Consider the following 144,179-nt stretch of genomic DNA (forward strand, 5'->3'; position numbering starts at 1 on the left):
ATGCTTAATTGGGTCGTCCACTCACAGTTAACAGTCTTTGTATTGAGTTTGTGCTTGAAATGTACTGTAATTCTACAAACTGTTAATAAATATTTCAATCAATCAATCAAAACTCACGGATGTTATAGTTAATTTCCGAAGTGATCAAATTATTTTGTGCAATGATAAAAAGGTGAGTTTTAAACGGTTAGATGATAAAAAAACGGTGATAAAAAGGTGAGTTTGTGAATAGGCCTATATACCAATGATAAGTAGGCCTAACATTTCAGGAATAGTTTAGGCTACTAATGAATTATACATTGTTTAATTCGGTCCTTTGGTGTTGAAACTTTTAGCATTCCAACTTTCTCTAGTGTTCTCTAGTTTCTCTAAACAACTATCCTCTCTCTCTCAATTCAATGCAATTTAAATGAAGGTGAAGTAAAACAAAAATGCACTAAATCGCAGCGAGTTGGTAAACTGGCGAGTTCTCCAGATACCGTTGCCACCATGAGGCCGATTGGAGTTTATGTTCAGCATTTTGACCTTGGACTTGCATGTGTGTACTGTACAGGGACAGAATCTACCGAGTCAATCGATCGTTGCCTATGCTCGTATACAGGGCCGGTTCTAAGGGGGGGCAAGGGTGTCTACCCAAACGTGCGTCCTGCCCACCCAATCAAAGGTTATGGTGTGTGTATATATATATATATATATATATATATATATATTATTCAGGATTTGATCAACCCCGGCTGGGTCGCCTGAGTGAGGGGTATGATGTTGGTAGACCCGAAACCCCGTTGACCTCAGGATACATCACTGAGGATACGTCCCAGGTGCATCCATGCGATGTATTTTTAGTTATAGTTATTCTATTTATAGTGACTCATAGGAATAGACTATGTGACAACCGCGTATAGTCTGGTGACCACCGGAGAGACGGGTGACAGCCGGAATGTAGACGGCAACCGGGTGAGCAGTATAGGGTTAGCACACCAGCCTGTGTCCTCCGTGAGGAGTTAGTTAGTGGGAGGAGGGGCCAATTTCTTAAAATCAAAACGCCATATATCACGATCGCAGTATCCGATCCTGTGTGGGTGCCTGCTGACACATCGTTATGCTGCAGCCAGAATTGTACCATCATCCATCCATCCATCTTCAACCGCTTATCCATAGTCGGGTCCCGGGGGCAACAGCTCCACCAGAGAGCTCCAGACTTCCCTCTCCACAGCAACATCAGTAACTTTCTCCTGGGGGATCCAGAGGCGTTCCAAGGCCAGTGAGTCGATGTGATCCCTCCATCTGCCCCTTGGTCTGCACTGCACCCAGTGGGACGTGCCTTGAGGACCTCCCTAGCGAGACGCTCGAGAGGCATCCGAATTGCACCTTTCTAGTTTTAATCTGTCAGTGAATTGTCTTTTCTAATAGGCCTTCTGGATTTGTGGTCATGTTTTTTCATGGACTATTTATGAATGAATGTATATTGTCGAGTTTGCATGGTTTGTGAATCAACAATGCTTCACAAAGAGCGTTCTTGTTGCTCATCTGATCAGTATGGCAGCGTTTGGTCTAGAGATCATATGTGTCTGAAGATCTCAGGAGATCGTGTTCTTTGGCACTGTACAGTGCAAGGAAGTAGTGTTTAAAGGTTTTATGACATTCATTTTAATTTCTTTTTCTTTTTCTTTTTTCTTTTAGGTTTTATGACCTCAATTACACCCAAAAAACCTGAACTTTGAACATTCAGTGGATTTTCTGTGGTCTGAAGTTTTCTTTGGGGTTTGGAAGCCTTTTGAGCTACAATGAAAACAGGCAACACAGTGAAAACAGTGACATCTGCTGGCAAATCCCATTGACATATATGGGATTTGCAGGATTTTACATCACAATCTGCCGGCAAATCAGAGCACCTGTTTGAGCCAGAAAACCCCAGATCACAGAAAATCTACTGAATGTTAAAAGTTCATGTTTTTTGGGTGCAATTGAGATTAGAAAACCTAAAAAAAATAAGAACAATTCCAAAACCTTTTTTTTAATGTCACAATCCCTTTAAAGAACTTGCTTCAGTTGCTCAGAGCATGCCCTACTTACACACATCATGCATACTGGAGAAGTGTGTTGTTGGAACTGTCCTGTTAGTCACCCAGTTAATTACGAAACATGAAAAAGGAATCTCAATTGCAGAAACCATATATTTAAGCTCTTATAGTACAACTATATGCTACAGCACCATAGCCTACAGGCAAATGAAGGAACACTAAAAAGGCAATGACCCAAACAGATCTTATGTTGCACAACTCTATAATAAAACAAATATCCCAAAACATAATTTTGGACACCGGTAATTGTCTAAGAATGGATTCTCGGTTTTAATTAATTAGTGCTTCTGTATGTGGAATTGATTACAGTGTAGCTAGCCACTGTGACACGTCAACTCATTTGTACAGTGATGCTAGAACACACTTTCTCCACCAATGCCTCCAGCCAAGCATCCTTCACTGGTTGAAGATGGTGCAGGCAATTCTCATAGGAGGCCAACGAAGCTGGGAGGGAACATGAGAGCAGACTTGCCATGTTAGTTTAACTATTTATACTTTTTACTTAGAGATTCCTTGTCAGCATGTCACACATGGATGAGATTGAATTCCTCCACATATTTTGGAAAATCAATGAGGGTGAGGAAGATGAGAGGCCCAATAAGTACCTTGGGCCACGCAGTCTTGATACCATACACCTTGCCTGCAGCCTGAAACAAAGCTACACAAATAGGGCATTTAATAGAGAGTCGCAGTCCCGCCCCTTTCATGACAACGCCAGGCCCTAGGCCAGGCCCAGGAAATTAATCCCAATGCATTTTTCCCATAGACTTTTCAAAAAGTATATATTTAAGTTGTACGAAGCCAACTCGAGTTGTGACAACAAACACATTATTTTGGACCAAACAAATAATTACAAAGAAGAAAAACAACAAAAGTGTTGTAACCTGCCGTTTTTTCTACTTTCTAATTATTTGTTTGGCCATGATTTGTCACGACAAGAGTTGGCTATGTCCGCGGCGTAACCGTCTTTAAATAAATACTTTCTGAAAAGTCTATGAGGAAAATGAACAGGATTGTTTCTTTTCCGGGTCTCTCGAGGGGGCAGAACTGCGACGCTCTATAGGGCAGGCCTAACATACAGCTTCAGGAGATGTTCCACTGCAACGGGACGGCCTCCACTTAGTCAAATGCTTTAGAAAAGTCAGTGGAGCATCAGAAGCTTTGCAGGGTGTCCAGGACACTTACAAGAGCATCCATGGCTTTAATATCTTCCAAGTCTGCTATAAAACTGGAAAGAGTCATGGTTGGGGGGATTTGCTATAAACCTGTCTGCTACTTTGCTTATCTGGGTTGCTAGGTGTTTAGTTGTTCAAAGTTGATGAACTGAGAGAGGTATACAGAGCTTTGAGAACAGGAATGGTGGTGTGGTGGTGGTGGGTCACGGGTGTTTAGGATGTTACACACAGGAAGACTCACAGTTCACAGGCAAGGTCTCTTAACACTCTGGGGCAGGGGTCTTCAACGTTTTCAGGCCAATTAAGGACCCATTACCTGAGAGAAAGATGAAGCAGAACTCCCACTACATACTGTAGTATTGGATTCATGTTACATAAATGTGTGTTTTCAAACATTTAACAACTTAAATACCTCAATGCTTTGTAAACTTCTTCCTCTTCACCGAAAATAACCGATTTACAAGTTATTTTAGATCAGCTATTTTCAGGGGGAATGTTCACACAAATATTTCCTATGGGTCCTGGACGCCCTGTTGAAGACCCCTGCTCTGGGGTATTCCATTAGGGCACAATTGTTTTTAATAATCCTCCATTTGTCATACACCTCAGACCTCATGTAGCCTATGTATTTCGAGGGAGGAGCGAGGAGATGTGGAGCCGGCAGTAATGCAGGTAGAGATGTGATATCAAGGGGGGACAGGCTGTCATGAGAAAACATTTGGTTGGTGAAGTCAGCAATTGATTTCATAATTATTAGAGCTAGAGTGGAAAGGGGTAGTAGTTGATAGTGGCATGAGGCATCATGACCATACCCACACCAACACAAGCTGTAGTCTATGTAATTGTAAAACATCCTCTGGCAATTGAAGTCATACATAGTAAAATGTTTTTTGTTTCGTTTTTTGTCATATAAATCAACTGAAATATAAATCATTGATTTGAAATGCATGCATATCGTAATAAACATCATAACCAACAGAGGGCAGTGTCATCATCATCATGGAGATGACGGCAGTGTGGGACCATGCAGTCAGAGGTTCAATCATATGGGGACAAGGATGCCAGGTTTGATAGATTTTATTTTGTTTTTGCCAGGTTCAAAATGATCATTTCATTTAGAGATATTAGAGACAAAGAAAATTACAGATGGGATTTTAGATATCTCTAATTATCACTCCACAAATCAGAAAATATTGTCAACAGGCATAACAAACCCAATTTTCGGCATGTTTTTAGGTATAAAATGTCTGGCTGTGAATGATATATCAACAAATCCCTCTGTACATTTCTGCGGAATATAGTTATGAATAAGACTGGAACGTTTGGTGTATGTGAGTTCAACTGAAGTGGAGATTCGTTGTCCCAGGTATGAGGAAAACTCATTTTGAGAAAACGGCCTTTAAAAAAATTGTATTGTAAAATTCCAAAACGTTTTATTTGAAGCCACTATTTTGAGACAAAATATCTCATCCCATCCAAACCTTGGCAACAATATATAATGGCATACATCATATCATTGGAAAGGTCTGGACCTCGAGCTGACTGTGGTCTGATCCAAATATGGTCACGTCCTTTGTACCAACAACCAATCATGAAAATAGAGATGGTGGATTTTCACCCAGAAAAACGAGCTGTCATTGGCTAAAATAAATTATCAAAATCTAAATGTATTTTTTATGTTTATTTTGAAAGAAAACATGATTTCACCTGCCATGTCTTGACTTAAGTCAATAACAACATCTACTACCCCACTACATCTTACAGGCAAATATTAGCACAGTATAGTAAAGTACAGACAGTACAGTAAATATAGCTTGGTTTGTTTTTTGCACCGCTCAGTTCACACGGGTGTGATTTTAAAAAGCACACACACAAATACTAGCACTGATTTACTGAGCGTTAAACTAAACTGGCAACACACAGAAGGCTCTGCTGCTCTGGGCACTATGCTAGCATTGCAGCTGAGCTCAGTGGCTAGTCAGTAGAAGAACTCAAGAACACAACAAGTTAGAAACCGGCCAATTTCACTTCTGGGATTTATGGAAAGCCAGAATAGTAAAACGAATATCAACAGGACTATAGCACATGCCCTTAAAGCCATACATGGCCACGCAAGTTGTCATTCTCTTTCCGATTTGTTTGTTTTAGTTTTTACAGATTCTAGCAGATTAATGTGAAATTAGCTGAGGATTAGCCAGTGGAGCTAGCGTAACTTTTGCCACTTTCGCAGTTGTGTGGCTCGGGGACGGGGAGGAAGGAAGGAAGAAGACAGAAGGAAAGGGAATAAAACAGAACAATTAAGGCGCTGGCTCCGAAAAACACTTTTGCCAAATCTACACGACTTGTCTGGACCGATTTAACGCAGTGACGTATACAGAAAACAAGAGTGTTCTGTGAGTTATTTACTCTGCTAATAAAGTATGTTGTTTAAACTGACTACAGCTAACGTTAGCTAACTGTTGACAGGTAATCCGGTATTTGTAGGGGGATTAATTAAACACTTACATCGGGAGTGTTTAATACTCCGTATTAGCTCCAGGCAATCGTATGGATTCCGATGTGATTGAGACTGACGTTGTGCTGAAGGGTGTCGGCGATATGAGTTTGAACAATAGTAGCGCAGATCTTGATCTTGACACACCCAGGACTACTGAGGACCTGGAAGATAGAGAGACTCCGAGTCCTTCATCCTCTGGGGTGTCTGGAGATGAGGACGAATTAGACGAGCTACAGTTAAGCACAGCATCCACCGTAGAAAATGGCGTGGAGGCACTTCAAGAGAGCCAGGAGAGCCTAACCCAAACAGGAGGTCAGCAACAGGAAAGGACAACGCCAGACAATGGACGTAAACAATCGGACCCAAGAAGCTCTACTCCCGTGAGCTTCGCCCAAACTTACACGACTTTGGGAAGGTAGGATGTGTTGTGCGTGTGAGAGAGAGACACATTTTGGCCTCCTGTCCCAGAACGCCCTAATCTTATCTAATGAATGTCACCTTTCACCTATACCAGTAGGAGGAAATATCACTTTCTATGAGGGTCCACCTCTTTTCCAACACTGTGCATATCTAATCAATTCTATCAAACCTGATGCTGCCAAGAGTCTGCTAAACAGTATGCATAATTTCACACTAGAATGTTTCACCGTTTGACAACTTAATGTGAGGATTGAGGAATTCATTTAGCTCATCTGAGGATTTGCTTCTGTTGCTGGCACCAACTTTCAGGTTTTCCTCAGGTCTCTCCCAGTGTTGATGATTAGGGAAAATAAGAGGGAAAATTCTAGTTAAAAGTTGTATTCAGGATCAGGAATTAGAGCTACCTGTAACAACATTAGTGATACTAAGCCAATCACAGAATACTACAGTCCCTCCTGTAGACACAATTACGTCAGTTTTAGCCCCAGACCCCAGTATAACATTTACAGTAGGGTTAGCCCCTTTCGGCACCCTCGCTTACCTTTTATGAAGTTTGGACGACGGTACCCTAGGGTCCCTGATAGCTTATTCCACTCTTCATAGGATGCAGATTTACCCACTCTGTTCACGGAGACCTGCGCCGCCGCTTGAGTGTTGGTGAGATGTTTCAAAGATGCATAACACAGCTATAGGAGACAACTTTTTTAAAGTTTTGCTTCGCTGAAATTCTCTCTTCCTCACTTCTAATGTCCCGCCTCCCACGACACAACAGCATTATAAACATCCTGCATGCACATGGTCGGCCAATCCGATGCAGTAACTAGGACGTGCAGCTAGCCAGTCGCTGCTCGGGAGGCAATGGGAAGTCAAGGAAGAGAGAGGAGAGAGAATTTCAGCGAAGCAAAACTTAAAAAAAAAGATTAAAAATACTTACCGGCATAATGCCGTTTCGCACACGTTTCCATTGTCTCCTATAGCGGTGTTATGCATCTTTGAAAAATCTCAACCACACTCAAGTGGCGGCGCAGCTCTCCGTGAACAGAGAGTGGGTAAATCTGCGTCCTATGGAGAGTGGAATAAGCTATCAGGGACCCTAGGGTACCGTCGTCCAAACTTCAGAAAAGGTAACCGAGGGTTCCGAAAGGGGCTAGGTTAGGGTTTGCTCCGTTTGGAACCTCTATATCTACGCTGCTACACTTTATTTAAGCCTGATTTAAGCGGTTGTTTGATGCCTCAGTTAAAATGTTAGGTGCCTACCGATATGTTAAGTTTATCAACTGTATCTTGGTTCTGATACTTTTTACTTTTTGAAATAAATACTGCGAAAGGGCTCGACCCAGCTAGACTCCATTTCTACCAGCTCAGGGATAGCTTTTCTCGGAACCTCATCTCGGAGCTAAAGCGTAGCAGCGTAGATATAGAGCTAGGTTAGGGTGGAATTTCTTGCAGCATATAGCCTTTTCATGATAATGTTAACAGCATATATTTTTATCTTGAATGTAGAGACCTATGACTGCATGCAGGCGCAGCATACACTAGTTCTTGTGGATTCTTGGGTATGCTCTTGACTCGCAGTCAAAGTGTTTGCTGGTTTACGGTAGACAGGCCTAGCTCATACAAATACTGGACAACTCACGGTGCTTGCCCGTTTTTCCTCCCGGAATTTTCCCCAGTGAGGGGGATAACTTGTACATTTGTAAATTGTAATATGCTATTGGCTCATTTGGCTGTTTGTATTCTTTTTGGAAAAATATAAAAAGATACTCCTATGGAAAGATACTCCTATGGAAAGGCTTTATCATTTTACTTATATTGACCCTATAAACAATTTAGTATAATTTAGTATATGTAAGGTTTTGCCCACTCACTGACCTCGATAATCCCCACATAGCCTAAGCCTACCACAACTTCCGTGGACCGACTTCACTGTAGTAGCCTTTTCATAAATTATATTTGTAGGCTGTCTGCTGTCGTGAAAGTTTATAGTTGGAGAGATTCAAACTAAGTCCAGCTGCCGCCCAGCCTCTCCCACCCCTCACTGGGAAAAAGTCCGGGAGGAAAACAGAAAAGGGGCGAGTCGTCCTCAATGTACAATTTGATTGTGTGGTTTATTTTGGACGGTATCCTCTTGGCTTCAGTAAGGCATACATGAATGCCAGCCACCAATCAAATGTAGGTAAATGTACTTCCTTTCATCGCTGCTGCCAAGTGCCAACAAGTGTCTTTGTTTGGAGATTTAGCCTATTATTTGGGCCAGGGGAAGCATGAATTAGTAGTCTTTATAATCAGAATTGGGGTTTAACAGTTCTAATACAATAAACATTAAGTGACCCATCTCCACCCATTCCCATTTGTATGCCCTCAGTTTTTGTGGTTTAAAGCAGGCCATAACTGGAGTCTGGACTAATATAAATTGGATTGACTGCCTGTGAACAACAGCACATCTCTTGGTCTGACTTTTGACTGAGTCATTGAGGAGAAGTGCATATGACACATACATACATCGTTGTCATACATATGACGAGTACCAGTATAGTATCCCTACCGCCTCCATTATCATCATAATCGAAGGTTAAGTCAATAGATCCCAGCAAGGGACAATGGGAGACGAGAATCATTTTGTGACATTTAACACTGGTCTACCTGCCTTATGAGTATGACCTATTCTTTACTCATTTAGAAGGGGTTGGATTTAACATGATAGTATCTGATGCTTAAACATTTCAGTAAAGGATTGGAGGCATCTTAGATGGATAAACTGCTTTTGTAAACCGCTTTCCAATATCAATGTTGAGATAAATCATTTAAAGTGGGTTTAAAAATGTCTGTTTTCAATCTTCTTGTAGAATAGATGTTATTTTCACAAATAACTTAATAAGACAATGTCTGGACTAGGAAATGGATATAAGATGTTATCTTACCATGACTCAAGATATACTGTTATATACATTTATGGTGAATTTCCATTTGGGATAATCATGAATATCCTCACAAGCAATTTGAAAAAGCTGTCTAGCTCACTATAATAATAATATACCAGTGTCTTAGAGACTGTTGAGTGGCAAGGATAAAGTACTGGCACACCTGAAATCATACAGTTAATGTGTGTGTTTGTGTGTGTGTGTGTGTGTGTGTGTTAGGTTGCACACAAATGGTGAAAAACAACCATGCTGTTTTCGTGCTCAGACCCACCCAGCCAACCAACCACCCACCCAGCCACACACATAGCTCCGTAAGGGAGTGGTTGCACCACTCCAAAAATACAGGAGGTGGCACTCACACCTAAGCTAGTGTGTTTAACATAAAATATAAATAACTGTGATGACAAACAATGGGTAGGGTACCCCAAATCTTACCTAATGTTTCCCTAATCATCATCATCATATCATCATCATACTATAATTAACCGAATGTCTGAGTGTGTGTCCGTGTGTCTGTGTGTCAGAAACAGTGCCGTAACTTACTGCCTGCACCAATCACTCCCACTTTTCACACAGGCATTGACCATATGAATATGGAGGGCGTAAAGAAGCCCTTTTTTCGATTTCACACAATGATTATTAATTAATTTATTAGTCAATTACAACAGTACCCTTCACGGCCACAAGGGGGGGCAAATATCTCACAACGGGTAAGGACTAGTAGAAACAATATACCAAAAAGAGGGCCAAGTACACATACACACGAAACAGTCCTGAATTTGACACAAAATACTGTAGGTATGAATTCTCTGAATACAAGAAATTCAAATCATGATCATGACGGCCCTAATGCCTAGTCTGAACAGATTAATAATGTTATATTTTGTCTTCCTGTCTCGGTGGTAGGCTATTTGAACTATTTTTAAAAGTTTTTCAAAAATAGTAACACAGTTAGTGTTGTGCAATTGACGCTGAGGAATGCCCACCTGGCCGAAACTTGTCCGTTCCGTTGTCTCGACAGAGGTAATAAACCAAGTGAAAAGGACATTTATTGTGTGCTGGCATCCTTCCTTCAATTTCAAAAATAGTAAAACATGTCTAAAGAGTTTAGGCATAAGTGAAAGGAAAAAAATAAGGCCCATGTGCGAAGACTTCATGTCATGCATGCGTCCAGTCAGTGCACTTTGCCTTTGAGGGTTTGATTTCAAGGAGCCACATTCCTGTAGCACTTCTCCCCCTCTCAGCTGATTTCCAGTGTAACATGGAGATTAACGCTATACACAACCAAACTACTAAACTGATGGTTATGAAATGTCTTGAGTGCAGAATGCCTGGGATGTTTTTGTGTCTGAGAGTGCAAGTACCGTCGTGTTTGTGATTTATGGATCAAAGAGAGCTCTGTATACCATAGACACAGATACAATGATCAGCATTAATAAATAATAATACATTTTATTTATTTATTTTTATTTATATATAGCACCTTTCATACATAAATGTAGCTCAAAGTGCTTTACAGAGCAGAAAAGATAATAAAAGCAAAACAAAACAGCATTAAAACAGGCAAGCAGTTAAAACAATAGGACAATGGTACAAAGATAAGAACAGATCAAATAAGGCAACGACATTAAAAACAAGCAGAGTAAAAATAATAAAAACAAGCAGAGTAAAAATAATAAAAAAATAAAGATCACTTAAAAGCAATGTTGTAGAGGTGGGTCTTAAGCTGAGCTTTAAAAATGTCTACAGAGGCTGCCTGACGAAGGTACAGTGGGAGCTTGTTCCATGCCGACGGCCCGTAGAAGCAAAAAGCTGCTTCCCCGTATTTTTTTGTTGCCATTGCTTTAGGCAAAGCGAGCAGGCCAGCAGTGGAGGACCTTAGGGGCCGGTTTGGGACATATTTAGGCAGGCAGTCAAGTAGGTAGGGAGGTGCGAGACCATTGAGAGCTTTATAGACAAGTAAAATAATTTTAAAATCAATCCTAAAAACAACAGCAACAGTGCAGTGATGCCAAAACTGGAGTAATATGTTCTCTCATCTTAATAAATACCCATATGGTTTACAAGCTAAGCCCTTAACACGCTGCCTTTTATCCCCCAAGCTTTTCAAGAAGCCAGTGATCTGATTATGTGGCCAGTGGTGAGTTTGAAGCCCATGGAATTGTTAGTGAACAACAGTAAACACAGGCAGGGAACTGTGAATTTGGTATTGATTAGCTCTACCAAGCTGCACTGTATGCCTTCACACTGCATGATATTACGATGCTTCTCTACTCAATGTTAGTTTAACGTGCAAAACAAAATAAATAGGAAGTCATTTGGTTGTAAGGCTGAAAGTGGCAGTCAGCCACAAGCTTGCTGTGGTCTGTACTAGTAGTAGTAAACATACACATGAAGGTGACATGGATATTTCACACAGCCATTTAGTGGACAAAACGTTGTAAGCAATGTTGCTGGTTGTAAGATCAAGGTGTACAATAAGGAGGTGTAAAATAGCCGTACGAAACTATACCCTTTCCTCATAGTTACATTTTTGTAAAGTTAAATGGACACTCTGGAACTTGCAGTCTTTAAGCACATACGGAAACAACAATCAAGTGTTGAGAACTATAGTTTTGGTTGTTGCAGATGAAGCCCTTTTGTTCTAGATCTTAGATATAAACTTTTTTTTGTTATGCCATCAACAAAATAACTACCATAAGTCTTTATTTTTTGCAGTCTGGAGCGCCAGGAGTCAGTGGCCACAACAGAGGCCCGTTTAAGAATGGAAGGGGTGGAGCTTAAAGAAGAGTGGCAGGATGAGGACTTTCCCAGGTATTGTATCAGTGACACCCATAGATATAAAAAAAATCACACCCGTGTGAAGTGAATGGTGCAACTCCGTGTGGGGGTCCCCGGGGTGTCCCAGGAACTTCCAGACCCACAGGAATGCACCCATGCCTCCCAGCGTGCTGGTCCGGTTCCGGCGAGCCTTCCCGCGTCCGAAACGGTCGAGAAATGGGAGAGTTCCATTTGTACACTCTCAGAGATACAGACCTGTAAGGGTGCCCTCGGAACCCCCACAAAGAACCCAGAGGGTCCCTGGACCCCACTTGGAGAACCACTGATAAACAAGTATCACGGCTCCTGAGGGTCAGTGTTGGGAACCACTGCTCCAGTTTATACTCTAGACCATAAGGCATTTGTAACTCACTTGTTCCATTTGATGTCAAATATACATAAAAGAGAGACTAATGCGTTCACACTGGCAGATGCAAAAGATACATACACGTCAACTCAATTTCATTGTAACTAAAATATTCGATAGAAATTCATATTTTTCCATGATTCCAGATTTAGCAACTACGACCATGCAAACTGCTAGCCTAGCCTCTCAGCCGGCTCTGCTCAGTCCCAGCTGATTTTTATACTCGTTTGAATTTGACGCATGGGTTGAAGAACAAAAAACGAATCAATTTCTTTTTTTTTTAAGATATTCTTTTGCGGCTTACGCCTTTTTATTGATTTTTGAAGGGACAGACAGTAGGCTGACAGGAAACGGGAGAGAGATGGGGGGATGACATGCAGTAAAGGCCGTGTCGGGTCCGGGAGTCGAACCCGCGGCACACTGCGACTGGATTACCAGTCCGGTGCCCAGACCGTTACGCTACGGCCTGGGCCAAAACGAATCAATTTGATTGGTTCGCGCTTCGCGACAACATTGCAGCTACAGTAGTAGATTTGTATCTTTGCATCTGGAAGTTGAATCCAGTGCAACTTCAATTTGTAGCTTTGTATCTTTTGCAGCAACGACGGATTTGCTTCGTAGCTTCACGTCCCCTACTTCCATTGAAAATGAATGGTAGACTGTATCTTTGCACTAATACTCATCATGGCCTGATAATCTCATACTGGTTTTATGTTTAGGCCCCTGCCCGAGGAGGAGGAGGAGCTTGATCATGAGCTTTTTGGTGGGACCTCTGGAGAGGGAGAGCCAGGTAAATGAACAAATTAGTGTTTACAGTTCAACAGTATGGCACTGGGCGGCGCATCATTGGTTGTTACACATTTTTAACTTCTGTCCAAATCATGGCAGCTGCTCCGGGGTATGCCATGAACCATGGAAAAAAAGACAAGAAGAGGCTTACAGCTCCAGACATCAGCCTTAATCTTGACCGTAGTGAAGGCTCCCTGCTCTCTGACGAACTCGACAGCACAGAACTGGACCTCGAGGATATAGACACACCCTCAGACAACAGCAATGAGTTTGAATGGGAAGGTATGACGTGACTGCGTTGTGTTCAGATAATTCGCCTGCTTCGTCAGTGCTTTGATGTCCTCCAATTCTAACGTAGTAGAATAGTAGGAGTGAAGTTGACAGTATTTTTGCAAAACACCCAATTAGAGCTTGAGCTGAACTGCAAATTGAGATTCAATGGGAGGTTTGATAGTCCATCATAGTGTGACGTCTGTTGAAGTCACAGTTGGTGTATGCCCAAAACGTCCACAGATGTCCTAGGAACTACCGCATGTAGTGCCCAGGATGTCTCTGGACGTCTTGTTTTTTTTTTTAATGTAAAAATGTGGGTCCAAATATGGGCACCTCACATCACTATTTTGAAAGAATGAAAGGGCACATAATGTGTTAACACGGAGACATACACAGTATGTAATTGCAGACCATGCCTCCTCTGCTTTATTCTAATCCTGAAACAGAGAAATTACATTATAACAGCTATACAAGCTCACAACTCGTCGCAACGCATTGTGAGCTTGTAGATCTGCTGTTTTTAGAGAAGATATGCACTGTAGAGGTAAAAAAAACAAAAACAACCTAGTATAGATACCTGGGGGACTCTGGTCAACTAAGCTTAGGTTTTAAGTGATTAACTCTAAGCCACATTCTCCCATTTCTCAGATCCACATGCACATTTCTTACATACATTTCTTAAGAGTCTGATGAGGCAGTGGACTCGGTGAAGTCTAGTTAAAATGTGTTGTGTTTTTGTTTTTGTGTTTTCCACTCTGCTGCCTACCTCTTTGTCCCTCGGAAGGATTGTTTCCATTCTTTGCCTGGAAACAGGCCTCAGGCCAGCACCAGGTTTCTGCCTTTTGCGTGGTAAGGTCTCCTGGAACAGCAAAGCCCCCTTTGTTTTCTACCAGCCATGAGATAATCAACCAGAAATGTCCAGATTATGCCGTGCCTTTCGGTTATATCTCTGTGTGCATCAACTGTTTGAACGAATCAGGTGGTGTCTTTGTGTTGAGGAACTTATTTTATTGTTTCATTGGACGTTTTGTCAGCAGCATGTCATCATTCCTCTCCCCCTGAAATCATTTGTCCTGTATTTGAATCAAAAGAAACGGTCCCTTTGTCAGTCACAAAGTTGCTCTTTGTCTGTGTAATAATGCTATGATATATTAAAATATTTAATTTCAGTGCCATTAACAAGAATGAAGATACAATGTGGCTACATTAAAATGTCTATATTCCAACCAAAAAACACTGAAAAAGCATTATTACACTAACAATATAGCAATGTAATCCAATTTCACATCTTCCCATATGTAGCTGAATTCAAAACATTTGCCTTGCATGTCATTCATCTGATGAATGGTTAGATTAGATAGACACCTTATTCAACACTTCAAAACGTATTTGATTTGATTGTGTTATTTGTGTATTTAATAAAGTATACTCGAATATAGGCATGATTCTGTTGGGTTGCACTATATCCCTAAATTACACCCAGCTTATTGCATGTGTGACATCTCAAATGATACATGATTAGAGCAGTTATTTGATTGACCATATCACTCTGATGCGGGATAAACATGGAGTGAGTTTTATGATGTGTCCCACGCAGTAAATACACTGCATAAAATAAACAATATAAAATACAATATTGACCCTAATCTGTGCAAAAGAATGGAATGTTCACACGTGATTAAGGTTTTCAGAAATAAACTCCCCTCCACACTAGCACACATGAATCCAAGATGTAGACTGAACAGATGTTTCTTTCCTCCAGATGACCTACCCAAGCCTAAAACCACAGAGCTTCTACAGAAGGGCGTGGAAACGGTGCACGAGTACGCTGCCTCGGAGGAGAGAGAGGAGGGCAGACGCTGGAGAATATTCCGCATCGGAGACCAGGAACATCGAGTGGACATGAAGGCTATTGAGCCCTACAAGAGGGTCATCAGCCATGGAGGTCAGTGCGTTGCCTTTTACAGACCACAATGGAAACAAGCCTTTTCCTGTTATGCTTTTAGCATAACCTACTAGTACTACTGGTATCATTAACCCATTCTGACCTGAGATCAGATTAAAAAAATGTCTATTACATCCTGACAGTTTCATTATTAACCCATTCTGACCTGAGATCAGATAAAAAAAAATGTCAGTCGTTCTTCGGTTTTTCAAAAATAGCAGACCTACAAGCTCGTAGCGCGCCACTCTGTGGCGCGCTATGAGCTTGTAGATCTGCTATTTTTCAATAGCTAAAGCATAATATGATGCCAACACCAAAATGGGTGCCCGTTCAGAATGGGTTAACAAACCACCTAATAAAGTATTCAATCAATTTTATATTTTTCTTTTGTTACCTAAAATATATAGAGAATAGTGGCAAAAGACGCAATTATAAAATCAGCAGGCAAGATTGTTTTTGGTACAGGAATATTGCTTGAATTATCTTTTTCTTTTTTCTGCAGGTTACTACGGAGATGGGTTGAATGCCATTATCGTATTTGCTGTTTGCTTTATGCCTGAGAGCGATCAACCAAATTACAGATACATAATGGACAATATCTTCAAGTGAGGAATTATTTGAGAATAGCTTTTCCCATTTCCTACATTAGAGTATTTTATTGAACCAATGCTAATGGGATTGTTCTGTCACAGGTATGTCATTGGCACTCTGGAGCTTTTGGTCGCAGAGAACTATATGATAGTGTATTTGAATGGGGCGACATCACGAAAAAAGATGCCCACTGTCGGCTGGCTCAGGAAATGTTATCAACAAATTGACAGGAGGTGAGTTGGGCTTAATCTTTCTTTCACCATGTTGCCATGTCTATGTTCAGACGTAGAATAGAATCACACGTTGCCTTCTGGTCTGCTGTATGGACTATGGAGGGTGACTAATCCTCCTTCCAGTCTTTGGAGAGGACAAACTTCAATGATGTGCTCCATAGTTTGTTCCTCACCAAACACACACAGTGCGCTTGGGCTACTGCCCCATTTGTGAAGGCTGGCCAAGCAGGGGCGGGTGGTGCCAGGGACCTGTTGGTTGGGGTCTGACACCAGGTGTTTGTTTGGGACCTCCTTGACTCCCATTCGCTTCTCCAAGCTGATTGGATGGTGAAGTCAGATGGTGGGGGGTTCTTCCAAATTGGTCGTCTAGATCAGGGGTTCTCAACCCGGGGGTCGCCAAATTATTTTGGCGGGGTCCCCAGATTATCCTCCCTTTTTTTTTGCAACTGAGTGGCAAATTGGAAATTAAGAGTTTACATAGTACACATAGTACAGCATAAACATTCCTTAATGATTATATCTGGTTTCAGTATTTATTTATGATATATTTTCTCTTTAAGGTTATAGAGTGCCGAAGTCCTGACGTCACTCGCTTATCCCTCAGATTCCCCTGGTTTCACGGAAGTAATTTCTCTATGGAGAATAACATGGGGGCATCTTAAATTCGTCTCATAAGTATTGTGGTCGAAAAATAAACAAGCTGTCTCAGCGTTATTGTCAGGGAGGTGTCTCTGTATTGTTTGACAGTCAGTCACTCATACTGTCTGCTTCTAGAGAAAATGTAAATAAATCAGCAGCAGTAACAATAGCGCTTTCTCTCAGTCAGTTGATTCTTCATATCCATGTGAGTGTAACGGCCGGGATGACATTAATGACATTAATTTCAAACACAGTTCTTATGAGGTGATCTAAAATCTCCCTATGGGGATTCCAATGCAAATAAAAAAGTGCATGAACCAGGGATTTGTGCCCTCTACCGATATTGACGTCAGACTTCGGTGCTCTAGCAGTCAATTTGTATTGGGGGTGGGACGGGGTTCGCAAAACATGGCCAAAGCATTTCCGGGGGTCCAAACGAGCAGTGGGTGGTTTGAAGATGTCTGCATGTATTGATAGGTGGGGAGAGTCTTTGACCTTTTGAAGCATCCTTGAGCACTGCTGCTCGCCGGATGTGTGTGTGTGTGGGGGGGGGGGGGGGGGGGGGGGGCTATGTTTGATAAAACTGGGAGCCAGGGGAGTGGTGTGAACCCTTAATTAATTAACACAGTAATTGCAGTGTCAAAAATGGCAGGCCATGATCATGATGTGAAGCTGGTATCACAACACGAGATCATTAACATCTACTGTTAAAAATATAGGGGAAGGGAAGGGCCGTCATTGTATTAGCAAACTGCTATGATTAGCAGAAGAATTATCGCATCACCTTAATAGTGAAGCATGGGAAATTATCTGCTAGTCTACATGCAGACAGTTTGTTGGCATGTACATACTGTATAATCAGTTCCCTTGGGAGAATTGCCAACACGTTTTCGTCGAGACCAGGTCCATATCTTTTTTTTTGTTTACTCAAGGCATAACATTGCCTGGCAAATGTCGGTAGGTCATAGTCTCATGCACACTGTGACATTATACATTAGAATTCAGTAGGATTCAACTTGCACAGTCGGGCAAGGTGGGTAATCAAGATTTTACCATTTTCTCATTGCACAGTAATTTTGACATGTCATACAATCCAAATGATTCAGTCTGCACAGTTGGCACTATAACAATAATAAATTGAATTAACAGAAATAATGTATAATGCTAAACAAAGCAGACACCAAGATGATTCTGGCCAATCATAGGCACGTACCAGTGGTCTGCAGAAGGCAAAGTTATGGAATCAGTCCCTAAATTAAAACAACCATAAATATTCAGATTATACTGTGCCTACACCGATACTTAGAAAGTGCTGTAATATGACAAAAATAAAGCTCTAAACTGCAGGCTGTTTTCAAGAGTAAACTACGCTCCTATCTCCCCCTTACAAACAATTTAGAGTAAACTCATTGTCCTGTTTATGTTTAATTATGAGAAATATTGTTCATATCAGCACATGATAAATGCTCAGGCACTTTTTTGCAGGTTAAGGAAGAATCTGAAGTCCTTGATAATAGTTCATCCCTCTTGGTTTATTCGCACCCTCTTGGCACTCACAAAACCATTCATAAGGTAAGGATAGCCTTAAAAATTAAGCTAATTTAATGGAGAAAATGATTTTATAATTGTAAGACTGGACATTGTTCTTAACAACACCTGCTATTTTTCTTAGCTCCAAATTTAGTCAGAAAATCAAGTTTGTGTTCAGTTTGGCGGACCTGGCCGAGTTGGTCCCTATGGAGTACGTGTCCATACCAGAGTGTATCAAACAGTAAGTATGCTCCACTCAGATACACATCAGCGCTTTACAAGTTTCACTCAGCCACCGTATCTGTGACTGAGTCTTTGGAAGGTTTAGAAATTCACCCAGACGATTTTGTTCATCATGCTACTGTGTTTTTTGTTATTTTTTAGTTTTTTTTAGAAGAAATAATATATATATTATTTTGAAATGGCAGATATATGATACCATACGATAATCAAGTGACAATATTCTGTCACCGTCTCTGTTCTTTTCTGGCATGTATTAAAATATTGTTCTTGAGAAAGGATCCTGGACAATTAAAGCCTTGGCATTTGCTTAGCCTCATTTGGATGTATTAACATGGCAGATGAATGTGCCGTAGATATTTAAAAGTGCTCCTTTGGATTTGGTTTCCGTTGGCTGTATATTTCTCTATATTTTTCTCTACTCCCTAACCCCATTTCCCTGCCCTTTTAAGGTTTGACGACGAAAAAAATAGGAAAACCCCTAAAAGGTATATATACTGTATGTACATTCACCCAAGGGGTTTCAGCCATTTTCTTTTTAATTGTTAATTGTTTCAATGCACGAAACTAACAACAAATTGATTGTTTGGCTTTTAGGGATGCAGCTATCCACCCCAGTATTCTAATTTAACTTTTTCCAATAATTGTCTTCCCCGCCATCTCACAATTGACTCAACTGCAACTGATCATTGAGCAACTTTTAATGAGCAAATTGAGTGGTTTTAACTGTTAAACCTCACTAAGTTTTTGTCAAGTGGATGTTTCTACAAACTGAAATTCAGCTCAGACCCCATACAATGTATTGTTTGCCTGTTTTTCTTCCCTTCAAATCTATATTGCTTTAATACTACACACTATACAGTAAATGTATTGTCAGCCTAATATGATGTATAATTTTCTGTACTTCCTGCTCGCTATCACAAGTTAAAAAAGAAAGAAGATATTTTTTGTCAGTGGTTGGTAGCATCTGGCCAAGTTGGGGCACTAAGAATAACTTACTAGAATGTTTCTTTAAAATTACAGGTTTAGAATAGGACGTTGGTAGGTTGGTAAGTACGCTTCTGGTGTTTGTGCTGCTCGATTGGGTGAAGTGATTGCACTGTGGTCGTCAAACATCACTGTGGTGTGTGGTTGCACTTTCATGGTCCCTCCAGTAACTAGCCCTCACTGCACACCGGCTTGTTCATTCTCACAGCTACCTGCATGACTTGCTGTAGGCTATACCTGCTCCTTACTGATATTTTTCAATTGTAATAAAACTCTAATGTCAGCCAGTGGGCACTTCCTATCACTTAATGTCAAAATATTCAAGTTTTATAGAAGTACAACATACATTTTGGTGTAGTTATTGTACAATAGATTAAAGCATGCATACATCTATTATTATTATACATCTATTATTTCTGGTCAGTTCTAGGATTGATCAGCTGAAATTAAGCTGAAAAATGTGAATTGATCAAAGTATAATTATTGGAAGCCACATATTTTTAACCTGCAGCTCGGTTTATTATTATTATTTTTATAACACTTTATCGTGTTTTTTTTTTCACTTTAAAATACAGGACATACAAAGACAAAAAAGGAACAATACAAAACATGAACTAAGGACAACACAGATTTACAACCCCCCCTGAGGGGAGAATTATAGAGAGAAGCACAATTGAATGTGTATAGCAATAGTAATAATAATATTGGAATTTAGAAATATAAAGTAAGAAAAATATACAGATAGAGAAATAAATAAAAAAGGTTTCGAGAAAAACTAAATATAAAAAAGAAGTCAAACAATCTCAGCGAGAGTTAATATATGCGAGGAATGAGTCCCAGGTTCTGTGGAAACCATTCAAGGAGCCTCTGACTGCAACATTTTATTTTCTCGTGACGTGTAACCAGGATGTCGTGTCGCAGCGCGGTTTAGTTGTAACCCACCACGCATGTCAGGACTCGGGAGCCACAGGTGATTTTTAACCTGCAGCACGGACCAACGTATGCGCCCCAATAATACCTCATATACCTGATTTATACTTGGTTGTGCATCTTGTCATGCACCAAAAATAGACTATAAGTTCATAACCTGTCGCATTGCATTGAGTTGAGCTTGTAGATCCTTTTGTGATGCAGAGCATGCGACTAAGTATTATCCATATCACAAGCTACTCTCAGCTGATATCCTACTGAAATGGCATGAAAGGTGAAATAGGGAAACTTTTCGATGGATAATTGCAATGCAAACCAAGTTCAAATGTAATGCAAATAATATTAAAATATAAATATATATAAAAGGAAATTCATATTGTTTTACATACAAGACTAGGCATGAAAAAAAGTAAACAAAATGTAATTAAAATTGATGGTTAATGCACCCCCACTAGTAGTGCCGCCTGCAGGCAGTTGACATGCAATTTGACATGGCTCTGCCCCACTCTGACAGACACCTAATGAACCCACTATTCTCTTCACAGCATTGACCAGGACAGCAAAGTGGAGGTTGCAGCCGCTGCTGATCCAGAGTAACTCAGTCATGCACTGCACTGTCTGGAGGAAGAGGATGGAGAAGAATGTGGACTGCAGCCACTCATATGTTGATGTTCTCTGCGATGTAACTGGAGCATTAGCTCTTTGTCAGAGAAGTGCCCTCTTGAAACTATGCTGCATGTTAAGTTGTGCAACTCTCTGCTGGGTTGTTAGTTGTGTGCCATGTGCTTTATCGGCAGTAGTTCTATCATGTGTTGACTGAAGCATTTTTATAAACTTTTTATGTACTATATCAAGCCAAACCAAGATACTGTCTCCGTAGTTACTGTTCAATGTATGTATCTACTTCATGTATTTAAGGCACTCTTGATACAAACAGTTGATGCATGTTCGGCTTCATCACATTTCAAATATTATATTTATATTCAAGAGGTGACAAAGGAGAAAGATTAATATATTTTTTATGGTTGCTCTGATTTAAATTGCGTTTTAGGTCATCTGACCCCACGAGTGGCATTCTTAGAGCAGGATTCACGTCACCCATGTCACTGTTCAATTTCACTGCTGAAGTTCTTTGCAGGAAATGGAATCCTGCCTGGGAATGAGAAGAAGAAAAATGTTGTACTGTTCCCAATCACTTGAATGTTGTTTCTGAATTGTGGCTGGAAGATAATGTTTGTAAGAATTTGCGGTCTGAAGCAGGGATTTGGGTCACGGCTGAACATGATTCATGTTCACCCACACATGTTCACACATTTATCTATGTTGATGTTACAGAAGAAAATGTACTGGTGAGCTTATTCTTGTACATTATTTCCTGCAAATAAATGGGTAATGGATCCACACAACTGTTTTTGTAAATTTGCTGTTCTTTTTAGGACAAAACCAACTGATAAGGTGCTGTAGCCGAACTTGTGAAGTGTGACAAAATACATTAACACAGGTGTACATAATAAATTGATTAAATTTTTGCCCATGCTCTATTTGAAAAATACTATGCTGTACATTTGCTGCTGACGAAGCCTTAGCTGTCCCAGTAGATGGCGCTGTTGAGCTAATAGTGATTTCAAGATACAAAAACAATATTAGGCTATACATTAATCATTAATGTACCTAAAGCTACACTTTTTTGTGTAGGCAGCTACTGCGAACCCATCTTTTAGTTAAAATGGGTTCATTATAACGTCTTGCTCTGAACCTATCGTACATTTCTGCAGACTGACTTTCATACTCATATTCAGTGTTACATGTTCTTTTAAGTATAAACATTTGGGGCAGGTGCTCAAGTGAAGAAAAAAAGGGGACCTTGTGGTGCGAGTGGAACCACCGGTTGCCTTAATAGTGTGAGATTTATAGATTTTGGGGCATAAATAATATATTGGAAGCTTTAGAATTGATCAATGTCACCATGGGCCACATACTGCACACTGTACAAAACGAAAATAAAATGAACAAAAAACGAACATTCAAAAGGGCACATTGCTGTTCAGGGGGCAAAGGGGCAGGTGCTCTAGCACCACCCAGTGTCTTATGTGCACGCCACTTCCTGTCGGTTAACAGCACTTATGGCAAAGTGTTCAGATGGTTCAATGTCTCTAAAAATGCTGCCCACCCAATCAGAACTGATACAGTGATATTTGTGGTATGTTTTATATTGGCTACAAATAAATATTCTCCATAACTTTTGATTGGGTGGGCACCGCACATTTCGGTGGGGTCTGCACCATAGAGTTATTATTAACTCTATGGTCTGCACACCCCTGTCCTCTCCAGAACCAGCCCTGCAGTGGAGGTGGAGAAACTGGGAGGCCCCTGCTACTGAAATAAACACACTATGGCAATGATTACCGGAATATTGGAATACAGAGATATTTAGCATTGATTAAAAGTAAGAAATCATAAATGAATGGAGAAAAAATAAGAAAAAGGAAAGAATATACATGTGTATAAATTGAATTGAGAGTCTGTCCAGCGCTTCAGGGAGGTGCATAAAGTTAATGTGAGGCCAAAACAAATGTATTATGGAATACTGTAATCAAGTTGTTGCCATCAGGCAGACGGTACAGAGTAATCAAGTCAGGGACCAACAGATTCAGTAACAGCTTCTATCCCACAGCGGTAGTTGCACTCAATGCTGCTAAAAAATGATCTGTTGCTGCGACACATTTTAGTTTTTTCTGCTATCTTAAGTGCAATAAGGGTTTGTTGTGCGATAACAGCTAAAATGACATGTTTGTGCATAAGTGCTGCTGGGGTTGTGCAATAACAAGAAGTCATGTGCCAACTTCATTCCATTCACTGCAATAAAAGTCTTGCTTCACTGCCGTCCTTTGACAATGCACTGATATTCACAGTTTGACGTAGGACAGGTAATAAAATTACTTCATTACAGTAGTTTGTACACACTCTCTCATACACACACACACACACACACACACACACACACACACACACTCCATAATCTTTGATTGGGTGGGCAAGTTGCCAAGTATATACCTGCAATAATAGAATAGTGGTCAGATAAGAGCAATATCAGATATACTAATGAGAAGTCTCCAGTGGCCAGGCATTTCAATTCTGTAAAACATGACATTTGTTTTCTGAGATTCCAAGGATTAGAGTTTTTTCATAAATTAAAACATTAAAACATTTTTAAAAATAATTTCATAAATAAATAAAAACAAAGAAATTCCATTAATTAGAAAATAGCCAATATGCAATCGTGTCACATCACAACGAGTTGTGAGCTTGTAGATCTTCTATTTTCACTAGTTTGGGTCATGGGGAGGCACATTTCTCTTTTGGGTGTCAAGTTATAAAGTTTGGGAACCACTGCAGATGGCTTAGGCTATATCAAATGCTTCAAGTACAGTATAAGCTTAATGGTACAATGCAGATGAAATACAATACAAAATACAATACAAAATACAGATGAAATGCAATACAAAATGAAATTATACACATGTGAAAAAATACGCTGCATGGACATATAATGAATCATCAACAGACAAGAATAAAATAGAAATGAAGTAACCATGAAAGAAAACATCATGGTCAAACTACATAGCCAAGAAGTCGAAATAACACAAGGTCTTAATGGGCATTATACATTTTTCACAGCTACTAAAGTCTGACTTTGCAATGCTTTGAAACGGAGTGTTGACTCTATACATCTAATAGCAATGTCATCAACTTCTGGGTCAAACTTGTTCGCCATGAGGTGATGCTGTTGAAACATCCATTGGAGATCACCAGCCCCGTATACACACACTGCTCTTATATATTTCCCAGTGCAAGAAGGGTACGGGTATCCTTTATTTACATCACCAGCTAAATAGGACCAATTTACCAGGCGGGCGATAGCTAACATGTCAGACAGGTCGTATTTACTGTTGGCAGGCTGTGACCCAGGTACAGAGGTCATCCTGTATAGAGTGGCCCACAGATGCTCATCTGGGCTATACGTGTCCTTTTCCCAATCCAGAAAATTCAGAATTTCTTTATTCTCCAGCACATGTTCTACAAAGTCTCTAGTGACCACAAAGTAGGCATTGCCTGAGAACATGGGGCTGTTGATTGGGGGAGCGGTCTTCTTGATATCTGTCCGGGTAACGGTATCAGTGACATTGTAATGGTACAGCCAGCGGTTCTTCTTGTAGTCGTTGGTGGCCTCAGACTCCATATGGTTCTTCCCATTGAGCAGCTTCAGTGCCTGAACCATTTCGGCATTGGTCTTGATGGGGAAGTCTGTGCCGCAGGTGTTGAGCAGATACCTCCACTGGACGGGGGACTTCAACAGATCTTTCATGCAGTTTAGATCAGCTTGCACTCGATACCAGGATGTGTAAACCACACTTTCTAGTTTGCTGGCTATAAACACGTTAGGGAAACAGGAAACAATTGCTCTCACAGCTTTCTGGAATTCCTCTGAGGACTTCTGGTCCACATGCACACAGTAGGCATTCTGAGGGTTGTAAACAGCACGCAGGAGTCGCTCAAACATCTCAATATTTGCATGGATCACCATGGAGTAGGCAATGGGAAAGTCTCTCTCCTCCGCACTGAGGGGCACTGTGATGAAGCCTCTTTTTTCAATATAAGCCTTGCAGTCCTTTGTTTTGTTGAGGTAGAACTCCTCCGATAGGAGCTTAGTTCTCTTCTTAGATCCTAGAAGTTGAGCAATTTCATCTTTCATGCCCTCTGTGTCTCCCTGGATGATGGCCGAGCAGGCTGGCATGTCATCAAAGTATTCTTGTGGTACTCTGTGGTACTCAGTCACTGAGCGCCTCTCAGAGGCACTTTGCCAGAGAAAAAAGGAGACAAGCATACACATCAGCATGATCATTAAGAACCAGCTCTTACACTTTGATGATCGAACAGTAGCCATGACTTCAGTCAGTGGTGCGCTGTGAGTGATATGATAGGTTAAAACAAGAGAAACATATTAGACCCACTCTGCTGTTAAGCTCTAGATAAATAGGGGGAGGCTCATACAGTTGAATAGGTGTGTCCAAATAAGATGTATGCACATGATTGCGTCAATAGCTACTTTTACAGGATCTGCACAAGCATATCAAATCCTGTGAGGATTGCATAACAAAGGCAAATAGAGAGAATGATAACATTTAAAATAATTTGTTTAGTGGAAGCTGTGAAAGCAATTGTTTAAAGTTTCCTTAATGAGTTTACATACAGTGGGGCTGTTGAGTGGGTATAGAAGCTTTCTATGAATCAGGACGTCATCAACATGGACAAACAGAACAAAAACATGTCCGTGACAAGACTTGTCAATGACTGTGGCCCTTTTTTCCTTTTTCAATTTTATAGAAATTAAATATTGTCTATAATTAGTTTTTTTAATATTCACAATCTAATCTTAAATATGTTTGAATAATTGTAAATAAAGTGTCGGGATGACGTGCACATTAATATGTTGCAGGAGACTTGTGGTATTGAACATGATGCCATGTGCGGGTATGTCGTATGTGTTAGTCAACTCAAACAGCTGTTCTGGTAATATTATTGATCACTTGTTTTGCATGTCTGTGGCAAGAATTTAATATTAATGGAAATGTCCATCACAAGCTGGCGGGACCAACACAAATCAAACATGGAGATGGGATCAGGCCCAAATGTTCAAGGGGGGCCCTCAGGAAGACTGGGCCATCTGATGAGACCCACTGATCCAGAGCCAACCTGAGTCCCAGAGTCTATATTGAAGTTGGCTGGCTGTATTGTAACTTTATTGTCTCCACCAGGCCGAAGGCCATGGGGGGAGAGTATGTTTTGCACTCCGTCCGTCCGTGTGTCCGTCCGTCCGTGTGTCCGTCCGTGTGTGTGTCTGTGAGCAGCTAATCTCGGCCACCGTTAACCCGGTCGATGCCAAATTTTGCACACACACTCCCTGGATGCCAACGATGAACCTCTGCCCCAAACTTTCCACAACGGCCTGTTATAGCGCCACCAGGAGGCCGCTTTGTGCAAAACAAGTTTTTATACAGTACACCTACAGATTTTGTCCAAACATCACGCAAATTGGTACACAGTCTCTCTAGAGCCATTCAATGAAACCGGTCTTTCAGATTTCTCAGACTCCATCCTGATTGGTTGAGATTCACAGGAGTGCTCAGTTTCAAACAAAATTCTGCAAATCATGAACACATCGCGTGATTTCCGTGAAATTGTGCACCCACATTCCCACTAGGCCGAGGACAAAATGCCACATGAACAATTTCAACTCAGCCTCAAGGTGGCGCTATAACTGGCCGAAAAGTGTTTTAACCTCTAACTGCACGGATCTGTGGATAACTTTGTATGCCAACTCCCTAGAGGCCAAGGAAATACCTTTGCCTGGAATTTTTCACATCTGCTCTTTATAGCGCCACCAGGAGGCCGACATATGTAAAACACATTTTCTATTATTACTCCTTCAGATTTTATCCAAATTTCACGCAAATCGGTACACATGATCTCCATAGTCATGTGATCAAGACAGGTTTGTTTGATTTCTCATATTCCATCCTGATTGGCCACGATTGGCTCCTACAGTTTTCAGGAGTAGCCCGCTTTGTACAAATCGCCACAACTCCTCAACGCAGCGTCCGATTGCGATGAAACTGTGCACGCATATTCCCACTAGGCTGAGGAAGAAATCCTGGTGGAGACCTGTGCCCAGAAGGGCACTTCTTCTAGTTAAATATGCCAGGCTGTTTGCCAGTAGGCCTACACCAATATGTATACAGCATTGCATGAAAGGATAGTTGCACAACTAAGATGTTTCTGTACTTCCTAATTATGACTCATGATTGAGCACACATTATCTGTGCACACACCAGATAATAGGATTGAACTTTGAAGTGTCATGCTTCCAAGGAAGTCCAGCCCATATGCACTTTCATTTTACATAAACGATGACAATGAACCGACATGATCGTTCACAAACGATGATCAAATGAATAACCAACTATAACACCCAAGCTTCTTACATTGCAGATTACATAATTATAATTATACAACATCAAATAAAATTCAACATGAGTTGTGTTTGTTATGATTGTATTTTTTATTTATTTGTTGTCATTGTATTTGTATTGTATGTGTATCTGTTATGTTTGTTTTTTCTGGACATTTTATTAACAAGAGAGCTATAACTGTAATGTTTTATATAATTGAAAAAGAATGTCAATAAATATATTGTTTAAAAAAATAAAAATCAACATGAACTTGAATAGTTCACAGCCGGCTGTGATGATGTCTTCCTTGTTGGCTTGGATGTCCAAAACCTTGTCCATAGCCCATTACACATGTTGTGAGCTTGTAGATCTGCTATATTTGAAAAGTTTTCACACATTTGAAAATACTAATTTACTAAGTACTAAGTACTCATTTTAAAACTATTTTGATACCAATACTTTTTTAGTATTTTAAAATATGTTTGCGCTTTGATGAAAAAAGTGCTGTATCAATTTTAGCTTCTTCTTCTTCGAAGAATAGCAATATCAGATGTCGTTCTGCCAATATCGGGCACAGGCCACAGCTGATGAAGTAGGTTTTGCTAAAAGAAACACCCTTTAGCTGTCACACCTGAATGCAAGCTAAAATAATCACGCTTTAGTTGTCACACCTGAATGCAAGCCAATAGAAAGGTTTAGGGATAGGAAGTGGAACAGCTTGCCCGAGCCTATAAAGCAAAGCATTAACCTAAAGCAATTTAAAAAGAGGCTCAAACAGGAATTATTGGACAAATAAAACCCTGTAGTTGTAACACCTGAATGCAAGGTAAAAGAAACACCCTGTAGTTGTAACACCTGAATGCAAAGTAAAAGAAACACTGTAGTTTGTCACAGCTAAATGCATGGTAAAATAATCGCCCTGGCTGTAGTTTAAATGCAAGCTAAAAGTGCAGTTGCAGCTCAACAACCTTGAATTGTATCCTCTCTCATGTGAATGTGAGTACCTGGTTTTAGAATGACACACCTTCCAGCCAATCACAGTGCGCAATACATGTTATATTATTATTATTATCCATACTAAACATGGGCATAAAAGGCCACCAATCCTGTCTTGGTTAGTTAAGAATTGGTCAATTAAATTAAGTTAATCTTAATTTAAGATGAATGTTTTATGTAAATTTGAATTGCCTTGTTGAAATGTGCTAAACTTACCTTGCTTAAAGTATGGACACAGGTGTTATAATGCAGGGCATATAATGGCTATTTAAAGCGCACCCATTGTTTCATCGTAGGGCATAATTATATTCAGGTGTAGACCATGCTTATGTCAATGCTCATTTACATGTACAATCATGTTAATTGTCATAAAATCACAAAAAAACATTTACTGGGAAAACACTTGTTTTTGTTATCTGCAATGATGCATATCACTGGAATTGAAAAAGATCATTTTATTTCAATTATATTTTCTATTTACAAAAAATGATACAGAATTCAGTCCTTATACACAATCAATCACTTAATGTAACTCCCAAACACATCTAGTAGTACAATGCACAAGTGGAAGTACTTTATATTACAAAAACACAAAATGTATCAAAAATGAATCTCACATAAAGTAAGAAAAAACAGCATTGTTTTGATTCTAATACATTACGTACGAAAAAATAACTAGATTATTCCCAAAAAATATATTTTTGAACACCCACAATACCGTTATCAGGTGCTAATGGATGGAGATATTATGTCACTAGGATCGGTTGAGGTACCTACTCTCATCTACGTCCTGGTCAGCGTCTGTGTCCGGCTCATGGATGAAGCTGTAGCGTCGGTACACGGATCCACCCTTGCTAGTGTATACTACGTCTGCCTCGTCACCACTGTCTGGCTCTGGCACGCCATGGGGCATAGTGCTGCTTGCACTCCCACTCAGTCTCTCATAGCTCTGGCTCCAGCATAGCCTCTTCCTGGCACGGGCCTGGACCAAAGCAAACACAGCCAGAGCCAACCCCAACGCCAGCAGCAGAGCAGCGGGCAGAGCGGCTGAAGTGTGCTTGACTACTCCAGGTGCAAAGGATAAGTCAGTTGCCTGGTCTCCTCCTGACTTGGGCTGGGGAGCCTCCACGCAAAGTGCTAGAAATAATTCACAGATTTTAGGAGACGGTATTATCTCAATGACCCTAGGGCGCTCTCAAGGGCTGCAGAAACCTTACCTGAGCGGGTATCGCACACACAGCACTCTGTGTCATTCCCTACAGTCTGGCAGCAGCGGGCACAGCGGTTCTCCACAGCATGGAGGGCAAAGTCACGGGGGCAAGACAAACACTGGTCAGGCCTGGGGCCATTACAGTGCCGGCAGGAGCTGTCACATGGCTCGCAACTCTCCTGCAACAGCAAGTGTTTCAAAACATAATGTAGGTACACTGGACTACACTGACAAAATAGCAAAGAAACATACAGTACTGTGCATTATGTTTGTTGAATATGTCATGGAGGACTCCAGCCATCCAGGAATCCATGAATATGAAAATATGAAGTACTGGTTACCACTTTCTGTTACTCTAAATTACTCGCCAAATTATTTTGGGGGGTCCTCCAATTATTTTTTTAAATAAAACAAAAGTTTGCAACTTAATGATTAGCCTATATCTGGTTTCAGTATTCATTTATGATATATTTTCTCTATTATTAAGGTTATTTTTGTATTGGTGGTGGGGAGGGGGGTCGTGAGACATGGCCAAAGCATTTCTGGGGGTCCCCAGCCAAAAACGTTGTGAACCCCTGCTCTAGAGCACAGAAGCCTGACATATTTTACGCATCCTACCTGGGTAAAAAAAATCCCACATTGTGAATTCCCACACAGCGGTGGCTCAGGGGTTATTTTTTTACGACAATTCTTATGTGCCGATTCTAAGATGACCAATGTGAACCTCAACCCTTTGTAGTGTCCGGATGACTCAGAGCTCACCTCTTGAGAGAAGTACTGTCCTTCCTTACAGTGCGGATAGCAGACGTTGTCGCGTAGCGTGCTGCCCCAGTCGCACGTCATACAGCTCTGAGGTGCGGCGTCTGCAAACATATACAGCATACAGTATAGACATGCCTGGTAATCTGGAAAACCACTGTATTGTGTTGACAAGGGCAAGATAAGGTCTGTGTGAAGCTCTGGACTTCCTGTTCTGTCAAGGTCAGAACAATACTTGTATAATGAACAGCAGGATTCACTGAAGTGTAATGAGTCTTTTTTATGAAGCCAGATTTGTAAGAGCTTGTAAATCAGTAAATTAGCCGCTAGGTTACCTGTGCAGGTCTGGCAGCTGGTGTGGCACTGTTTGCAGAGATGGTTGAGCTGATAGAAGCGTGTTGGACAGTGCTCCACGCACAGCCTAGTGCCCTGCAGCTCCAGCAGAGGAGGGTGGCAGACCCGGCAGGAGTCGGGTCCCGGACCAGTACACATTTCACAGGAACGGTCGCATTTCTCACAGCGGAACCCCTCCCGGTAGTACCTGATGGGGCAAAAAATGATTAAACGAACATCAAAATAGGTGGTATAAATGAGCTGAAAGTAAAGTTACTGTACAGAGTAAAATTAATAAAAAAAAACTCCCTCCCTCTTTGAAATGAGTGGATAGGATTAAGTTTCCTCACAGTTAAACAATAGCACTAGGGTTGGGCAATTAACCAAAACATATATTGAAATCCATATTTTGAACCTTAATCGAACAGTTTTTGTTACTTTTTCATTTTTATATATATCAACAAATTCACACTAAAATATTTGGTGGACATTTGACCTAATTTCTCCTTTCATTGTCGATGGCAAATATGAGACATGTGTGGACAAGATGACGTAAATCTTCCCTTCATTGTCAATGGCATTTAATGTTGCAGACATTTTGTGGGGACAAAAGCTAGGTAGCTAGGTAAGCTAGCTAGATAGGAGGCCCTAAAAAAATAAAATAATAATCATTCATTAAGCGTAATCGAGGAATACGTTTGTAATTGTATCACCCAGTCCTATATCGTATAGTTCCCGAAAACGTACCCTGTGAGGGTAGGTACCCTCACAAAAACATGCAGTAATCCTGGTCTCTAAACTGCCTCCCCCTGGCCAGCCGGGGTGCCTGATGGAGGGGAAAGGAACTGGTTGGAATAATGTGTTCCTTCCACACGCTAAGTCCAACCAGGGAAACTCCCCCAAGTCAGGTGTAAAGGAGCAACTTGGACACTCAAGCATGAAGGAAGCATGAGTTAAGTCCGTTGCTCTCCCTAGGTTGGCGGAGGGTGTGTAGAGCACAGGATCACATTAGATGATTGACACAGGGGTGAAAAATGGGTTACAAAATCGTGGGATAAAAAAAATATTTAATTAGAAAACGTACCCTGTGGGACAATGGCTGACACACAGGCGGAGGAGGTGGAGGTATCCCGTAGAACAGGACAGGCAGTCTTTAGGTGATGCTCCAGTACAGGTAGAGCACACGTGGTCACACGGTGAACAGAAGCCCAGCTCTGTTCCGTCAGCATCCTGTTTGGAGCTGTATGTGCCTGGTGGACACTCATTCAAACAGGTACTGTCTGGATAGCACACACACACGCACACACACACACACACACACACACACACACACACACACACACACACACACACACACACACACACATGCACACGCACACTCCAGACTATCAATAATATACAACATTTAACATGATAATGTTATCCGAAAGTAGCTAATACATATAGCCCACCTACAGGATCACTTACTGACATGGCCTTCATTAATCACTCATCATGTACTTAATTATCTCAACTTTTTAAGCTACGTTGACAAACACAAAACTAGTTTAGCTTGTAGAACATCCTGTCTCCTCATGTCACCAAGTAACACTGTTCTCTGAAAGGCCATCTGCAAAAACCTAATATGAAGTATACTGCGCACGCATTCACCCTTTCTCAGTCTGCAACTGTAGCCTACTTACTGTATAAGACCCATTTATTGAAATCCCAAACATGGAATATACTTGGACCATGCATTATGCCACATATAATGTCTCAGGACGGCCACCTGCCAGTATACAGTGGATAACTTCCCAGTCTTGCTGGGTAAGTTGGGTAACTATATAGCTATTAACTACTTTAACCCTGACATCCCAATTTTGGGCATGTCATTATAGGCTAAGAAGAAAGGACAATTGCTGATCTACAAGGTCACAACATGCCGTAATGTGTTGTGAGCTTGTAGATCAGCTTTTCCCCAAAGATACGTTTTGATAAATTACTTATTTTAAAATGTGTAGCGCAGTGGAATAGAGTAGACACTATGACACGTCAAGAGTCAATTAGTACTGTAGGCTATACATTTGTGTTCTGGTAATATCATTGATCACTTGTTTTGCATGTCCGTGGCAAAAATAAAATATAAATGGAAATGTCCATCACATTCACAAGCTGGCATAGTGATGTCCCCAGGTGCAGATAGCTGATGATGCTGCTGCTTTAGATTCTACCAGCATATAAACACAGCAGAGGCCCTTCCAGGGACCCCTGGGTGCCACAGGCACAGTTTCATTCGACTATGAATGGGCCTTTTGCGCCATGACACTGTACGTGCCCTCTTGCCCGAGGGTATAAATGCACGTATACTCGCCATGCGAAAACTTTATATGCCTTATATGCTCCAAGGGCTAACTGAGCTGACAGTCCTGGTCCACCTAAATGCTCCGGGGTATGCCATATGCCCTAGGTACCAGGGTCAACTCACATAAGTTACCCGAGCCTAAAAGTCTATGTACGTGACCTGCCTCTTCTAGAGGCGACACCCAGGACTGTGAGGCATAGCAAGCTCTGCCACGTCCAGGTTATAGAATCTTGCAAAAAGTTGACGGCAACACACATGACACATCCCGTATCGAAACACAGTTGAATAGTGCCCAGGATGCTGCCATACCCTGCTCTTTGCAGGGTATGGCAAACATATCAAACGGCACACTAAAGTGCCGCGGCACACAGGTTGGGAATCACTGGTCCCAGCTGAAATAAGGAACAGTTAAGTAAACACTTAAGCACTTAATCTTATCACAATGTGAAGCGTTGTGAGAGTGTAGATCTGCTATTTTCAAAAACAAAATGTACTCGAATCTTCTCTTATGAGGGTCTTTGTCACAAAATCTTATCAAATGAGGGGTATGCGGCCAAATACATCAAATTGGGGTTACAATATGACGTTTGAGAAACACTGATCAGAACATTAGTGAGTGCTTACTGTGGAGGTACTTTGGCATAGCACAGGCCTCGCATTGGTTCTGCCCCGGCCCTCCGCAGTAATGACAGTGATGGTGGCAGTCTAAGCAGGTGAACTGGTCATCATGCACGTAGGTCCTTGTTGGGCAGTCTGTGTCACCTGTCACTCCACACAACATTGTGTTTGGGTCCAGCACCAGTCCCTTCTCACACTGGGTGCACTGGTTGGCATCTGGCCCTGAGCAGCTGGCACACGTCTGGGGGCATTCTGTGCGTAATCAAATACATCACATGCGTCATTTACGTGTTGCAAAGCAGAGAACAGTAAAGGGTGTGTCACTTTACCGCACAAGGGTGATTATGTATGATAATGATTACATTGTTCAATTTACGACGGAGCATCTATTGTAGTATGAATTTCAGTAAATGACATGGTACCTTTTGTAAGTTAGGGAGTAGCTATCTTTGCATTTCGACATCCCCAACAAATCCTTTGTGCTTGCTTTAGCATTTCCTGGTCTGTATAAATGTGCCAAGTACAATAAATGTACTGTAAGTGGTTTTGCTGACACAGGTGAAGACACACACTCACAGTCACATTGATGCCTATATTATTATTATTATTACCAGTAAGACGCCTGAGGGCTGCCGGGCGCGGCTGCACTAATCTTTGGTGTCATCACGTGACATCTGATGATGTCACGTGATGTCACGTGCTCTATCCCTGATGTCACATGATGTCACGTGCTCTATCCCTGATGATGTCACATGATGTCACGTGCTCTATCCCTGATGTCACATGATGTCACGTGCTCTATCCCTGATGTCACATGATGTCACGTGCTCTATCCCTGATGATGTCACATGATGTCACGTGCTCTATCCCTGATGTCACATGATGTCACGTGCTCTATCCCTGATGTCACATGATGTCACGTGCTCTATCCCTGATGTCACATGATGTCACGTGCTCTATCCCTGATGTCACATGATGTCACGTGCTCTATCCCTGATGTCACATGATGTCACATGCTCCATCCCTGATGTCAAGATGGCGCCGTCCTGGGCTGCTGTGGTGTTAACGAGTGTTGTGTTTTCACTCATGTTAAAGTCAAAACAAATTCCTATGTGTGTATACTCAATGGCAAATAAAGGTATCTGAATCTGACCCCGACCAACTAACCAACACACACACTGATGGAAATGCACGATTCCATAGTTAAAGGTATATTCAGTGATTTCACTCAAAAAACCTTAGGTTTCGTTTTTGGCTGTGGGACCCAGCCTTTCGTCCAATCAGGATAGAGAGTCAAAAACGAAACCTAAGGTTTTTTTTTTTTTTTTTTTTTTTGCGGCTTACGCCTTTTATTGATTTTTTAAGGGACAGATAGTAGGCTGACAGGAAACGGGAGAGAGATGGGGGGATGACATGCGGTAAAGGCCGTGTCGGGTCCGGGAGTCGAACCCGCGGCACACCGCGACTGGATCACCAGTCCGGTGCCCAGACCGTTACGCTACGGCCTGGGCCCCTAAGGTTTTTTGACCCCCAGGGGTTAACTGGGGACAGGGAGGAACTCCTTATATGGCCAGCACACTCTATAGTAGGAAGGATTATCACAACAAAACAAAAAAATAAGTGATATTTGAATTAAGTGAAATCACTGAATATACCTTTAAAGATGGAGTGCCGCAATCCTTTTTCACCCTAAAACATGATCATCAGGTCTTATTGTTATATAAGGAGGTATACTTTTTTCAAAAAAGTGTACAGTATTTGTTAAAAAATTGTTTTTATGTGGGCACGCCCACCAGTTCATTAAGTATGCCTGGTTTGCCTGGTGGGTGGTGATGGGTGGTGAAACTGGTGATCCACCTGAACTGAAGCCGCAGGGGCTGATAGTGTGATGTCACTATATTACTGTTTATTTGACTGTTTGACTGTCAAGGGTTCTTTCTCCAGGAAGAAACCCTAAATACAAAGTTAATACACCATTGCACATAAAACGACTCCAGGGTGTCTAATGAAGTACTGAGTACAAACATTGTGGCAATTACGGGGGGGGGGGGGGGGGGGGTTTCATAGTAAATGCGACCTACGAACAACAACAATATCAAACAAATCAAATGTGTATCTAATTGTATCTAAGTAAAGAAAGAGTACATTAAGTAAAAAAATTACGCATTTGTACTTCACTTGAGTATTTAGAATTTCCAATACTTTTACTTCTACTCCACTACATCTCAGAGGCAAACATTTTACTTTTACTCCACTACATTCATTTGAAAACTTTAGTTACTAGTTATTATTACAAAACATAAAGCAACCATTTCAGCACTGTTTCAGCCTTTTGAAAATAGCCGATCTACAAGCTCACAATGTGTCGCATTGTGAACTCAAGTATATTTAGATTTCCAGACTTTTACTTGTAACAGAGTATTTCTACATTGCAGTGATGCAAATATTTGTACTTTTTCCATCACTGTCCCTTCCCATATGGCATGATGAAAGTTCAACCTTCTATCAAACCATTGAAACCAAAGCTAAATACGAGTCTCACCTTGGCATTCCTTAGCTGAGGTCTCATAGTAGGTACCCTTGGGGCAGTCCACGGAGCACACGCCTTCATACAGTTTGGGGGTCAGCTCAACGCAGGTCTCACAGTCATCTGGCTGAGGGCCTGAGCAGCTGCTACAGGTGCTGTGACAGTCGCCACAGCGACCCTCCTCCATGTCCTCATAGTAGCCCATGGGACAGCTGGCCTTGCACACACCGTTCAGGATCAGGTAGAGGAAACTGCATTCTGAAACAACGAGGGGCACCAATGGCTAGTTAACCCATTTTGACCTGAGATCAGATTCTAAAAATGTCTTCTAGATCCTGACAGTTTTCTGAAAAAGCTATGTTTCTATGTCAGTTGTTCTTCGATTTTTCCAAAATAGCAGACCTACAAGCTCGTAGCGCGCCACTCGGTGGCACGCTATGAGCTTGTAGATCTGCTATTTTTTAATAGCTAAAGCATAACATAATGCCAACACCAAAAGGGGTCCCCGCCCAAAATGGGAGTAGGGCTGCTGCAATTATTAATTTCATACTGATTATTCTATCAATTATTTTTTCAATCATGATAATACTTATATGTACATATATATCAATGCATCGCTTAACCACCTTTTATATTTTGTCGCACAACTATATTATATTATTATTATTATTATTATTACTATATTAAAAAGAAGAACCCGGCCTGCCAGCTGTCTTTGACATTTTTGAACTAACCCTTCACTTTTAGAAGCTTAGTATTTCCTTTTGGCCAGGGGCGTAGCCCTCTTTGGTTGAATGGTGGGAGTTTGGTTTCCCATGTATGTGATAGTGTTTACACAGGCAGGACAAACATTGGCCATAGTATTATTATTTGTTTTAAAGCATTATCCTTGTATGAGGTATATAAAGTGTAAGATGTGGAATGTTGCTCATTAGCCATTCAACAAAAGAATATCTTTCACATCCCGTGTGAAGTGAGGGGTTCATGCTCTTATCATCATACGTCATGACCATTTCGTAGGTGTGTATAAAATAAATCTGCAGGGGATCTCACTGAAGCAGGTCCTGTCGTCCGAGCAGACATCACAGTGGGGAGGACAGCGTCTACAGGTGCCGTCATCTCCGGGGTAGGACCGCACAGAACAATTAAGTCGACAGAGACCATTCTCGAGGAAGTATCCATCCGGACAGGACAGACACTGGGTCTTAATCCCATCGCAAGTCTGGCAGGAGCTGTCACAGGCTTCACATAACCCTTCCGCTGTCTCAAAGAAACCTCTGTAAGTAAGATGAAAGGACGGAAGATGAGAAACAGTAATTGTGAAGCAGAAAACAATTAAATAAGAAATAATACATTTCATGGTTAGTTTTTGTTATTATACACATATTTAGTCCCACTTCTAGAGCTTACTCTGGGCAGTTGGACCAGCATCTCCCCTGGTGTAGAAATAGTTTATAGCTGCCTTTGGAGCAGCTGATACAGTTATCACTACTGTCTGCACAGGCCTCACAGTTAGGCGAACAGTCCTCACACAGCTGAGTCGAAGGGTTGGCAAAAGAGCCATGAGGACAATGCTTTACACATGTACTGTCCTGGTCCAAGAAATATCCTGTTTCAAGTTCACACAAATACACAAAACAGTAAGTGAACAGTACATCAATAGACAAAAACTAGTGTATTCTGAAACTACACTTTCATAACCATGCCACGAACAGGCAGAGACGATCAAGCAGACCTATGTTCAGGCATAAAATTTAATTGGTTGTGTTTTGGCATTGCATGATTAGAAATGATTACACACGTTTAGGCAAGGCCAGGGCTTAGTGAGGATTATTCAGGTATGGCTTTACTATCTTTCCAATCATACTAGACCAGACCCAAATACTGGTCTGGACACCTTTGTTGGTCACAGACACATTTGTATCTGTGGCCAGTAAGTAGAATTATTTTCCCCGTTTGCTTTTTTTTTTTTTTTTTTTTTTTTATCAAAAGATTTTCAAAGAAGTAATGGAAATAGCTAGTCTACAAGCTTATAATAACGCTATTGGTAAAATGATGGGGACATATACAGAAAAGGAGATTCCCACAATATTTGTGAACTTTCTGATTTATCCAGAATTCCTCGAGACCTCAAACTCCCTAAGCAAGGTAGAAGTTAGAACATCATCAGTAATGAATTGTACCTGTGAAACATGAGGAGCAATCCAGAGCTTGGGGACCAAAGCATGTCTTACAGGATACATCGCATGATTGACAGCCACCAGAGATTCCTGAAGTCAAATCAGAGGACAAATAAGTATCCAATTTCACATGGCAACAGAGCACCCCCCACCCCATTTTCCCCTCACTGTATATGTTTCTTTTCCCTTTTTACCTCCTTTATGATGAATTCCTGTTCTGTTCTCTGGCTATATAGAAGTGTCTATTTGTACGTCTCTAAATGTTTTGATGAATTGAACATGGTGGACCCTCTTGTAAACAAGTGTAATGCTTTATTGGGTCGTCCACTCACAGTTAATCTTTGTATTGAGTTGTGTTTGAAATGTACTGTAATTCTGCAAACTGTTAATAAATATCAAAAATCAATCAAAACCGAAGTCCTGACGTCACTGTCAGTAGAGGGCAAAACTCCCCTCTCCCCCCCCCCCCCCCCCCGCCCCCCCTCTCTCTCTCTGTCTGTCTGGTCTGTCTCTCATTAGCAGGCAACAGTGCAGCACTATCTCTCTCTCTCTGTTTCTGGCACAACAGCGCCAATTTTGCCCTACTGCTACTCATAGTCACACACATAGGTTAACACGGACATTGCTGTTCCTTGGAGTGGTTGCACCACTCAAAAAGACATGAACCTGTGTACTGGCGCCCTCTACTGAAAGTGACGTCTGTGCTCTACAACACACTGAATTTGAAAGAAAATGAATATGAAACAAGCTACTGCTAGTCCTGTAGAGGGTAGCATAACCCCTTTGGGGTGAAGGACAAAGCATTGTAGACTATTGATCCATGGTATTAAGGGAAACTTAACAGTTAACACAAAGCCACTGTCTTTTAACAAGATAAGATAAGATCTTTATTGTCACTGTATGAGACATACAACGAAATTCCGTTTAGTGCAACCACAACATATAACAGTATCAACAGAGAGAACAAAGACAAAGAAAAACACATGGGGCAAATTCATGGCATAAAACTCTTAGTCCGTCATAGTCCAGTCCAGTCAAGTCATCTCAATCCATGAATAAATTAATAAGTATTCCAATGCACCGCTACAATAGTAGTAAAATACACGAATAAAATGTACTTCCACAAGTAGATCAAATAAGGGGGACCGCACAAATCACAATTTTAAATAGATGGAACAGAGTCTGAAGTTCATGTGCAAATTCATCATCAGTAGGGGGGGGGGACCATGTGGGAATATATTATATACTATACACTATTGCACTTGCCCATATGCCATTGCATATTATATACTATATCCTATTGCATTTGCCCATATGCTATTGCACTTGCCCATAGTCTATATCGCACTTGCCAGTTAGGACAGTCATATGCGAGTGTGTGTGCGTGTATGCGAACCGAGCAGTGTTTTCACTGTGCACGTGTGTGTGCACGTGTGTGCGTATGTGAACTGAGCAGTGTTTTCACAGCCTTTGAAAAAAAGCTGTTGGACAGCCTGTTGGTTCTGGCCTTGATGACCTTCAGCCTTCCGGATGGAAGGTCCTTATTTTCGCCACTGCAGGCAGCGCAGTAAAGACATTTGTCTGATTATTTAAGTCTACTTTTGTGTGTGTGTGTCTAAAACTATCATACACTATAAACAATATAGGCTTACACTATCAGCAGCTCTGTGCGCATGCGCACATGTAGGCGCGCGAGTGCACGTGTGTGTGTGTGACCGTGGTACCGGGAAAAAAATCACCATTACACCACTGCAGCAGACATGCATCACAATGGACTCAAAATGTTTCTATACCAAAAGAGATGCTGTCTCTAACAGAGAGAAAGTGACAGATGAGGAGAGGACAGAGAGAGGGAGAGAGAGATTAGGACATTATCAGTGTTCTCTCACCATCAAAGTACTGGCTATGTGCACAGTTGACTAGAGGGCACTGCCCATGGAGAGGGATATCCCCGCCCTGGCATAGATCACAGTCTGTTGAGCGAGGTCCATGGCATGTCTGGCAAGAGCTGTGACAGGCCTGACAGCGCCGCCCAGTGGAATCGCTGAAGGTTTGCAGGGGACACTGTTTCACACACTCAGCACCTGACAACACAGAGCAGCACAGAGGAATATGCAATAAGGACAATTCTGAAATAGTATTATTATTATAATTATGACTTCTGTCTTTGAAATCTCAGTATTCCTGGATAATTGATTGTGATGTTCATGATTAGTTAACGTCCCTATTCTGGGGGCGAACAATTGATAGCAAAATAGCAGATCTACAAGCTCACAACCCGTCGCAATGTGATGCGTTGTGGGCCCCACAAAGTGCAGTAACTACATTTTGAACAAACCGACAAGTATTTGTGTATCCCAAAGGTCAAATTAGCCTTTGTGATTTTGAGGGATAAATAATTACCTCAAGAACAGATCCATATCACTTATATGCCGATATCTTTTTTTGTCGTGCATATTTGTGAATTTTGTGAGTCAATTGAATACTGCTCTGTTCATGTGTCTTTGATTCATGTACAGAAACGGACATGTATTCTTCTTCCCATGATATTGTTGAGCTGTGCACCTTGACTCTTGAGACAATAATTTAATTTAGAGTGTTGTGGGCATCCTCTCTCTTCTCTCAGTGCAGTGTAATATAGCAGACCTAGTAGGAAAACCTGAAAGGAATTTGGCCTTATTGTTTTTAAAGGGGGGGGATATGAATTATTATAAAAGAGTCCAGTCTTCTTCTTTATCTCTATAACATACTGTGAGATTGTAATACTCTCTCTGATGTGTTTCTCCTTTAACTGACCTTCTCTCTCTCACATTCCATCCAGTTGCCCAGCCATGAAACACTGACCCAAATCATTTGAAAATGGACCTTGAGCTAGCCTTGGCTCAAGCAGGGAAACAATTTTATCCCCCTTTAATAATTATACTCCATACAGCCACACACATACAGCCACACACAATCAATGTGTTGACACCTAGGGGTCAGAGGGACCTCTGATGGGTCATAATGGTGCACTCTAATGAGCAATACTGAATCAAAGGTTTAATAGAGGGTATGCGAGTGACATTATCATCATACCCGGAAGTTATGCGAGAACGCCTACTGAGTGGTAAAAACTACTTTCTGGCCTTGACAGCCCATACATCCAAACAGAAAATCTGATTGCATTATATGACGTTAAGCGACGTTAAACTCACTTTGCCACTAGATTTGCCACTCACTTTATGCATGTGCATACCCTCTATATATTTGAAGCGGATCTAAATGTTGATGACCCTGCTGTTTAGTTTATTTCCTTTAAAATGTAATATATAAATGATCAAATCTTAATAATTTAAGGGTTTGCTATATGATTTTAAGGTGTACTTTCCCCCCAGAAAGTGATAACACTGTCACATCCACCCTAGAGTCAACCTCAGCTCTTGTTTGCATACATCATATTATTTACATATCTTATGCTGACATGGGAGGGATTTGCAATGCAGATGAGGAGTCCAGCCAGGATTCATCTTTAACGAGAATGATTGATTACCCTTACATGCACAATGATTTAAGAGTTTACGAAACAATGTGTACACAAACCGCAGATAAACGATGATTTACTACATTTGATGGGAGAGTAGACTAGTGCGACAAGAAAGGCCATCTCATGTTTTGTTTCAAGTCATCACATCCACCACTCACTGGCACAGAAGTGTGCCCTTTTTGTACTAGGTTTGTATGTATAAACATTCATGGGAAGTACTTGGGGTACTGTATTCTGGGCAAGGTTGGGGATGTGTGGGCAAGTTGGATATTCTGCAAAATCAGGTTAACATTTGTCTATTTTCACTATTTGACCGAAAACAAAGTATATATTATGGTTTAACCCAGGGGTTCTCAACGTTTCTGGCTGGGGACCCCCGGAAATGCTTTGGCCACTCCCAATACAAACAGACAGACATACACAGGGACAGACAATAGGGAAACACATAGCTGCGTATTGGAGCGGAGGTACCGCTCAAAAATAGCAGATATACAAGCTCACAGCTGACAGCTCGTCACTTCGTGACACGCTGCAAGCTTGTACATGTGCTATTTTTGAGCGGTGCCTAACCGCTTCAACTACCAGCTATGTGTGTCTGTCCGTCCGTCCTATATGTATGTCCGTTTCAGTACGGATTGGGGTTGATTGGGCTGGATTCAGATCACACACACACACACACACACACACACACAGAGTACAGGCTACAGTACAGTACAGTGTTTTGTACCATACAATTGTATGTATAAGTACAGAACAAAGAATGTTTGCTTTTGTCATCTTTGTTGAAGAAGAGTCTGAGCAATTATGTTTTATTTTATTTTATGCCAGTGTTATTTTTTTGTTAAGACTAGATAGTTTAAGTAGCCTAAAGTTCAATGGATTGTTCCAAGACTGAGCTTAAATCAGAATTTGCTACTAAAAGTACGTAAGACTAAGTTGCTAAAATACTTTTAGTCTTACTAGGATTACTAAAATTACTTCTGGTTTAGGTTTAGGTATATTTTAAGTGGGGAACAAATAACCTTTTTTGTGGGGTGGGGAACATAGAACCTGAGGAACATAGGTAGGCTACTATAGTACACGGGTGTGATTTTGGAACATTTATGAAAAATCTTTGAGAGCATGAGAACTACAGATTTAGAAGGCATTTGTAGTGTCAGCTGTTAATCGGTATTAATCCCCATAGAGTGACATCAGTACAGTGTGACGGGAAAGAATGATGCGTTCTCTCCTACTAAGAAACATAATAATAACATATTTATAGCCTACCATTGAGGAAGTGTCCAGTCTGGCACGCCAGACAGAGTGTGTTGCTCCTGCAGTCAGCGCATGGTCCTGGGCAAGTCAAACACATGGCCCTGCCCCGGTCCTCGTATGTGCTCTGAGGACAGTGTCTGCGACACTGGTGCCGGAATCTACGATGAGATTATAAAATGTCAAACACAAGTCCATTGAGTGATCCAACCAACTGCATAATTATTACTGAACAAAGAGTCTGGCATTAGTCCACAGCTAGCTTTGTTTCAGTATTTTACCATTACATTAAATACTGTATATTGAGATCAGTTTCTTTTTTTTCTTTTCAACTATAGTGTAGTTTTTTGTCCTAACACAAAAATCATGCCATTGACAATGAATGGAGAATTTACGTCATATACAGTATGTCTGAGCAAATTGTCTATTTTGTGCTAACCCAAACATTAAATGCCATACTTCGTGCCATACGTCATGACAACTACATTATTGTTTTTTCTTACCATTTTCTAAATTATGAATATGAGATTCACATGTTTTTTAATTATATTTTCTTTTTTATATAGGATACTTAAAAAAAAACCTTGCATGATGGTTGAAAAATAATAACGTGCGCGTTAACGAATGAATTCATGACGAACTATAGTAATCAGTGGCGTATCTACAATAAGGTGAGGCCAGGTGGCCGCCTGGTCAAATCCATTTGAAAAACACGACTGAGAAAGAAGAGAGAGGCGAAACACCAGACCTGAGAAGTAACTCTCAGTGGGCAGCGGATTGGACGTTGCGTGCAGTGCGACCCTCAATCACCCATTGGAATGCAAATGCCTGCCTTTCAGCCTTTGTGTCATTGGGTGCTAGGTATGGGGGTCTGGGTGGACCATCACCTGTAGCCTACTCGTCTGACAGGTATATCTCTTTGAAAACCTTTAGCCTAAACATTTTTCTTCCCACATACACACACGTACTATAGATGCAATCCCTGCATGCACTACGTGCATCTGCGCCGCACCTGTAGCCGTATTGTTGACTTCAATACATTACACCATCAAACAGTCTACAGTCTACACCATCAATCAATAAGCATGACAAACAAAGGGCAAAAGTATAATATAAGCTGACTTTGTTCAAGCCTATCATGCTTCTTTTCTTGTCTCAAGGCAGAGAATTATTTGGCGTTTTATTTGCAGCCTGGAGGCAGAAGGGGTACTTTCCTGCCATTAACCTATCCTGTGTCTCCTCCAGGGCTTAATTGACCGTCCTATATGGGGGACAGTGCCCTAAGCATCTACATTCTACAGGATTTACTTACAAGGATGTGACACATAAATGCTAGTTTGAAGATGACATGGAGCTCTAATGATACAAGTGTAGTGCAATAATTTGCAATAACTTTGACCACAATCTGCTGCGCTTCCTGAATGCCCTCCTGAGGGTATTATAGCTGACCACAGATAAGCTGGTGCTCCCCTTCCTGCTGTGTTGCCGTGGTATCCGTACTGAGATGCACTAGTTTGTTTGAGGTGGAACAGCTGGGAGTGGCATACTCATCAGTCATCATACTCACAATAGCAGCAGCACAGTCAAGTGAAGATGTACAAATGGACCAGTGAGGGTCCATTTGTACAGCATCAGAGTTACAAACAGTGGTCTCTGGCCTGGAAACATTAGAGCAAATATTAGACTGGCCCATACATTCACCAAGGAGAGGTTAGGTTTATGGGATTTCAGTTTTTTTGAGGGGCACTAGCCCCTCCAATACAACATGGCTTTTGAAGATTACATCATATAGCAGCAAAGTCTATGGGATTTTTAACGTTTGTTAGGGAACTTATGACGTAAAAGCGTTTGCCAGCCAAGTCTAAAGTCTAGTAAATGACGACGTAAGACGTCATATGGCCAATATAAATGCATCTTGTGTGGTGAAAATACAGGTAGTGATCCTGAAGGGCTAATTTGGGACAAATTAGATTGAAAACTGGCAGGTACAATGTACTGAGTATGGTTTAGGAGGTGCGCTTAGCTTAGAGGAAATAAAATAATAAATGCCAAAAATTAAAGATCAACTGTGCATACTGTATTTCTGGGCTGATGAGTATAGTACTCTCTCAGCTTGACAGTCAGTTGGTCCACAGGACTGAATTTCTGTTTGTAATCCACCGGTGTAACCACAATTCAATGTGTGAGTGGATAGTGGATTCTCCCTGTGTTATTGTTGGTCACACAACTAGAGGAAATGAAGATGCTGGCTACACAATCCTGATACTGGCTAAGGCTTTCTCTTCTGCGATGTTCTGTCTTTGTCTGTTATTACACACATACACACAAACATGAACACATTGCACGTACATGCACACACACAATACAAGCATGCATGTGTACACACACGTACACACAGGCAGGCAGGCAGGCAGGCAGGCAGGCAGGCAGGCACGCACGCACGCACGCACACACACACACACACACACACACACACACACACACACACACACACACACACACACACACACACACACACACACACACGCACGCACGCACGCACACACAAACACTGTGAAGTGCCTTTGTATGAATCAGCCTGCATGTCTATGCTCAAACTAAGGCTCATGTAACAGTGCATGGCTCAGAGTGGTGGGTAACCTGATTCACACAATACCAGGAGGCCCAAACTCAGGGGAGAAGAACATAATGGGAGGTCTGTACTCTGTATTCTAGAGCCTGTGCTAAGCTAAGTCCAAGTGATAGGGTGCCATAAACAATACAGAGCTTCTGATGGTGTGATGAATAACTAAACCATTTCTGAAAAAGAAAATAGAAATATAAAAAAAAAAAAACATAAGAAAATAAAAACTATTTAGCCTATGTGGTGCATGTCTATGAGACTGTATTGCTTTGCACACATTATACTACCTGTTATATTATGAGTTGCCCATGTACATCTAAGTCTGTGTACTTGAACTTGAGATACAGTGTACTTTATATGTATTGTGTACTGCCTGTACTGTAGCATACTGTATAGATAGGCTACGAGAGACATCTCAGCGGCAGCAAGGTCAGCCTTGCTGCATTAGTCACAGTACTTTGTCTCATATCTTATGTCACGTCATTATGATCCAGCACTATATATGTTCCTATTTGTGTAATAAACTTGGTGAACCTTTAGCGTGATACTGTCTCGTGTCGCGTTATTGTTCTCCCGGGCCCGCCACAGTCGCTGTACCAAAGGAATAATTCAACCGGATTATCATACACCACCCAGCCTGCACACACTACCAGTCTGTCAGAACCAGACGAGGGTCCAGTTTAGAAAATACAACACTACCTAACGCTGAATTTAGCAGAACAATGACAAATTCTGTCTAGATGGCAGTAAATTTAAAAAATCAATTAAAGGACTAAAATATTCATGGAGAACATTTATAATGGCTAATATTCATAATCTTAGCAATTTGTAGGAAATGTATGAATAAGTCATAACGCCATGCCACTTAATCTTAATTTCGTGTCAAATATAGACAATGAAGATTAATTGAAACCTGTGGGATCTTAAAATGATTCCTCAGATTTAAAGTGATCTGTAGCAGATCATATGGAAGGCCAGATTAGTCCACAGAATGAAAACATAAAACTAATAAACAAGAAAAAACAAAGACTTACAGGAAGTAACCATCAAGACAGCTGCTGCAGATTTCAAGGTCTTCTGTATGGAGGCAAAGTGTGATAGTAACTCCATATGAAAAATAAATTTTGTCTGTCCGAATTCCGAAGTAGAAGATGCACAAGGAATTGATATAGGTGCATGCGTCAAGATGTAAATGTATCTACTGTATATTTCATCAGATGTTTGTGCTAGAATCAATTTCCATGAAATAATGTGATGATCATGTGAAACATATGTTGTGCTCTACAGAATCTTGCATCATCACTCCATTATTAATCAGTATTGGTCATTATCAATTATCAGGGATGCAAGGGTTCAGCATTGTGGCTCACCTGTGGAACACGTTTTGCATCCCATCTCACAGTCAATGCATTCCCCTGTGTCAGGATCCTGAACCTGTCCTGAAACATAGACAAGACAAGACAAAAGGAAAGCTCCAGATATGGGACATGTAACCAGCACAGCACAGCACGCTTCAGTTCTCAAAGAGTCCTCTCAAATAGCAAAGAGTCCTCTCAAATAGCATGAAACCAAAATAAAGCTTCTTCTCTCATATCACGACCAACTACGTACCTAAGTTACAGGTATAGGCAGTTTGGCAGACTCCGTTGTGGAGCTTGTAGTGTTCCCGGCACTTGGCACAAATATGGGCATCAGTGCAGAGCTCACAGTTGGCTATGCAGGGCAGGCAAGCGTAGCGACCCCTGTCAGGGTACAGTCCCCGGGGGCAGTGTGTCCGACAGCGACCTTGGTGGAGGAAGCGTTCCTGTCCGTCTTCATCTGGGGAGGGCAGGACATGTAAGACTTGTTATCGTGAAGCCTTCCCACTTCATCTGTTGACAAAGATGCCATTAGTGCACCCCTGCCAGGAAATGCCTCCTCCAGACATGCAGGCTCTTATGGGAATGGGAATCAATTCCTCCCCTCATAATACATGACAGGGAAGAGCCGAGTGGGCCCGACAATCACAAGGGATGGAGAATAGATGTCAGGACAAGCTGCCAACTGTGACAAAGTTCAGTACACAACACATACTGTGGCAATCGTTCATTAACAAAGAGAGACACATCTTGTAACACAGAGATCATAACAGTAGCTGTATTATGTATTGAGATCTCAAATACTGGAAATGCATACAATTATATTCAGTCCACTCATCCTCATTAATATATGAATAGATTATAGTATTAGTATTGATCCAGAAAAAGTGGAACAAAGCAAACACAACTAAATGCCTTGATTGACATTGAACTGACGCGCGACCTGCAAGTAGTAGATCTCACTGTGAGATCACTTCCTGACTGGTGATGCTGTGACGTAAACAAGGGCGATGAGAAGCAGCAGATGAGAGGATATCAGTGCTGAGGGGCTGAGATGGAGGTCTGTCTCGGCCCTACTGATTAATGCTCTGCCACCTGCCACTTCCCCAGCAGCTCTAGCACCTGAGGCTGTTCCAATCCCAATGCAGCTGAGTTACAGTATTGTCACATCTTCTTAGAGCTGCAGTGAAGATGTGTGCGACCGACGAAAGTGCTTTATACCTATATCTGCCTCTCTCTGTCCCCCACTTTCCACTTGAGACTTCCGTCTTATGCTTAATTAATACTTGGTGTCACTCACTGGGAACAGCTTGTAGATCTGCTAATTTCGGTGCTGGCACTGTGTGCAAAAAGCTGACTATGTAAATGGAGCTGGTTTATGCTATATGCTGTCATTAGAGAGAAGGAAACTCTCAGGTTGAGCCCATTGAACTGCAACAGTAGTAGCTTTAGCCCAGGGGGATGTTTTTCTCTTTCCCTCTGCATGCCTAACAATGCCTCCATTCTGACATGATCAGATTTCACTGAGGAAACTCAGGGAGAAACACCTTTATTTCTATTTCCATTTCAAAATATCTGCTGTAAACTAATCGTAAAAACTTTCTGTGGGAAAAATTGTCAACACACTACAGCCTACACAACACTGGTCTGGTTGTCTTATTATTCTCTGTTGCTCAATAGTAGTTAGTGGTAAATGGTAAACCAGAGGTGAATGGTCCTCCCCTAATTCCTCAGCCTTTGAGCAACTCTGCTTTGGTAACCATTAAATAGCACTGCTTTGAGGAAAAAACATTCTGTCCACTGGATTGATGGGTTTGTGACATGGCTTTGTTTGAGCCTGGCAGCTGTGTAGCCACAATTCAAGATAGAACAACCCTACAGGCTATTTGTATGGAATTCAATTAGATAAAATGGCCCTGCTCATACTCTACTCCATTGCATGATGCTGTTGATGGCATCTCCTCTCCAAAGGACATCAACATACTGTGTGACATTGCCAATGTATCAAATCAATAATGGAGTTTTAACTCTACCAATAGTAGCCTGTATAAAAAAGAGTACCGGTAATAATCCACATGATTTTAATCGAATATGTATTACAAATGTGGGTTGATGCCTCTCTCAATCAAGCATTAATTTAAACATAGGCATACATACAAGTTAAGACATGTGTTGTTAGTAGGCTATAGAGTAGACCTACGGTATAGCCGTATTGCTCGTTGTATATGGACTTGTGTTTGCAGAGAAATAGCAGACTCTTCCTTACCCACTCCACAGGTAGTACATTCAAACATCTCATGTCCGTTGCACTCGGAGCAGGTGGGATGACAGAGCACGCACTGGTTCTTCGACATAAACTGTCCACTTGGACAAGAAAACGAAGGTTTACTTCGCACAAACCCAACGCAGTACAGAAAGAGAAATGCAGTGAAGAATTTCATCGTACTTTTCCCGAGGACTCCACTCCAGACTCGCTCTCCGTGCAGCAGGTGTAGACACTGACACTCTGGAGTTTGGGCGCTGTGACCCACCCAGATCAAACTTGCTGGACCAGTTCGCTGAAGAGCGACTGGACAATGAGACTGAATTGCGGCCAGATTTTAATGAGTAACCGGTAACCCTAAAGTAAATAAAAACCCGGTCCTGTATTGTAACAGGTAGATATAGATAAAAGGACATTATAATATAAATGTACATAGAGGTTGGTTGGTTGGTTGGTTGGTTGGTTGGTTGGTTGGTTGGTTGATTGATTGGTTGGTTAGGTTGATTGATTAATTTCTCCCTCTGAAAAATTGGGAGTTGGGACTCGGGAGTGTAGGCCTACTGTGGACTGCAGGCTGGTTGACTATATCATAAATGGTGAAATGTAGGATATACACATATGTTATTTCTTAATTATGCCAGTGCCAGTTTGTTTGTCAATCGTGAAAAGAAAGACACAGATGGAGATGGGCCACATGACCATCCATTATATTATTGTCTTACGGGCGCCATCCACAGGTCTAAATGAAACATGCAGGAAATAGACTAGGTATTATGTCGATCGAACAATTTCATTTTATTTTTTTCCATAGTGACTAAGTGAATTAAGTAACTAAGTCGAGATTGCAAAGTAGTAGGCAGTTATACAATGTATAGGCCTATAGGTTGTAGGTGGGCCGCGGTGGCTACATTAATTTATAAATAAAAATACCACATGGAAACGAGCTAAACTGAGCTACCCCGGCCTGAACTGTTGCTGTTCATTTTAATTTGTATTTTCTGCCGATATGACTGCACGTCTCTCTCTCTCTCTCTCTCTCTCTCTCTCTCTCTTTCTGTCTCTATCTCTATATCTCTCATTTTAATTCGTCAAATAATAAATCCAATCAATAAAATAATTCAATCGCTCAAATTCTCAATCCCAATGCCTGCCTAGTGCAGCCTACATGAATGAGGGCGTGGCCCAAACAAATGTTCACGGGCTGACGTCACACGACGGTGGTGGAGGAGCCGAAGGGGAGGCGTGACTTTGTTCTGCTGCAGAGAGCGAGCGGAGGAATATGACATGGGGATGAGAGAGAACGAGACCGAGGAGGAGACAGCGTCCGGGCTGATTGGAATTAAACCTGTTCGCCAGAGGTCTGGAGGGCTGCGAACGTGGCGATGATGTGGAGCAACGGAGACTGAAAAGACAACGGTAAGGCACGCTGCTGTGCAGTTGTTGTCTTTGTCTGCAGCGACACACACAGTAGTCACAGACAGACAGCCAGGCCAGGCCACGCACGTCTCTGCTCGTTTGATATTGAACACGATACCACTGCAGACAGAGACAGGTGCACCTGCATGTATATATATGATACGTGTATTCAACTTGGAAATACATTTGAGGTGTGTGTGTGTGTGTGTGTGTGTGTGTGTGTGTGTGTGTGTGTGTGTGTGTGTGTGCGTGTGCGTGTGCGTGTGCGCGTGCGTGCGTATGTGTGATGTCTGTATACTCGCTGGACTCAAATATGCATTAATGGCAGATAATGCTAACAAGGCTTTGAATGTTAGAGACTCGAAGTCGAAGATCCACGCAGCAAATATGGATGTAGCCTATCTGAGTCCCATTTTATAGACCTGTGTGTGTGATGTGGGGAGTGGGGACAGTCGGACGCTGTCACATAAGGCAGCATAATGTGTCAGACAGCCCAATAGAGAGAGAGAGAGAGTGTGTGTGTGTGTGTGTGTGTGTGTGTGTGTGTGTGTGTGTGTGTGTGTGTGTGTGTGTGTGTGTGTGTGTGTGTGTGTGTGTGTGTGTGTGTGTGTGTGTGTGTGTGAGAGAGAGATAGCTTATGCCGAGCTAAAATAGTTGACTGTTATTGTATTGTCTTGGTTCTCTACGTCTACGATGCCACACTACTACTGGCTAATCATCGTCACGCTGTGTTTGGGGGATGAAAGTTAAATCGATTTTGTATGTGAATGATGGTGAAACACAAGACGCATGTGTTCTGAAACGTGAATCACAACAACCTGAATGTATTTCACTCGAAATGTCAGTGAGACTGGTTTGGTTTAATAGTAGGCTAGGTGTCCAATTTAGGCCTATCCATATGATGCTTGTTTTAGGCCTGTAATAATGATGAATGGGCTATACTGAATCATGGTCAAAACACACACAGGCTTTGCAATTCCATTATGCTATACGTTATTTACTGTGCATTGTGCAGTAGCTTATGGTTGAGCTCAGTAAAGGGAAACAAACACCACCTTGTGCCCAATGTATTGCATGGTCAATACTGATTGAATGAATCATTGTTTTGGCTATCTGGATGTAAGCAACTCAGACCTCACCAATGAACCCATTACTCAGGTTTGTGAGATGGGCAGTTGACACTAGTCGGGGCTGATTTGGAGATGGACACAATAATCAGTTCAGAGCAACAGTCGAGCCATGCCATCATGGCATGCCCCTGTATCCGGCCATGTCAGCAGCACAGAGGGGCAGGGCTCTAGGAAGAGGGGCACTTGGCACCTGATCAGTTACCACAGGGAATTCTGTTCCTGTCACTGGCATTTAGCTCCAGAAAAGCAGAGCAGGGATGGCGGCTGCTGTTGAACTCAGTTGGGCTTTCATGTCACTGTGGCTGTGCCGTGATATCAAACAGCCTCTCAGGTCATACAAAATGACAGTTGCTTCTAAACATCTGGGCCAGTTTCTCCCAGTATACTTCAAAAACTTCACTCACAGATTAAAATGCCTCATAGGCCCTCAAACCTGATTATCCAATCTTTGCACTATGGGAAAATACTGTCTCACTTCACATTGCACAGTGTTACAGTGTTTTCACTCACACTTGGTATTAGACAAGAGTAAAAAATATAATAAAAATAAAGAAATCCTGTTTATCTGGAAAGAATGGACCCAAACTAGAGGCTAAACTCAACTGTATGTGTGAAACAAATCCATGACTGATTCCTCCCCAAAGTTCTTCACAGCAGCGCTGTTTTCTGCCCCCTCATTGGCGTAACTCTCAATACAATTGTGTTCTGAGTCGCCCATGGCAATGGCCCAATCACTGCATGGCTTTGAAGTGGGCATATCTCCACTGGTGGGGGAGCAATGTTAAGTGTCCTGCAGGTAGGAGGCCAGGGGTGGGCCACAGAGGAGTTGGGGTGGGGACTGGAGACCATCGTGTGTGTGTGTGTGTGACTGTGTGTGTGTGTGTGTGTGTGTGTGTGTGTGTGTGTGTGTGTGTGTGTGTGTGTGTGTGTGTGTGTGTGTGTGTGTGTGTGTGTGTGTGTGTGTGTGTGTGTGTGTGTGTGGTGCGTGTGTGCGCCCGTGCGCAAACGACACTCTCAATGACACTGAATTTCAGGTGAATAACACCAAAGAGTGACACCCGTGTGAAGTGAGGGGCGCTCTTATCATCATACATCATCTCATTCTGGCCAATCACAATTTGCGTCCTCACTTTTTTCTTCAATGTTTGTGTTTACACATTTTTATTTATTTGATGGAGTAAATTGTATACTTGGAGCCGTGATTGTGGTTGTACTTACAGTACCTTACACTTTAAGTGAGACCAGTCCCCCCCCCATTTTCCCTCCTTTACCCCCATTGTTTTCCCTTACAATAACTGAACTAAAGTGAACAGTGTGATACATTTGACCTTTTTATTTTATTTTTGATACACAGGTATGCACAGTCAAATCCTGACATACTTAAAGGAGAATTCCATACTAGAAGGCTTTCTTACCTTTATTTGTAGTTGTTACGTCCCCACCAAAGAGGTCCAGGTGTTATTTTGTGCAAAAGCGCAATATTGGCTATTTCCCATACCATAAGCCCTCAATGAATTGCATTGCATTGCATTGAATTGAATGAGGCATAGGGTGTTGTGCTAATTCGCTTATTTCCATCACTCAAAAATAAATGTATATATCCTCTCTTCATAATGTAAATAGTATCCCAAGCGGCACACTTTACTACTTATTTCGAGGGAAATAAGCAAATTAGCACAAAAACCCAAACCCCATTGAGGGCTTATGGTAGGGGAAATAGCCAATAATGCACTTTTGTACAAAATAACACCTGGACTTCTTTGGTGGGGACGTAACAACTATACAAATAAAGGTAAGAAAGCCTTCTAGTATGGAATTCTCCTTTAAGTCTCTTGAAAGGCGCTATATGCTATTATTATACTTGCACTGTTGCACAAGCAGCACGCGCAAGTACTGTGGTCGTGCTCGTACGAATGTGCGTATGCTCTGAGGTATATGTTGATGGTGACATTATTGACATAATGAAGATGTTTCAATGTCGGGTTATAACTGGCTGTCGATGGTGACGTAATTAGGATATGTTTCAGTGTCGGCCTGTCGGATGAATTAAAGGTAATATCTGTATGTAATAACATGTAATGTATGTAATCTGACACCTATCTTTATTACATCACCACACCATCGAAAGCCAGTTATACCCCGGCATTGATACATATCTTAATTAAGTCACCATTAACATCAGTATATATACCTCCGAGCATACGCACATAAAAGCCAGCTGACCACAGTATAGTACTTTCAACTTACAACTTGCATATGCATACATGTATACATACAGGTTACCTGTTACCCAACCAATATTGAAAGTATATCGTAATTACGTCACCATTGACAGCCAGTTATAAATACTAAAGTCGGGTGACTTTAGTATTTAATTCCAATGTTTTACAGAGAGGCTGAGATTTGAACGTTCGTACCGGTCGACAGAGTACAGTTCTAGTTATTATTATTATTGCGACCATAGGTCGCAGTTTACCATGAAAACCTGCATTTCCTGTCAGTCACGCTGCCTTATGACATCACACCTCCATATATGGTCACACCTCGTGACACCATGCCTCCATATACAGTATGGTCACGCCTCGTGACATCAAGCCTCCATGGTCATGCCTCGTGACATCACGCCTTGTGACATGTCATGCCACCATACATCATGGCAGTCTCCATATAAGAAGATCACGACACTGACCTCATCAAACCCTGGATTGCCATAGCCTACATGGAGAAGACTGGATCATCACCTAGATCTGCATATATGGAGCCGGCCAGCAACTCTACATCTGACCTCAAACCCTTAGATCTCCATGGTTATTATTAATTTAAGAACACAGTCACAGTGTGTTGTTGTATAGTGTCCCAGTTCTGCACACTGTTTCACTGTGTACACATGTCCTTAGATGATTACTGTTGATGGACACTTGTGATTAGGACACTAAGTGTGTGTGTGTGTGTGTGTGTGTGTGTGTGTGTGTGTGTGTGTGTGTGTGTGTGTGTGTGTGTGTGTGTGTGTGTGTGTGTGTGTGTGTGCACGTGTGCCTCAACGTAATTGCATTTGTCCTGCCTCACTTGTCTGGTGCTACATCTACAGTAGGAGGAGGCTGGCTTGTGGAGCCGTCTGCCATAGTCACATTCTCTCCACCAGGCCCAATGGGCACGGCCATTGTCCCCGTTTCTCGAATCACCAAGAGAACAGCCCGAGACAGACTGCTGGCTCAAAATGTCAAATGCTAAACAGTCTGTAAATCAGAAGTGAAATCACTGAATATACCTTTAAGCTGGCATCATAAACAACGACTTGCTTGCTGAACCAAATTAACTTCTCTGACTCTGAGGATGAAAGTTGAAACTTCCACTTTGATTATTGAATGTTAGAAGTCACCGGCTTATACAGTGGTGGAATGGTGACATTTTGACACCTGGGTGTTGTTAACATCAACCCCGACATGCATGATTTTGGCTCCTGGTTTTCAAGCAGGACTTCATGCTACACAGCATTTTTCAAAACCTCATCCCTTCGTATTCTTTCAAGCTCATCTGGGTATATTGTGCAGTACAACTACAGTGTTCTATAACTGTCCACCAGCATTCCAGTGGAGAAGTTTGGCGTCTTGAGTGCTTTGCTGAGGGCTATTACTACAGTAACTGTTAAGGGAGTGCATTGCTCTTTAACTTTCTCTGTGCACAGTTCTTCCTGGGGGATTCACAACGTCCAGGTCATTGTGTAGTTAATATGAGTGGTGGACTGGAGGCCTCGCCACCGGCCTGTCACACAGTCATGAACTTTGGCTTATTATTTTGGAAACCGAAGGACTCTCACCTTTTTATGAAAATGAATACAAGATGGAAATTCAAAAATATGCCACTAGAATTGGTTTGTTTGATGTTGCCTACTTCAGTCCACGTCAATGTACATGATGTAAGACATGTACAAGGCAATACAAGGCAGACCTGCATTGGATTGAACTCTACTTGACTTTTTTTTCTCCCATTCTAGATAATGGACTAAAATGAAATAATCATGTGTCTATATAACATTAACTGCACAGGCTCTGAAGTTGCGGTAATTTGCAGCAACCCCCCCACCACCCCCCATCCCCCATCCACATTCAATAATTGATCTGGGAGTTGTCTCAGTTGTTTCAATCATTCAAAGTGTAATGTTCTCATCTGACCATCCCTACCATTTTAAGGGATGTCAGTATTGCAGCATGCTGTGTATAATGCACACCCTCTGGCGTCGGATGTGAATTTGTGAACTTATATGACTTACATCAGCCATAGCTGAATGGGTAAAGAGGCTGCCTGGAAACGGAAGGTTCCCCCAGGTTCGATTCCCACCCCCTGGCAATGAGTTAGTCGGGGTGTCCTGTCCCCCTGAGCAAGACACTTAACCCCTAACTGTCTGACCACTTGGGCAGCAATCAGCCGGGTGTTGCGGAAAGCAGAATTTCCCCTGTGGGATAAAATAAGTTTCATTCATTAGCTTATCTAACTAATAATTCTAGATATTGCATCCTCAAAATGTGTCCTCAAAATGTGAGGATGAAATGCGTCCTCAGATATTGCACGCTGTGATTGGCTGGAAGGTGTGTCATTCTGTGCTGTGATTGGCTGGAGGGTGTGTCATTCTTCTTAGCCACTTTCAACCTAGTGTCCCTATTTTGGGCATGTCATTACTTGCGCAAGCAGAGCGCGCAAGTACTAGTTTCGCCCAGGGCCCGTATGCACCGTCCCAGCACTTTTTGCTGGGACGGTGCATACACATCGAAAATGCTGGGACGGTGCATACGGCGCAAAGTAACCACAGTATGAGAGAATACCGCTAATCAATTTACAAATTACATATACATATACATAGAGGCAGTTCCTTTAATCCACCCGGCACTTGTATAACTAGCTGGTATAACTAGCTCTCAATGATGACGTAATAAAGATGTGGATTAAAGGACCCAATGCCAGAGTGTAATTGGTTTTCGATGGTGACGTAATGACGATATGTTTTAGTGTTGGGAAGATTAAAGGTAATGCTCATATGTATGTAATCTGGCACCACTGCCATATCAGGCACAAGTCATTACGTCATTTGCTGGGACGGTGCATACGCATCGAATATGCTGGGACGGTACACACGCATCAAAAGTGGCGCAAAGTAACCACAGTATACCGCTAATCAATTTACAAATTACATATACATATACATAGAGGCATTTCCTTTAATCCACCCAGCACTGATCGACATATACGTCACCATCGAAAGCCGTCACTCATGCGTAATAATGAATACGCATTTCAACTGTACAGAGATTACACAATGCGGAGGATGAAGGCGAGATTTATTGCAGGAAGGTTGATTACAGTATGGAGCTGGGATTGAGTGAATGGACAGAACAGGTGACTGATGCATGATAAACAGAATGATGAGGAGGAGACATGGTGAAGGAGCTTTGGCGTGAGCCCCCGTGGGGACGGGCCGGAGCCTCGGCTCGGATCCTGCCTGGCGAAGGCAGGGGGGCTCTTAAGCCTGCCCCCCTGGGGCCGACCTGGTGGAGCCTGCTGCTGGGCGGTGTCGGGGAGGTGGCGGGTACCTGAACGGATAGCAGAAGTGAGACAAGGAAGAGGAGGCGCCCTTATAAAGGGGCGCAGACAAAAGTAACGTTGATCTGATTGGAGCCGTTGAATGATGCGTAGTGAAACGTGACGAGTCCTAAATGAGCGTTTTAGGGAGACAGCGGGAAGCCGCTCCGCGCACTTGAGCCGATTCCTGAGCAAACGCAATGTGATAATCACACCCGTGAGAAGTGAGGGGCGCTGGTGAAAAAGGGCTAGCTCAAGTTGACTAGGTGATGGAAGGTCAAGTGAACGAACGGTGCCGGCATGAACAATAAATGCCGTGAATGATAGGAAAAGAGGCGTAAAGAGGGACAATATGGCAAGCATTTTCCCTTCATTGACAGTTGTCAATGTAATAATGGAGCGTTCTTTCTTGGCCACTACAGAGCTACGAGCTCACGACGTGAGGGTCTAACGTCGATCAGGGGGTTAGACGTAATATGAAAACCCGGAAATAAACCACAGCAAAATGTTACTTATTGAGCTGATGGTGGGAGCTCCGACCTGTGAAGCTCACACGGCTTGTAGATCAGCTAATTCAACGTGTTCACGCTCGGCGGCGTCAACTCCGCGGGTGCGCAGGAGCAGAAGCACCCACGGGCCACTGGCAAAATAATGAGCCAATATCAATATGCAGTATATGCACCCACTGTCCACTGAAAGGAGAAACACTTTCCTCGTACGTTAAATGGTACGTCAATAAACGACCGCCACAAGCGACTGCTTTACTGTTTATCGTTGATCAAGGTACCAACCGAAAAAACAGGACTACGATTACGATCTCACCACAATCCGCATGATTGAAGCATGAAATTGAGCAGTAGCAGATTGCTGTGGCAAGAATGAATGGGGCACCGAGTTGCCATGTTGGAGGAGACGAGCGGCCAGGTCCGCGAAAACAAGCCACAAAAACTAACTTGAATCATTATGAAAACGATCCGACAGCGTCAGATAGTTTACCATCAAACCGTGGGTTTAAACAACGGCGTTCACCCGGCAAGTGATTAAATAAAACAAGCCTGAGACGCTTATAATGAGCGGACGTGGCAACATGCCTGACGGGCACCGGACATACTCAGAGTAGTCTAGTGATAGTGGCGACGCTAGTGTTGACTCCCGTGGCAACAATGGAATGCGGAAGTGCTCGTTCTATCTCAAGGGATAGTTCCGCCAAAGGAACAATGTTTGGAACTAGACGAAGCGTGTCGCCACTCTACACTGTGGACAGACTAGACGCCGTGTATGTTTTTAGACCTGCAGCCTTGATCTATGCTACGTTCACATGATGACCAGTAGCCTACTACCATGAAAGCAACGTTTAATGCATGATCGCCCAGACGCCACCTGTAGCAGTAGCGAGACTGGTGGCATAAGGCATGGCAGCAGTAGAATGAGTAGCCTTTGAATACAGCAACGCGCGATATACAATAGCACTCAAGGAAGCAGCAACAAGCAAGCAAGCAGGGGAAAAAGGGGCTATTGCGTGCGGAGGCAGTATCGGAACGGAATCGAAATTAGGCTGTTAGCAGTTACGTTTGTTTTGTGAGTTGAACCATCCAGGTGGATAAATAGCAGTAGCGAGCAATTAGAATGATACTGTATCTGATGGAGGCATGCAGGGCCTGGGACGCTGGCGAAACACCCGTCGGTGTGTCCTGGGATGAAAGCTGCGGCCGTGGAGGAATTTTGTTGACTCCATGTTGAACTTGGATGGAAATGACGGATGATGATGGTGAGCTGCGAGCTCTCGATCGTGTCTGTGTGCTACCTGAACGGATAGCAGAAGTGAGAGGAGGCGCCCTTATAAAGGGGCGCAGACAAAGGTAACGTTGATCTGATTGGAGCCGTTGAATGATGCGTAGTTCCATCTCTCAGTTGAAATTACGTATATAACTAACACGAGTATGAGAGACAATTTACAATAAATAATTAAATAATTATACTCTATACTGTACGTGATAACATATTTTATTTCAGTTTATATACCTTTTTTTTCATCGGATATCGATGATTTATTTTTCTTTGAGAAACTAAAAAGCGATCCAGAATAGTTCTAAATCGATAAAACTATATTTATTTTATAGATAGAAACTTGTACCATACTTAATAATAATACTTTTTTAAATGCATAAAGTTAGTAGGTAGGTAGCAAATGGTTAAACCTAATAATTCAACATTTCAAACGTTCCTTCACAGAGAAACTGAGATTTGACAGTTTGTAGCGGTCGAAAGTACTTCCGCGCTCTGCTTGCGCACTAGTAGGCCATTTATGGCCTACTAGTGCGCACTGCGCAACAAGCAAGTATGCACTCGACAGAGTGCAGTTCTAGTTATAGATGTTTTCAATGTTTAAAAAAAAATCCACATTTGTCACATTGCTTCGCTTAGTGACACTGAGTTTTACAAATGTGTTTGAATTGATTTAGCACTTTACAAAATCGGCATTGGATCCAAAAATCTGGCATCAGTCGGACTCTTGCATAAGGAATTCTACAGTACATCATCTTGGACCTAAAGATTCACGAGTGAAGCTCAGCAGTGCGTGTGTACTGTGTAGCTTGGTGGCTCTTTTCACAGGAAAACCTCCCTCAGCACAAAATAGAAACGGGCCAAGTGGCCAACACCACCTGGCTGGTTTATCTCACCTGGGATCTCATATAAATATATAATAGTTTGCAAGTTCTTCTGTACATCTTTCTGGATATGCTTGATGTCTTTGCTTCTGTCCTTAGAACACCCCTCTCACAAATCACCATGGAACTGTGTAACGTTGGATTGTGTACACCTGTGGTTGTACTACAGGGGTACAGAGGTACTACAGGGGGTACGTGAAAGAAAGTGGACACATCTTAAAGTAAATGTGCTCAGGGTGATCTAATTAAGCAATATTACATGAGAGAGTATGCGTTCCCATCATTAATGGCATGCCTGCATTGCTGCATTTATACATTCAAGAGTATTCAAATAAAACAATAGCAGATCTACAAGCTCAAACGCGTTGTTACTTTTGTATGACAAGTCACACTGTAGTATGTCAAAGTAGGGCATTCATTTTCCAAATAAAAGACGGGCAACGCCCGACAGCAACGATATGCTAGATATAAGTTTTCTATAGCAACATGTAGTCGGGTAATGGGGATACTTCGATCCAGAAATCAGCAAAAGGGGGTACTGAAGCCAAAAAGTTTGAGAACCCAGCCCGATCTCAGTCTATGGGGAGGTATTTCAGTGTCATATGTACGGATTTTGGGGTTTTCTAGTCGTGTACTATTCCTGTGAGACCGGGTTGGGGAACCACTGGTGTACACTGTACACCGGTTGTATAGTGCATTTGCAGTATGTACTGTGTGCCTTTCTCCAAAGTGCTTTACATTATGTATTTAGTATTTACCCATTCATAATTTCATACACACATTCAAACACCGACAGCAGAGGAAAACATGCAAGGCAGGCACCAACCTGCTCATTCACCATATTAATCACACAGTGGCCATCTTGCCATTAAGTTAATGAAATACCACCCTGTTGCCACCCTGCTTTTTGAGTGGTGCAGCCACTCCAAGGAACAGCAATGTATTGTGTGTCTGTCTGTCCCTATGTTTAGGGTACAGGTGACAGTGGCGCTGTTGAGCTTCACACTGTGCACAGGGGCACAATGGGAAGCTGAGTTTTTAGTGTTGGTGTAACACCAGCACAGAACACAGTGCAATACAGACTACGGTGTAGCTCATGCACAGGTGCATGATGAGAGGCAATACAGACTCGATACAGACCCCAAGCAGGAACCTGCCCATTCCAAAATGGCCACTCTACACCTGAGCCAGTGGCGCCAGTTGATCTGTGTGCATCATTCATGCCACACCTAGTTTCATTCATGCCAGTTTGGTTTCTGTGGCTTTATCTGTTGACCAAGCTACATAGCATAGGCTCTGGGGGAGGTTGTGAACTCTGTACACAGATTTGTGTGCTTTTGGAGGTGCTCTGCTGGAACAAGCTTGGGTGAGACGTATTGGCTGCTGTGTGGAGGGACTGACATTGTAAAGATTCTGAGCATGCAGACATAACACTTCTCTGAACAAAAATATGATGATCCTTGATTCCATACAGCTTTGATGAAGCATATTTCTAGGTTTAAAGGATTTAACCAAATGCCAATCTGCAAGCTCCACAAGCTTGTGAATCTGCTTGTTTTAAATAAAAAATCACACCCATGCCGTGTGAAGTGAGGGGCGCTCTTATCATACATCATCATGACATTTCATGTCGATTTGCTCAGACACATATGACGTAAATTCTCCATTCATTGTAAATGGGAATTTAATGTTTGTGTGAGACGGAAATCTAAACGGCTCCCTTGCAATTGTTTGGCTTAACCACACTGCTGAGCTGTGCTTGCAGCTTTGTTATTGGGATACCTTGACTTATGTTAACACTGCTTTGTTTATTGATTATTGCACTATGGAATCAACATGCACACTCAAGTTGAATATGTATTTGAGATCCACTATGCTATTATTATTTTATTTTTTTTTAAGATATTTTTTTGCGGCTTACGCCTTTTATTGATTTTTGAAGGGACAGACAGTAGGCTGACAGGAAACGGGAGAGAGATGGGGGGATGACATGCAGTAAAGGCCGTGTCGGGTCCGGGAGTCGAACCCGCGGCACACTGCGACTGGATTACCAGTCCGGTGCCCAGACCGTTACGCTACGGCCTGGGCCCACTATGCTATTATTGTGCCATTTCTAGTTTGTTTTTAACTTTTTATATAATATATAATCCATTTTTCAATCAATGTTTTTATGCTGATAGACTATTAGTTTTTTATACTGATAGATAGATAGATAGATAATCAATTAATTTTATGTTGCGTATGTATGGATGGACAGACAGACTATCTGTTTTTATCCTGCTGTTCTATCATGTGAGTGTGACATTCAGTTCAGAGGCTACTCGATGGTGAATTAGTATTGTAACATTTTCCTTGGCTTTGACTGCTTCAGTTCAGACAGAACATCGGACATACTGTATACACCTTGGCGTGGTGGAAGGAGGTGGTGGGGGATCTTTGCCTTTTTTCCGTTGCTCGTTATACAGGCCACTGACTAATATGTATCCAGCCAGGTTGGTCATTCTTCGTATTATCATTTGCGCTGCGCACACGCTTTTGTAAACGAGGTGCTAAGCAAGGTTTGTTTTGGTAGATATTAATCAATCCGTCCACTCCATGTGCGTGCACACTGCACAGCTGCACGCTGTTTCACCCACTGATGGTTAAAAGTTATATCGAGTGATGTTTGAATATTACAAACTTTCCAAATAACTTTAGTATTCAATGTTTCGCCGTTTGGCTTCGTCAGGTGCTTGCATACAGCTATATATATATATATGTGTGTATGTTACATCGAACATTCTATTAAGTCAACTGTGCTTAACTCCAAAGCCACCGCTCACTTCACATTATGGTGTGATTTTTAAGGGGCACTAGCCCCTCCTATATACAGCGTTTGTCCCCACACGTCTCAAGATTTGATGATGTATAATGATAAGAGTGCCCCTCACTTCACACGGGTGTGATTCTTATTATTATCATATTATTATTATTTTAGTTTTCTTTTTTTATCTCCTTTTTTTTCAACTGGCACTTAACCTTAAAGGATTTCTAACAGGGCTTGTGCAGTGTGTAAGTAACACGGCAGATACTGTCCACTGTAGTCAGAATGTACATAAAGTATAAATGTGATGACGTATTTAGGACCAATTGACTACAGCCCTCGGGTTGTTTGCATCTGCTTTGCTAGCTACATGTACAGTATATGCAGCACAGCAAGGAGATGTGATGTGACATTACTGCTTCCAGCAGCATATTTGTCCCAGTATCTCTGAAGGTACATTGGGAAGCATTCAGATGTACAGAAGAAAGGCGGAGCAATGGCTGTGATGAGTTGTGAGCTTGTAGATCTGTTACTTTCAGCATTAAGTGTAAAATGACTTTCTTCCAAACATTTTAGTCTAGACGTAGTTTTTATTTGTTGACGAAATTGTCAATATATTTAGTCCCATAAGATCTTTATTACGTTTTTTACTGTGTAAAAATGTAGAGAAGTGCCCTTCTCAGTATTCTATAACTATCCGTAGGCTTTAGTTTAGCCTATATTATGTTTTTATTGGCTATTATATTAACTATTAGCTACAGTATTATATATCTTAACAATATTGACAAAGCACTTGTTAACTGTTAAGCTTTTAGTTCTGTTCAGGGAAAAACCATGTCATAGGACTTAGTCAAAGTTAAATCCACCACTGCCCACTGTATTTATTTTTTATTTTATTGGTAGGCTATCTGTCTTGAGAAGCAGGTATAGATAGATAGATAGATAGATAGATAGATAGATAGATAGATAGATATTCTGCATGAGTAATGGTGACTGGCATGGCCACAGTGGTCTGCCGGCCCCCCTCCATACTTAAAATTTACTTTCAAAATGGTGCAAGAACCCTGTTATGTGTTGGGCCTTTGAGGATTTGTGTTGTTTAAAATAGATTAAGGCATTATATTAACCACACATTAACTATTCCTGTTGCCATTTAGCACAAAATGCCATATAACACAAAATCAATTGCCTTTTCTAATGACTAACTTAAACAGGAGAGGGATGGGAGCGGGAGTAATTTCAAGTGGGAGTGGGATGGGATCAGGAGTCATTCTACAGGAGTGGGACAGGATGGGATTTTTTTTAAACTCTGGCCCAGGATTGGGACAGGACAGGATTTTTTCTGTGAGAGTGAGACAGGACAGGAGTGAAAATCCACTCCCATGTCAGTCTCTATAATACACTGTAGGGTCTTGTCCCAGGTCTGCCAGTTTGTTAGCCAGCATGGTGGGGGAGTCTTATGGTTTTAATGGCAGAGCTGTAATCAATAAATTACAGCTTGTGCAGGAAAGAGGAGCAGATGTGATCCTTTACTAGCCTCCATGACCACTAAGCTAAGCACTACCGGGCACGGGCAGTAGTCGTTTAGGCCAGCTGGGGAGAAGTTCTTGAAATGAAACATACAGTGATATCTCAAAGACAATGTTGTATGCTTTATGCTATTGCTAAGTGAAATGGAGACATGCAGTGTACTAAAGTATGATGCGACCAGTGGAAGTGCTTAGTTCAAAGTTCGGTCTCGGTGTGATGTTATTGTTTTCCATTAATTCCCCATTTCACAGTGATGATTTATAATGCGTGATTGATTGATGAGTGAGTGATTGATTATGATGAATCGATGATCCTGTGTGTGTGTGTGTGACTGTGTGTGACTGTGTGTGTGTGTGTGGGGTTGATTTTCCAACTTCTGTTAGTAATAGCATTGAAACGACAGTCGTACAAATTATGATGCTGGTGAAAGGGCTGTCTGCTTTTAAAGCAATGGTGTTAGAATGGTAAACCTGTGGCAATGTTGCTGTTTGGCTGATGAAGGAGCGCAAACATGTTGTCGTCGTCCCTCTGTAAACAAGCACATTCTTGAGCCATAACTGAGAGGGAGGCTTGACATTTTGCTGTGCGCAGGCATGTGAAATAGGCGAGTGTTGAATGAGAATGGGATCTTTTATTAGCAGTCTGTTATCAGCAGCCCTTTGTGAAAGCACTTGTTCTGCTGGCTTTGTGATGGGTAAACAGTAAAGTGTTGGTAATGAACATATAATTGTGTGTGTGTGTGTGTGTGTGTGTGTGTGTGTGTGTGTGTGTGTGTGTGTGTGTGTGTGTGTGTGTGTGTGTGTGTGTGTGTGTGTGTGTGTGTGTGTGTGTGTGTGTGTGTGTGTGTGTGTGTGTGTGTGTGTGTGTGTGTGTGCGCGCGCTTTGCTTGCGTGCTTGCATGCATGCTCACTCAGAAAGAGCTGATAGAGTGCTTATCTTCCAAGCTTTTCGGCATAATATTTCCAGTCTTTATGTGGCTCCCTACTGTACGCAGCTTAGCTCAACCACTGCTAATGTTGAGAAGTCAGTTGGCCTCACAGAGCATGGTAGTTCCAGCCAGAATATGAGATATAATTCCCATACACTCTTGAAGTATCCACAATATTTGTTCCAGCCGAGGATGGATCAGGCTCCTTGAGCTTAGCCTGTCCTACTTTATCTTTCACGGACGTCGCCTTCTGTGTGACCATTGACGGGTACGTCGGGTAGGTCTCCAGCAGTGTTGATTTCGTCGACTACCTTTTTTCATTGACGAAAGCTAATGGAAAATAAGCTATGATGACTAAGACTAAATATATTGACAATTTCGTCAACAAATAAAAACTACGTCTAGACTAAAATGTTCGGAAATAAGTCATTTTACATTTGGTTGCATGCTGAAAGTAATAGATCTACAAGCTCACAAACGCATCACAGCCATTACGACGGCATCAAGACCTGACAAATTGTTAATCGACTAAATCAACTGTAGATTTAGTCAACTAAAATCTTATGATATTTAACACTAAAACATTCCAGGTGACTCTACTAAATGAAAACGATTCAAAAGACTATGACTAAAACTTATTACTTATTAAAAAAAAATGTTTAATCAACACTGGTCTCCAGCTGCTGTTTTGTTTATTTGGCTCAGGTTTCTCCAGTATTGATGTGTGGTGGCAGTGCTGCCTGTCTGTGATCCTTGAGTGGACAAGTGCAGATTGGAAATGATTAAAGTGCAGATGATCTACTGACTTATTCATAAACTTTGTTTAATATTGCATTGAACCCTTATTGCCACATATGGTGGTGTTGTATGTCTGCAGAGAGACTTCCTCAGCTGCTAAACAGAAAGACTGCATATTTTATGGCAGCAAAACAATTAGCTGCCTGCCACGCCCCTTTTATGATCAGACGTCCACAGATGAGTCTTGTATGATGAGCAGATTGAGCACAGCTGTGTTATTATAGCACCCGATTACATGGCAACACGCATCAGAGTCGGATCCCCAAGTTAAATGGATCACAGAATGTATGAGGAATTGATGCACGGTAGCTAAGCTCGACCAGTGGTTGGTTTGCACTTGACAGATTCGGACTGTCGCTTCTACAGTCAAATCTTAACTCCTCTCCTCTCCCTGTCAGCAGCTAAGTAGGCCTACAAGCACTCAAGTTCTGTATTTAAGTACAACTTTTACTCAGTATTTCTATTAGTATTATACATCTACTCCACTATATCTCAGAGGCAAATATTGTATAATGTGTAATACAATTATTTGAAACTTTAGTTACTATACCGGTAGTTACTTTGTAGATTTTGATCATTACAAAACATGCATTAACCACTTTAGCCGTAGAGCTACTATTTTCAAATGATTTGTATACATATTGAACTTGTGAAATATGTATAGTATGTGTGTACAGTATATTGTGAAATACTAGACTTTTATTTTGTGGTATCTATACTTTTACAATTTAAAATGTCAGTACTTTTCCCCGGCACTGCCTGTCTGTCAGTGAGCCGCCCAGAGGTGGGGAGGGTGCCAACAGCAGGTGGTCTGCCACTGGCACCGTGGCACGTTAGCAACACTTCCCCATGATGTGAGATCCAACCCTAAGCTAACCTCAATTTATCCTCTGCTCCTCAGAGCTGCCCAACAGTTATGCACATTGTCATGTTCAAATGGGGACTGATCCCACAGCAGCTGAGGGGAGGGATGAAACACCTTACACACTGGCTGCAGTTCTGATTGTAATGGGAAGTGCATTCCATAGTTTTGGAGCCAGAAGGGCGAAGAGTTTGGGACGTGTGGAGCGTTGTCTCTGCGTTTTAGCGAAGGTACTTCCAGCTTCCCTGCGTCGGCTGATCTGAACGCAGGAGAGGGTTTGCAGGGTGCGATCAGACTTGCAAGATATGGGGGTGCCAAACATTTGGTTGCTTTGAATGCCACCATCAGAGTTTTGTGCGGGCAGCAATAGGGAGCCAATGGAGGGAGCGGAGAAGGGTGGTGACATGTGAGAATTTTGGCTGGTTGAAAACCAGGCGTACTGCGGCATTTTGGATCAATTGGAAAGGCTTACGTTTTTCTGCCTAAGACAGGACTGGACAACCTTTTTTATAGTCACAGACAGCCTAGGACGAGATCGGGCGAGATTAAGGTTTTTATAGTGTTAAAAAATGAATTTTTGTTGTGATCGTCGCTAAGCAACGGGTCCCTTCCGCGTTCGTGACATCATCTGTTATTTTCCATGCACTGGTTCCTGGCTATTGCGTATCCAAAAAACGCTTTGTATTGGAATTGAGCTCAGATTGAGGTGATCATACAAAACATCCATGTTTTCGGAGGTGAATAAAAAATGATCGCGAACATGCAGGACTGTTTCCAATTCTTGCTTCCTAAAGGGGTCGTGCAGGCTGAAAGCTGTGGCAGTCTAAGCCACCACTAGATGGTGCTGTTGGGCAGGGAAAGAGTGCGCATGCCGGTAGGTCAGTAAGGAGGGAGTTACAATTGTCAAGTTTTGACATGACTGATGTCTGGATAAGGAGCTGGGCTGACTCCTGGGTGAGGAAGGGTCTGATTCGTCGAATGTTTGTAGAGTGTAAACCTACAGGATCGAGTGATGGCTATAAGGTGTGCTTTGAACGAGAGCTGTCTGTCCAGGACAACACCAAGGCTGTTGGGACAGACGTTACCAAGGTGTACCATCCTTAATTCCTCTTCGATGTTTCCATTTTGACTCTAGACAGGCCTGCCCAAAAGTTATTAGTGCAGCTGCGCCCGGCAGCCGGCTAAAACTAGAGTTCTCAACAGGCCCACTTGTCCATTCAAACTCTGGACGGGCCTGCCCCAAAGTTATTAGTGCAGCCGTGCCCGGCAGCCAGCGAAAACTAGAGTTCTCAACAGGCCCGAAAATTAAGGCCTGGCCCTACCTGGACCCTCATCAAACACTGTACACTCAAGATAATGTCCCCGCTACCACCCTTAGATCTCCATATACTGTATGGAGCTGACCTGTTCTGACACTCCATATGTTGATCTGACCTCATCAAACCCTGTACACTGAAGACATGCTCCTTATATGGCCAGTACAGAATTCATTCCATATGTTGATCTGACCCCCATGCCAACGCGCCATCACCCAGGCAGATGCCCTAAATCTCTCAATATGCACCTGTTGGTATTCACTATAATTTGAGTATGGGTCTGTGGTAGGCTACCGTTGTGCAAATCTTGCTTGCGTTCCTCGGCCGCGTGCACGCGCATACAGCACAGAAAACCACCCAATGATAGAACCGCAGAATTTTGGATTTTTATTAACTTAAGTTTAATTAATTAAGTTATGTCAAATCAATTAAATTTGCCATAAGCAGACTTCAATCAAGTTATTGAAACATCTGAGCTATATGTCCATATAAATCCCATTCGAGATATCTACTACAATGGGTTCTAAATGTTTTAAGTGTCCTATTATATAAGTTTGAAACTCAAATTGGTTACGTCATCCACATATGTCGGGGTTGTCGCTCGGCCAATCAGGGATTGTGTATTTTTGGTGGCGTTGCTCGGCCAATCAGGGATTGTGTATTTTTGGTGGCGTTGCTCGGCCAATCAGGGATTGTGTATTTTTGGTGGCGTCGCTCGGCCAAGCAGAGCACTACGTATGTTTGTGGCTCCCACCACCAATTGGATTTAGAGGTGTTCCGATACCGATACTGGTATCGGATACTCGGTCGATACTAGCCTAAAGTACTCGTACTCGAGTATCTGAACCGGGCCCGATACTTTGAGACGAGTACTACAACATTCAATTGACACTGGCTGAACGCTCAATGCAACGGGAGCAAGTCTGACCCAACACGGCAGCAAAATGAGCAAAGCGCCCAAAACGGCTGATCTACAAGCATAAATGACAACTGACAAGTGTAGAACGGAGATCCATCGGCATCTATGTTTATATTCGGCGGGGGACACTATCAGATTAATTAATTAACATTTTGATAGTTATAGTTGTCCTTTCTACTTGTAGCAGGAGCACATTAAAAGTATTTATTTCATTTATATCAGACCACCAGGTCGAAAAAAAGTACTCCATGAAGTGTAGATTTGTGTCTGTGTAGCCTATATTCAGCGGGCAGCATTATTAGATTAATAAATGAGCATTAATTAACCTACGTTGTGAGTCTCCACGTCTCGTTGCGCAGGTCATTAAAAGTTATTTCCATCAGACGAGTTCCAAAATAAAAGAGTGCCAGCTTTTATTTTGCCGTAAAGAAAACTGGCATGTCAGTGTTTTTTTTCTTTGCAACAGCTTCCCCACCCCTCCCCCGTGGGAGGAGCAGGGAGTCAGCGACCATAGGTGATTTCTTTTGCCTCGAGCATAATGAAAGAAAGGCACCTATACAAGATCAACATTTTTCTTTCAAAACGATGATAATAATAGTGTGTTTGAATCGAACAAAATGTTTCATTGCTAATAAGAAAAAAAAATAACATTTTGGATTTTTTTCTAAATCATTTCAGGCTATTATCATTGTGGTAATTCAACATTACAGTATCATTAGAAGTTAGGGTGACCAGATCCAAACTGTTCATTTGAGGGACAGAAGTACCGCTTGTGTGGGACCACTTGTCCCACACAAGCGGTACTGCAGTACCGGGTTAGCAACGTACTACTTGAGTTTCTATCAAATGCCTTGATGTCATATTCGACCATAGGCCTATTGGCTATATCATTTATAAACTCCTCTGGTGTCTCACATTTTGTTTTAAAATCATGCTTCATTTTTAACAGGCTTAAAAACACATCTTGCAGGAAGAGACAATGAGAGAGCTTTACAACAGAAGGCCAACTATTAGGGGACTACCTATTAGGGCATTTGAACACTGATGCAATTGCCTGCCAGTCACAATGTGGGACAGGGTCTCAATGTGAACACTGATGCCTGCCAGTCACAATGTGGGACAGGGTCTCAATGTGAACACTGATGCCTGCCAGTCACAATGTGGGACAGACAGGGTCACAATGTGAACACTGATGCCTGCCAGTCACAATGTGGGACAGACAGGGTCTCAATGTGAACACTGATGCCTGCCAGTCACAATGTGGGACAGACAGGGTCTCAATGTGAACACTGATGCCTGTCAGTCACAATGTGGGACATACAGGGTCTCAATTTGAACACTGATGCCTGCCAGTCACAATGTGGGACAGACAGGGTCTCAATGTGAACACTGATGCCTGCCAGTCACAATGTGGGACAGGGTCTCAAACTCTCAATTTGTGGGATGCCTGAAAAGTCTTGGAAAAGAGGGACTGTAGTACAAAGCATGAAAATGAAATTAAATAGGAGAAAAAAGGGGGTAAAATAAGTGGTTACTCAACAAAAATAAAAAGTACTCGTATCGGTGAGTACTTAAAAGAAAGTACTCGTACTCGTACTTGGTCTGAAAAAAATGGTATCGGGACATCTCTAATTGGATTGGCTCCGTATGTTGGTGCCGTCGCTCAGCCAATCAGGGATTGACTGATGACGTAACTATGTATGTTTATGTAAAAACGGTGGTTCCTCATTGGCCGAGGAGACCACCAAAAATACACAATCCCTGATTGGCAGAGGTAGTCACCGACATACGCAGCCGAAAACGGTACTTGCGCTCTGCTCGCGCAAGTAATAACTGGATGCATTTCCAACTTGTATCGTTCCAAGTAGGCCAGTGACTAATGGGCACAGCTCTAGTCATGTAAATTATGTGTTCTTATATTATAAGAACACAGAGAATGGATTAAATAGACAGAATAGGGGATTTTCTATGTCAATATGCGTTGTATCATATTCATAATTATTGTTTTTATAGACTGATAAATGCATCAACAGCCTGTTCCCTTTAAGAGGTTTAAAACAATAATACTTCATGATGTGTGGCAGTTAAAGTACAGTACCCACTCCAAGTGGTGCACTCAAGTGGGTGCTGGTACAGTACACTTCTCTGAGTTGAGTGCATTTGAATACTAACAATGTTTAGTTCTATGCATGCAAGGAAATATAAACACACACACACAATTTCTCTCCAAAATGAATATGATAGACTATGATTAAGGATTACTGTCATTGTAATCTCACACACCATACCTGCAACTGTCATTAGCCCTCAAAATCTTCTCTTTAATTCGTCCAGGGACCACAAAGGGGCGCTCTGTGGGCCGCATTTGGCCCGCGGACCGCCAGTTGAATACCCCTGGACTACAGTATTGTACTTCGTTCTGTGACGTGCGTACATGGGCACCCACTGCTCCCTGTGGAAACAATTGTCTCAGCGACAATTAGACCAGGGTGCAATGGAAACATGTGCAGCCAGTGAGCCACTGTGGAAAACAATGCTACATATGAATCACCTGCATGTACTGTATTAGTGGAAACTACCCAGACATCCACGACCGTTAAGTAAAATGTAATCTCTCATTTAGCCAATAATTGACGTAGTTTAGCGAATAACAAATATGATTTGCTGTGTAATCATCTCAGCGAATCACTGAGTGGATACTATGATCACATGGTGCAAGAAACGTATAATCTTAGTGGGAACTACTAGTGAAACCGTGGCAGTGTGCACGCTGGCGATATGTTTACCCATCTTACAAATTACAATAGAGATGAATTGATATTTTTGCCTGCCGGCCTTTGATATGCCTGCCTCCCTGTTTCTGGCTTACAAATACAATGTCATGGAAGTCATGAAGATTCCTATAACACGGTAATAAACACAGACAGAATAAATTCATAAACGCTGTTCTGTTCTTGTTCTCCTCGTATGTCTGCAGTGGGACATGGAGATGGCGAGATCACCCTGGCTAACCTCTAGAATGTATAGAGCTGAATGGCTACTTAAAGTACAGCGCTCAGCAAAGGAACTGCGTTGTTGTTGGGGGGACGGACACCATAGACATTCTAGCGCTAAGGATATTAGGCGGTAGGCGTTCTGCAGCCGGCTTCTGTATACAGTAGTCTCAGCTGCGGTGGGACATTCCTCACTTTATCATCATCTGCTTTTACAAGGAGTCCACTGCATTTACTGTACGTCACACACCTGAACAAACTGCTACATGTAGATGTAACAATGAGATCTAATATGTTTTGCGGCAGGATTAGTGCTTGATCATTACATGATGTCTGAGACAATTCAAGCAGAAAAATACTTTGCAATGTTTTTCTTTTTACGTGATAGTTTTCTTTATTCTGGATACATTTTACTGCAGGTTTCTCCCCAGAAAACACTTTCATTTGACAGTTTCAATGAACAGGTGATAACTCCAAGAGCCCTCATGAAGGCTTAGGGCCGATTCATACTCCTATTTTAGAGCCGAATAAAAGTCGGTTCGGCGCTGTAGAGCCTACAATTTGACGTCATTTGAGGTTCGGGGGGGCGGGTACCCTCCTAAAGTCGGCTCTTCGGTGCTACTGAAAATTTCTGACGAGCCGAAATCATTTCGGCACTACAGCGCCGAAACAGCGGTAAAATTGGAGTATGAATCGGCCCTTACTCCTACTGTAGATGATTATGCAATAATTGTTTGTGAGGGGCTTTTATAATGCCTGAGGTTAAAAACCTTTTTTTCCCTTCACATTTGAGTTTCATTCACCTGATGAAAGAGCAATTGCCTTTAAATTCCTTTATTAGTCCTAGTATAATGTAAATGTCAGTCAGTGAAATGTAACTATCAGGTAGACTTTTTCTCCGCAAGTTCACAGATGAGATTGTGTGCACAACTGCACATCTTATGCCTGTATTTAGACCAGGTGCTGGATAAAACTGCACTCTTTGAAGGTCTTCATCAGGCAAATATGGCAAATATTTGCTTATTTTGGGAGCTTCAAACAGTGTGCAGATGTTTTATCTTCTCCTTGATTCTTGCCATGATGTTCCGAAGCTGTGACTTGGCTGTGATTTCTAATTATTAGAATATTTTTAAGTTGCAATGACTCACTCAGCCGGGTCAAGTTATTTATACACGAGGCCCCAGGCAGGCATCCACGCTGAAGGCCTGCGGTGTCCGTGGACAAAGGCTGTTGTGCTGCTGCAAGAAATGGCCGTGGGTCGGCGGCGGCGCTCTGTGTTTGTGTAGTCAGATGATTAAGAGCCAGGGCCTCTCTCTCTGTCGCTCTGTTTTACTGCCTACAAACATGCTCTCGTAAATATGAAGGGGCTGCAGGCAGAGCGCTCCGAGGTCAATGGAGCATGGGTTGTACACAATTTTGTGTGTGTGTGTGTGTGTGTGTGTGTGTGTGTGTGTGTGTGTGTGTGTGTGTGTGTGTGTGTGTGTGTGTGTGTGTGTGTGTGTGTGTGTGTGTGTGTGTGTGTGTGTGTGTGTGTGTGTGTGTGTGTGTGTGTGTGTGTGTGTGTGTGTGTGTGTGTGTGTGCCTATGCTGTCCTCCCCTCCTGCCTTTCAAGAAGCCACTTGAAAAAGAACAGTAAGATGGAGCAGCAACAACTGACCTCAGTACTCGTATGACAGTTGTTCTGTTACAAGGTAGTAATATGGTATACAATACTGTTTACATTGTATCCATTGTGCCAGCCAGTCTTTGTTTACAACACATCTAACCACTTGAACCATGCTGTTCTGGGGGAACATTTGCTGAAAACAGCACATCTACAAGCACACAGCGTGCAGCGTTGCGTGAGCTTGTAGATTGACTATTTTTGGTGTAGAGTGATAAAAAAAGAGCGGAACAAGTGCAGCACTGATCCGGTCAAGTTTACTTACAGTCTACTTACTGTAGACTGTAGAGCACAGTTAGTGTAAGTAAGTTCGTTTTTTTAAATGTATTAAACACAATATCAAATGAGTTGTTTGTCACCTCTCATCTGATACCCATTACCATTCCTGTCTGGGACACTTCTGAAACGCATCTGAGACACATCTGGTGGAATTACAAGCATTGTAGAGCGGCTGTGATCAGTTCCAGCAGCTGTATACTGCAGCTGCCTGGAACGCGACAAAGCTGCTTTTTAGAGTAGCAGATAACCTTGTTTGTAGGCATGCCAGAATGCTTTCTGCCTGTCTCCTGCAGAGGTCAAAATTTCTTCTATCTTGGAGACATTTCTTTTTGTATTTTCCAATTTTAGCCATTTGGTCTGCAAATCACAGGAATCACTGCTGTAAAAAAATAAACAAACAAACAGGGGGAAAAAATAAGAACTCCATGTGCCTGAACTTGTTTAAACCTGTCCTTAGGTATTAATGGACAGAGGACTGGGACAGGTGCAAAAATCATAATTCATAATTCTGTATACCTTTTAAGTCAAGTGAGAGCTCTGTCTACTTTTGCTGCTGTGTTCAAACTCAAAGATCATCCAACAATAGGGGTAAACCGAATTTGAACCCCTTACATTGGTGTTCCTGTGAATTATACATTGCACTGCAAGATATTTCTGTCTCCATTTATATGGGCTTTGTCACTAGCTCCTCGGCAGTTCTCAGTGTTATGTTGAAAGGGTGCAGTGAGAGGTGTGGCCCGGTGCGGACACCAGCCACCATACGTTTGCTAAGTTTCCACCAGCCCTCATCATCTCCCTGTATGCCCTGCTGCCCTCACGTACCCTATAATCATATCTCATTTTATCTACAGTTTTCTTCACACGTAACGAAAAAAATTAAGTGTACTTGTACTATATATGTGGGTTTTCTAAACGACGGAATACTGTGTGGAAATGACACGCATCAAGTCAACCATGATCTGCCTTCACCGGCATCAGCATTTGTTGGCACTCTTGTTGCGTAACAACCGAGATCATGACGCTAGCGCTGCACTTTCCCAGCCCATGACAGCACACTTACATACAGTACACCTGCACGGCTGCACCTTCAAGCTGAGTGGAAGGAGATTTTAATGCAGAATGCAAACTTTCACTTGATTAATTACCAATCCCTGTGACTGTCAAGTTACAGTGCTTGCTTTGCATTTAAAGCATTTTATCATCTTAGCAAAATGCTAGTCACAGTTGTGGGCAATTCATAGTATTGCAGATTTGTACTGTAGTCTAACTGTCAAATTTTTAGATCACAAGGAAGATTAGCTACTAGAGGAGCTCTAAGTCTACTTTTTGGTCTTTTCAAAAACATTTATTGTTATTTTTCATTGACTCAGGAAGAGTGAATTAAATGTGCTCTTCCATCCAAGGGTTGATGTTTACAATGTAGGAATCATAAATGGCTTCCAGAGCATAGCCGAAGTTGCTGATAGAGGTGTGCAAACAAGGCTGGTTGCCTTAGTTGTTACCAGCCAAGCCGTAGTAGTGTTTGACTGGTTTCAACTTCTTGCACTGTAGTGGAGAGTGGCTTTTAACGTGCATGGATGCTTCCAAGTCTAACATGTATGTGTCTGTGTTTCAGGGTTCTCTGCATACCCAGTGTGTTCCCTGTCTCCAACGGCCTCCGAGGACATGGACTAGCCTGATGTGTGTGCGTGTGACCCACCCTGACAGTACCATAGCCGTCAGATGGCTGCTCAACAATCCTCAGTAAAAAATACAGAAAGTATGTTCCAACACGTTTCCATTTCATGGACATAAATTAAATTGCATTATAGTTAGTAGAACCATGCTGTTGCTGACTTAAACAAAACAAAGGCCTCTTTTGGGATTGGTTTGATGTTTCTGGATAACTTTTCCAGAAACAGATAACTTCACTGGTTCAGCGCCGGGGCCCGAGAGACCAAGATTAACTTAATAATGATAATGATGATGATAATAATAATAATCATACCGTAATTCCTCCAGTCCGCCACTCTGACAGAACTCAATTTTAGAATAAAGTACATCATTTTTTTTACAAAATATTCTGATTAGATCTATACTCTACATGCTTTTATTTGTTATGATTATTATTATTATTGTATGATAAACTACACTAGATAGACAGTACTATGGCCCACATTGATCTGGATCAGACAGAGAAAAATGGTGTAGGATGACTCTTGATCATAATGACCTCCCACAGGAGTTCTCAGGGGAACCTGTGAGGTCATGATTTATAACATTCAGCTGTTTCAATGTCTCTTTCCCCAGCGCTATAGTCACCGCTTTCTGCCCTACAAAGCAATATCATGATTCACACTTTGTGAACCACCTATTATTCTCTTCATAGTTAAGCGTCCTCCCCAGGGGAGAGCTTAATGATGCGCTTGTATTATCACCACCGTCCCCCAAAGAGCAGAGATTGGCTTATAGACTGATATACTATATTTGTGTATTGAAGCAGTGTCATAAGATGTAAACATGTATGACGTTTTTTGTTTTGATGTTTTAAACATGAAGTTACTGTTGACCACTTTATCATTTGTTGGCTGGGTTCCCCCAGAGCGTCTGTACTTGGTCACCTCCTTTTTTCCCTTTACAACAAATCTGTTTCCCGATCTACAAGCTAACAACCTGTGACGTGTTGTCTCAAAATCTTAACCTGTTATGACATGCCCAGGGTATGGTTCCTGTGGTTAAGAAATAAAACAGTGAAAATGTAAACAGTTATTTGGTGTGAGTTACATGTGACATTGCGACTTATAATTGTGGTTGTCTGATGGGCTACACCTAAAGCCAGATTTATACAACTTTGAATGATGGCGTCACTTGCCAACAAGAACCGATTTTCAAGCTAACGCATTGAATCAATGGAGTATAAATGAAGTTGAATTGCTCCCTTTTTCCTACTAGAGGCTCTCAATGCCCAGTGATACACAACACATGCAACACAATGCAAGTGGCTGGCAGTAACTAGGTCGGCAAAAACTACAGCTTAAGTGCAGCTTTGGCTCATAAATAATGCATAGGATCAGGATGAAGACAAAAGTTGCTTGGTCTTGAACATTTTCTCTCTGATGCCCAAGCAGTGCTCACTACTTATCTGAGGTGCTGGCTTAGAAGTGATCATGAAGGATAGAATAAAGCCTGCACACTGCTACTGATGAAGAGCCTTGGCTCGAAACGTTGTCAAAAGAAATAAATAATAATGGCTCAATTTCATATAGAGCTTTTCTAAATACCCAAAGCGCGTTACATAAGAGTAGGGAACCAACTTTATCCAAGAAAACAAAGCAAAACAAGTATGAGATCAATGCTAGATTAAAAGAAAAGGTTAAACAAGGGTTGGGGGACATCTTAACCAGATAAGACCTCAGCTGGGTAAAGCTGTCTTAAAAGTGGAGCACGAGTGTGCAGCTTTTATCCTATTCTCTTTACAATCTTGGAGTTACATTAACACTGATGATTTTACCGTGCACCACCAGCCTTCTTGAGAGTGACTTATTTTTAGGATGGTACTCCACAATAATGCAATGCATAATAATGTTTAGACTCCTCTATGAAAGGAACATTTCAAAGGCTTTGCAGAGTGCAGACTGAGTCAGGAATCTGCCTTCCAGTAGTTAACGTTCAGCCAGGTCCTGTCCATGCTGTTGTCATTAATGTCCATTAATGTCCCCTATAGTCTGTGAGCTATGGCCAGACACTTGGGCAAGACACTAATCCCTACATTGCCTCCAATGAGTTGGTCGGTGTGAGCTTGCCACCATAGGTGTGTGAATGTGGGAAGTGAGGTCGCTGGCGTCGACTGTTCGCCGCTTCACCTCCCAATGTATGAACCATTGTAAAGCACTTTGAGCACTTGGAAAAGCGCTATAAAAATGCAGTTCAATCATTATACAGTGCGGTGTCGGACAGGAGAACGGCATATGGTCATTATAAAACTTTGCTTCTCAAACCTTTTCAAGTCAAGGACCGTCAAATTGATATGTATTTGGCTGTAGACCCCATTTGAAAACGTTTTGTGCACTGCCAGGGACCCCCAGAAGCAATTAAAAATATTCCAAGATTTGCTCCTTTTGGTTCACGTAAGAAGACTTACCGCGACTTGACAACTAGGGCGGTGCGATCGTTGATGTGTGAGGCCATGGGCTGCTCGGCACGGGTGATCGCTCACATGGCGATTCACTCAGACGAGTCTCATGAGCTCACCTAACCGTCGGCACACTTGTCAAGTGATTTACCCACCCACAGGAACCCTACCTAGCCTAGCGTCCCTATTCTGGGATGAGCATTCTGTGAAAATAGCTCAAAACGCATCACAAATTTCAAATCATACATTTCAAAAGGAAGGGACCTAGTGTAGACCACTAGACCCCATGTGGAGTCAGTGGGACTGACGTATATACTGTAGGGCAGTGGTTCCCAAACTCTTTCATGTCAAGGACCCCCAAATTGACATTTATTAACCCATGGACCCCCGGCCATTTGAAAAGATAAAGCAGAGTCTCCCCATAAGAGAATATTTTTTACGGCTTTAGCAGTGATTCTCAACCATTTTAATTTTAAAGACCCCCAGTTTGACATGAAATAGGCTTCGGACCCCCATTTAATGGCATTTCCATCTCTGGGACCCCCAATTTATATTGTAAAATCAATGTTAATTTAACTCTGAGAGTGTACAAATGGAACGGGTCCATTTGGTTCCATTTGTACACTCTCAGAGTTACAGACCCATGAGGGTCCATTTGGTTCCTAATTATCATTTAGCTGGGGACCCCCTGGAACTCCATCAAGGACCCCTGGGGGTCCCCGGACCCCACTTTGGGAACCACTGCTGTAGGGTTTAAGTGGTTAAAAACTCATGTATTTGTTGTAAAACATTGCTTGCACATATGCAGGGCATTGAGCGAACCAAAATGAGCGCTCCTCCTGCGTTTTAACTGGTTAAATATGCACACATCTAAAACCACCGAATGTCAATGAATGAACCTGTGGGTGTTTGTTTCTCGGCTGACGATGCTATGCACTCTTCTCCAACGCCCCCACACAGCCCCACGTGGACAGGAAACTATGCATATGCTCCCACAGCAGACGCTGGGCTGCTCTCGGTGTGTGTGTGTGTGACTGTGTGTGTGTGTGTGTGTGTGTGTGTGTGTGTGTGTGTGTGTGTGTGTGTGTGTCAGGGACAGTGAAAGTGTTTGACTGATTCACAACCTTCTTTTTCTTTTTTTTTGTTGCTCTGGCCCGCTAGCTAGCATAAGCAATCCTCAAGGACCACCCCACCCTACTTTCCACCACAACAATCACAAAAATCATAAAATCATAAAAATAAAAAAAAGCACATCAAGCAGTTATATACTTTTTTTTTTCTTTTCTTTTAAACATGTTCCCATGGACCACCTGTAATGATGCCATGGACCACTAGTGGTCTCTGAACCGCTGGTTGAGAAACGGTAGTGGTACTGTGTCAAGCCACCAAAATGGCTGGCCAACGTTGAAGCCGCAAGACGTAGGGTCAGAGCTGGAACTGCAGGCGGGCCCCTGCATTTAGCATGAGGAAACCCAGTGCAGCTGGGGTTTAACATGGAGCGCTCGTTTGCACTTCCGCATTTGACCACCACCAGTTGGTGGTCAAATGTGGAAGTAGAGCTTTCTTCCGTGTGCTTCAAAACGCCACTGAGCAACTTCCACTGAATGAATAGCAGGGGGCGGGGCTGTCCGCAATCTATCCTTTATAACTCTATGGGTGGTACACTGTGTGACCTTCCATGAATGGAATGTGTGCGTTGTTGATCATCGGAGCCCCAGCGTGGCCTCGTCATGATGTAAACATGTTGTGTAGCTAGGGAGGGAGGGGGCACAAAAAAGCCTCCAGAACATCACACTCTGCTGACCAAACAAAACAATGACTCATCTTTCCTCACACACAAACACACCTCCATCAAGCTAGCCTAGAGTGCTGATGTGGGGTGGGGGGGGGTGGGGGATGATGCTGGATCACACCCACCAGCAAGCGACCCCGGGTTGACCCCAGGACAGCAGGAAGCGGTTAATGTTGTCATGAGCACGGGCTGGCTGACCGCCGGGGCGAGGCAGGTGTGTCCTGGATAAGGTCTTATTGTTGATACTCCGTCTTTGGAACTTTTGATGTAATGTTATGACCGGTGGTAAGAGCTATGAGGAACGGTGTGTGGGAGTGGATCGCGCTTCACAAAGCAACCGTGACAAACGTCACAAATCAGTGGGTGCCAGGCAGGCAGAGGCCGTTGACGAGGCGGCAAAAGAAAGATCACATCCAGTGAACTATTCTTTATTTATTTTTTTGATTTGTTTTTATTGATAGATACAAGTGAAGATTGCCAGGAAAGAGGGAGAGAGAGACGGGGGAGAGACATGCAGCAAAGGTCGTCATGAACGGGACTCGAATACGTGACACGCTTTCAGGCCAGAGCCTTAATGTGGCATGCGCCTGGACCGCTAGGCCAGCGGGCACCCCCAGTGGACTATTCTTTTTTTCTTTCTCGCAAGGGTTCCTGAGTGATCAGCTGGTCTGTTACTGACGCCACTGACCCATTTCTGTCCTTTATTTATCCTGCTGTGTCTGTCTGTCTCTCCAGATGAGAACGTGAAGACTGGCGTCCACCAAGGCCACCGCTGCACCCTGGGCAGCACACACACATGATCACATGACTCTGGACATGGATGCGGTCCTGTCAGACTTTGTTCGGTCCACAGGGGCAGAACCGGGTCTGGCTAGAGACCTGCTGGAAGGTAGGACACACGTTTACTGGCATATACTGTGCATTCAAGACTAGACACTACTATAGCCGATATACAAGCTCACAAGACGTTGCTTCGTGATGTGTAGTGAGCTTGTAGATCACCTATTTCTTTTTTTAAGATATTCTTTGGGGGACTTTTTTTGCCTTTGAAAGGACAGGAAATGGTGGGAGAGAGATTGGGATTTGGGAGTGACACGCGGCAAAGGTCGTTGGGATCAGGAGTTGAACCAGCGACACGCTGTCAGGCTTAGAAGCCTAGGTGTAACATTATGGAAAAATATATGTTTTCATCTTTTAAAATAATAATAATGATTCCACTACCCCAAAAATTGACTCCCGATTCCCAAACCCATGATTTGGGAACCACTGCTATAAGAGATCTTCTATCTCGGCTGCGATCTGTGGGAATTAACAATATTATTAGCTGCTCCCTGTGGACAGGAGAGGAGAGGAGAGGCCTAGAGCACCGAGCCAGCCCGCTGATTTAGAGGCTAGTGTGACAGCTCTCCAGCTTTACGAGTGCACTCCCCATGGAGAGCTTTGTGCCCATTCAATGGAACTCATTGAGGAGTGGCGAGCTACTGGCACTCACACAGCTTATTACAGTACCCTGCCCGGCCAGGAAGGAACGGGTGAAGAGCCAAAAGTACATACAACAACACAAAACTGCCCATACGTACGGTCAATGGAACAATGTGGTGGTCTTTTTTTCCCCTACTACTTTAGCTACGAAAAGTACACTAAATCTGCATTTTAACTCGGTCTCATCAAATTACATACAGTAAACATTTTGTAAGGGCGGATGTAATATTGTTTACCATAAGGCAGCGTCATTCAGGAACAAAAAAGGTGTAGTTCCACCACTGGAGCCTTCCACCCCAATAAGCTTTGCATCAAGGCTGTTTAATGCTCGGAAGACAAGTGTCTTGTTGACAACGTCGACTGACAAAACATAATTGTGTGTATTTGTCAGTGGACAAATATTTGTTTTATATTAAACAGCTTTTGGGGTATGAAATCCTCATAATGTGCAGCAATGCAGGAAATAGTCTGTGCCTGTCCCGAGAGCTCTTTGTCTGACTGCCCACTGTCTGGTGGTGGTCGCATAAATGAGAGATAGGGTTGGGTGGTTGCCAGTGGTGTAAACTTGTAAAGTAACCGCTAAGTACTACCGGTACTACCGGTAAGTATATATTTAACTGCTGTACTTAAGTAAATTTTTCAGGTATTTGTACTTTACTTGAGTATTTCCAATTTCCAGTACGTTTACTTCTATACTCCACTGCATTTCAGAGGCAAATATTGCTCTTTTAGTACACTACATTTATTTGAAAACACTAGTTACTTTGTAGCTTTTGATTATTATTACAAAACATACAGTAACCACTTCAGCACTACTCGGCCATTTGAAAATAGCAGATCTAGCAGATCTACAAGCTCACAATCTCACAATGCGTCGCGTGGTGACGCATTGTGAGCATGTAGATCTGCTTTTTTCAAAAGATTTTTATACATTTTGAAGATTTGAAATGAGAGAAAAAAGGATCCCGCACACTGTTCAGGCCTTGTCAGTTGCCTGACATACTTTTACTCAAGTACATTTTGAATTCCGGACTTTTACTTGTAACAGAGTGGCAGTATCTACTTCTAAAACATTTGAATACTTTTTCCACCACTGTCTCTCTGTTGCATTCTGTCTGGCTCTCTCAGTCTGCCTACGTCTATCTGGCTTCTATGTTATGGTTCCCCTTTGGCGCTCAGCCACAGGAACACTCTATGCAGGCTAACACACCTAAACAAGACAAAGCACTTGGGGAGAAGAGCCCTGGACAATCCAATTGAAGCAGTCAATATCATGGCTGCTTATTTTCGGCATTAGCCTGCCTGGCTAGCATTAGTCGGCTGCTGAGACTCACTCTCTCACTCTCACTCTCGCACTCTCTCTCTCTCTGACTGACTGACTGACTGAGAGAGAGAGAGGAGGGAGAAGCAGAGAGAGAGGAGGGAGAAGCAGAGACACTGACATGCTGAGAAGTGTGTTGACAGCTCATGCGGTGCTGCCCCCTGGAGGCATATTTATACATTGAATCTACACCATGGCCAGTAAGATAGTTTTGATTTGCTTTGAGTTCATTGAGGCAGGATATTGCAATGGGTCAACAATACATCACTGAGGCACCATAATTAGGCCCAAACCGCGCTAATGATTCGCCAAACAATTCCTACATGCAACTGTTGTAGTTGCATAAAACCATTATCCCCAATGGCAGTTGCATATGGTGTGACATGTCTTTAAAACTGTTTTGTTGCAATGAGTTACAAGGAGTTGCATTGGTGTGGTTTTGGGCCTTAAGGAGGACATTAAATAAATGTTGCTTGCAGTTGAACAGTTCCCATTCTCAATGCACACAGGGTTCACCATCATCCTGAAATGAGAAAGCTTGGATCAATTGTGAGCTCAGTGCAGGTACACTATGATGTTTCCATAACGGGAGTAACTAATGCACTTAGATGCACATTAGATCATCGTGTACACTTAGATGTGTAGATGAGTGTAGTCGTATTGCCAACGTCAGCCCTTTTGAATCGAACAGGAAACTAAACGGAGATGGAATCCCGTCACTGAAGGCCGAAACAATGCTTCACGCACTAAATTGATTGGAGGCTAGTGTCGGACAGGTTATAAGGAAGGAACCATGCATTAGGGTGAGGCTAGTGTCGGACAGGTTATAAGGAAGGAACCATGCATTAGGGTGAGGATAGTGTCGGACAGGTTATAAGGAAGGAACCATGCATTAGGGTGAGGCTAGTGTCGGACAGGTTATAAGGAAGGAACCATGCATTAGGGTGAGGCTAGTGTCGGACAGGTTATAAGGAAGGAACCATGCATTAGGGTGAGGCTAGTGTCGGACAGGTTATAATGAAGGAACCATGCATTAGGGTGAGGCTAGTGTCGGACAGGTTATAAGAAAGGAACCATGCATTAGGGTGAGGCTAGTGTCGGACAGGTTATAATGAAGGAACCATGCATTAGGGTGAGGCTAGTGTCGGACAGGTTATAAGGAAGGAACCATGCATTAGGGTGCCGCTGGGTGCCCATGAGATGGAGCCCTAAAATAAGTATTATGTATATAACCGGCTCAACCAAAGCGAGACACACAAGGAGGAATCAGGTTTGTATTGACTGCCGTGGTTAAGTGGGTATTATTGGTGGTGCCAGGTTTCACGTGCACGTGCACATATATACACTGCCAAGACCATGCCTCTCGAGGCCTGGAGAATAGAGGACAACTTCCTCTGCAGACGGCTAGTCAATTAATCTCTCTCTCTCTCTCTCTCTCTCTCTCTCTCACGCATGGTCACATACACCGGAGGCATATACATTACTGCATCTGTGCCCTCTAGATGTTTTTGATGTAGCTTGGCGTGTGCCTCTTCGGAGATGGCGTGTCGATCCCATGGCATGGCGAGACAGCCCCTCTTGAGTTATAATAAGACCCAGACTGGTGTCTCCTAGAGAGATGACACCCAGAGGAGACAGCTGTGTGTGTGTGTGTGTGTGTGTGTGTGTGTGTGTGTGTGTGTGTGTGTGTGTGTGTGTGTGTGTGTGTGTGTGTGTGTGTGTGTGTGTGTGTGTGTGTGTGTGTGTGTGTGTGTGTGTGTGTGTGTGTGTGTGGAGAGTGAGATGGTGTATGTACAGTATGCGCGTGTATGTGTGTACTGTATGTTTGTGCCTGTGTGTTTCTCTCTCAGGCACAACATACAGTATTGCAGTCTCCTCACGTGATGTCATCTCAGTCTGAGGCATCATGTTTACTGTAAGTCTCTGAACAGAGGAACGTGACATTAGCTTACATCATACATGGGGAGCCTGGGGGCCGTATTCAGCTAATTAATAGTATTAAAATGTCTTTTTTATGTTCAGTGTATTTATTTAGTTCATAAAGTTAACATAAGCAACTATAAAATGCATTTGAAATTAAATAAATAGGTTACTTTTCAGGATTCCAATACAAAAAGAAATCTGGATTTCAATTCAAATATAGCAAAAATAGCTGTTTTTAACTTGTAGATCGGCAATTTTTTCTACGACAATAATATGCAATGTTACAAGTGTAACCACACTCTGGAGTGAGTGTGTAACTATAGTGGCCCTCTCCATCTTCAAAGTTTCCCACCCCTGCTTTAGTCGACGTAATGAACACTTGACTCGACTACATACTTCCCCACCGCTGCATTGCAGGTAAAAACTGGGACCTGAGTGCTGCTCTGAATGACTACGAGCAGCTCCGGCAGGTCCACACTGCCAACCTGCCACAGGTCTTCAACGAGGGCCGCTTCTTCGCCAAGCAGCCAGAGGCGCGGGACACGCCCACCCACGTCGTCAGCAAGGCCGACAGGCTCTGTGCACAGAAGCAAGAGGATGCTTCACAAGGTATAGCCTGTCTGTGTTGACCTCCGTACATCCCTAGGTCCCTGCCTGGCTGCTTGGGTCCGTTCATGTCCATAACGATTTTAACCAATCCGTATGGTAAGCCCAAACCACACCGGTAGGGCCTCCTTGGGACAAATCCGTTTTAAGGTCAACGTTGGCCATTCAAAAATAGCAGCTTTACAAGCTCAAGCTTGTACATCTGCAGTTTTTTTGAACAGTTTTGAAAAATCTTGGAAGTGTGATAACTACTGATTTAGAAGGCATTATAGAATTAGCCTCAGGTCAGCTGAGACAAATACATCCGGTACTATAGAACCACTACTAGTTGACAAGATGTATTGCAATTGCATGAAGCTCTAAGGGTAATATCTCAACCTCAAGAACTGTTAAATCACTTTGATTAAGCCAAATTTATCCTCTACTGTGTCTTGTGACAAGACTGTTGACTGTTGATTAGCGTCAAAGAGGGTGCTGTTTTTCCTTTGTTTTGCCAATTGGTACCCAGATTGTGTGACGAATAACTCAGCCGTAGACATTTCGGCACTCGTTCGGCAGACGCATGTTTTTATCCCGGGTAGGGCATTCATCTTATACAGATTTCAGCGGAGGACTTTGCTGTGCATCATGACAATATCAACACAGGCAATGAGCATTCCCTGCAATGCATGTTAACATGTAATTCCTTAAATTCGTATGCAATCCTTTCTCATTTACCTCTTTTACCTTACGTTCTCACTTCCCCTCCCCTCTTTTAGAGAAGCGCCTGTCCCGTGGGATTTCCCACGCCAGCTCTGCCATTATGTCCTTGGCACGGCTGCAAATGGCCAACGATACCAGCGAACAATTCCCCCTCGACATGCCCATCTACACATTCCAACTGCCCGATCTCAGTGTCTACAGTGAGGATTTCAGGAGTTTCATCGAGAGAGACCTCATCGAGCAGTCCACCATGATGGCTCTGGAGCAGGCTGGTGAGTACTGTCCATGCTTTACTGAAGGTCTACTTCAAGATCATATTTCAGACTCATCATATGACCCTTATGTTTCTATGTATGTAACTGTATTTTATTTTATTTTTTTGTCCTGTGTTATGTCAAATGTGTACTGTATATGTGTTGCATACAAGGCCGCTGGGTCGCAAAACAAATTTCAGATAATAAACTGATAATAAAGTACTATATCATATCATCATATCTTCAAATAGCAGCAAAACAACTAAAGCTTTGAACCTCAGTGAGAGGAACTAGTTTTGAAGTTTAACATTTCTGTGCAGGCTTTCCCACATGATACAGAAAAAGGCTTTCTAACGTGTTTCCTGTCAGACATCCGGGGACAGCCATCAGGGCAGAATCATGGGGCCAAGAACTCTATTGACCTCCATTTTGCGTGGTTTGGAACTACATAAATAAGAGATTATCTATCTTAAAGTGGTCTCTAAAATAAAGGTATACCCCAGACTGGGCTTGTGCAGGGACAGCAATGGGCTATGATTTGCCAAGTTGAGGGGAGGGGAATTTCCGGTCATGCATCAAAAAACAATTGAAGGAAGCACAAAAAAAGAAAGGAAAACATCGGCATTTCAAGCAGATCTAACACTAAAGGGGCAAATCATTCAAAGCCTCTTTTGTGATTACTGTTGAATAAATGATGCCTTCAGATCACCTCTGAGCACGAGGCTGCACGGTGCACAGGGCAGAGAAGCATGAGCTGTCTCCACCCCCAGGGACACAGACCGAGGGATAGGAGGGTAAAATGTGGAAAAGAGTCCAGGCATACAGCGGGGGCGGGGAGAGTGCAGATAATGTAGGAATGATACGAGGTTCTAGGATTTCAGAATAGTTTCATGGTGGCTGCTGGATTGTTTCAGCCATTAACCACCAAATTTGCACTGGGTTCATGCACAAGGATTGAAGGCTAATTGTCCTCAAGGAGCCATCATTATATCATTATGATGTGATAATGCTGGATGTAGACACTTGGTTACCGGTATGTTATTGTCCAATCCAAAAGAGGGCTTGATGCCAGTAGTTAAACTTTAAAATGGCATATCTGAGAATTAATTTAACAGCTAATTCTCCACTCGCAATTTTGTGAATGTTCAGTCAATCGATTAATGTCTCGTTCAGAAGATGGAACTGTACAGTATGATCCTACAATACAATGGAGTGAAAATAGCCTGATACATAGGCTATCTCTGTGTTGTTGTTTTGTATTTACTGTCATGTTTTTCCCTGTTGTTTGTATATGGACCCATTGTGTCTGAAATAAAGTTTTCAATCAATACCCAGAATTCACTGCAAAGATTCTGGAGCAGTTCTCGAGGCCATTAGTGGCCCCTAGTGTCAATGGGAAGAATGGCTTTTGATGTCTATGCGACATCACCACTTGGACAATGTGTTGCTTTTCATTGGCTCCCTCTTTGATGCAGTGAGCGTTGACTGACTTCACGCCATGCATTGATCATTGATCATCACATGACATGAGGTTGAAAAATATATTTAGATTCTTTACAGTATGTGAGTTTTCACGTCAAGGGGTTTCTAATATCTTTGTTTGTGTCATTGATAATGGACTGTACCGGTGGTCTGACATGTTTAGCCCACTGACTACAACAAACCATTTGCTTGACTGATTACTGCCAGTCATTTTCAAAGCATACAGTGAGTTTGTAAAAACAGAAATGTCAACCAGGTGCTCAACAGAGAAAAAAGTAACATGTAAAAGTATTAATGGTGCATTGGTGCTCCTGGATCAAGTGGAAATATTATTATTATTTTTTTTTTTAATAAATAGCTGTTATCTATACATGGCTAAGCTGACATGTTTCAACCACAACCAGGCTTCATCAGGGCAAAGTGAATCCAGTCATTTCAGGACAGTAGAAAAATCTACTTGCAGACACTTGAACTTTGTGAGACGGAATAATATGGTATACCCTCAGAAGAAGAAAACCTAGAACACACCACTGGGTGAGCCTACAGTTAATGCACAGACTACATACTGTAATCATCACATTGTCCTGGGTTCATCTTCCTCCCTTGTGGTCTCACCTTCATGTCCCTCTACTATATGCTGTTAAAGAATGGCACCAATATAATTATTTTGACATGTTTCTCCACGTCCGCAGGTCGTCTAAACTGGTGGTCCACCATGTGCACTGGCTGTAAAAAGCTCCTCCCCCTGGCCACCACTGGCGACGGGAACTGCCTGCTGCATGCCGCTTCATTAGGTGAGTCCCTCGTGACAACGTGGGCCAATCACTGTCGCAACTGTGTCAGCGCTGTGTGTCACAGCTGCTGCTGAGTGCAGAGGACGGAGGGAGAGGAGAGGTGTGATTAGAGGGCGATGGAAGGGAGAGGCAGAGGGCTGGAGACTGTCAGCTGTGGGGCTTGGGGCTGATTCACTCTTTTCTTTTTTAAGTTTATTTTTTTTGTGGAGAGACATGCAGCAAAGGTCATCATGAACAGGACTCGAACACGCAACGTGCTGTCAGGCCAAAGCCTATACAGTATGTACTATGTAGCATGCGCCTGGACCGCCTGGACCACTTGGCCAGAGGGCGCCGGTCTGATTCACTCTTGTGAGAAACACTGGAATCAAGAGAAGCTGCTGGGGATATAAATCCAAGCCACAAAAATGTAATCTATGCTGACAGAGGATATAAGGATGACTTTACCACTTTTCAACCTTCATATAATTGGTCCTCACTAACGTTCATGATAAAATAGCCAAATACCATCTTTTCCTACTCAGTTTGTGTCTCAGAGGAGGGCTGTGTGCAGTTCAGAACACCGTCTTCCAGTGACATCATCGATGGGGAATCCAAACTATTAGAAATGGCATGCTTTCTATTCTGAAAAGTTACAATGCGATAAAGGAAGCCATCATTTTCGCGATAATACAAATCTAAATATATATATATTTAAATCTTGCAAAAAGAATTGATCGACTCCAGACCGAGTGGAAATAAATTGTGCTATTTTATCATGAATATTAGTGAGGACCACCGCTCCAGCCCTTCTCTCTGTTTTTACTCACCACCGCTCAATGTTATTTCAGCTCCGGTGGTCAGCTCACCACCGGAGCGGTGGTCACCTCACCAACGAAAATCCAGACTATGAATAGGCCTTTACATGAGGGAGATGAACCGGGGGTCACCTCAAAAGGATAACGTCTACATATTAATTATTATTTCCATACTTGGGTGCGTCTGTGCAGATCTCTTGACTATGCTGTTTCAGTCATGTAATACATCGTCAGATCCTTAATGGCTGCGTGTTGTGTGTGTGTGTGTCTGTCAGGGATGTGGGGCTTCCACGACAGAGACCTGATGCTGAGGAAGTCTCTCTACACCATGATGAAGAGCGGAGCGGAGAAAGCGGCTCTGAAGAGACGCTGGAGGTGGCAGCAGACGCAGCAGAACAAGGAGGTCAGAGGTCACTGTACACGCCACACAAATGCATTCATGTCATCGGCGTCAGTGACATGTTTTTGAATGGTGCAACCACTGCATTACACAGCTATGTGTGTCCCTGGGTCCCTGGGTCTGTCTGTCCAAGCACGAAAAAAATGATGCGGCTCGCCTGTATCACCTATTCCTTGTCCCAGGTTGCATTTTTGGTCAAAACAAGGTTTATTCCACGGCAGGGAGCCGACGCTGTGACGCATCGTCTAACCTCATACAATCATGAGTCTGGAAATGTGGCTTTTCAAAATAAGAGCTCAACAGGGAATTATATCACAATTTATTAATAAATGCTGGCGGAGTAACTGTTAAGGGTATGTACAGGTACGTACTACAGATTATAATGAAAAAAAAGAGGGAAAATCTATTTTGCTCTTATCATTGCTGTTTGGCAGAAACCTTTTATCCCCATCACAAAAATGCATCAAAAGTAGCAGAGTCGCGTTTCGAGCTTGTCGATCTTCTACCTTTGCTATTTTTAGCTATTTTTTTATTTGAATCCTGAAAAGAAACTGCTTTGGCCATGGCTTAATGATATAACATATTAAATAACAATTGAATTGCATTGAACAACCTCAATAGCATTCAGCATGTACTAGTAGTAAGTAGGTCAGGACAAAGAACCCAGAGTCCAGATGCTCCTGGTCCAACTACTTGCATGGATTTAACCACTTAATACAGTACTTACAGTAAATAATAGGGACCCCAGGATTAATGTGGTTAATAGAGCATCAGGAACCAACCGGTAGTGCAAATGATGGGCATTTATGTGGGTGAACATGAGCACATGCTTATCACTTTCCATCTCCGTGTGCGTGCAGTCAGGACTGGTGTACACCGAGGAGGAGTGGGAGAGGGAATGGAACGAGCTGCTGAAGTTGGCCTCCAGTGAACCACGCACCCACCTCAGCAAGAACGGCAACACCAGTGGAGGGTAAGACTGTTGTGCTCCACACGCGCGCTCCCTGTAATGCAGCAAGCCCACACGTGTGCAGTGTGCACTCACTCACCCGACTACCCACAAAGTATTTTCTTAGCGATTATTTGAGGCTATGTTCCATAAAATTAGTTTAGAAAGGTGCAATTTGAATGTGATAGTGCGAGAATAGTATGTATGCGCACTACTACACATTATGAATACACTGTTACGTGTTATATATTTATTTGTATTGCCCTGTTTGTTATTGTATACTGTGTCAGAGTTAAATAACACTCGGGGACAGACTGTTGCTGCAATTGCAACCATGCGTCACTGTGATCAATGTCTGAAGACTGGGGATCTGGGGACTAAAGAAGGGACTTTGCCTTTCCGCAGCCTGCATTAGGGGACCATCATCATTATACACATTTACCTCTGGGAGCTTCCATTTTTACATTCTTGGAGTTAAATTAAGGCTGAGGATGGTTGCCCATTAACACCAGACAGGGCTCGCAATTAAAAGCTGACCTTTTCACCGAGATGGATTTGTCAGGAAAGCCTGCAAGCGCTCTCCTGGACCGTAGCGCTCTCCCTGAGTGCTGCCTTGACCTGTCCTACAATAACACAGTGGAAGCTCAGATTGTGACACTCTGCCATCTACTGGTGAGGTTGGATATTGATTGAGAGATGTGTGAGTGGGGTGTGTGTACTGTGTATGCACAAGGGAGGGGTACCTGGTGGATCAGACAATTGAGGCCAAATGGTCATTGTTTGATTCCAACCCCTGTTTTGGCATGTCTCTTCCCTTGCTCTTTATTTCCTGTACCACATTGACCTACCTAAACATACTTTTCAGGATTCAAATTCAAAAACGGTTAGCCTTGAACTGAGACATTCAGCTTTTTTATTATTATTTTTTTTTACTTTATCTGGCTATCATCTTGTTTGAGCTGGATTTTCAAACGTTACCAATCATGTAGGCAAGTCAGGCAGGAATTTTACATTAGAAGCCACTGGTGGCTGAAAATAGTCGATCTACAAGATCACGACGTGTCGTGAGCTTCTAGATTAGCTATTTTCAACAACAAAAAAACCTTTTGAATAGTTTGAAAACATTTGAACAATACAAATGTATGGGGGTCTGGGTCTCTGGCACAAAATCGTTCTAGATGTGTGTCTGCAGCAAAGTACTTAATAGTTAAGTTAGGAATCCTTCACATGAAAAGGTTTTAGAATCAGTGGCTGTGACCCCCCACCAAAATAATCATATTTGAACTGGAGATCCCCACACCCTGTCCTCTGCCCACCCCCTCTCCATATTGAGAACCCCTGAAGTACCTGAGTGGGTTGAACTGGAGTCAGCGTGGGAGTCCACCCGGAAGCTGTCTGTGGTTTCCTCCTACACACAGAGAATTACACAGAAAGAACGCTGTGGACATTTCCATTTCCACCGAGACTGACATGCCTGCCTGTGCCTGATTCATAGTCCATCACATGAAGGTGTTGTGTGCACGAAAATAGCCTACCTACAAGCTCACTTCGCATTGCGGCTGCGACGTGCTGTGAGCTTATAGGTCTGCTATTTTTGTCTCGTACTTCAGACAGGAGTATGAATCAGCCATTACTAACTCAAATACATACTCTCCAATGATTAAAAGAATAACAATGAACTGAAGAGGTGTCACTGTTAGTGGAGAATCTTAAATACAATGGAACGCTAATTAAAGCTGTTTTAATTTCAGTATATTGGCATAACTACTTGAGCAATCAGCAGTCTTTTCGGATCTATGAGTGTGGATTTGTGCAATTCCAAGCCCCAAACCCCATTACGCTGCAATTATGGAACTTTGTTTTTTTTTTTTTTTTTTTCTTATATTTTTTTGTCCCACGATTTTGTACCCCATTTTTCACCCCTGTGTCATCCTGTGATGTGATCCTGGGCTCTACACACCCTCCACCAACCTAGGTAGAGCAACGGACTTAACTCATGCTTCCTTCATGCTTGAGTGTCCAAGTTGCTCCTTTACACCTGACAGGGGGGAGTTTCCCTGGTTGGACATAGCGCGTGGAAGGAGCACGTTATTCCAACCAGTTCCTTTCCCCTCCATCAGGCGTCCCGGCTGGCCAGGGGGAGGCAGTTTAGAGACCAGGATTACTGCATGTTTTTGTGAGGGTACCTACCCTAGGGGACACGGGGAGAACATGCAAACTCCACACAGAATTCTTATTTTTTTAACCTTAACCTGAACACCCGGCTTAAGATATCATACAGTTTCAGGATATGTCTTTTATACATTGATCATGATTCTACATTAAATTCAATGTAAAGATTTATTATTATTATTCTTTTTTGTATTTTTCATTTAGGATGTGGGTTTTAATCTCTCATGGAGTTCGACTGCGGTACAGTAATCAGGTTAGGTCCGCTTTGTTGGCCCTCGAGTCTAATGAGACCGCAAAGAGGCTGAGTGGGATTCACATATTAAGAGGCTCTTCATTAAGAGTAAATTTGGCTGTGGGACCGTGTGGTTGACAATTTAATTGTTGCACATCCCCTGGTGGTTGCATGCCTGGAAGCTCTCTCTCTCTCTCCCTCCTCCTCCTCCCTCTGTCTCTCTCTGTTGTTGTTCTCCCCATTCACACGTACATATACGAGCACATGGGGTACTGTGTGTCACGGCTGTCACCTTTATGGTTACCATGAGTATTTTATGTAAGATTGGGTTACACCACCAGAGCACAATGTAAGTAATATCACTGTAGAGTAATATCACTGTAGGAGTGTAGGAGGAGCACATTGAGTTTCACACTGTGTGAAATTGTCAATGACAAAAATAGAGAAAATACAGTAGCTGAACAACAAACTCAAAATCCATCATGACTTGAGAGCTTATAGAGGTTGTTGGGTATTTTCCTTATTTTTCATACAAAGTACAGTATATAGGACATAAATGGTTTATCCATTCCTTTCTGTCACTACCAACATCCGCTGAATAAAGCATAATTTACAGTTTGTTACATGACAGTGATGCTAAGCAGCGCGTCACTGCCATGCAACAATTATGCTTATGCTGCGTTCACACTGGCAGCTACAAACATACCGGCTTCCATTCTTTTTCAATGGAAGCCGGCGGCAGGAAGATATAATGCTGCTACAAAAAAGTTGAGCTGGTTTCAACTTCAACTACAAAGATACAAAGCTACAAACATGCTGTGTGGCTTTGTATCGTTTGTATCTGCCAGTGTCTGTGGACACAGTATTAGGCTTAACTCCCGTGTTTTATGTGTGTCTGTCTGTGTCTGTCTGCAGGGTGGATAACACAGAGGACCCGGTCTATGAGAGTCTGGAGGAGTTCCATGTGTTTGTCCTGGCCCACGTGCTGCGCAGGCCCATCATTGTGGTTGCTGACACTATGCTAAGAGACTCAGGAGGAGAAGGTAGTCTTCCATCTTGGAGAAGAAGTACAGCTACTTAAATGGAATGTCCTCCTAGTTGTGCCATAACAGAATAACTGTAGGCTACCTTTTAAAAAGTGTATATATATATATATATATATATATATATATATATATATATATATATATGAGTAGCCAGTTCACTGCACTCTACTGGCTCTCCTTCCAGTGATGAGCCCCCACCGTGAGAACATAATGAACCTGTGACGTCAACCATCTACATTATGACATGAATCCTCTATAGAGTCTATAACATATTGTATGACTACAAATTTGGGCAAGGTCAATCAGAGCCCCTTTGACCTCAGTTATAAAATTCAAGTTTAATGTTTAAAAAAAGTATAAAACATTACGTGAAACATTTGTGGAGGGACTTCTGTGGGCTAATGGAAGCGTGCATGCAAAGTTTGACATTGATTGGTGGTTTGAGATTAAGTCCAGACACACGCGCGCGCACACACACACACACACACACACACACACACACAGTCCCACACACACTCTCTCATACACCTAGACACCTAGGGCTGTATTTTGCGTGTCTTAAGTACCAGGTCTTATTCCCTAACTTGAGTAAACTAAAGACCTGGAGGCGTGATCAATGCCATTTGGCCACTCAGAATAGCCAAATGGCATTGATCACGCCTCCAGGTCTTTAGTTTACTCAAGTTAGGGAATAAGACCTGGTACTTAAGACACGCTAAATACAGCCCCTAGTCTTTTGTAGAGCCATGTCATAAAATAAAACATTACATGAAAAACAAAATCTGAATGCATCTTATGAACACGTGTATGTTTGTGCATAATGTGTGAATGTGGCTATGGCTAGTATGAATACATACTGACAACTAAGTACTAGTGAGAGTGAATACTGAACTGTATTGTACTGTACATGTATTACAGCAGAGCAGAGTTAAAAAGAGTATGCATGAATGTAAATGGAGCCAATTCCCTTCTAGTTCCAATCTCATGAGTCATATAGGCATGATTAACGCCTGTAACCATGATGATGAATGGTATTCCATTTAAGCAAAGTGCTTAGTGTAGAGCGCAGTATTTTAATTTGAACCACACTTATTTTTTCATTGAGAGTATTTATACGTTTAAGGAATTTGTCTGGTGCCTTCAGAGTAACTAATTTTCTGCTAAAGACGACATTGGACAAGTTTTATTAAAGATAGAGTGCTGTGATTTTTTCCCCGCACCCTAAAATATGATCATCAGGTCTTATTATTATATATAAGAGGAGGAAGAATTTCTTCAAAAAGTGTAAAGTATTTGTTAAAATGACGTTTTTATGTGGACACGCCCACCAGTTCATTAGGTATGCCTGGTTTGCCTGAACTCAAGCTGCACCCACAGCTGTTGTATGATAAAGGAGGAGGGGTCAGGGGAGGGGATGATATTGTGATGTCACTATATCATTATATCACTATATCATAGACTGTTTTCATTGGCACGTTATCGTAGTCATGCGGAACATGCCACATCTACATTTTGCTACTAGTATGATGAGTGAGTGAAAAATAAACCCCTCTTGAATCCTGTGTGTGTAGTGTATTTTTTAACAATACAACTTTTTCCATTCCCAGCATTTGCTCCCATTCCATTTGGAGGTCTGTATCTGCCTCTGGAGGTGTCCCCAAGCCGCTGCCACTGCTCGCCGCTGGTGTTGGCCTACGACCAGGCCCACTTCTCAGCCCTGGTGTCCATGGAGCAGAGGGACCAGCAGCGGGAGCAAGGTAATCCCCTGCCCCGTCAACAGCTCACCCAGGATAGACGGATAGGAAACAATGGGCCAATGCTAGTCTCGCGTAACCAGACAACTATTACACAATCTCGGAATGCTATAGAGTCTGGAACTACGAGCAAGGAAGCTGCCATTTCGGTTCTACTAAGCAGCAAGCTATTAAGCTTATATGATTTTGATATATTTGGATACATTTGCGCGACTGTAAAGACGAAACGGATCATGATCACATTGCTCATGATCAGAGCTTCCGTTTCCAGACTGTATGACGGAAGCATTTGAAAATTGCAAGAGGTAACAGTCTGGCCACACGAGACTAGGCCAACTCTAGGGATCTACAGTATAGCAGGACTTTGCAGAGGACGGGGGGCAGTCCCCATCTGCTGAAAAGCATGTGCAAATTTTAAATGTCATGTGCCGTATTGTGTGGTTGTCGGGGCAGTTTTGCCCTTTGCCTTTGACTGGAGGGCGGGGATACAGCCACAGAGATAGAAGGGGGGGAGAGCTCAGCCTGTCCTCCCAAAGGTGAATAATATATGAGACTGCGGTCTAATTACCTGTGATCTATTATTAAAGCATCCCAGCAAGAATCAGAGAGATAGAGAGAGAGAGGGAGAGTAAAGAATAATGTCCTAGTGTTGTCCTATCTGACTTGCGAAGTGCGAAGGGTGCCTTTTGGAGTATATTGATTTTGCTCTTAAGCCTGATCTTCTGCTGGTCGTGTGACAACATATTGCCTACCGAAAGAAAAGAAAACACCATTGTTTAATGTTTTCATCAACACTTTGTAGCCGTAAGTGTGTGGCTTTGCTTCATGACCGGCTGTGGCATTGTTGTTCCTCTGATATTTGACTCTGGCCTATTCAGAGTTTTTACTTTGCCCACTCAGGATGCGTCGCTCACACCCGAGGTCACAGTGATTCTCACAAGGAGTTCCTTTGAGTGACAAATGGCCAAGGTTTCCTTGACAACCAGGCCTCGGTAGTCACAGCACCTCTCTGTATCAGCCGTATAGTGGGTGGGTGGAACACACTTGTCATTCGCATGGGCTGCTGACCAACTCTTATTTCTCTCTTTCTTCACCTCACCCCACCCCTCACTCCCTATGTATCTGTCTTACTCTCTTTAAGTCTCTCACTCGTTCCTTCTTTCAGTCTCACACAAATGTTCTTTGCCACCCTTTCTCCCGATCTTACTCACTCCCTCACTCACATTACACAGATTCTCCTATCGTGTGTGTGTGTGTGTGTGTGTGTGTGTGTGTGTGTGTGTGTGTGTGTGTGTGTGTGTGTGTGTGTGTGTGTGTGTGTGTGTGTGTGTGTGTGTGTGTGTGTGTGTGTGTGTGTGTGTGTGTGTGTGTGTGTGTGTGTGTGTGTGTGTGTGCTCTGTCTCTTAGCCTTTGTCGCAGTCTGTCTCCTTTTCTTGGGGTGTGTGAGTGTGTGCGTGCATCTGCGCACGTACTACTATGGTCCTATTTTGGGCCTGTAGACACCAACCTAGTCATTAAGACCACTGCAGTCTGCAGAGCACTGCAGACTAACAGACAGGCATGGTTACTAACCTGCTATTTACTCCCTGAAGTCATTCCCCATAAAGCCAGACACACATCAAAGCTACTCCTGTGCCCATAATTGTTTGGTGCTCCCGCTTTTATTATGTTTTTTTTTTAATGTTTTACTAAAGGGGAGGTCATTCTCCTTTTGTCCAGCAGGTGGTGCTTGTGTCCACAGAACTCCACAGCAGCATTATAACACAGTAGGCTGCATGACTGTCCTTAGCCCTGTCTGGTACAGGGTGTCCTGTGCTAGGATAGGATTAGAGTACATTTCATCTGCAGTTGCTCTCCACTATGTTATCAAAATACACACACTTGTCAAAATACAAATATAAAACTGTGTATGTGTGTGTGTGTGTGTGTGTGTGTGTGTGTGTGTGTGTGTGTGTGTGTGTGTGTGTGTGTGTGTGTGTGTGTGTGTGTGTGTGTGTGTGTGTGTGTGTGTGTGTGTGTATATGTATATGTATATGTATATGTATATATATATATATAGCATTTAGCACATAAATATTTGTGATAATATTTATTTAGAGCATTATGTATTGTATTGTCTATGTATATATCGTTATTGTTAGCGGAGAGCATGAGGCACAGGGACAGCTTCAGTAAGGGTTTGTTAGTGCATGTTTGTATGAGCAGGTGCCACTGCCAGACAAACAGACAGAAGGACAGAGGGTCAGCTAGACAGACAGACAGGGCCCAATCTTCCCCTGCCAATTAGGGCAAGGTAGCCTCAAACGGACCCTAAGCCCTCTCAGCACATTGCCACATATGGGCAGGGTCCAGCACGGCCAGGGGGGTGGGGGGCCCAACAAACCAACCATCCTGTCCTGAATGTGCAGGAGGAGAGGTGGTTGGACTCCCTTCACAGGCCAGCCACTGTGTGGGGGCGTCTCAGGTGGAGCTGGGTCTCTCAATTTCCCCCAGCCAGCCAGCCAGCGAGGAGAAGAGCATCCGAGGGGCTGTCACGCCGGTGTGTGTGTTCAGGTGCCAGAGGCTCGGCTAGAATACTGGCTCTTTCTTCAGCTCTGTCTATGGAAGATTATAGGCCGGTCCCTCCCAGTAACCTGAGCCTAAATCATACTGACACATCACGCCACTGCCCCTTTTATGGGCTGCTAGCATGGGCTGCTGTGGTGGCTTTGATGGGGCTTCTGGGTTGACTTCAGGGGGGAGAAGGCAAGGGTGAAGGGGGGAGACCATGGAGTAAGGGGTGAGGATGAAGTGAGACTTTCTTTCAGAATTATTTGTTTAATGTTTTTTTTCCACACTTGAGGTCCCAAAGGAGCAGTTAGGAGTGTTTTCTGTGTAAGGCAGTCAGGTGAACATGTGTTGTTGTTTTTTTTTTGTCTGCCAATTCCTGCTCACCTACTGCGTGATAATGGGTGGTTCCTCGACAGACGCCAGTTGACCATGCCTTCTTGTCGGCTTGTTTTCACTCTGTGGTTTAGCGATGTGCGAGAGAGGGGGGGGGGTCGGCCCCTCGGAAAACTCAGGCGCTATTTCAAGCTCTACTCCCAGTATCAAAAGACTTGCTGGCTTCCCAGCGTCAGTCCGCGAAATCTCAGTGAAGTAAATGGTCCTCTTTTACACAAAGACCACCTACAGAACAGCATGGTATAGTCATTCACCTCTGGCTGGGACTTTTAACTACTAGTTCTATTAAACACTTCCAGTGCCCTACTTTACAGTACAATACACTTAGCCTAATCGTATCAATATGGCGATCAACCGGTTGTTTTGTTTTACATGTTACTTCAAATGTGATGCCTTTGTAATCGCTGACATGTTTCCACTGTTAAAATATGTGAGGCCATACACTAGTCTTGTTTATATGCGTGCTTGCTGTTTATTGTGGTGAATTAGGCCCCTTAAATCTGCAGCTGTGCACAGTGGCCGAAGTCAAGAATTCAAATTTGTACGTTTTCCAGGCAGTACAAAAAATAAAGCAGAGGGGAAACATTTGCTCAGCGTCCTTAGAGAGAGTGTGTGTGTGTGTGTGTGTGTGTGTGTGTGTGTGTGTGTGTGTGTGTGTGTGTGTGTGTGTGTGTGTGTGTGTGTGTGTGTGTGTGTGTGTGTGTGTGTGTGTGTGTGTGTGTGTGTGCGTGTGCGTGTGTCTGTGTGTAAAGGTGGCGATGCGACGAAACGCAGTAAGCTATGGAGAGAGAATCAATAATCTGCTTCCTCTCCTCTCCCCTGAAACGGGACTTAGGTTTGAGATGCTCGCCACGCACACAGGGGTTAGGATTGAGATGCTCGCCACACACGTCTACCTAGTCCTCTTCAAAAGAAATAAATGAACAAACAAATGTCAACCCCCTCACTTCCAACAGCCTCTCTTCCAACAGCTGCATCCTTTGCAGCACCAGGTTACACCCAACCCCCCCCCCCCCTATTCCTCCTCCTCCTCCATGGGTCCTTTCCATCAAAATCTAAGATGCACACTGAACAGGGCTAGGCTGTGAGCTAGCAGCAGCTATGCCTGCTGAGTACACAGCTCACATTCCGCGGAGGTCTGCGGTGATGTCATCCCCACATATGTTATGCCGAATCGGTCATTCAAGGACAGCGGAACGAGGCTGCCGACGGGGATAGTAAATACATTACAGCACACTTCAGTCCCCCGGAGCTCCATTGGCAAGCACTGGAGGGCTGGAAGCAGACCAAGACCCAAACGGGAACAACGGCATACACAGCACTAGTTCGGAAGGGAGAGGGGAGAGAAGGACAGCTGCACCGTGGGAGCCCGGGACGCGACCCCGAAGGCCTCGGCTGCCCGCTGCATGACCTGAGTGGGAGCTGTGTGGGAGCTGGCCCAGTGTGTTCTGTACACGTTTGCATGAGCATTATTGAGCCTTTCCTTTGTTTGTTGTTGCTTGTTTTCTTTTTCCTTTTTATAGAAGCATTGTAAGCAATGTGCTTCTTCTGTAAGGAAGAAGCACGTCCCTCTCTTCCTAGAATCCAACAAGCCGTGCCAGTATTTCCAGAATGCCAGACAGTGCCCAATTTGCACCAGCCTTCTGCGAGGGTCTGTGTAAGGCACTTTAATTTGCACCTGTGGAAAACAAACGGCCGCTCTGAGATCTATTGAGAGACTTTCCAGATGCTCTTAGTGATATATTTGCTCTGTTGATGGTGCGACATTCTGTCGTCTGCCTGCTTGCTTGCTTGCTTGCCTGGCTGCCTGGTGGCAAAGTGATCATATCACAACGGAGACGGCGGGGGGACTATTCTGGTTCTGGCCTGTTCTCTCTTTAAGAAATGCTACAAAGATGTGTCATCACTGTCAATGACTCAACTCACACTTCTAGGCACATTCATCATGCAGTACACGTCACGCACAGACGCCAAACAGACGCACAGAGAGACAGAGGGAGAGATAGAGAGAGATAGAGAGAGAGAGAGATAGAGGTGGTAGGATTTGCCCCACAGTTTCATTGTCATGACAAAGGAGGGCCTTTGTGCATGCATGCGTGCACGTATGACGCCTGCAGAGCAGAGCAGCCTATTGGCAGTAAACGGATTTGTGCGGCAGGGAGGAGACTGTATGTTCCATCTGGGACTGACAGTGAGGCTGGAATGTCCTCGGCCTGAACAGGCTGCATCACCCTGCTGTCATGCGGACAACAACCCCCACACTAAACAGCCTGAGGAGAGCGGTCAGGTGGTCCAGAGGAACACACAGCAGTTCTCCTCACACTGTGGGTCTTATCCACACACACACATTGTACACTTGTGCACACTTTACGCCTCCCACAAGAGGAAGTGCGGGTGGGTTACCGTTCTATTGTTTTGCATTTGCCGATGGCTGTTGAAACGCTCTTCTCCCTGCACGTGTGACAGCCAGACAGACAGATGCTATTGAATGCAACCATTTCAGTGCCTCTGGTAGTAAAACGACAATGCTACTACGACTGGTGACTGCATTGTTTCTTCACACCCTTATCGTTGTAGTGGCACTGGGTGCCGAGAGGGCTGTTCAGGACCTGAGCAGACGTGTCGCTGTTGTCGATAATCTTCTCCCGTTCTCCCATCATGTGTTGGTGAAAACAACAGCGAATGCCACGCCCTTGGTGGTGGTAGTAGTAGTAATTAATAATAATAAAACTTTATTTGTATAGCACCTTTCATGACATGAAATGCAGCTCAAAGTGCTTTACAGAGCAATAAGAAAAGCAAGGCATAAAACATTAAAATAATAGCAGTAATGCAATACAGTGAGGACATGAATAACAAATAATTTAAAAGATAAATTAAAAGCAAGATTGTAGAAGTACGGTAGGTCTTGAGCTGTGCTTTAAAACTGTCTACAGAGGCTGCCTGTCGAAGGTACAGTGGGAGTTTGTTCCACGCCGTCGGCCCGTAGAAGCAGAAAGCTGCTTCACTGTGTTTTTTAGTTGCCATTGTTTTAGGCACAGCGAGCAGTCCAGCAGTGTGTGTGTGTGTGTGTGTGTGTGTGTGTGTGTGTGTGTGTGTGTGTGTGTGTGTGTGTGTGTGGGGCGCAAGCACACACACACGGAAGGAGTGCAAAACATACTCTCTCCCCATAACTTCGGCCTGGTGGAGACAATGAATGATTAAAAAGACTGGTTAATATGAATAAATGATTAATTAAAAATGAATGATAAAGCTAGATTATTGGCAACTTCAGTGGACCCAGGACAGGAATTGCATTTGTGCGAAAGAAGTAACCATTCGAGTTTGAACGTTCATGGCTTGATGACCTAGCCTGAACTGTAATGTGACACTGGTGTTACATGACAAACTGTACCTCCTAGAGAGTTAGGTAAGCTAGGTCGGTGGATGCAGTGTACAGTGATACAGACACATGTTTGAGTAGGGTTAGAACTTAGAAGTCATGATTCTATTAAATTGTGTACATGAGTAAAGTAAAAAACAAAATGTACTGTATGTTAGTAATGGATAGGTACAGTAAGTACTGTATGTTGAGTTCAATTGTTCATTAATCATAGTACACTTTGAAGTGCTTTAAACGTGCATGGCGCTGCAGGTGCATTTTGAATGCAGTATGTACAGTCTGTCCGCATAATATAAGCATCTATATATTTATGTGTGTGCATTATGTTTATACTGTAGGTGCAATCTTATATGCGTCAGGTTCCTTTGCGTTATCAGGTGTGTGTGTGTGTGTGTGTGTGTGTGTGTGTGTGTGTGTGTGTGTGTGTGTGTGTGTGTGTGTGTGTGTGTGTGTGTGTGTGTGTGTGTGTGTGTGTGTGTGTGTGTGTGTGTGTGTGTGTGTGTGTGTGTGTGTGTGTGTGTGTGTGTGTGTGTGTCAGACGACATGTCAGACAGACAGACAGACAGACAGAGGCCTGTAGTGTCATTGTTCATCAGCCTGGTTGCATGGGGGTTACGGCTGCGGTACTTGAAGGACGACGGACGTGACAGCCTAAATACAAATATCATTTATGAAAATCTACTACAGTGAAGTCTGTTCACGGAAGTTGTAGGCTATGTGGGGATTATCTGACGAGGTACCATTTAAGTGGGCAATGCCTTATTATACTAAATTGTTTCAAGGGTCAGTATAAGTAAAAGAATATATATAGCCTTTCCATATCTTTCCGTATCTTTTTATAATTTTCTAAAAAGAATACAAACAGCCAATAGCATGTTAAAACTAAAACAATTGTAAAGGTTGTTTGCTGTAGTAGGCCTACATATAAAGGCAGTGTGTTTGAATCTGCATACAGGGATCTCGACTTGTCCCCCCCCCAGCCCCTCCCACCCCTCACTGGCAGAGCTGCCAACCTGCACACATTTTGTGTACCAACCACGCAATTCTAGGCGTATAGACACCTATAATTGCGTGGTTGGTACACAAAATGTGTGCAGGTTGGCAGCTCTGCACTGGGGAAAGATCTGGGAGGAAAAATGGGCAAGCGGTAAGAATAGCTTTTTCTGAGTCTACTGCCCCTGGACTCGTGGATGCGGAACCCCTTGCCATGTGATAGCATCTGAAACAGTCTGTGACTGGGGTCGTTGGTAATCCTACGAGTTGACACAAACGTGTGCGGCCTTCATGTTGTCTCTGACACCATGACAGCATTCCGTGCACAATGGATAATACAGCCAAACCGAACCAAATCCCTGATCTTTTCCTCTATCTTGCAGCTGTAATCCCTCTGACGGACTCTGAACACAAGCTGTTGGCGCTCCACTTTGCTGTGGACCCTGGGAGAGACTGGGAGTGGGGGAGAGATGACAACGACAACACCAAACTAGCCAAGTAAGTCCCATAGCACCTGGGCCACGTTGTCTGGACTTTATGACACAGCATCTAGGTTGCTTTCCACCAAAAGAGAGCACCAGAGACATCTGTCTGTGTGCATACAAGGATACAAGTTACATTTACTGTATATACACTCAGAGTTACATACACATACATACAGTATGTGTACAGTATGGATATATATCCATAAGGCTCCATTGTGTCTATAAGTTCACTGTGTGAGGGATTTAGGTCTGATCATGGGCTCCAGGCTCTCAGGTCACTTCAAAGAGCGAAGCAGAGAACACGTTGTGAGCCGTGCCAGTCATCCATAGGGTTTCCCAGGAACGAGTGTGCGAAAGCAGCATTCCTCCCGCCAGTCCGGATTGGCCTCGGTGTTTAGGAATGAGTTTATGTAAGGGTATCTGTTTCACATTCCTGCCAGTCAGGTGGTGTACCGTACTTATCCCTCGAACAGGCTGGAGGTATGTACATTCTTAAGGGTACAGATATGAAGCATTTAGAACAATAACTGTTCTGTATGTTGTGAAGTAACATCCACATTGCAACCACCATTATGTCACAGAATTAGATTGTTGTGCTAGATGGGTAGACGGGTGCAGTATTTGGAATAAAAAAAAATGCATTTCAGGACGTCAACATTTTCTCCGCGAGTTCATCCTTGTGTGCAATGTGCAAACCACCACACTTACATGGCACTGCCAACTTTACATGCTATGCTATCCATGCTATCCATTTTAATGCTACTGAAAGTATCTCTCTCTTTCTCTCTCTGTCTGTGTTGTATTATGGCTCCAGAGAGCATTTTGATATCATCAAACAATTGAAAGCTTGATTTATACCCTAGAAATGGCAGATCCACCAAGCTTGATTTATACCCTAGAAATGGCAGATCCACCAAGCTTACAACACATTCCATTGCAGCATGCTGTGAGCTTGTACATCCGTTTTCGGGTCATGCGCTGGAGTATACATTGAACATAAGTCCTGTTGGAGGTTCATCACATGACTGTGTTAACCCTGGATGTGCTTGTGAGAGGGTCACATCACATGACTGGGTGTTAAGCCCTGGATGTATGTGGCTGTGGGAGCTTCATCACATGACTCCGTGTTGACCTCTGGCTGTCTCTCCGCAGTCTCATCCTCTCCCTGGAGGCCAAACTGAATCTCCTGCACAACTACATGAACGTAACGTGGATCCGGATCCCGTCTGAGACCAGGGTAATGATGTTTCGCCGCATGTAGAGTTTCATGTGTGTCACATTTGATTTGGCTCATTCATGGATGCTATGCTCCAGATGTCGTTTAAATCGTACAGTCCCTGCAATTTAGTTTTATTGTCAGGATGTTGTTATGTTCTCCGTATCCCTGCACAGTCTGTCGTGAGAGCGGACGCGTAAACAGCAGCAAGCACAAGCATGTGTTTGATTTACGAGTTTGTTGGAATCTCTTTACAACTTTCTGTAGGAAATCCATGAAAGACACTGTTGATTATTTAGATAGATACCAACTTTCCGAACGCTCCGTCAATCAAGATGCTGTTAAAATGATGCTGAATGTTTCAGCACACAGTCCATTAAATTAACACTTGTCTCGCGTAGCCAAACAATCAGTCAATGTTAGTGCTTACATAATAACAGCATCGCAGAATCAATGCCAATAACTATGGTGGTCCTTTATATTGGGATGGTGATATGATTCAATTTATAATTTACAATTTAGGCATTTAGCAGACGCTCTTAATCCAGAGCGATTTACAGAGCGATTTACGAACATGGTAATACATCATATACATAAAAATAGTCATCATAAACAGTGGAATATCTATATAATGAAACTATGTGTATATACTATAGAGTGCTATGTCTACATAAAATGCTATCTAAGTTACATAAGTTGAGCCTTTGCAGTGTTACGGGCTAAAATGGAGTCTGAAGAGGTGGGTTTTCAGAGTACGGCGGAAGATTGTGAGTGAGTCTGCAGTTCTGATTACAATCTGATTGCAGTGCATTCCATAGTTTTGGAGCCAGAAGGGAGAAGAGTTTGGGACATGTGGAGTGCTGTCCCAGTGTTTTTAGTGAAGGTACTTCCAGCTTCCCTGCGTTGGCTGATCTGAGCGCGCGGGACTCACGGGAGGGTTTGTAGGGTTCGATCAGACTTGCAAGATATGGGGGTGCCATACCTTTGATTGATTTGTTTTCAAAGCAGTGGGTGTAGGTATGTCAGCAGCCGTTCTTGACGCTATTCTAGACAGAGATCTCTGAATGTCTGGCTATGCGAGACTATTTTTTTCTCTTTTTTTTTTACTGTGTACAGCATTCTACTATACTGTATGTGTTGTCTTTTGTTTATGTGTGTGTGTGTGTGTGTGTGTGTGTGTGTGTGTGTGTGTGTGTGTGTGTGTGTGTGTGTGTGTGTGTGTGTGTGTGTGTGTGTGTGTGTGTGTGTGTGTGTGTGTGTGTGTGTGTGTGTGTGTGTGTGTGTGTGCGCGTCTCCTTGCCATAGGCTCCCTTGGCTCAGCCGGAGTCGCCCACAGCCTCCGCAGGTGAGGATGTCCAATCCCTGGCCGAGTCCATGGACTCTGATCGTGAGTCTGTCGGCAGCAACTCCAACGTCAACACGGGTAAGCCCAGCGTCAAGGACAAAGACAAGGACAAGCAGCGCAAGGACAAAGACAAGAACCGGACTGACTCGGTGGCCAACAAACTGGGTAGCTTCAGCAAAACCCTGGGCATCAAGCTGAAGAAGAACATGGGAGGTCTGGGTGGCCTCGTGCACGGCAAAATGAACAAGTCGAACTCTGGCACCGCCCGTAATGGCGACAACGGCGGGGAGAAGATGAAGAAGAAGGAGTCAAAAAACGTCAAGGGAAGCAAGGAGGAGTCAGGCCAATCAGGCCAATCAGCCAGCTCCACCTCCTCCGAGAAGGCCACCAGCCCCTCCCCCACGGACCAAGACAGACCCTCTGGCTCCTCCCCTACCGAGCGAGCGGACACCGTGGGGAGGTTCCCGGGAGGAGACAACAAGACCCTGGACAACTGGAAGTACAGCACCGACGTCAAGCTCAGCCTCAACATCCTGCGCGCCGCCATGCAGGGCGAGCGCAAGTTCATCTTTGCTGGCCTCCTCCTCACCAGCCACCGGCACCAGTTCCACGAGGAGATGATCAGCTACTACCTGAGCAGTGCCCAGGAACGCTTCAGCCAGGAGCAGGAGCAGAGGAGGAAGGAGGGTGATAAGAAGCCGCCCTCCTCGGCCACCGGTGCCAACAACGCCAACTCCTTGAAGAAGCCCGAGCCCGAGAGCGCCTTCCAGAGGGAGCGGTCAGACAGCTCGCCTCCGGAGAGCTGCTCGCCGGTCCTGCCACACCACGCCCGCGCCTACAGCCACAGCTCCCAGCAGGCTCCCCTGGGCCTCAAGATGCAGGGCAGGAACAGCCCCACCCCCACCGCGGCCCCTCTGGTACCCACCTCTGTTCCGCCTCTCACCCCGCCCCCAGCCTCCGCCCACTACACCTCACACCCGGCCCCCGTCTCGGTCCCGGCCCCTTACGCCTCCCCTAGCATCGGTGCTAAGAGACCGGTGCCAGTGTCGGCCCACTACAGCCATACGCCACCCATCCAGAGGCACAGCGTGATCCACCTGCGCGACGTCAACGTGCAATCCTCCAGCTTCCAGGATGAGCCCTATAAGCCTGTGGTGGGCAGCCTGAAAACATGCGCCACCTACCCCCAGCAGAACCGCACGCTGTCCTCGCAGAGCTACAGCCCTGCGCGCCTGTCGGGGGTCCGCACTGTCAACAACGCCATGGAGACACTGTCCTACAACATGGCGGGCGAACACAAGTCCCACACCTACACCAACGGGTTTGACACCGGGGACATCCGGGACTGCCTGGAGTTCGCCGACGAGGACCCCTCGGCCCACACCTGTTTCAGCCAGGACAAAAGCAAAGGGCGGAGCCCCGGGGGTCCTCTGTACTGCTTTCAGCAACGCCGCTGCAAGCGGGAGAACTGCTCCTTTTATGGCAGGCCGGAGACGGACAACTACTGCTCCTACTGTTACCGAGAGGACGCCAAACGCAGGGAGAGGGAGAGCAAAGTGTACCGGCCTGCGTAGCCGCCGACCGACCACACACTCCACATTTAGCCTAACATGTAACGGCATACATTTTTCCTACTCTGTTGAAGAACACTCCCTGTTGTGTGTGTCCCAGTTACTCATCTCTCGTTAGTAAAGAATACTACTTTATGATGTGGGAAGCAGAAGTGGAAACAGTGAGCAGCTTTGGCCAGATGTTGTACTATTTCTGTGTTTTCTCTGTCTCATTGAATTTAAGCCTGATCTATATTTCGTCGCACAACGGTGTGTCGCGCACCAAAAGTAGTCAGATGTGCAAGCTCACAGTGCGTTGTGGATTTAACGCGTTGTGAGCTTGTCTGCAATTATCGGCACGCGACCACTGTTTTATGACGGAGCATAAATTCGGCATTAGTCTTTTACTTGTTTTAGAGTAAAAGTCATCTCTTCCTGTGCTGTATTTTGTATGTGAGGCAACGTCCTGTATTTTTGAGAGCGTGAAAGGTTTGCGTCTTACGTGGAAGGAGTGTTTTGTCTCATTTAACCAGTTTTAATACAATATTTATGTTTAGGTCTTCAAAGTGTTGTTTGTGGAGAAATTGTGGTTGTTTTGCAATCAAAAGAAATGCGAGGGGGAGGAAACATTTAACTTAAAAGCAATAATTTGGTGATGTTTGCTACTCCCTCTCCCAGTTTTGTCTATGCACCAATGATAGCTACTGTAAGTCTGACTGTGTCTTGTACATTTTAAAGGATTATTACGGTGTGTGCTTTTGTAAAAGAACCCTCAAGTACAGGAATGCACATGAATAAACATGGCTCGTGGTGTTGGATTAGGATCTAATATAAACCTGTCTCGTTCATACAATGTACCTCTGTGCTCTCCCTGGCGCAATGGCAGCAGTCTGACGTGTCAGTGTGAGAACATCGTGCAAAACGCATCATGAAGGTTTTTGTAACTCGATCTCCGTAGCGCTGCCAAACTGGCTTATTGAAAAAGTGACCATCAGTAGCTCTGAATTGACAAATGTGTAAATGTATGTGCCAAACATTGACCAATATGCATGGGTTGAATGGTGTCTTTCCCTCTGAGCGGAATGTTAATCGCCCCATTGATAGTATTAGGTGAGCAGGAATCGTGGCTCCATCCGTTTGACGTGTTATTAACGTGCGTCTCTACTAGCCCGTCTCTAATCCAACACACAAGACGATCATGCTACTAGCATTATGTGGCGACCTAGTACAATATAGAGTATACAATGTGTCACTGGTCCAACGTTAAGATTGTCTGTACTTCTTTCTTATGGGGAGGCCATTAAAAAAAACACACCTGCTGCTGCTAAGAGCACCTCAAGCCTTTTGTGATATCATTAGTGCTTTATCCAATCAGTGGGTTTCAGACCTGTGTATGCCTTTTGTACCAGAAAACGCTCATCTCAGCCACCCATCCCCAGTGCTTAGTGCTTACTGCCCATTGGACAGCCACCCATCCCCAGTGCTTGGTGCTTACTGCCCATTGGACAGCCACCCATCCCCAGTGCTTAGTGCTTACTGCCCATTGGACATGACTACTGTAAAGGAAGCAGTGTTTGTGTTTGTTCTGGTGACGCTTGGATATTATTCAACCACATTGTCCTTACCTGAGTGTGTCCTGGCCAAGGACAAGGAAGCTCTTAGAAGGAAGTGAAGTGGTCACGTGACTGGGCTGCGCCATGACACTTTCATGGACACTTTCACGGGAGCCAAACTACACCAAGGAAGCTCTTAGAAGGAAGTGAAGTGGTCACGTGACTGGGCTGCGCCATGACACTTTCATGGACACTTTCATTGGAGCCAAACTCACACCAGTAGTGCAATGAATACATGGCAGTGAATGGAGCCGGCTGGACCAGCTCATAACAAACATTATACATGAACGATTGCGAGCTTTGTCATATAATTGGTTCAGGAATATGAAAGAAGACATAAGTGATATCACACGTTTTTTCCGAGTGGTTGTTTTTCGACTTAATAACTATTTATTTTTATTGAGGTATTTATAGAAGAGCACATAGTACGTTTTCTGCCTGGGCTGCTCTCTGCTCTTTGAAAAAAAAAAGTAGTATGCACTTCAAAAAATAAGACAGCCTAAAATAACGTGTTATATATATTATTTTATTTTCCAGAAGCGATCACTTTACGAAAGGTCTCAGTCATTCATAAATGTTTGTTCATGAGCTGGTCACTGAGCTCTCATTGACTCCAGTGCATTCTGCCGAACTTCCGGGTGTAGTTTGGCTCCCGTGAAAGTGTCCATGAAAGTGTCATGGCGCAGCCCAGTCACGTGACCACTTCACTTCCTTCTAAGAGCTTCCTTGAACTACACCAGGAAGTTCGGCAGAATGCACTGGAGCCAATGAGAGCTCAGTGACCAGCTCATGAACAAACATTATTTATGAATGACTGAGACCTTTTGTAAAGTGATCGCTTCTGGAAAATAAAATAATATATATAACACGTTATTTTAGGCTGTTTTATTTTTTGATGTGCATACTACTTAATGTGATTTATTTTTTCAAAGAGCAGAGAGCAGCCCAGGCAGAAAACTTACTATGTGCTCTTCTATAAATACCTCAATAAAAATAAATGGTTATTAAGTCGAAAAACAACCACTCGGAAAAAACGTGTGATATCACTTATGTCTTCTTTCATATTCCTGAACCAATTATATGACAAAGCTCGCAATCGTTCATGTATAATGTTTGTTATGAGATGGTCCAGCCGGCTCCATTCACTGCCATGTATTCATTGCACTACTGGTGTGAGTTTGGCTCCAATGAAAGTGTCCATGAAAGTGTCATGGCGCAGCCCAGTCACGTGACCACTTCACTTCCTTCTAAGAGCTTCCTTGGCCAAGGATGCTCCACTGCTTCCTCGGTTCACTTCCTGTCTTTCCTCTCACTCACTCTCACACACACATACACACATACACACACACACACACACCTGTAGGCGTGCACACACTGCAGTGATGTTCCTCCGCTCCTCTTCCTCGTTTGTACGTGACCAGTTCATGGACTCTCACAATGTTAGGACTGTATGATATGATTTTGTATTCCTTTGAAAGTTTTACACTACTTTAAATTATTAATTTGCACATTAGGTACTGTACGGATGTAAATATGAAAAGAAAAAAAAATAGTTTATTGTTACAAATACGATGTGTCTGTGTCATTAATTGGGTTTTTTTTTATGGATGGTGATGTGAATTTTGACTAGAGGAAATGGTCAATGCTTGGTCTGGAGAAATATTCATTAACCTTGTTCCATGAAGAAATATGATTTAATCAAAGGCAGTAAAGCCTTTATGGTGTTTATACTGGAGAAAGTACAATGATGTCACCAATACACTTTGACATAATTGCCTATTCTGTTTTAGGATGACTTTAAAATGAGTAGTAGACCTATTAGGCCTACTGGTATCAATGCTGTATTGGGACACACTTGCAGAAATCATTGATGTGTAGCTTTTGAACTACCACAATTAGGCTATGGTTAGCATTAATGCCTTATTTATGCTCTCTCTGTTGCAGAGAAGGACTGAATCTAACAACTGTGTTGTTAGAATCGGTATAAATGACGAAACAGTCAGACTTAACCCTAATTATCTCCGCCAGGTTGAAGGCAAGGAGAGAGATTATGCGTTTGCCCCCGTCTGTCTGTCTGTCTAGACATATAATCTTTCTCGTGCATGCTGTCTTTGAAATATTGGACTTTACTTTTATAATGGAACAGTGAAATATGGTCAGATCAGGGCTGAAACCATGCACAAATATGAGTCATAATTAAATGATATAATGTCATAGATGACAGATGTCATGAACTGGACACCAGCCTGTCCGTATGCACTCCACTCTCCACTGAGTGCATGAACAAACCTCTTTAGTTTTTGTCACTCGCTAAATAATAATTGCATTTCAACTGAACAAGACTAATAATGACGTGGTTTGACTTTGGCTTCGTGTGGATCCTGTCATCTATGATGAATCCATGATGAACGACTCCATATTTGGCTAAGGTTTGGGCCAAACATCCCATCACTTCAAGTAGCCTATAATAACTATTTTAAAAACAAATACAAAAGCAAGGACAAGAGGTTTATTGCTGATACAACACAGACAGACAATTTTTGACGAGATGCAAGCTAGGCGACGCCAAAAAGGTTTAGCGATGCAGCCGTGCGACAAATTATAAATTGGCTAACTTCAGGAATCATACACATCAATCACAGAAAAAGCCATCCATATCTTTTGACATTTGGCTTGGTCAGGATTCTCGGAAAATGCCATTCATCTCGGTAACTGTTTTCAGAATAACACTTTTCCACCGTGTCTCATTTCGCCGAAAAGAAAATCGGAGGAAAACTCCCTCTAACGCTGCCTGAGGTCAGCGAGTTGAGATTGTTGCGACTCAACTGCCAAGTAGGGCAGCATTCCAGAGCTGGAACTCTGCCTTATTCCTCCAGGGACTCTGCAACACTGGCAAGTCCAGGATTGTTGCCTTACAGCCAAATAGCCAAAACAACAATAAAAAAACACCCTGTAAGTACATCCATGTGAGATATATCCATAGTTGCTGAATTCTAGCGAGGACTTGCTGGATATGAATTTGATTCACATGTGAAGAAATAAGCATTGCCAGAACACTACAGTCAGCCAACAGAAAGGAATGAGGTGAACCCAAAGGGAGGTATGAAGAGTCATCTTGGTTTGAACTGATCTAACCTTCCAGAGACACTTCTGAGGGAATGACTAGTCAGTGACGTAGAGTACATCACAGCATGCTTCACCCTGGCCTCGGAGGACTTTGATGCAAGTTCCACCCGCCTCACCCCAACCCTCTGACGGTGTAATCCTTCAAGGAAAATTGTGAAAAACACCCAGGAACATCGGAGATTAAAGTTTCGGTGACAAGTTGGAGTGACCTTCCATAATCTGATAAATGCAAGACTAAGAGACTAAAAGCACCTCTAGTGGCCCCCACGCTCTCAGTAGAAGCCAAGGGTGTGTCTGGTGGAGAGCTGGTGCACAATACAGCCCAGGCAGTTTCACCATGCTGACTATTGAGCAAGCACTGACCGTTAGGAGGCTGACGAGTAAGCGCTTGGTTTGTTTCACCCAGTCAATGTCCTGCGTATGTCTAGACTAAATATGGTAATTATTCCCAAAACTTTCAAATGTGTGTGTGTGTGTGTGTGTGTGTGTGTTTCTGCAATCAAGACCCTCCCACACACACACACACACGTGCAGCGTCCTTGTCTCCAAAGGACTTCGCCGGTCTCCTGTGTGGCTCCATCTGGTCCTCCTCCTAAGCGTCCATGTCAAGGTCACCAGGGTTCTGAGTGGCCGCCAGGCCGACCACCCGATCCTGGCTGCTAAGATGTCCATGTGGACATTATCGAGGTCGTTTGGAAGAGAGGGAATGAGGGATTTGAAAGACCAGGAGTGTTGTTATAGGGAGAAGCCAAGTGGAAGAGCGTCAACTAAAATGTTGAACGAGGCTCTGAAACAGCATTAACTGTGAGGTTAGATTAACCATACTATTTATGCAATTCTGTAATTTTTGTTGTCACTGATGTTTTGTGTGTGGTTGCAGCAGGGGTGAAAGCCCAAGACGGACAAGACTGGTAGTGGTAGTTCAGTCAGATAATAGATTGAACAAATATTTATTATAGAATAAGAATACAAGTGTGCATTTAACATTTTATCTTGGCGTTCAGCTCTGCTACATTTTCTCCCTTTCAGCACAATTATACAACCATTCATTAACCGTTAAGGCAGAGGAAGGAACGCAGTAAGAATCCAGACCTAGGTGAGCTTAAATACCCGGCCTGATTGGTCAGCCGATTGCCACGTCAGCGAATGATATGTGAGTCTTTCATAACACTGTATGAGCCCCTCGAGTAGGCCTATATCTGACAGAACTAACTCTGCAAGCTACATATCATTTGTGATATGTAGATGTGATCAATCAGGCTGTAGCCTGCTGCAGCTTGTGTGATTTCTGGTCTAGAGGGGCAGGTGCCGGGGCGAAAACAGGCGGTAGATCCTATCGGTTGCCGATCTGAAAAATATCCTAACCCCACGGAGGGAAAATCTAAAATATCCATTTACCCGCTGAGAGCTGTTCATGAGGTGGACAGCCCCAATTGGGATTGGGGCTCAAAAGGTTTTAAAGGCCGCCGGGATCGGAAGTCGAACCCGCGGCACACTGCCAGACTGGATTACCAGCCAAGGTGCCTGGACCCCTGAGCTATGGCCCAGGCCAGGAGCTGACCTGTTCTGACATTCCATATATTGATCTGACCTCATTAAACCCTGTACACTCAAGACGCTCCATATATAGCCAGTACATAATTGATTCCATATGTTGATCTGAACCCCCATGCCAAAGCGCCAGCGCTCGCCCAGCAGTCTGCCGTCACCCAGGCGGATGCAAAGTAAAGGGCGAGGTCGCTTCTCGCCCTCAGGGCGTCTTACTGTTTTTTTTACAATGGGTTCTCAGATATCTGCACACAAATGAAAAGCAGCCATTATTATATTTGGTTTATTTAAAGAAATGGAGAGCAAATGGTTAAAATCTGGACTGACACTCATTGCCACTGACACTCAGCTGATTCTCACTCAATCACTCCCCAATTGCCTGACTAATCAGCGTCAGTGCATTCACTGCACCTGAGAGTAGGGCGTTGACCACAAACAGGAAGAGAGGAGGAAAGAGCAAACCTCCATGAGGAACAACAGTGTGCATCCAAACAGCAAACAGGAGCAACACACACTGAAACATCAGAGCAGAACGGTGCAGCCATATAAAAGCTGGAGAGACAGCCGGTGAGAGAGATCTGTTTATTTGTTTACAGATCATGCCGGTTGCATGTCAGTTCATGGACACTTGTTATTGTTTGTTGTTGTCTATGATGACTTGAAGTCAAAGGAAACATGGCCAATTGGACATGAACATGATTATTTGATTTAAAATACATTTGAATTGATTATTGATTGATAAAAACGTTTCAATGATACTAATTAATTAAGTTTATTTAATTTACATTTCATGATTATGTTTAAAAACTGTTTAAAAACGAATTGAGTAAAAATGAATTGATTTAAAATGAATTGATAAAGAGACACTTAAGTGATATTTACAGGTGTTTAAAACAGATATGCTGATAAGTATGTGTATTGATTTAATGTGCATTATACTTAGGCTACATTAGTTATTTTTTATTTTCCCTTTAAGGTTTTTCACCTTGCTGACTTACTCATATGCCTAGCCCCTCTCGGGACCCTACGTAAAACCTTTCTGATATTTTGTTGAGTTTTACGTTGGGTCCCTGCTCACTACTGTATTTTCGTATGGAAATTCCTATACACGGAAGTGGAGATTCTCTCTAAAATAGGACCCGCGGCATGTGACGCCATTATTTTCCTTGAGTTATTCTGAATTCGGTAACTTTAAGTAGCTATACATCCAGCTGCGAATATCTCCTGTGGCGCGGAAGCCGTTAAGTATTTTTAATCTTTGTTTGACCGATTTGGTCGCTTTATTTCTTCTTGTTTGTTTACCGTTTATTGTACCGCCTCCCGGTGTGCGGTTGGCTTGTGCGGCTACGTCCCTGCCTCTGATCTGCTGTGTCATAGCTATAGCGCCACTAGCTAGCCAGATAGGCGGTACAATGAGGTGTCAATAAACAAGGAAGGAAAAGAAGAATCCAAGCTTCCAAATCGGGCAAACATATATTAAAAATACTTAACGGCTTCCGCGCCACAGGAGATATTCGCAGCGGCATGTATGTGTACTTATACTTTACATATTCAGAAAGCCTCACACTGAATAATATCGTCATAGAGCGCGGGTAGCCCCTTTCGGGACCCTACGTAAAACTTTTTTGATATTTTGTTGAGTTTTACGTTGGGTCCCTGCTCACTACTGTATTTTCGTATGGAAATTCCTAAATGCGGATGTGGAGATTCTCTCTAAAATAGGACCCGCGGCATGTGACGCCATTATTTTCCTTGAGTTATTCTGAAATCGGTAACTTTAAGTAGCTATACATCCAGCTGCGAATATCTCCTGTGGCGCGGAAGCCGTTAAGTATTTTTAATCTTTGTTTGACCGATTTGGTCGCTTTATTTCTTCTTGTTTGTTTACCGTTTATTGTACCGCCTCCCGGTGTGCGGTTGGCTTGTGAGGCTACGTCCCTGCCTCTGATCTGCTGTGTCATAGCTATAGCGCCACTAGCTAGCCAGATAGGCGGTACAATGAGGTGTCAATAAACAAGGAAGGAAAAGAAGAATCCAAGCTTCCAAATCGGGCAAACATATATTAAAAATACTTAACGGCTTCCGCGCCACAGGAGATATTCGCAAAGGTATGTATGTGTACTTATACTTTACATATTCAGAAAGCCTCATACTGAAGAATATCGTCAAAGAGCGCGGGGAGGCGTTTTAACATGTAAACATGAGCCAGTAAATGTTTTAATCAGGTGGCATGGACGACGTGGAACAGGACCCAATGCACTGGGTCGAACAAATGTCAGAAACTTCAGTAGCATTTGGGTTCTGCTTGGAGGGCTAGAGCGTGGGGAGCAGCGAAACATGGAGTAAATGTTTTAAACAGGTGGCATGGACGACGTGGAACAGGACCCAATGCACTGGGTCGAACAAATGTCAGAAACTTCAGTAGCATTTGGGTTCTGCTTGGAGGGCTATCATATGCCCATGTACAACTGTACTCAACTACAAACAAAGTAAAGAAGAGTAAAAAGAAGGAAACTGTGGTCATTGTATAGTGAAACCCAGTTAAAATCTCCTTATGGTCTGTCTGTACCATCCCTTTCAAGCAGGGAAACTGCAAAATATACTAAATAGCTTGACAAGTATTAACATTTGAGTTTGTTTCCTATCCAGCAGGATGGCCACTCAGCATTGGAGGATTGGACAATACCTCCTGCAGAAAACAAAGGAATGTTTGGTCATGATGGGCAAGTGCAATACACATAAGAGTGCAATATGTTTCTGTGTAATACAATATAATTACAATATGTGATATTTTGACTGTGTTATGGGTAATTTAATACTTACTGCTTCTGTTCGGGGAAAAGATTCCCCAGGCTACCAGAGCACTATATGGGTCTGGACTGAACCACAGTGAAATGGCCAGGGGGGTGTTTGAGTTGTGCATTGGAAACTGCTAATGGTAATGGAATGTGGTTTATTTTGCAGTAGTGTGTGTATAATTAATATTTATTTACCTGTGAAGTTGATATAGATTTATAGTGTTATGGGACGTGGGTGTGGGGTTCAGCTGGCTATAAAAGGCTGCCAGAAGCACACACAGTCAGTGTTCAGTGGCAGGACATGATAGAGCTGCACGCCATTACCAACATGTCCATATTTTTGCTGCTTGTGCCATGACATTTTCCATGCCTGTAATGTAACCCTTTTTTGCCAATAAATCATGTTTTGGTTGCATTTTACTTCCTGACTCTATGCTCATTTCCAGCCGCTCATTGGGCTAAACCCTACACACACCGACAGTTGACGTAGCTGAACCGACACTTCAAAACATCCATGAAGAAGTGGGGCCTGGCAGACGGCACAGTTATGCTTGAGCAGGCTGCCGATCACATATTCACCACCTGTCCCATTTTATAGACCACCAGATGACGTGTTACACGTCATTGGCGATATGGGCCTTAGAATAAAATGGCGTGTTACACGCCATCGGAGTATACTTACTTATTATTACGCTGGCTGGCGCATAGAGCAGCAACAAAGTCTCTCCACTTGCATCTGTCTCTGGCCATCTTCTCTATGGTCCCCCAGCTCTGATGTTGTTGCTGGAGCTCCTTCTCGATCGTCTTACGCCATGTCATTTTAGGCCTGCCTTTCTTTCTCTTGCCTTCCGGGGTCCAAATCTGGGGGCCATCGGAGTGAATGAGTTAAATCCAGGAAAGCATCTGTAATTTTTTATTTTACATATATATATATATATATATATATATATTATTATTTTTTTTTCCCCTCTCCTGGTGCATTTAAAAGGCATTTGTAAGAATCGGGCTCAGGTTTTAACGGCGATATAGTCACACCTGACCATACAAAATGTTAGATTTAATTTTGCTTTAATCCAAGTTCTTGCAATTCGGGTTGGGATCTGGAACTGGAGGAACCGGACCCAGCATTGAGCAATCGGTTCCATCACATTTGGAACCGTTTCCGGGACTGGTTTATTACGCTGTCAGTGCTGGTATGTGGACTTCAGATCTGGTAGTTCTCAAACTTTTTAATTTCAATAACCACCATATAGTAACTCTGAGAGTGTAATAATGGAATTTGGACCTGTCCATTTGGTCAGTGGGGTGCACAGATAGACACTAAGGGGTGCTAGAGCCCTTTTCCCTCTGGGATTTCTTTTTATCGATTATTTTTTACAGTGTACACTGTACAGTATGTGGACCATGGTGACATTGATCAAGCTTCTAATATATTATTTAGGCCCCAAAATCTATAAATCTCACTATTAAGGCAACCGGCCGGTTCCACGCTCTGCACAAGGTGCCCCTTTTTCACTTGAGCACCTGCCCCTCTAAATGTCTGTGCACGACACTGCATTTGGTTCAATTGGTTCAACACTCAGAGTTATAGACCTGTAAGTGTCCCATTTGGAACCCCCGGCCTATAGGAATGGCTAAAAGAAACCGTTAAGGAATCATTCAGGAGCCTGAATGAGGTGGTGCCTGCTTGGGCTTCCATATGAACACCATTGGCCGCTGGGAGTTCGATCTCTGTCGCTGCACTGGCGACTCTCCTATTCAGTGGGGTGTGTAACTGGAAGGGATAGCATGTTCCTCCACACACGTTACATCCTCCTCCATCCTCCTCACTGTTGGGTGAAAAGAAGCAGCCTACATGTCATGCTTATTGGAAGAGGCTATAGAAGATATTATTGAAAACTTGTGAAATGAGACATTCTGCACAATGAGTATACTCTATGTAGCTATGTAGCTGAGCCAGAAGGCAATCTTCATTCCTACTCTCACCTATGGTCATTTAGTGTGGGTCATGACCAAAAGAATAAGGTTGGGAATACAAGAAGACAAAACAATGAGTTTTCTTTGACGGGTGGCTGGCATCTCCCTTAGAGATAGGTGAGAAGTTGGCGTCTGTATGCTTTTCCGACCAGTCATTGGTCCGACATGCGGAAAAGGATCGGATTAAGGTTGCCGAACATGCGTTAAGGTTGGCGAACATGCCTGCTGTTATGGTTAGGTTAGGGTTTGAGGTAGGTTGTCATTGTCGGACCAATGACTTGTCGGAACTTAGTACTGCTGTCACACGAGAGAGACTCAGAGTAGAGTTGCTGCTTATTCGCCTGGAAAAGAGCCAGCTTAGGTGGTTCGAGCATCTGGTTAGGATGCCTCCTGAGCGTCTCCCTAAGGAGGTCCTCGAGTCACGTCTCACTGCAGACCAAGGTGCAGATGGAGGGATCACATCGACTCACCGGCCTTGGAACACCTCGGGATACCCCAGGAGGAAGGTACTAATGTTGCTCTGGAGAGGGAAGTCTGGAGCTCTCTGGTGGAGCTGTTGCCCCCGCGACCCGACTACGGATAATGCTTTTTCCACCACTGATAAGCACCTCCTCTCCTTCCAGGGGTGCTCACATTTTGACAGCCCAGCTCCTGGTGTGTTTCCCAAATACACTGCAATAAGACAATTGATTAGAAAGATTTACTAAATGATTTCACTTGACAACAGTGACATTCAAGCACACTTTCCTATAGTACTCAGTCAGTCAGAAGAGCAATAGGCTGGACGTGCATCAATGGTAAATTTGAGCCCTATAGGAACTGACCAACAAATCAATCCCCGCTCAGCCTGTCACTAGGCAGTGACCTAGTTCAGTGCACTTCTATGCAGCCAGTATGAAACTAGACTGCAAAGAGACTGTGGTACCTGTGGTCATTCTCCATGAACTGTAGAATCCTCATCATCATGGCAATCACAATTACCGTTCCCTCTCAAAACAATTTAAATGGTACCGCATTTGAAGTAGGGATACAAAATGAGGTTATTATTTTCCTCCTTCCTGTAACCTTTAGCAGGCGAGTGTCTTTCTTGATGGAGTGAGTGAGTATAGCAGGCTGTCATGTGTGGGGTGGAGTATAGTGAATGTTTCTAGTCTCGTGACTGCGGGCTGGTAGTGTGGGCAAGTGTTCAGAGCCAATCCTCCAATTGTTTCCCCATGCTCCATGGTTGCATTTGATTGATTGATTGAATACCTTATTAGTCAAATGTAAACAGCACGAGGTAGGCCTACAGTCAGACATTAGGGCTAAAAGGAAAACACAACAAAGTCCTGGGGACTTGTTTCCATGGCCTATATCTATGGCTATGTCTGGAAATCAGTGATTGTTGGAGTGGAGTGATTGTTTAAAGCTGTATTATGTAACTTTTTTTAACGATCTGTATTGTAGTGCATCCTAATACAATATATCTACATACATTACACACACACATAATTCTATCAAGGCATCTAGACCCATTTCACACCATCTTTTGATCCTGTTTGAGGTTTGATTTCAGGTCTCCCCTGATCAAGCAGGCAGGCTCAGTGTGGTAAAACAAAATGCAGAGACCAATGTTCAAATCCAGGGTAGAACAGGAAAGTTACGTGTATCTTTAACCTTATCGTAATTGACATTTGCAATGACTTTAAAGGAAAAGAAGGGTATTTTTTTCCATACCGTCAACATAGCTTACCACAACATTGAAATATGTTTGCTTCAGTCACTTACAGTAGTCAGTCTTTCCAAAACAATATATTGAGGGCTTTGAGTGCAAAGGGTGTGAGTGACATTTATAGCTATTTTACAGGAGAGCAAAAACAAACAAACATTTCATTGATTTTAATTATTTCATCAAAAACAACACATTTATTGTAAGTATCATTTTATACAGAATTTAGACATCACACTTCACATCAACATAGTATTGCTTTGTAGTTGTTGTTAAGGGCATAAGAGACAGAAAATAATAAGGAATAGAGACAGAGTAAAAAGCCAAAATAAGCTATTTAAAAACACTTTATACAATTACCCCAATATTATAAAATGATATGATTTAGCCTTATAGAGCGCTGAAGTCCTGACGTCACTTGCTCATCCCCTCGATTTCCCTGATTCACGGAAGTAATTTCTCTATGGAGAATAACCTTAGAGTATACTAAATCCCTATCCGCTCCCTTGCTGACTCAATGAGCCCTCACTGACTTGTGCGTTCATGTGAAGTCTGCGAGGGCTTGAGGGATGTCCCATTTGAAATTGATAATTCAGTGAGGGCTCATGGCGGGCTCATATTCAAAGTGCTGTCCCATTCCTTTCACAACAATTTGGAGCCCTTGCAGCCTCTCACCCTCAAGCACTTACAGCTGACGTCACTAAAGTCAATGAGGGCTCAGGGCTTGAGGGAGGCAATTGGGATTGGGCCTATGAGAATAACATGGGGTCATCTTAAAATCGTTTCATATAAGCATTGTGGTCCAAAAATAAACCTGTCTTGGCGTTATTGTCAGGGAGGTGTCTCTGTATTGTTTGCGTCACTCATATATGATGTCTGTTTCTATCGAAAATGTAAAATTAGCGTCTCAGTCAGTTGATTTTGAGACTTTCTTCTTAGTCTATGTTGACAAAAAGAAGATCATAAAATTATGTTGGCCTTATCCTTTAAATCTAATTTATACTTTCTCATGTGACCGTGTCTCCCACTAAAAATAACTGTTGTAAATCCGTTTTTTTCAGACACATCATACTGTAGTGTAAATAGTAATTAATTATCATAGGTCCCACATAATCAGTATAACATTTATACCTGAGGAGGCTCCTGCATTTACCAGCATATCCCAACCCCTTGTTTACTTCTTATTCCACAATGTCTTATTCTCAAAGTGTTGAGAGGGAGAGAGAGTCTGTGAGAGTCTGTTTCTTTGGATCCTCTTTTCTTATACCATTTCCTTTGAATTTACAATGAGGACCCTCCCTGCTGTTCAAAGCAACAAAGAGCTCTATCAACCTCACAGCAGTCTTTTGGCAGGCCCTCTCACACTCTCAAAGAGGAGGCAGCACAGACTCCATGTTGCCACATTGAATTGAAGTCATTTCCAAAACCACGGCACTTATTAAAAAACACAAGGCTAGTTCTAATTACCCTCAGATACAGCTGTCTTCTTTCTCATATTAGCACCCCACTCCCCACTGGAAACTGCAACAAAATGGGAGTTAAAATAACATTTATTTATTTTCTCTAACAGGCCTGGGGAGAGTATGTTTTGCACTCCGTCCGTGTGTGTCCGTCTGTGGACAGCTAATCTCTGGCACCGTTGCGCAGCCAAACTCTGCACACACACTCCCCGGGCTCACATGGACCTGTCGTAGCGCCACCAGGAGGCCGATTTTTGCAAAACAAATTTTTTGACAGTACACCTACAGAATTGTCCAAACATTACGCAAATTCAATCAAGGATCAATTGAAATTTACCAAGAGACCTTGCCTGATCAGACTCAGAAAAAAAGCAAAAACTCAAAAGCACCAGGAGACACCTGCTTCGGGCCCAAAGGTGCCTTGGTGCCAATGGTGTGGTGTGTGCTTTATCAGTAGCCTCTGCTGCAGACAGTTGGCTGGTTCAAGTTCCGTTTTGAACAAAATGCCTCAAATCATGAATGCACCATGTGGTTGGATTTACGCAACAATGTGTATGCACATTCCCACTAGGCCAAGGAAGAAATCTGAATACCAAACAAGTCTCCCATTTACCAACTCGTCCCAGGTGTACAGCTGGCGGAACTGCAGTCTGGTATTCCTAAAGTAATCTAAGTAAATTATGTTTAAATGGTTAAACCTAACCTTAACCCCAGTAAAACTATGCCTAACCCTAAACTTATTTCTGACCTTATTCTCAATAAAACCAAATAAAAAAGACAAGAACCGGCGCAATGAGCTGTCGGCGTGAGGTCGGCGTGAAAAAACGAGGGCGAGATGGATTAGAAATCCCACGTTTTCCACATGGGCTGTTATAGTGCCACCAGCAGACCAGTAGGTCGATTCCCGTCCTATACACAGGTTTTAGTTCAAAGTTTGTTTAGTAAACGCATTGACAATGAAGGGAAAATGTACATCATAATGTGTCGTTTACGTCATATTGTCTCTATTGTTAATGGTGTTTAATGTTTGTTTTGGCACCGTTTGTTTTACATTGATTGATAGGTGATTACATCACGTAATCAACATGAGTTAGACTTTAATATATTAGCACCCCTCACTTCACACGGTGTGATTGTTTTGGATCTACGTTGTGTGTGTTATTATTGATTGTGTTACAGATCTGGTCGTGTCTTTGGATCGGCCCTCTGTGCTGCTTGTTCCTCTCCTACCTCCCCTTCGCCCAGTGCCAGCCTCCGCTCTCTGAGCTCACTCCACAGTGGCTATAGCGCCAAGCTCTGCCACACACTGCATTTTTTGTGGGTGGTGGCATCACACGGGCCTTCATTTTGCCTTCTGGGGCCTGGTATGAAGGAAGACAGAGGAATATCCATAGACACACTGCAGGGCTCTGTGTGGACCGAATTTTACGGCTTCTGCTACAACACCCACCCCCCCATTTCTGTGGCTTAATTCCACCATGAGTCAGTCTCCAAGCCAGCTACTGTACATCCCACACACCACGACGGAGCCTGCAATGGGCCCTCTCTGAAGCAGGTCAGTGCACGCCCGAGCCCACAGTGGGATCTCCCATGTGATGTGGAATCTGAATGTTTTAACAATACCTCTACACAAAATCTGAATGTTTTTCGTCTTTGGTACTCATCTAAGACCACCGGGTAATACCACACACTCATCTTCCCACAATCCCCCCCCCCCTGTCTCTCCCCAACACACGCTTCTTTCCCTGAAGAAAATGTGATGCATACAGCACTCTCATCCAAGGTTCTGGTGCAGGCTGCAAATTAATGCATGCAGCTTTCATTCTGAGGGCAGTAGTTTAGAGTTTGGGTGCTCAGATGGTAGAAATCCAAAGCAGTAAATTAAGTCAAGAGATATGTCAGTCAAAGTGAAAGCTTCATATTCACCTCCCCCATATTCTCTCTCTCTATCTCTCTCTCTCGCTCCTTATATCTCATGTAACTATGTTTTGCCCTTGGCATCTGCTGCAGCATAACTCACCACGGAGGAGAAAGAAGATCTTCCTGAGAATAAAGGACGTTTGACTGAATGCCATGTTGCTGTGGGAGAAGATGTGCTCATGCCACTAATCCTACAGAACTCAACAACCTGCTGGTATTGTAGTGGTGAGACTACTTCTTTATTAAAAGCATCACACCTGTGTGAACTTGAAGTGAGGGGCGCTAATATATTAAAGTCTAACTCATGTTGCTATGATGATTAGGTGATGTAATGTTGGTGATGTAAAACAAACGGTGACAAAACAAACATTAAATTCTCTTTAATGTTAATGGCATTTAATGTTTGTGTTGGGGACAAGATTTTCCCTTCATTGTCAATGGCGTTTTTAAAACAAACATTGAACTAAAAACAAACATTAATTTCCCTTCATTGTCAATGGCGTTTTTAAAACAAACATTGACCTAAAAACAAACATTAATTTCTCTTCATTGTCAATGGCGTTTTTAAAACAAACATTGAACCTAGGAGGGCTCAAAAATAAAAATCACACTTGGGGGACCGGGCCTTCTGCTCAGCTGCTCCTCGGCTGTGGAATGCCCTCCCCGACCACCTGAGAGCACCACAGTCCGTGGACGCTTTTAAAAAGGGACTAAAGACCTTCCTCTTTAGTAAGGCATTTGCCCAGTCTGACTTTTAAGCTGCCCTGTGTGCTTCTAACCTTTTAGCTGCTTAGGTGTCCACAGAACTGTTTTATTCTTATTTTTCTGTTACGTTTTTCTGCCTGTAGCACTTTGAGATTTTCTTCAAATGTAAAGTGCGTTATAAATAAAATGTATTATTATTATTATTATTATTATTATATATCATGAGTTATGACATACCGGCCATTGCGGCCAATCACAATTGGCGTCCTCAATTTTCGGTCCTCACTTTTTATCCTCAATTCCGTGGTACACAGACTACACACAGACACAGAAAGCTGGCTATTCTCCATATGCAGACCACTGCCATCTTACCATATCAGTCAATGTCAAGGTGCTACCTGGTGCAACTTCCAATGGCAGCCCATTCATCCAAACAGAACAGTCCTATCTAATTGTATTAAACAACGTCAAACTCACCAACATTGCAGCTGTACGGAAAGCTTGAATTATTAAGTGTTTGTTTCATAAAAACCCACTGTAGACATGTTATGACTTATGAGCTACTTTGTGTCCTTGCAGGTGATTATTTTTCTAAGTGCTGGAGTTTGGAAGTGCTTGTTAGATATGACTTAACAGCCCATGTGTACCACCTGTTTTGAATTAGCACATAATGCAAGAGGCAGCAGGACATTGCACAAAACGAGTGCTTCCTAACTCTGATGGAAACATGGCCGCAGTCTGCAAATGGTCAATAGCTTTCTGTGGCTTTCTGACCACATTCCGTGCTCAGTCAATCAAATCATTGCTATATGGGGTACACACATTGCTCAGCCAATCAAATCATCGCTATGGGGTACACACAAACACAGAAAGCTGGGAATAGGACGCCCCTCAAAAATGTCAGACCTGTGCAGGTCACATGGTACAGGTACAAGCAATTGAAATATGCACGCCTTCAGAGATGGGCGAAATTATTTTGAAACCAATTTAAAAATATAAAAATACTGGGTCAAAATACAAATTCAAAACACTGATCTGTGAAATGTTTTTGAGATACAAATAATAATAATAATTATTATTATTATTTATTGAGGGGTGCTAGCCCCTCCTATACACAGGTTTAATGTTTGTCTTTAGTTAAAAGTTTGTTTAGTATGACAACTAGAACTGCACTCTGTGAGTGCCTACTTGGTTAGTAACAATCAACAACCAATTAGGGACTACTAAGGTAAATTACGTAATTAATCTATGTTTCGAATTTTGATGGGTAAAAGGACTCGTATTGGTTGTTAATGTTGTTGTAATTGAGATAAGTTTCATATTTGGAGGACACAAGTACAGAAGTAGACAATGCATAGCTTATTTGTGTGTATCTCGCAAGTTGGTGGCTCTTGATGAAGCATAACTACTCAGCCAAACCATTTAACATTCTGTAGGAAGATTACATATTAAAAACGAATACAATCTGATATCTAATAACATTCTCTGGTTATAACTGGCTGACGTAATTACGATATGTTTCAATATTGGTTGGGTAACAGGTAACGTATGTATGTATACATGTATGTAAGCTGAAAGTACTATACTGTGGCTTTTTATCCTGGTGTCACAGACACCAGGATAGTATACTATTACTAACACCAGAACAGGATAGTGAAACCAGGATACTCCCACAGCAACATGGATACTGCACTGGCACCAGGATACTGACCAGCACACTGACACTAGGATACTGTACTGACACCAGGATACTGACCAGCACACTGACACTAGGATACTGTACTGACACCAGGATACTGACCAGCATACTGACACTAGGATACTGTACTGACACCAGGATACTGACCAGCACACTGACACTAGGATACTGTACTGACACCAGGATACTGACCAGCACACTGACACTAGGATACTGTACTGACACCAGGATACTGACCAGCATACTGACACTAGGATACTGACACCAGGATACTGACACTAGGATACTGACACCAGGATACTGACCAGCACACTGACACTAGGATACTGACACCAGGATACTGACACTAGGATACTGACACCAGGATACTGACCAGCACACTGACACTAGGATACTGTACTGACACCAGGATACTGACCAGCATACTGACACTAGGATACTGACACCAGGATACTGACACTAGGATACTGACACTAGGATACTGACACCAGGATACTGACCAGCACACTGACACTAGGATACTGTACTGACACTAGGATACTGTACTGACACTAGGATACTGACACCAGGATACTGACCAGCACACTGACACTAGGATACTGTACTGACACCAGGATACTGACCAGCACACTGACACTAGGATACTGTACTGACACCAGGATACTGACCAGCACACTGACACTAGGATACTGTACTGACACCAGGATACTGACCAGCACACTGACACTAGGATACTGTACTGACACCAGGATACTGACCAGCACACTGACACTAGGATACTGTACTGACACCAGCATACTGACACTAGGATACTGACACCAGGATACTGACCAGCACACTGACACTAGGATACTGTACTGACACCAGGATACTGACACCAGGATACTGTCACCAGGATACTGACCAGCACACTGACACTATAGGATACTGTACTGACACCAGGATACTGACACTAGGATACTGACACCAGGATACTGACCAGCACACTGACACTAGGATACTGTACTGACACCAGGATACTGACACTAGGATACTGTACTGACACCAGGATACTGACACTAGGATACTGTACTGACACCAGGATACTGACACCAGGATACTGACACTAGGATACTGTACTGACACCAGGATACTGACCAGCACACTGACACTAGGATACTGTACTGACACCAGGATACTGACACCAGGATACTGACCAGCACACTGACACTATAGGATACTGTACTGACACCAGGATACTGACACCAGGATACTGACCAGCACACTGACACTAGGATACTGTACTGACACCAGGATACTGACCAGCACACTGACACTAGGATACTGTACTGACACCAGGATACTGACACCAGGATACTAATATATAATAACCCCTGCAGGTTCTTTACTGTGAGGTTGCTTTCTACAGTTAGGTTACCAAGTCTATTTATTATTGATTCTTTCTGCTCACTAGAACCAGTTATGAGAACTTCAGTCTTATCCTCATTTAGACATACATGTAGGGCATGTATTTAAAATAATGCATCTCTGCACCTTTGTTAATCTCAGAGAGGTTTCACAACATTTTCCTGATAAAGTATATGGCCGTTTTAAGTGAATATAGTTATTAATAGTGCCTCCTCCTACTTACAGTAAGCACCACGCAGTTGAATGATGAACACATTAGAGAACTCACTGTCTAGTGTCTACTGTCTAATAGTGCCTTCTGGGGCTTAGTTACCTGTTACCTATTATGTTACTATGCATGAACATCACATGGAGAGGACTGAAACATGCTGTAATACTGCTGCGATGACACAAGGACACAATAAAAGTTCTGTGGCAGTGCCAGGGGTGGCAGCTTGTGTGTGCCTGTGGCCTGGTGTGCTGAAGGCTCCAACCTGCCCAGAGACAGGAGGTATACAGATTGAACAGGGGAGCACAAGACTCCTCGTCAAGCATTTTAATGCCTTCCTTCCTGTTCCACTCTACTGCGTGATTCATTATGAGGGGACGAAGCCAGGCCTGTAATCTCAGTCTCAATATGGTGGGCACATTCACCGTCCAGAACACAAACATGAAGGCACATTTGTACTGTCTAGCCGGCCTATACTAGAAAATTATTAGCAAATTCAGATGGAACAAGTTACAGCCAGGTTATAATATTTCTTTGCTGGTTGTCGAAACACAATGCACAGAGGAAGTGTTGCAGTTTATACCGAAGCAAGCATTTCTCTGAAGTTTCAAAAAGCATTGAATCTATAAGGGAAATGCCACAAAAGCTCCCATTGTATTTGGCATGAATTTGATCCTACAGTAATGAAAGAGTCGCCAGAATTCAGTGCCTCATTGTTAATACCGCAGCACTTACTGTAAATATTTGCATGGGTGCAATGAGTGAACAAGGTGTACTTCCTGTTGCAGGAATATTACTGTAGTTCTTGCCAGGCCTTTGAAAAGCTCTACCTCACTCTTTATTTATTTGATCACTTTTTTCTATGTGCTGTAGTACTTTGATATTTGTACACAAAATATAGACTTTTTATGCAGTAATGGTTTTTGCCTTTTCTTTCTTTTTTTGAGGTATTAAAAAGGTCTCAAAAGTCCTTAAATGGACACTTCACTCACTGTCACCTGGGGACCTCCCAAAATATGTGGGGACCCCCCTGGGGGTCCCGACCCACAGGTTGAGAACCACAAATCTTTCAAAGTAGTTCAAATTGCCGATGTAGATCGGCTAGTTGAACTATTTAAAAATGTTTTTCAAGATAGTAAAATAGGCAAAGCAGTTTAGGGATGGGGGGGAGGCGTGGTTTCTGAATTGTGTGTAGTTGCATGTTTTTATTGGAATGATGATGGAAGATTGGCTAGATTTGTAAGTGTTGAATGGACTGTTGGAAGCATGTCTGGAAAGGATACTGAAGCCTAATTTATACGACAGCGTTGCTTACCGAAACTTACAGTAGAACATATCACAGGAGTGGTTAAGCAGCAAATAAACACTTGTGGGGCTGCTTATTTTATGAATTTATTTCCAAATGTAAACTTCACTATTTCATGCATACAAGTTATGACAACATACATTATTCAACAATTCTGTTATTTTTCATATTTGCATAGGACATGGTCACAATATATCGTCTAACATGTAAAAAATAATGCCATAAAAAGGTACAGCAGAGCAACTATAGACCAGCACATATGAATGTGTGTAGAAGAACCTGTACAACTGTAATACTTCAGCGTAGTGATTTTGGTTGGTTGAAAAAATAAAATAAAAAGGTCAAACTGATACGGAGAATTCTATTTTGTGTCTTTTCTACTTCTTGTTTAGTTCATATCAGTAAATGCCTAAAATGTATAAAACAAGTTGCTTCATTAAAAAATAAAAATAAATGGTTCACACATCAATAACAGCTGCTGAGCAACACAACCGTAAGCTTAATTTATACACGATTCGTTGTACTGTGGCACTCACTGAAAAATGCTTATTTCCTGTGAGAGACAGTTGCACAAAGTCATATAAATGATAGGCCTAAGTTAATCCTAGAAGTCAGACCTGCATTGAGCTCAACGTTACTGCATTTTTACCCAGTGCACGAACATTCATTTATCTCTTCTGAACCTTTGGTAACGACTTCAAACTGTAGTGTCAGGTGAGGTACAGTATGTGCACTGAGCCCCCCTCATTGCTTTCAACGGCACTCTATCATATCATGGCTGTCTTGTCCTCACTGTCTTTACACGACTCTATCCTATCATGATCTGTCTTGTAAGCAACTATGACCATCTTAAAAGTATTGGGCCTTTCTGATAAGGGAAGACATCTTGCACACTATATCTTCTTGTTTTAGCTATTACTGTATATATGCGGTTCATTTGAATGGGTGTAGTCTACCAAAGAGCCTGTAGATTACAAAGGACAGATTGAACCGGCGTATAGTTGACAATGAGAAACGTACCTTATGTACAACTCACTATGTGGGAAAACCTCACAGTCAAGACAGCGTACTATTCATAGGCTACGTCGCTACAAAAATGCATGATACATTGGTTTGATGTAAGCAGCAGATTTTTAGCAAATGCAATTATATCAATCCTTTGGAATGGTTGGGCTTTCGTTGTAAGATTATATCACGAAATTGAATAAGCCATTATACATTGTGTGTGTATTGTACAGCAAAAAAACAACAATTAAATAACAAAGAACAAATTAAAACAAAGCTAGATAATCAAAAATTATGTTTAGATAAAGGAGAATAGAAACACCATAACTTAAAATGCTTGCATATCTAATACGCGAATAGTTGTTTCATTCAATCCTGTACAAACAAAAGAGAAGAAAATTCAGACTTATAAAACTTTACAACTTTATGTTTTTTTAGTAACTATTTCATGTCCGCAGAGTTTGTTTTAATGAAATTACCACTATGCTTTTGGCACAGAGATGCATCTATCATGCACATACATTGTGATCAATCACTGAAATGCATCATAAATCAACCAGAAAGCTGAGATGTTGGTGTGATCAATGAATTATGTAATTAAGTATTTTTGAACATGAATGATGATTCTTTATACCAGGACATTTTCAGTTGAATTACTTTTATGTAATTTCATCAGTGTCGTATACGGTTTGTGTCCTGCTGAAACCTTGCATTACCATTTTGTAATTTGTTTTATGGCTGCATTCTCAGCCAGGTCAGTACTGAAAAATAGATTCTTAATCTCAATTGGTATACCTGATTAAATATAGGTTAGAAAACAAAACAAAAGTAAAAGTTGTTAATAGATTACGTCCAACACTTAGGAAATGTTTCCTGGCCCTTGGACCAAAGCAAAGACATTGACATCAGTCATCAGTAGGGAAATAATCATTTAAATCTTAATCATTTAATATAAATCTTTATCATTTTTTAAATGACAAAATATATATACAAAATTCTGAAAAGATTACTTTCTTGATGTAAAACGTTCGGCAGGTCTCTTACAATATGTGATGATGATATAAAAATTAAAAGAAAATGCTGAAAAATAAACCACATCAACAAACATTCAGTCAGTTGATGGACATTTCAGAATAACTAAAAGGTAGATCGAATGCTTTTTTGCAGGTATGAATATGAAACTATATTATGCCAAACATTTCAAGTGAGACAAACAGATAGGAACAACTCATGACTACATTACTAACTCACAATGTTGTGGTCTCTATCCTTATGCAAAAAATATTAAAATAAGCTAAACATTCAATTAAATTTGGTACGCACGATGAAAGTGATCTATGTAGAGGTCAGAAGGTTTCCCTTTTTACCATCAATCCTGACTTAACTATCTAACTTAAAGAATCAGTGACAGTGAATGACTGTAATCTTACATCCACAGAGCATTCTTTTTGCATTTTGCAGATTAGAAGGGAAAAACTTTGTTGGGGGGTAAGATATAAAATAAAATGACAATAATGTTAAAGAATGGTGCCTTGAAATACAATTGTCCACCATAATAGTTTGATAAATAAAATAAAAACTCTTGAAATGACCTGAAGAAAAACAATAAATGAAAAAATTAATCACAGTACAAGAAAACAAAAGAGACTATACACACTGTATTCTACAGTCAACTGAGTTATATATGAAGAGAAGCAAATACAGTAAAAATTGACATGTATGAAACTGTTCAATGGCCTTTCATGAGAATGATTCAAGTAGTTTTGAAAGAAAGAAAGGTTTGGAGACATCAGGCCTGGGGAGGCCAGCATGTCAACGGTGCAGTGAGGATGGATTGCCTGGGATCAACAGCCTATGGGCTCTATTTCCGTCCATGCTAAACGCCTTATCCCTAAACTACTTAGCTTTTTGTTTTTGTTTTTACTATTTTGAAAAACATTTTTTAATAGTTAAAATAGCCAATCTACAAGCTCACAACGTGTCAATGTAGACTGGCCATTTTAACTATTCAACAATCTTTTGCAAAATAGTAAAGGAAAGGCAAAGAAGTTTAGGGATAAGGGGTTTAGCAGTGACGAAAATGGAGCCCTATGTGTTTTCAGTCTCTTGAGTATCAGATGAGAGTCCTTTTGTGTGGTCTACTCTACTGTAGTATAAATTAATATCCATTGACACTAAAGGCTAATTTATACATCATCAATCCACTGTGTGGTAGAGCAGAAATAATGTATATATTTTTAAATAGATTAGCCTAAAGTGTCTTGGGATTTCTAGGGGGACATTCAAGGTAGGTTTGTGAGAAGTTAATGACATAGGCAGGAGCCGGGCACTGTACTGAGAGCCGGGAGCTCCCATGATTCCAGTGTGTTCGGACACTGACCAGCAGTGAGGACTATATGCACAGAGGAACACCAGGAAGGCTGGCAGATAATAATGACCAATTTATACTGCATCGTACGATGAAGTATGCGTCAGGCTTAACTGTGCTGTAGCTAATATCAGAACAAAAGATCCACAAGCTGTCCCATGGCTGCCCTGCTGATGGTGACCCTGAGGTAAATGCACAGATTATGAATACAAAAATTATTAATGCAACATGTTTTTTGAGACACTTGGGAAGAGATTAGGACTAATGCATGTAAAAAAGAAAAAATAATACAAAATAATGAGCTACAACAATTGAGTTAAAACAACAACGGTGATTTCATGGATAGAAAACATACTGCTCAGCAGCATTCTGAGAAATTATTTTTTCTTAAAAAAAATCAAGGGGATACCTGTGTCACTGGGCACTGTTTATCAGTGGCATGCAAAGTGTCATCTTGAAGCCTGGAAACTAGTTAAGAGAGACAAGCTCGTTATGAGTTTATCACACACAGAGGCTTCTTTACATGTGGTCTATTGAGGCAACTGCTGCGTTTTATCTGAATAGGGGCAGGTTTCTCTCTGGAGGATGTGATGAAAGCTGCTGATTATGTGTGGCTTTCCTCACATTTTAAGACAGATGCCCACTGGAGAGAATGAGGGACAAGGCCTGCCATTCATAAACTGACACCTGCTTTTCCTCCCCGAGGAACCCTCTACACACAGTAAGGACGAGTTTGTTAACATGCAAATAGGAAGAAGCATTAGGATAATAGGGAACGGTTGACCAGGCAGGGGGGTAGAATGGGCATGCGATACATAATTGAGACACTAAAACTTGGCAACAGTCTGGGGGATTATGTAGGACAGAACTGCATGGATCAAACTAGCTCTGACCATGCTGAAGCATTAAGAGAAAATGTATGCATAACACAGACTGTCGGGCCACATCAGTTTTGATAGTGGTGCCCTTTTCCCTGGAAGGTTTACTGTGCCTTTGGCCTGACTTATTGAGGCATGTCTGTCTAGAAACACAAGTGAGCTTTCTCACGGGACATCTGAGCTTCACAGGCATGGAGGAAGTGATGCTAGCAAGCTCTGTACTTTGCTGATATGTTCATTTTGGTTCCAAAGTTTTTACAAGAGTTTGAAAGCCCCCTCCCCCACCACTGCCCCTTGTTACAAAGTGTGAAGTTTAAAAGCAGCCGTTTTAGAACAGGTCATTGGTTTAAATATGTGAATTAATTATGATACTGTACTCCAGCAGTGGTGGCGTTGCAGGATTTCTCGTTGTGCTTAGGGTGAGGTTGGACACATAACATCAGATTGTGGTGGTCTGTTGTGGGAACACCTTCCTACTCCAAATTAGATGGTTAATGTATGTCGCCATTAACCACTACTGCTAGCATACTGCTTTAGGTAGTTCTGCTGCTTTGTTCTCTGCAGTTCTAAGGGGTATCCAAAAGGTTAGATCAAATGGTTCCGCAAATAAAATGAACTCAGTGTTCAATTGCTAGTGTGTACCCATCCTACTGTTGATCTGGGGACATACTTGGATAGGGAGGGGGTGAGGGAGTGTCTGGGACGGGGCGTCTCTTCCTCTGCACTGCTAACCCTGTGATAAACCTTGTCTCTTTATCAGGGGCCCTCTAGACCTGCCCTCTCTTTCCTGTCTCCCTCAGATAGCCGCTTTGTTAACTTCATGAGTCCCCACCAAGTACCGGCCCAACCCAGCCCTGTGTTTTGTATAACACTGTGGCCAACATTTGCCTCTGGCTGAACAGCCAGCCTCATGTCTGTGGTTTGGCAGGGTTGAGGCTTGACTTCAGTTAAGGTCTGGCAGGACAGGTAGAGCCAGAAGGGCAAGGAGGACTCCCCAGTAATGGGATGTCGCCACACCTCTCTGTGGGCTGTGAATAGATTCTTGGGGGATGCAGGTGTTTCCCTTAGGGAGACCATACCAGGCAAAGGCCAGGAGGAGGGAAGTGGGCCGTCTGGCGCTACCTGCGATAGTGCCAAGCACCAGCCCCAAGGCTCAATGAAGGCTGGCTCACAAGAGTGAATAGAAAGGCTTTCATTCAGTCTCGTCTTTGGTAGGTTTTCCTATGTGCTTGTGAGGGGAATAAACATTGTACAGACTGAGGTACCTTTTTTGTAGGTATTTTATGAAATACTTTTGCTGATGATATAGCATTTTTTAGACAAACCCCCCCCCAAAAGAAAAAACATGGAGGAAAAAACAGCTGCTTTAAAACTTGACCATATCCATTAAAACGTTTAGATCTAAAACGTTATTCAGCGTAGTATACTGATACCAGCAGTTACCCTCCCAGTTAAGATGTTCACAGCGTTTGCTGCATATCACATGGCCTGCAACAGAGATGCAGGAATTTTGTTCACTGGGGTGAGGAGTGTGCTATTCAAATAACACAAAGCAATTCGATTCCATTTGAACCACCAATGCCAGCTGAACTACTGTCACACCAGGATGTATGACTGTTTAACTGTGATGACTGTATGACTACGGTTAGTTTCACTGAATGCAATAACTAACAACAAAACCAACAAAAAAAACTAAGGAAAGAGTGCAAATCTTGTTGAGTGTAAGGCTGCTATATGTTATGTTTCTCTTCATCATGTTCATTCTTTCAAGCTAACAAGGCCATCCCTGAGCAGGGCATAAAATTCAACCCCCGTTGAATTTCAGAGTAAAGTGATGCTTGTATTGTGCAGTCAAAGTGAGTACTGTGGTACTAAAGTACTCTGTGGTACTGTAGAAAATAAGCAACGGTCTTCAATCCTGAGGTGTGTGTACCCCTTCTCCTGACCCATAAAAAAAAAATGATTCGATAAGAACTGCCAGTGTGTCTGTTTTTTGTTTGTTTGTTTTTTCTAAACCTTGTTTAGTCAACAGAGAAAACACAATGGACAACTAGTCACGGTCAGAAGCTTAAAAAATACAGACATGGTACAGAATGTATTGCCATTTGGGAAAGGCATTACCTTATTTTTAGGATCACACCAGTAATTGCACTACAATAAGCAGGTATGTACAGTAAGGTAGGCTACACCACAGCAAGCGCAGGATTAGCAAAGAAAAGGGCCGGGGCGGGGGTGTTGCTGACGACTGCAACGTAAATGTTGGAGGTTTGGAGGAGAAAAGTGTGACCGGGTTACAGTTCATTAAGGCGAGTTGGCTGGACTGAGGGTTGGACTGATGGTGGGACTGGACGCATCAGACCGGCTGTAGTCGCTGAGAGATCCGGGGCGCATGACGCTGCCACTGCCACTGTGAGGCCTCTTCAGCATGCCAGGCTGGAAATCTGAATGGCGGCGGGCATGTTTCATCAGGTGGTCACTCCGCATGAAGCGCTTGTCACAAAGCGGGCAGCCGAATTTCTTTTCCCCGGTGTGTGTGCGGTAGTGGCGTGCCAGCTCGTCAGAACGGGCAAACTTCTTGCTGCAGTCGGGCCAGGTGCACGGGAAAGGCCGCTCTCCTGCAGTGCAACAACAGAAGGAGACAACTCTCAGTATTTTACCTAACAGCAACACAAGGTGCTTAAGTTTATACAGATTAAGGTCTCAAGACTACTTAAATAAAGTGTGTCAAATGTTTCTGCATACTTTTTATTGCAACTTGTGCTTAAACTGTCACAAGCTGCTCATCAAAGCACCAATGAGTGATGATTTTTTCGACAAGTCATAGACGGCACGCTGTTACACTTTACTAGAAGACACCTACACAGAAACAGAACAAATGTAACTGGGCTGTCCTCCCAATCTGTGTCACCAAAGCCACCAACATTTTTTGACAGCTCATGTAGCTCCTCAGACCCTAAAAGTGAAGACAAGGTGACCCTATCTTGGGCATTATAGGAAATGTTTTTTTCCTTAACACACCCAGCTTATATATCAGCTATTTTGAGTATTTTCACTATTTTTGTTGTACAACGAAGTATGGTTAACTACAGCTTCAACAACAATGCTACTTCCTTTTTACAGCTGAGCTGACCTGCTGGAACATCTGCTTTTCCCTCTGTGCTTCTGGAAGAACTTTGCTGGAAACAAACAAGAGTTTCCAGTCAAACTGGATAATGAACACAGTATTTTTCTTTTCATACCACGTGATAATATTTGGTGTACAGTATATGCACTGAAATGGAAGAAAAAGGCAGTGGTGGTAGCACTACTACAGCACATACTTTTATAGTATTTTTGAGACAGTGATACAAAAGGATTGGGAAAAATCACCTCTAGATTGGCCCCATGTTGCAGAGGCAGATGCACATAAGTTTAATTAGCTAAGCTCCATATGCTAATGATGTTCAGAATGGTTTCCCAGCCCATTTTCCACCATACAACTATCTGTGACTCTGTGCGTGGTAAATTATACCCTTCCCCCTCCAGGGGCAATAAAAGTGGGCTTTGACACAAATCTACCCAAAACCAGATGGTACAATATATCTTGGTGTGGTTTTCTTCCATTCTGATGTGGCAACAGTGTGTAATATGGAGTCTGCATACAGTGCTCTGCATGCGCTGGACAGTATAGCTAATGCAGTATTCCCTTTAGTTCCGTTTCAGTGATTTTCTGCCTGACAATAGCAGGACCCGCGTTCTAATTTTACCAGCGTGACCTAGCAGTTCTATACAAAGGCAGGGCATACTCTTTTAATGTTATGGGGCTTCAGAAAGCTAGCAAGCTCACTCATTATGTGCAAAACTAACCACGGCGTATATGAAAAGGGAGAGAGACCCTACATCGCATGACTGTTTATAAACCAGCATGACAAATGAGTGCATAAGAGCAGTTCACCAAATGCTATCTTTGTTCTGTGGTTTCCCACAGGGCCACAATGGAAACAGGGCTGTTCAGCATCAAAAAAGCTTCTATGATACCTGATGCCAACATGCCTCATAAACAAGAAGTCGGTGTGTGCCATCAGCCCCAGCCTCTCCCCTACATTGCATGGTTACAAAACATTCAGACAGACAGAACAAGTCTAGACAGTTCAGTCTTGAGTTCCAGACGCCTCACCTCGGACCCAGACAAACTCTGTCTGCCCCGCCCACTGTAACTTCTGCTGTCTCCCTTCACTTCAATGCATACAGACAAATGCTAATACATACATGCCGTCCTCACATTGTTATTTTGCACACTAGCATCAAAAACACCTCCGATCTCACGCGAAGAATTTCCAGCCACACTGTTGTGCTGTTCCTGTTCTTCTCCCAGAGTAAACACACACATGAGGAACACACAGTTCAAGTAATGTTTCCCACACAAAGATATGTTGTATGTATATAAAAGAGGTCATGCTTGTTTGACTCTGGACTTCCTGGATCAAACCCTCCTCATTGCATATACCATACAAAAACATTAGATTGCTTGTCAGAAAGGCCGGGAACCTCAAACTTCACTGGCTTTAAGGCCCCTCCTCCTGCTCTAAACGTAAAACGCCAGGCTCAACAAGACTTAACACGAGTAAAGGTGCCACCTGGCACTGCAGATTGAATTATAGGCTAAGGAGCGAAGCTATGATCTGGCAGGCAACTTAAAGTTCATCAACCACCAGTGTAACAGATCCAACAGCATCAATATTTGACCAGACACCAGAGAGCTAGGCTGAGATATCCAGTCTAACTGTCCTGATACAGTAATGCAGTGACAGTGGATACCATGAGGTGTACACTGGCAACTCGCTGAACTGCCGTCGTCGAGGGCGGTAAAAAATAATTCATGGCAAGTTGGCAACAACAGGGAAACATCTTGATCCCGTGGAGGATATGATGATAGGGTCCACAGCACACGTCAGTACTGGGAGATTGTCACACTTGCATACATTTACACATGGCATTCAGCATATCTATGAAAAAAGGAGAAAACGGAGTCAGCCACTCCCACGCGCCTCTCTCTCCTTCCCGTCCTGTTACGCAGCGATCCTGGCGTGCGGTGGCACCGTAGCTACTGTGACAGCAGGGCCCGCCATTGGCTGGGGTAGCCCTGGCAGAATTCCACATCTACAGCGTGTGGTCTGTCTTTCTCAGAATGAGTAAATGAGAGAGAGAGAGAGAGAGAGAGAGAGAGAGAGAGAGAGAGATACGGTTGGTATAATTAGGGAAGCTAGCTTTTCTCTTAACGAACACAGTGACCCAGTTACCCCATAGTGCAAGTTACATCATGCACACAAACTGTACCTCTACTAAACGCTAGCATCTCCCCTCCGAGGCAATATGATTATGTCACAGATACTCCGGTTATACAACTGTTCCCTCTGGGGCCTATAGGTCACTAAATAAACTGCTCAGAGCCTCTTTGTCCATCTTCCACACACACACACACACACACACACACACACACAGTCCCACCTGAACTCCCTGGGCTTCTGTAGAAATGTTTAAGAATAATGGAATCTGGGTAGATCTCTGGGGCGCACAGGACACTGTGTGCAGACACAAGATGAAATCACTGTTTGACGTGAGCACCAGTGGGCTCTGCCTCCATGTCACCTGCTTCAACAAGCTACCAGCGCTTCAAACCAGAGCAGATAACATTCCTGACGTTTCCTCAGCCGTTGGGCAAACTCTCACACACAAGAGCAGAGGAGGCACACTGCTATAAGTGGAGTGGCAGGGCTCATCAGAAAGCCTGTAATTTACTTGCATGTTTATGATCCACTGTGGCTTAAAGCCAAGCAGGAGCCAGCCTGTCCACCCTGCCACCAGACAACCAAGCATGACAGCTTCACTCTTGGTAAGATCAAAACTCTTGAACATGGCCACTTGCGCAGGCTTTCCTCGATGGCATCACTATTGGCAGGCAGGAACTGGATTTGTGATAGGACAGGGTTAAGTTCCCACCCTTCTCTGTCTCTATCAAGCCTCTCCCTTCACACACGTTATTGCATGCCACAGGGACATAAACACAAACACATGTGTGGCAAAGAATAAATACATATTATGGCTTGCCGTGCGTGTGTCTTTTATCATTGTAGACACTAGACAGCTTTAACATGTACAAAACACAGCCCCTGTTTGAGCAAAAATAACAAAGGCTTGAATGAATGTGTGGTCGGGGGGGTCGGCTTGTTTTTAAATACATATCAAAGATGAGAGTTGTTTGTGTGGATGTTCATATATTATGAAGAATTTACTCTGTGGGAGTCGTGTCTTTTTACAGTGAAGTCACTCCATCAAAACTTCCATCATCAGAGTTTTGATTCAAATTTGTTTTAGAATAAGTAACCTTTGCACAACTAACAAAGAAGCTGTTGTCAGGTGTGTCAGGTGCTGCTTAAGGACTAGCATGGGCTTGTCATGACCCTATAAATCTATTATCATATTTTGTCTTTATTGAGAGGACCTCACTTGCCATTGAATAGCATGTCTCCCCTTGTGAGCCTATATGGCTGTCAGGTTGTGAACAATAGCAGCAGCCTTGCACGCAGCAGGAGAGGCACTCCCGTAATGCATTACAATCAGATGGGCTGTGTGTGCTGACCGTAACTCACTCCCCCTGGTCTACAATGCAAAGGGCTATTGACATTCACCCAGAGAGCCTTACACATGGGCTCGAGGGCGACAGTCTGATTCCTGCAGACCGCTCAGCCATACATTACTTCATCTCTTTTAACTCTTTGGGGGCGAGAATGCATTGACCAGCTCATCAGTATTTCGTCAATTAGTTTAAGTGGGCCATCTCTCTTAGCCTTGAGTGCAAGGTAAAATGACCTGAAGCCTTGTTGTGTTGCAGGCGGTTGTCTAATCTTTTTAACCCTGGTAAGGACATGGAGACAGCTGCAGCCATTCCTCCATTATTGGGTGTTCACAGCATTCATGCAATGCATGCAGGAACACTGGCACACGCAGGTGGGAAAAGGGACATCCTATCATCCATTACTCTGCTTCACACAGCACACTCCCAGCTCATTTAGTTGATTGAGATCTGACGCTATATTGACCATAATGCACACCATCTTGCCAGCAAGGTGGTAACTAGCTGCAATTTCCCATTGACAGCCCATACTTCCAAACAGAATCTGACGACATCAAACACACCAACATTGTAGTTGTATGAAAAGCTTGAATTATCCTCTATCGGCAAAGTGTTTGTTTCATAAATATCCACCGTAGATAATATTTATTTATTTATACGTTTGTTTGACAGGGACAATACAAAAAACATGAAACCGTTGCAATGTATATGGGTTTGTAGCCAAGGCTAATTTGCAACCCCAGTCCTATGTTAGGAGCTACTTCCTTGCAGGTGATATATAATAAAGCAACCTCCTGCATTATGTGCAAATATATGTGCACTTTTTTCAGAAAAGAATCACACCCGTGTGAAGTGAGTGGTGCAACTCTGTGTGGGGGTCCCCGGAAGTTCCAGACCCCCAGGAACGGGCCCAGGGGGCTGGGCCGATTCCGGAGAGCCGCCACACGTCCGAAACGGTTGAGAAATGACAGTTACCATGTGGAGGTCCCTGTACTGTACTGTACTGTACTGTACTGTACTGTACTGTACTGTACTGTACTGTACTGTACTGTCACACCCGAAATCATCATATATACAGTGCATAATATGTGCATGTGTGTTTGTGTGTGTTAGGTTGCACACAGGTGGTGAAAAACAACCATGCTATTTTCGTGCTCAGACCCAGGCAGCCACCCAGCCACACACATAGGGAGTCCAAAAATCACCTGCACGGAATTTCTTGACAGGAAGTAGCTCATAGTCATAACATATCTACGGTAGATTTTTATGAAAAAAATACTTTACAGAAAGGAAGAGGATAATTCAAGCTTCTCATACAGCTGCAATGTTGGTGAGTTTGATGTAATTTAATACAATCATATATGACTTTTCTGTTTGGGCGGTGTATGGGCTGGCAATGGGTAATTGCAACTAGTTACCACCTTGCTGGCAAGATCTGGCCAAAGTCTGCATGTGTGTATATCTATTCTACATCCGAGCATAGACATGGTAACGCCCCACCTGCCTCTGATTGGCCTACCGACACTGCCCGTCTAGCCCCCATGGTCTCACCAGACTGTCCTCCGAGACGTGAGGTTACTCTGTGGTGGCTGCACTGGCTGGTGGGAAACAATACAGTAAGTACAAGAGAATGTCAGCTTGGCACGCGCGACAGTAACTTGTAACTTTAATTTTTGTATAAGAGGCAAACTAATATTGTTTATGTCGTTTGCTTTGATTACATTTATTTAATGTATGTAAATAAACGACATAAAGAATATTAGTTTGCCTCTTCTACAAAAATAAAAGTTACTGTTGTGCGTGCCAAGCTGTCATTCTCTTGTATTATATCGTACTTGTATTATTTATTTATTTCCCACCAAGGAGTAACCTCGCATCAGACGGGGCGTTGCCATGTCTATGCTCGGACGTAGAATAGATATACGCGTGGTCAATAGCTCACAGGAGATTGTTTGAAAAGGTTTTTCAAACAAAGAGCCACAGCCCTACCAGGTCCTGAAAGGCCTCACCATGAGGAGATACAAGCCACAAACTTCATGCAGCGCAGCAGCCCACTACACAACATCTTATCGGATGCTCCTAAAGTAGAGAAATATTTTCATATCTTGGGGAGAAAATGTTATGGTCCCTTCCCCCACCCAAGGCTTCGCCCCATATGCTCCACCAAATACTACTCCCCACCTCCCTCTGACGACCACACTCTAACCCTGGTGCATACGTGACCGAGATCTGCCATTTGCCGATTTATCCAAGCCATGGACACTCATTTGAGTCCAACTCTGAAATCTCAAATGGGGTCCTTGTTGGTGCAGGGCTGACAGAGGTGTGGAGGTGCAGCCCTTCACACATTAATCAGATTGGCTGCAGATGCAGCTGAATAAATGACCTACTTCAATGGAAAGCAATGACAGTGTAAACATCTCGGCCTCTTGCCCTACCCCCACATATCACACCGTACACTCTCTGGTGGGCTTTGTATTGTGGATCCTGGCTGTTGCGTGAGAGATGCAGTTGGCTGTTTTTTTTCTACAGTGGGGAAAAATACAGCTTTCCACCCGTCCTATATCCCTCTCTTCCTGCCCATGGTAATCGACACCCTGACTTGACACAGGCTTCGGCCAGGAACACAAGAGGCTTCAACCCCTATTTTGATTTGCATTAGAGCAGGCTAGAGAACAGCGGGAGGGGCTGGGTCAAAAGACACACAAAGTGTGGCTTTTATAGAACTATTGCAAAACGAAATAAAGAATACATGAGCTCTGTGGGCCATTAGAAACAGCACGGCAATCCCACAGCCTGTGTGAGAGGTCTTGTATTATTTTGAATGCCTATACTTGATCACCGCTTCGGTACAAAACTCTATGTGGCTGTATGCTGAGATCATCAGCTTCATGCGTGACACGACATACTGTACATGTTCGAATAATACACACACAGTGCATAATACATACGCAAGTTCATAACCACACTTCTGGGATATGGAGAAGACATTACACGCATGTCTAGGACTACAGAGAAAAAAGCAGCAGTAGCACTGACCCAGAGGATTAGAACAGGCAAGATGGTAGCCTCGCTTTGGTTTTATTTACATCCCAGGGATCAAGTAGATTTAGCTAATACCTTGTTTCCATTGGACGTACATGTGAAGTGACCTGTGTGCCTCATGGACCAACAAGATTTAATTCACAATGTCCCCTTTTGGAGGAAAACATAATCTGATGATGACAGATCATCGTGATCCTGGGGGATAAAACACAGGAACATTCCCACCGATGGATACACCCCAGTATTTTAACTCTCTCATCACCAGAATTAGGAAACGCTCCATTTAACAGCTCCTAGATGTCAAACAGTCATTTCATGCAAGGTCTGGTGGAAACGTGGCTTTGCTGGGAGGGGAGGGAGGGTGGAAATCCTGCTGTGTGGAGGGTAGACAGACTGACCTCTTGTGCCCCAGTGGAACGGTTACCCATCACTGATCCAAGGTCAGACCGGAGGAAGAGCGGGAAAAACCCCATCCTCCACCCTCATCACCACCAATAACCAAACAGAAACACTGTATGCAGTGTAGCAGGACATACTGTACACAGATTTTTACTGTGTACCAAAAATAAAGCTACTGGCAAATATACAGTATGCATAACTACACACATACGCACTTCATTTTCCATGTGGAATTCAGGATGATTTAATGGCAAAAGAAAAGAAGTTACTCAAACGTACGTGCAGTTGTTTGACTAAAAATAGAAGGAATGCATGGTGTATAATTGAGTCTAAATAGCAGTGCAACTGTGAA

At 42.9% G+C, this 144,179-nt stretch overlaps 5 protein-coding genes across 9 annotated transcripts in view; 2 read left to right on the forward strand and 3 right to left on the reverse strand.

The window, feature by feature from the left end:
- Nucleotides 1-5,195: 5,195 nt before the first annotated feature.
- bnip2 (BCL2 interacting protein 2) lies at nt 5,196-21,835 on the forward strand (the record flags this gene model as incomplete). 4 transcript variants are annotated; one of them, XM_083763638.1, is made up of 12 exons in its annotated part: nt 5,196-6,168; nt 11,813-11,908; nt 13,001-13,071; nt 13,170-13,352; nt 15,106-15,288; nt 15,791-15,893; nt 15,981-16,112; nt 18,237-18,323; nt 18,424-18,522; nt 18,974-19,009; nt 19,545-19,570; nt 20,984-21,835. In XM_083763638.1, the coding sequence occupies exons 1-11, from the start codon at nt 5,804-5,806 to the stop codon at nt 19,564-19,566; spliced, it is 1,377 nt and encodes a 458-aa protein (XP_083619764.1). In that variant the 5' UTR covers nt 5,196-5,803. The 4 variants fall into 4 exon arrangements, with proteins under 4 accessions (XP_083619764.1, XP_083619765.1, XP_083619766.1 ...); XM_083763637.1 differs by lacking the exon at nt 19,545-19,570 and having other exon boundaries at nt 5,197-6,168; XM_083763639.1 differs by lacking the exons at nt 18,974-19,009; nt 19,545-19,570.
- Nucleotides 21,836-24,099: 2,264 nt separating this feature from the next.
- gcnt3 (glucosaminyl (N-acetyl) transferase 3, mucin type) lies at nt 24,100-25,023 on the reverse strand (the record flags this gene model as incomplete). Its single annotated transcript, XM_083762720.1, has 1 exon — nt 24,100-25,023. The coding sequence occupies one exon, from the start codon at nt 25,021-25,023 to the stop codon at nt 24,100-24,102; it is 924 nt and encodes a 307-aa protein (XP_083618846.1).
- A 3,931-nt stretch (nt 25,024-28,954) lies between these two features.
- On the reverse strand, nt 28,955-49,524 carry LOC310857873 (uncharacterized protein; the record flags this gene model as incomplete). The annotated part of the gene is made up of 16 exons (XM_083763835.1): nt 28,955-29,581; nt 29,662-29,833; nt 30,417-30,517; nt 30,749-30,954; nt 31,831-32,026; nt 33,712-33,957; nt 36,248-36,490; nt 37,286-37,509; nt 37,643-37,841; nt 38,416-38,502; nt 40,302-40,496; nt 43,205-43,350; nt 46,847-46,889; nt 47,183-47,251; nt 47,424-47,630; nt 49,437-49,524. The coding sequence occupies 16 exons, from the start codon at nt 49,522-49,524 to the stop codon at nt 29,199-29,201; spliced, it is 2,805 nt and encodes a 934-aa protein (XP_083619961.1). The 3' UTR covers nt 28,955-29,198.
- A 1,209-nt stretch (nt 49,525-50,733) lies between these two features.
- On the forward strand, nt 50,734-111,160 carry otud7a (OTU deubiquitinase 7A). Of its 2 annotated transcripts, none has more exons than XM_083763620.1 (14): nt 50,734-50,849; nt 75,929-76,072; nt 80,952-81,105; nt 85,360-85,551; nt 86,307-86,522; nt 88,679-88,780; nt 89,853-89,980; nt 90,838-90,950; nt 94,246-94,373; nt 95,984-96,133; nt 103,832-103,946; nt 105,086-105,170; nt 106,455-109,675; nt 110,912-111,160. In XM_083763620.1, exons 3-13 carry the CDS (start codon nt 81,021-81,023, stop codon nt 108,066-108,068), a joined length of 2,928 nt encoding a protein of 975 aa, XP_083619746.1. In that variant the 5' UTR covers nt 50,734-50,849; nt 75,929-76,072; nt 80,952-81,020; the 3' UTR covers nt 108,069-109,675; nt 110,912-111,160. The 2 variants fall into 2 exon arrangements, with proteins under 2 accessions (XP_083619746.1, XP_083619747.1); XM_083763621.1 differs by lacking the exon at nt 50,734-50,849 and adding an exon at nt 65,588-65,760.
- A 19,156-nt stretch (nt 111,161-130,316) lies between these two features.
- The window catches only part of klf13 (Kruppel like factor 13), an 18,860-nt gene continuing 4,997 nt past the window's right edge, over nt 130,317-144,179 (reverse strand). The window contains exon 2 of the mRNA XM_083763496.1: nt 130,317-136,385. Coding sequence (XP_083619622.1) covers nt 136,072-136,385 — 314 coding nt within the window. The 3' untranslated portion in view covers nt 130,317-136,071. The remainder of the gene's footprint in view (nt 136,386-144,179) is intronic.

The sequence above is a fragment of the Protomyctophum parallelum genome, assembly GCF_964188405.1.
Source record: "Protomyctophum parallelum genome assembly, chromosome: 4".
NCBI lineage: Eukaryota > Metazoa > Chordata > Actinopteri > Myctophiformes > Myctophidae > Protomyctophum > Protomyctophum parallelum.

Excerpts from the sequence above, each read along its gene's own strand:
- otud7a (XM_083763620.1), top strand. The coding sequence starts at position 81,021 with ATGACTCTGGACATGGATGCGGTCCTGTCAGACTTTGTTCGGTCCACA. Across the intron at positions 88,781-89,852 it reads GCTGCATGCCGCTTCATTAG|GGATGTGGGGCTTCCACGAC; the intron begins GTGAGTCCCTCG and ends TGTGTCTGTCAG. Across the intron at positions 96,134-103,831 it reads GGACCAGCAGCGGGAGCAAG|CTGTAATCCCTCTGACGGAC; the intron begins GTAATCCCCTGC and ends TCTATCTTGCAG.